The sequence below is a fragment of the Lytechinus pictus genome, chromosome 3, assembly GCF_037042905.1.
Source record: "Lytechinus pictus isolate F3 Inbred chromosome 3, Lp3.0, whole genome shotgun sequence".
NCBI lineage: Eukaryota > Metazoa > Echinodermata > Echinoidea > Temnopleuroida > Toxopneustidae > Lytechinus > Lytechinus pictus.
The window spans coordinates 57,141,724-57,285,902 of NC_087247.1; the positions used below are offsets into that span (position 1 = coordinate 57,141,724).

The following is a 144,179-nucleotide window of genomic DNA, read 5'->3' on the forward strand; positions in this document are numbered from 1 at the left end:
ATTAAACAAACAGTACACTCCTTCACATATTTTAACCTACCATCCCTTTAAACTTTCTCTTTTCATTTAACTATTTTTAAAACTTGAACACCAATATCTTGTTCACCGTTAATTTTATTGTCCTAATATTTAATAATTTTTTTTCCAATTACCAGTTTGTATGATATGGCTCATAAGCCTTTAGATATATTAAGAAAATGAAAGACAAGTGATCGTAAGGAAAAGTAGGGGATTGATTAAAGGCTTATTTAGCCTAGTTTGGGCATATAATACATGGTTAAAATGTTAAGAGCTAGTGTACATCGATATCGGAAGAAGCTGTTACATATGAAAAGGTTAAGGTGAAATATTCATGTAACTTAAGCTTAAAACATGACATGATTATAATGAGTAAATTCCTTAGTTACCTGTAAACATTCAGTTTTCTCATAGAAACCAAACGTAGTCTGTCATCTCAGACTCCATTCGTGAATAAACAGACACATTGAAAAAATAAACTTATGATCCAAAAGGGTTTATGATTTGTGTTATGTTTGGAATTCTTGTTTGGTGTAGATATTGAATAATTATGATATAAACCAAGGTGTAAGTGTTGTTTCTCTATCAACAAGGCATGATTTTTTGTTTGAAAATGAAAGGAGACAACTTCCTGAAAGAATGGAAATTAGGTTGTGATAAGGAGCTGCTTAGCAGGTGCACCATAATAGACAAAATCTCCTGGAGTTGGAGTTTGTAAGCCAAATATGAAAGTAAAAGATTTCAAACGAATATTGAAGAAAAACCCTGTCCAAATGGAGTGACCTTTTCATTTCAATAATAATTATGATAATGATATGCAAAATTTATACAATGCTTTCTAAGCACTACATACTATTACCCCAGCTGTAGTATGGCTACCTGATCGGACCCTAAGGAATTTCTTCCAACCAGGTACCCATTTACCATACCTGGGTGGAGAGTGGCAAATGTAGATAAATACCTTGGCAAAGGATGTGAGTGCTATGGTGGGATCCAAGCCTTATGCTTCAAAATCAAGAGACTTATCTACTGAGCCATAACACCTCTTCTGCTAATGCTAAATCCATATGTAGAAAAAAGTTCAATAATGTGAATGATGAACTTTTGACAGTCTTGTTTTTCAACTTACAATCATTTTTCCATAACCAAATTAAGTATCAATAAATGTAAGGGATTTAATATCCAAGATGATTTATCATTGTCATCGGGTCAGAATCCCAATCCTAATTTACACCTTCATGTCTTTTACCAGGTCTTGTGATTTGGGATATTTGTGTTGATGGATGAGATCCATGGCTTGGGAATGATTAGATATTACTAAGCTTTTGAAAATTGTATCACATGTGACCTAATTGATAGGCTCTTACGTAGGGAGTTTCTTGATATTCTAGAATAAATCGTAACCTGTTTAAAGCTTTGGTAAAAGTTCGATAGTGTGAATTATAAGCTATTTATTCAAAACTGACTTTCATTAAGTTGTGCGCTCATCTGTTACTTCATTAAAACGGGAAAGATTTCAGATGGCATCCCAAAATTTCAGCCTATTCCATACAGGGTGCTACATAACTTTTTTGAAGCACTTGCCCAGTCAGGCAAGTAAATTTTCAAAGAGTTGGAAAATACTTGCCTGAATATAGATTTCACTTGCCCGAAAAAATCCTTCAAAACAAAGTTTTATTGCTTCAAAACAAGTTATAGCCTTATAGTTTTACATACCATACCATTGATGGCTTTAAAAATACATTTTTCAACATGACTACTGATGTACCCTGTAGTTGTATTTCTTTTTTTAATGATTTTTATCTTGAACATGACAAAATATATGGTAAATATGCTCTTCAATTAATTTCCTAATCTCATATATTTTCCATATATTTTGGAGGGGACTAGGACACACAATAAAAAAGGGGAAATCACTGAAAATAACCAGAGAAAAAAAATAAGAGAGGGGGAGAGAATGAAAGAAAAAAAAGTAAGAAGAAAGACAGAAAGGACGAAGAAATAAAGGAAGGAAGAAAGAATAGTAAGAAATAAAGAAAGAAAGAGAGAGAGAATGGTTGTGGGGAAGAGAAAGATGAAAAGAAAGAAAGGAAGAAAGAAGGGAAAGGAGGATGGAAAGAAAAAAGAAAGAAAAAAATAGGGAAAAAATGAGAGGAAGAGAAAGGAAGGAAAGAAAGGAATGAATAAAAGGAAAAAAAGAAAGAAAAAAGGTAAACAGAAAGGAAGGAAACGAGAGAAAGTAAAGAAGGAAAACAGGAAGAAAGAAAAGGTATAAGGATAGATGGAAGGAAGGAAAAAAGAAAAAAAGAAAAGATAGATACAACGAAAGACAGAAAGAAATGAAGGAAAGAGATGGAGGAAGGCAGAAAGAAAAAATAAGGAAGAAAAGAAAGGATGGATGGAAAAAAAAAGAAAGATCAAAAGAACAAAAGACAAAAAAAAAAGAAAATCAGAAAGAAAGAAGGAAAGATAGAAAGAAGGAAAGAAAAAAAATAGAAAAAAAACTGAGGGGAAGAGAAAGGAAAGAAAGAAAGGAACAAATAAAAAAAGAAAAAGAAAGAAAAAAGTAAAAAGGAAGAAAGAAAAGAGAAAAAGAAAAGGTAAAGGATTGATGGAAGGAAGGAAAAGAGAAAGAAAGAAAACGAGAGAAAGGAAAGAAGGAAGATAAGAAAAAAGGAAAGGTATAAGGATAGATGGAAGGAAGAAAAAAAAGATAGAACGAAAGACAGAAAGAAGTGAAGGAAGGAATGAAGGAAAGAAAGAGATCAAAGGAAGAAAGAAAAAATAAGGAAGAAAAGAAAGGATGGATGGAAAAAAAGAAAGATCAAAAGAACGAAAGACAGAAATAAAGAAAAACAGAAAGAAAGAAAGGAGAAAGAAAGAATGAAAGACAAAAAGAAAGGAAGGAATGAAGGAAAGAAATAAAGAAAGAAAAGAAAGAATGAAAGGGATGAAGAAAGTAAGGAAGGAGAAAAGACAGGAAGAAAAGGTAAAGAATTGATGGACGGAAGGATGACAGTAAGAAAGAAGGAAAGGAAGGATTAAAGAAATAGGTAAACAAAGGTCGGATGGAAGGAAGAAAGAAAAAAAAAGAAAGAAAGAAATGAATGACAAAAAGAAAGACAGCTATGTAACCGAAAAAATGAACAAAAGGAAGGAAATTTAAAGAAATATATATAAAGAGAGATTCAAAAAAAGGAAAGATAGGCAGAAAGAAAGAAAATAGAGAGGAAGAAAGTTCAAACTATCCAGTCATAAATAAAGAAGAAAATTTATCAATTTCCTTGGCTAAAAAAAATAGTTACGAAAGAAACCACGTTTATCAACATACACACAAATGCATATGTGGGACTGTCAAACAATGTATTTTAGTGTGTGCGATACAGACGATCATTCGAAACCTGATCTTTTTGAAGCATATCAGAATTGAAAATTTCTCCTTTTACTGCTTACAAATGACAGAGCTACCCCCAATTTTTAGGAAATATGGACACTACAAGAATTTTCATTGGTAAGAAATGTGAATTTTGACAGATCTGTGGGAGATTTCTTCCAGAGCAAACTTTGGTTCGTGCAGCACCGTACTCAGTAGAAATTTAACTACATATATCGGCTGCGTGGACTATAGGCGCTAGTTAGCTAGGTATGTTAGACTGCCATTGATTCTCTGTGTGTGTGTACGTCTCTGAGCTGTGTGTTTATTGCAGAAAATGGCGCAAATTTTGCAATTCGAAAGAAGAAATTAATGACATTGCTTTTTTTTGTCTCTTATTCTTTTCTATATTTTGATGGTGAAATATGGGGAATCTTTCTAAAATATAATTTCCATAGGAGAATTTTGCTTGCCCGATTCGGGCAAGCAGTTTTTGTCTTTGCTTCAAAACACTTGCCCGACTCTAACATTTACTTGCCCCGGGCAATCGGGCAAGCGCTTATGTCGCACCCTGCCATACATAAGGAGTGGTTTTATCACACACACAAATTATTTTGATTTTGTTGGGGTCTCACCTTGTAAAATGGTATTGTAAATCCTACCCATATATATTTTTCAGATTTTATCCTTCACACAATGTGTTTTTATATAAACCCTTTTGTACTCTCTGACAATAGATGGTTTCAAACCACCTCTATCACAAGAATACCTGTTAAATTAGATCTTTATCAGGTTTAAAAACACCCATTACATATCCTTCGGGATAAGTTCCTGAAGTTATGAGCATGGGCAGTATGGTCTGATAAGTAAGCAAGGCGCGAGATTCAAAATCACTAGCTCAGCAGCCACCCATGGCACCCAACTACACGCTGGGCTAAAAGTTCCTGTGAATTTGCTTTCACACTGCCAAAATACCTGCGACCTTGGAAAATCCCTGTGAAAGTTCTTGTAATTTTGACAAGTACCTACTATTTAGTGGGTATTTTCTTTCAGGGAAATTACAAATAATTTGCTTTCACACTGCTAATATTACCTGGTATTTTCTGATCGGGGTTAATTTCCCGATCAGAAAATACCTGGATCTGACGAACTTCGAGGTGGTCTGAAACCACCTAATATATTCAAACTTTTGAGTGAAATAAAAATGGACAGATAGAGAGACTGGTGAAAAGGGAGTATGAGAAAGTGCTCTTAAATAGAGTAGTCTGTACATGTTCCTTGTTCTTTTCTCAAAACATTCAGCCATAGCTGAGCAAATATTTTGAAGATGCAAATTATCAAGAGCCATTATCCAATTCAATTCCCTGGCCATGTGTGTACCAAGGGAGTGCTTGACAAAATTCAACTGCTGGAACGAAGTTGAGGAGGGAAATCAAATGGAGATTGAGGGGGATGGTAAGAGGTAATGATAGAGCTAGAGAGGGAGAAAGAGCAAGAAGGAGAAAAGAGTGGGAGGATATGAAAACAAGGAATGAAGCATGTGATCACATCTGTAAGAAATGTTGTTAGAGATGTTAGGAGAACAAATATCTGTTTTAGCAATTTCACAAGCGCTACGAAAATTTAAAAACGTGATCTTACTTTAAATAGGTTTAAAAATTGAATGATTTGGGGTTTATAAAGAAGGATTCTTAATGATGGTAGTAGGCGGTAGGGTCCATGATAATGCTAAGCGATGATGTACTGTTGCTTGAGATGTAATACAATATTCATGCCTGTTTCTGGGTTAAATGAAGGGAAAGTGCTCTCCTGTTTGATCTATTAAATATGTAAAAATTCCATCTGAGGAAAGTCGGCCATAGAGGTTCTGCATGAGAAACATATGCAAAATATGGATTGGGAAAAATTAATGGGTGCGAAAAAGGAATGCAAGGAAAAGTGAGGGAGTAGAAAGTAGAATAAGTGGAGGCTCCGAAAAATGAAGCATCTGAGAGCATGCTAATTTTGTCTTCTCATTTCCTTTGAAATTTAAGATCATCTTTATTCTCTGTTTACAAGGTCAAGTATACAAAGAAGTGGTTTGGTCTGAAAAGTGCTAGAGCATATGTGCATAAATTGCCTCTCAGCTATGAGTATGTTCACATTGCTTGTTAAGATTTAAGTTTATGCTATTATAAACAAGGACTTGTATGTATTGAACATTTATTCTATTGACTTACAATAATGATATAATGATAATAATGATAAAAATAATAATAATACTAAATAGGTTCATTATTGCCGATTGAAATAATCGCTAGAGGGTATTCATTTGTCTCGCAATCTACTATGGTCAACAAGGAAATTCGTGATCACTCTCGCAAAAAGTGTTCACTGGCTTTCTACTAAATTCGTGATCACTCTCGCAAAAAGTGTTCACTAGCTTACAAGTTCACGAGCTTTCGAGTGCCGCTGCAACTCTTTATCAAGTGACGAAAATTATCTGAAAACGTACTCTATTTATACTAATCTCCAGGACCGTATGCACGAACGCGAGAACAATAGGTGGGCATTGATCCGTTGCGTCGGTATGCGGTGCAGCCGGTAATCCGCATATGCAAATAAGCCGGGGGTATATGCAAATACGCCGTGGGTCGGCAATATGCAAATTAGACAAAATTGGCGGGCTCGCTAGTTTCCCGTGGGCGGGGGCTGACTAGCTGAGCGGTCCCTCGTTCGGGGCCGGGAACGATCGGGTCGGCGTGCACTGCCAGGTAAGGGGGTATTGTGCTGTCGGATGGTTCGCATCCAGAAGTGGGGGATGTCGATCCCGCTGTCTCTGTTGAAGTTGTTAGGACAAAGACGTATACTAATAGCCTCCTACAGCACAATACCCCCTTACCTGGCAGTGCACGCCGACCCGATCGTTCCCGGCCCCGAACGAGGGACCGCTCAGCTAGTCAGCCCCCGCCCACGGGAAACTAGCGAGCCCGCCAATTTTGTCTAATTTGCATATTGCCGACCCACGGCGTATTTGCATATACCCCCGGCTTATTTGCATATGCGGATTACCGGCTGCACCGCATACCGACGCAACGGATCAATGCCCACCTATTGTTCTCGCGTTCGTGCGTACGGTCCTGGAGATTAGTATAAATAGAGTACGTTTTCAGATAATTTTCGTCACTTGATAAAGAGTTGCAGCGGCACTCGAAAGCTCGTGAACTTGTAAGCTAGTGAACACTTTTTGCGAGAGTGATCACGAATTTCCTAGAAAGCCAGTGAACACTTTTTGCGAGAGTGATCACAAATTTCCTTGTTGACCATAGTAGATTGCGAGACAAATGAATACCCTCTAGCGAATAATAATAATGATAATAATAATAATAATGATAATAATTATAATAATAATAATGATAATTATAATAATAAAAATGATAATAGAAAATAAGGCGGGTTAAAAATGTTTACAATGTATAAATAAAATGAATGCCTGTCAAAAAAAATCATTCTTAATACACTTGCATTTGAATTTAAAAAAAATGAATCTTGAATATGTAAACTTTTGAAAATATGAGTTAATGTGAATGGTCAGGTTGTTGGTTGGTTAATTTGAGAGGAAATTGTCCTCTGTCTTCTGAAGAGCCATTTAAATCATACAAATACATGTACCCACATCAATTCTAGATATATTAGTGTTATATTAATACTTAGTTATGTCAGACAGCAAAATTGATGACAATGTGTACCATTTACCAAAAATATTAATTCCTATTAATTTGTTAGCTACATTCATGTCCACAACAATAGCTTGTTGAAGAATCAATCCTTTATTAATTATTTTCTAAAATTAAGTAGGGCATCCCACAACAAACAATTGGTAACAATGTTCTTATTTTGTTATTGGAAATGAAGATGCATTAGATTTGCCTACGATGATTAATCCCTTTATTTAGTTTAGATTATGATCTTTAATTTATGAATTTTATTAAGGGACAAAATGGGAGCTTTCCCTTTGAGAGTAAAGCCTATGAATGAAGGCCTATCTCTAAAAAATAGCAATGTGATTGTCATCCCATGTATAGCATATTGTGTTAGTATGAATCTGACCTATCTGGGATGGATGAGTGCAGCACCTATTTGCACTTAGTGTTAATTTGATGCAGTCCTGTCATCAATCAATGCTATGTGCTTCAAGATGAAGTATGAACAACCCATATGTCTTGGGATATAATGCACCTTTCACTCTACTTACATGGCTGCTGCTAAGTCATGCATGACCTCAAAGAAATGAGGTACCAAATGCCTGAGAGAATAAGACTTGGTTATAAAATAATGATATTAAAATAGGTATAATTCTACATTTGACCTGGATTGTACATTAGGCCTGTATTTGTAAATAAAGAAGTTGCCTTGTCCTGCCATATGATACGTTCATGTATACAGACAGAATTTTGTCACAGTTAAGTTTTCATGGATACCAGTGGGTTAGGGACAAAATTATCAGCCAAAGACTGCCATGCATAGAAGTACTATCAGAAGAAAATAATAATAATGAATGAACAAAGGAAGAAAGACAAGAAAAGGAGTTGCTGAACCCTTGCAGTTACTCAGCAAATGCATCTAATCTGCAATGTTGTGATGGTAAAAGACCTGATCTTAGAATGGTTTTGCTTGTCTAAGAGAGTACTTGATGAGTTCAATGATGCTGTTAATTAATAGGACGGATGTAAGCAGGAGAACAAAGGGATATCTGTCTCAAGTATTTGAAATATTGACAACAGAAGGCCTGAGGCAGGTGGCGGTAATGATAATGACCTTAACAGAGACAAACATCAAATAACCTACTTGAGTCTGTCTGTGTAAGAGACAAATGTTAAATAAACTTTATGGGACTGAGACTTTGTGAGAGACAAACACAAAGCATGGAGCTAGTGCATGGGACTGAGGTTGTTGTTATTCAGAGTGCATTTTTCATAGTTAAGTATAACAATGACAACAACAACAACAACAAAATACATGTGTACTAGTGATAAAAAAGGGGAACCCAGCTAAGTAAAGAATGATTATTGATGTCATAAAGTTACATCAACATGAATAAAGGTAATTGGTGGCCATTCAATAAAATACATTTTTGGGTGATGTGAATAGGCCTTCATATTTAAATTGCAGTAAAGCCAGCTATAATTTGTTTACCACATTCAGTCCAATGTGTCTGTGGATTTCATGAATTGATGTTTCAAAAGTTGACAGCTGCAGTCCAGAATCCAGAAATGTTTCCATTTGAAATAAATCATCTATCCAGACATTCCCCCTTCACATCCGTCTTAAGGTTGGATGATAGGCTTTGTGCCAATTATTCGAGGAAATCAAATCATCTGGAAAAACCTTAAAAACAGGAACAGAATCTGTAATAGAACATTAATTAATGAAAAAAAATGATTAATGACACTAAAATCTTGGATTAATTTTACCTTTATAAAGTCCTAATAGGGTAATTTTTCAGGGAGTAGAAATTACATTTATGAAGCTCCATGATGCTTGCCTATCATCAAATTAATATTGACAGAAGAGTTTTGCAGAGAAGAGATTGTGCACAGCATATTGGTGTAGCATGTGGTATTTCTTCAGTGAGCCATACGTGAAAGTAATTGAGTGGGGCTGCAGATTGCTGGCATTTAAAGCAGCTTCTTACTATATTGGCTGTATCATTGATGAGCAGTGGGAATATAATTGGATATCATTTCCCCTTCTCATTGGAATACTTTGCCAGATAAATACTGTGCTGGAATTACATGCACTCCAGAGGCAAGAAGAAGATTCATGACCGAGTTTGAAGGACATAAGAACTTTCTTTAATTTAGATAAGTTCATATTTTATCATAGTATCAAGTTCAAATTATTGAATTTTTGCCATTTTGAACTACTAGTAATTGCCTTCCCGTAAGAAGATAACATTTGTATTTATAAATTCAGATTGAATTAATGGGGGTCATATCCCTCATTACCTTAGGACTAACATTACCTCAAAAGGGTTACCAGAGTTATTTCAGTGTTTGATAAATTTAGTGCAGTATGGATTTTGCTTTCAGATTATGAAAAATGAAATAAATGTTTCATTATATTTCCTTAGCAGAGACCTGTTGTTAAATTATTTGTTATACTTTCAGTTGTAGCACCGACCATGACAGAAATGAATCCTTCATCTTTCTCACTTTAGTATCATCACTCATTAGCATTACTGTGCCACTCCATACCTCATCACTAATTCATACTCATTCTGAGTCTGAAAGCTTCTTGTGTATTGTTTATGAGCAATGATTTAGTAGCACTCAGTCTTAGTCATCAGTAGAAATTACTCTTCAGGTGACTTTTTAGAGAAATTGAAGGTGAGGTAAATTACCTGTTGAATTCTAGGAGGAAACACACATACATTGCAAATGTAAGTATTTGATCTAGCATGAAGGAAGCTGTTCCGCCATTGGTTTAGTTTGAATTCAATCCAGGATGAATTCAACTTTGATGGCAAAAGTCATGATAAAACATCATTTTTTGTTAATATTATACAGAGTGCATATTATAGCCAGAAAAACCCTTTCTCAAACTGTATCTTTTAATGTACTGCAATAGCACAATTACAACTAACATACCATGTATACCTCATAGGGCTTGTTCTTTGTCGTTCTTTATTATGATGTATTATTTTGAACAGATACTATGCTATGGAAACATGATTTGACTTGCATTGACTCAGGCTGATGTCACTATACACCTGAGTTGTGATAAGCAGACCATTACTGTCATTGCTAGCCATTTATCATTGCATCAACTACGATCTCAAGCTTGAGGTGATGGCTAGATACATATACACCCTGGCTTTATCTAGCCACTTTCATTAAACTAACCAATCGCTGAGTAGAATACAATACTGCCGCTGATATAGTATACAATATATATTCCTCATTTAAATGAAACATTTTACTCTGGCATGAAACAACAAAAACATATCATGCACAGAGCAACAATATTCAAATCTTGTATCCTGTCCTTATTGTCCCCTTAACATAGTTACTTTTGACCTGGCAGAGTGTGGTCAATTTGATTCTACTCACTGACCATTTAAAGGCTAGAAAGATGAGAGGAGCTAGCAAATGGACATCACGGTATACCTCAGGGCACAAACTCATCACCTACACGCACCACCACGACCAAGCCACCATATTTAGTGGCTAACCGTTGTCATTACCATCAATAGGTACCTCAAGGGAAAGGGTAGACTATTGCTTTAATTTCTTACAATTAAAAATAGAATTACAGGGTTAAAAAAACAAACAGGTTTGTCAAGTTTGTGGTGTATGCATCATGAGAGATGTGATTTAGTATCGTGTGACTCAAGTTCAGTATGTGTCGTAAACTTGTGAAGTGTAATGATGATCAACAACTGAATATCGGTTGATAGATTGTTAGTACTGAACATGAAATGATTGTCTTCCATTATTAATCACGCTCATGGCAATCAGTTCATTCTCAAGTTATAGAGATTGTTCATCATCCATGCTCTTTGCATATTTTTCCTTTTTGGGACCTCCTTATTTATTTGATCTGATCTTCATTACGTCTGCACTTCTGGTGTTATCCTTCTACTAAACAGGTTTCTTCCAAATCCCATTCTGCGTCCAGCTTTATCTATAACATAATATGAAGAGGTGTTTAGCAGGAGAGTTGGAAGTGTTATGATGATGGCATTGACCCTGTTAGTCCTACTCATGTTGCTTATATCTATCCTGACAAACATCCTCCAATTTTGATGAAGTTGAAAGGCTATGCACCCTGTCGCCACGGTGATGAGGTGCATCCATGACCGCAGTCCCTCTCCGTGTCCCATCTGACATTACCTCTGTCGCCATCCCTGGAAACAAATTATTCATTGAAGCTATCAAGTATCTCCTTCATGAGACATAATGACATGCAAACTGTCATCAAATTAGTTGTAAGTATAGTCCCAAAGAGAGCTAAGATAGCCCCTCTGGGAATTTATATGCAAAATTAAGCACACATCTAACACCATTGCTTCCATACATACTGTAGAAATGTGTTAACTATAGTGAAATTCATGGCCGCACACTCTGCTGATTTTGTTGCTTTCTTTGTATATTTAATCTTCTTGGTTTGTATACTCCTCCCTAAACTGTTTACATGTTCCCCCTTTCTTTTGTCACTTGTATTGTACTTCTGAACAAACCATGTCTATAATAGCAAGGTGCGATACTTTTGGACACTTGTTGAAAGTACATTTATCATTAAAATGAAGCTATTTAATGATTTAGAGTTGACAATGGTGAGGATCAGTGTTATCTTGTATTACGTCCTGCTGCAAGTCTGGTAAGTCTACATCAGCAGTAGATGGCATGGATAAAATGTCTTCATACAGATTTTTTTTTTAATTTAACTTCGAATTCGATGCTGCTTTTCTTTTTTTGTTAATAATAAGCTAATAATACATTGGATTTATATAGCGTCATTTTGATTAAATGCTCAAGGTGCTTAGAAACTGCAAAAACAAAAAGTAAAGATAAGTACAAGAAAAAAATGCATTACAATAGAGGAAAATGTCGGTCTACAAACCTAGAACCTGCTGGTTAACAAATGCAATTTACTTTTAAAGAGTGGACAATTTGATGAAATAAAATACTGTTTACCAACATAATATCAGTATGAGATCAAACATGAAATGGGCAAAGTAATGTTGCATCCTTCTTTTGAAAAAATATGTTATATTTTCATACATGTGAATGTGATTAAAATTTTCTCCTTGTAACAATATGAGCTACAATGATGATCTATCACATTCAATAAGCATTCATTCCATTGTTACACTCTTGGAGCAGAAAATATAAATAATTCTAATATGTGAAGGATTTCATATGGTGGAATTCAAGAATAAAAGTTGAGAGATAACATCTTATCACTCATTTTGTAGTTATGGTGATACAAATAGGAGTGTTTCACCAAAATAAAGTGCAACTTCAAAAGATCTTATCATTTCATTAACTTTTGATTGAATTTTCAGTAACTTGTTTATTTCATTTGAATCTAATCTTTGAAATCATGTTATGTTCAATTGTCTCTTGATATGTGGTGGCAATGGTTTTCTTGTACCCATGCTGTTGTTTATCTCATATATAGTATGTTTGGCTTGGGAATGATCTCAACATGTGGTTCATTAACCAATTCATTTGTTATCAGGGCCTTCCATTTACCAATTTTCTAACACAAGTCATTACCCATTAAATTGTAAGATCTTATGAAACCCCACCAGCCATTAATCATATTAACAATATTAATATTTTGATCATAATGCTAACGAGTGAAGTATGTGTATAACAGTGATAATAATACTGGTAGTCTATGATGAAGATTAATAAAAATTTAGAGCAGTAACACAGATCATTGCAACAAGAAGGGAAAAAAAAGTTTTTTACAACCACAAAAATAGTACATTCATTGTTATTTCCTGAAAAGAGTGACACAAAATATAACACTTGATGAAAAATATCTGAAAGAAGAATTGAATAAGAAGTATTTTTCTCACTATATCAAATTGTTTTTTTTCCAAAACCGTCAATTTTTTTCAAAGTCTGATGTGCAGAGACTATCCCATTCCAACTGATGAATGAATAGATGGTATATTCATTACATTATATTTACTCATTCAATGCTACCATAAATTGAACTGCTAGTCTTATTTCAGTGTTGTAAACTTAAAGGCAGGCAATTAGTCATGAGTAGATGTTGTATCATTCCATTCTTTCATCCCCCCTTTCTTATATTTACACACCTCTCATTCTACCTCACCTACCCTTTCCTCCATTTCCTCCCCTTTGTTGTTTATAATATTATAGGCATAATTATCATTCTCAAAGACTCATCATTATGATCATAGTCAATACCAATCTATGGTCATCGCCACTATAATAGTCAGGTGTAATCACATCAAAAGATTTGGCCTTTACTAGTAAAGTGGTAGAATAACAACTTTTAGAGGTCAAAGCCTTACTAGATCTAGCATTAAGCCATCTTGATTTATTCTATGTGTCAACTTTGATACTGTCTACTTTGCAAGAAATGCATCTAAACGGGGGTCTTTAAATGAGAGTTAAGTAGCAGACTTAATTGATGCTTTCACATCTTGGCAGCTTGTTTTGCTCCCAATCCAATAAACGTTGAGTGAGATTTAGGTCATGTATGAAAGATGATGACCAGTAAGACCTATTCTTATTAAGAGGTAATTACTATGCCAACTATTTTTAAACAGTGTGAAATTATTGGAAGACTGATCTTTCTGATTCATTTCAATGCTTCTCCTTTGTGTTCTGAATACAAAACATATTTCATTTGAAAATATATGAGAATATCTTATGGGATCCTGCAAAATCTATTATTTGAAGAAGGTACATGTGAGATTTTCAAGATCATCCCTTGCAATGTAATAAGATAGAAAGCAAACAGGAGATATTATGATATCTGAGCAATTCGTGCTCGCAGCTAGAAAATCTTTACCCTATAATTTGGCCATTTGCTTGAAGATCACAAACATGGCTGCTCTTAGTCTTAAATAAATCATGCTCTAGAATTAAATAGGCTCTCTCCCGTGATATTTGAATCTCCTATAATCCTTTTTATATACACAGCTTTTTTCTTGACATTTAAATTTGAAACTGAGCATGTTAGCAGTGAAAACCCTCCAGTCCAATCCACCATGTGACCAATTCACCTCCACTCGTGTCTGCAATAAAGCATATCTTTTTGAGAGAGAGAGAAACAGAGACAGAGTGTGGCGGAAAAGTTGGATCCGATTGCAAATGAAAAGCATTGAACGTTGGTTTGGTTGAGGAGAATAGAAGGGATATGACAGGGGAAATGATGGTGGAAACTCTCTTTATTGGCTTTGGCTTGGATGTCATTGAAGCTTCTTTCAGATAGGGTCCAACTTATTTCTATGGGAGGGGACCTTTGTCACTCAATCAAAGAAAAGTCAAGTGAAAAAGATATGACAGTCAAAATACACTTGTGTTTAATACTGTTACAATCATTTGTAATATATTTCTACGAAGAGAATATCATTTCAGAATAAATAGAATATAAAAAGCTATCCAATACACTTCCAACAGAAAGAGTAATGGGTAACTGTATAAACTTTGTCCTTGGTGTTTTATTATATTTCTTTAATAGAAGTTTGCCAATTCAAGAGAGAGTTGTAACAAATTTAATAACTCATAGGCAGAGAAATTAGCCCCATGTGTCCCATATCTAGTTTTTTGTGGACATGGCATGAAAGAAGAAAATGACAAAGTCATTGTCCTGATGAGTTTAGAGGAAGAGAATTCAGCTGTTTTGAGTTCCTGTCGTTAACTCTTCTTCCCGTTAAGAGATGAGTAGTGCCTGTCATTCATACCTTCTCCTCCCTATTCTCTCTTTATAAACAGTTCTGCTTCAGTTCATTGTATAATTGTATTGATCGATTGTTTCTTGCAATGTTCATCACCCTCGATCTCTTGAATTTATGAAAAAGGACATGTTTGAAGTAAAGAAATATTATGGTTTGTAGTCCCAATAGTGAGCGCATTCTTGTCAAAATTGCTTTTTTTATTCATGTATTTAAAAAAATGATGTTATATTGGTACCATATTTAATATATGAGGGTTTGTAGGTTTTAAAAAACTGTCAGCTCAGAACATGGTTTTAGTCAAATTCTAGCAGTCGTTTTCCCTGTATTGTGTTTGGAATACCTTTAATTTCCTGGGATTCTGTATTGATGTTAGTTAATATTTACCAAAATATGATAATAGGATTATGGCTATGAATCTTATTTTAGACATGTGAATCTATGTTTACACTATTCCATGATTGAACCTTCAATTAATCTATCACATATTGATAATGCTATGTATTCAGTTTGGTATTCAGTATGTTATGATTCCATGAAGTATGAGTCATTTTGGAATAAACAGATGAGCCATCCAATTATCATTGTTTCATCACAAATGAATTGTATTACCTATTCCTTGAACAAAGATTTTGTAGTCTTGCATGTTCTTTTCTTTATCTTTATTTTTTATTTTTTCCTTGAATATCTGATTTCTCTCCTTTAACATTTGATATTTCTGCTCATAGAGCTCTTGAATCTCTCCCAAGTATGGAGACCTTCCATTTAGGTTTTTGCTGTCTGCTAGCAGACCTCTCTATACCTATTATTTCATGAATTCAATCAGACTTGTCGTTTTCCACTCCACTCCTTTCAATCAGCCGAAAGCATTCTTGATGCTCCACTGTCCCTCAGATCATTTCTTTGATTGAGCATCAGAAGCTACTTCGGTCAATATTTTGATATGAAGAGTAGCGTGATCTCCATTTCCAGATTGATACTCCGTATGTAGTCTTTGTCTGTTCACATGGCTACACCCTACTAATCAAGAATGACAATAGAAATACTTACTATTCTATACTATTATTGGATGCATGCTGTCTTCTGAAGATATAGAACCCTCAATCATCAAAGGCATTTTCATCTAAAATGAACGATTATTTTTTTCCCCATCATGCACTTCTTTGTCAATTTTTTTAAGAAGCAGATCTATATAGAAAAATAAAATGCGCTACGTCTGCAGTGTATTGCTATATTAGGAAATAATGAAGCATTTAATAGATGTCTATGTGTAAATATTAAAAGTTGTTTGGATTTGTGAGTTGTGTGAAGATTTAAGTTTTTTTTCATAACAGTTGTGCAGACAGCATAGACAGCTTGTATGTTTCCTTATCCATTTAAAGAACATCTACCACTTAAAAAATTCAGTGATTGTGGGGTTTTTCTTGAAGGCTATAATTGGAAACAATGATGTTTACTTTAGTTTGGATAGAGATGGAGCCAACATATGCCTGGGATTTTACTTTAAAAGCTTTCGATCTGCCAATGAATAAAGAAAGGACATTAGTAGAAGCATCTCCTACTTCTTACTGGTGCATGCATTCCAAGCAAGATTTTAACTCTCACTCTTACTTTCCTCTGAAGAGCTAGAATTGTCCAGGGATCATATTGCATGCACACTGCTGTAAAGACAAAAAGACAAACATGTTAGTGACTTTCATTCTACATGCAGACAGCTTGGGAAGGTTCCATCAGAGACTTCAAGTGAAAGAAAAGAAAAGAATGCCACTCCTTAAAATAGTGCTCCAAGTGTTATGCAAATAATACATTCCATTAGGGAGCATTTCAATATCCCTTGTAACTTGATCATCAAAATTTACTTAAGTTGAGTTGGTGTTCCCTCATTCTGTGGGCCAAACAAGCTTTAGTCTTTGAACCATCTCTAATTCTAATTTCTATATGATATTGTCTGAGGTAGTGTCCCTATTGTTTGCTTAGATTGCCAGTCAGATCACATGTACTTTGTAATATTAGGGTAAGATGATCCTCTGTAAGCCTGCTGTTGTGTGTGTGTGTGTGTGTGTGGGAGGGGGGGGGTCAGGACATGAATCATATCAAATAATTTTATGAATATCCTCTTTTTTTATGAATAAAAAGGATCATTCCAGGTCAGTCATTTTGAGTGAGTATGAAGTACATTTGTCATGCCAATCACCAACATTAAATTATTCCTTTTCTGTTTTGTTTCTTCTCTTCCTTTTCCAAATATCCAAAAAAAAAAATTGTTAATCTCTCAGTTTGAAACTCCCACTCTGTCTCTTTCAATCATCAAAGTATTAAATCTTCACAAATCCCTTTTCATCAGTCTAATAATGTAATACTGAAATTATCTGTTGCTCTTCCAAATATTTCCTCAGTATTTTTTTTCCTCCTCGTTGTTTAATAGTTGTCACTTTCCCTTCCCCACTTTGTATCCAATTTCTTCTTGTTTTTTCTTCCTTTCCTCTCTCTCCTTGTTTTTGTTTCTTCTTTATTTCTTAACTGAAATGGCCCTGCTTGTCACTCCTGACATTTCCACCCAAGAATTGGATTGGATCTTAATGCCAGTCTAGGGAAATAGTGATGGATCCCCATGGGCATAGTACGCTTCAATTTGTTCCTATTCTACCTCCATGTCAACACCTATAGCCAGAAGGCCTTACTAAAAACCCTTCAGATTGCTCCAAGAAAAAGAGCCATATTGGAGATAAAAAGTGAGAAGTATCACGCTTTTAACGCCCTGTGGGATTCAATGTTCTACATAACCAGTTACCAGTGGGGACTTGACCATTTTTTGATGAAATGCTCTTGAACAACAGTGCGAAAGAACTGAGAATGAGCAGAAAATGTAGATGATGAGATATGAAATTGTTGAGATCTCACAATTAAAAGTTCTCACCAATTCCTGCCTTATCAATCACTTATTTTTCACCCTTCTAGCCTCCCATTTCAACATCCATGTGTCATATCTCCATAGTAACAGAAGTAAATGTTTGAATGGAATGAGGATGGGGGGTTTTGTGTGTGTTTTTGTCTTGTTACTGTCCTACTTACCTTTTCCCACATAATTGGAATGAGGTAAATTTTGGAGTGATTATTAGTGTTTTTATTTGATGTTGGTGCCCAAATAAAAAATGAACATTAATGGGAGAGAAAAGATAAAATAGAGGGGATGGTAGATGAGGCCAATAAAATGAAATTCAAAAGGAAAGTTAAAGCTGGCAAAAAGCAGAGCTTGATGGAGAAGAAAGCAATAGGAATGTGGATTTCTAGAAAAGGAAAAGAGTGAGAGTGAAAGGGAGTGAGATGTAGGATGGGGGGAGAAGCAAGTATAGCTGTTACAGTTTGAGCATGTTTAGATTTCTGCCTACAGATTTTATACCAAAACCCATGTTTACACTTCAAACCAAGCCAAAGTAAAAATATTGATCCGGTCGTACTTGCAGCTGCCCCTCTGCAATATCACACAGTTTACATTTCTAATGCGATCGAGCCTTTATTCTCAGCATCATTAAGTCAGCTTCACACCATCAGATGATACTCACTGTCCCCCTATCTCCTCCCTCTAATTCTCTCCCTCCCCCCTCCTCCTCTCTCTTCCTCATTGTGTCTCCCTCCATTTCCCTCCCCTCCCCTTCCCTCTCTTTTCCCCTATCTTTCTACTTGCCCCTTATCTCCTTTGATCATGTCTTTTATTTTACTTAGTGTATGTTGCTCTCCTAATTGCTTGCTTTTCTCCTCCCTATTTTCTTCTGTCTCTCCCCTTTTTCTTTACTTCCTTGACTCCTTTTCCCTCTTCTATTTGTTTTTCTGTCTGTATATTATGCCTGTCTGTATGTCTTTTTATTCCCTCTTTGCCCCACAATGTGACAACAATCCCACCCCCTTCATTCTCTTGTGATATGATGATGATGCATAGATTTTGGATTCACCTTACTCTCTGCTTGTGCTAAGATTTCTTTTTTTTTCCCTCTCTCGTATTTCGTCCATTAGGCTTTTTACTTTTCATATTTCTTTACTGTAATCTTGTTATGTTTATCTTAATTTCTTGTTGCATCTCTTTCCCCTCTCCATCTCATTTTTAAACGCAAGTATGAGAGTCTGGGTATTATTATTGTCAAATGCTTCACATTGTTCCCACTTCTCCGCCCCTTGAATTACCTCATGCTCCAAAGAGCATATTTTCTATTTCATTTGGTTTCGGCGGCGGTTGTAGAAGGTTTCACCTTGCCCTGGCATACGTACCGCAGGTGCATGTTTTGACGGACGCCAATAAATCACTTACGAGCGATTAACTCCGCCTCCACAGATATTGCTGTTTTTTTTCTCTCCATTGTTTTTCTCAATACAGCCAGTTAACCCGGCAAGCAGGCATAGATCTTAATTGTGTGTAATCATAACATTTGAAAATCAATTAGTTCAATAATAATGCTTATTTGGACACAGCTGGCTGGTAAATGTGTGTAACTTAACCATAGGAATCAACAAACAGAAAGATGCATGTCAAATCCACATTTTTAGCAGTTGATAGATATATGATTTCTGTCGTTTAACTATTTCTGATTTAATACAAGAACTTCCATGGCAAGGCCCTACTTTTTATTTGGCTTTCATCCATTACAGATAATTAAATAGAGTAACTATCAACCGAAATCTGTGGAGTCATTACAATCCATATATGAATTTCCTCTTGTGTAAAGTCTCTTTTTCCTTAAGACCTGATTCTGATTCATTTTGTTTTCTTATTATTTCTCCTTATTGTCTCGCCCACCAGAGGTGAAGGCGAGACTTAGGGATCCAAATGTCGTCCGTCTGTCGTCCGTCCGTCACAAACCTAATGACACCTAACTCCGCAACCGTAAGTCGCTTTTCAACCGAACTTGGATGGTAGATGGACTTGGGGGACCTGCATGTTATGCTGCAGTCAGAGGTCACATGATAAGGTCAAAGGTCATTTTTAGGTCAACGTTAAAGTTTACATGCAAAACTCTCTTATGACACCTAACTCCGCAACCGTAAGTCACTTTTCAACCAAACTTAGATGGTAGATGGACTTGGGGGACCTGCATGTTATGCTGCAGTCGGAGGTCACATGGTAAGGTCAAAGGTCATTTCCAGGTCAACATTAAAGTTTATATGCAAGGCTCTTATGAAAAGTGTTATTCCATCCCAGTCATTTCACAATGAAGTTTCGATACAATTCTGTTGCGTGCCCTCGCAAATCACAATATTTCTGGTTATTTTCATAAGTGGGCGAGACACAAAATCGCTTTTGCCTTGTATTTTCTCAAGGTTGGTGATTAGATATAGAATGGTCTTTGTCAAGTTTTTTTGATTTACAGTAGCTATTTATATGATAAGTGTTCAAATTACATTTTAATGGGGGGAAAAACACCACTGAGAGGGGTCTTCTTTTTCTGTTTCAAATATCCACAGGTATTTATGAAATTCTAATTCTTACACAGCATTAGCAGATGAAAGAAGGTTAATGGTCCCTACAGGTGCATAAGATTGGAATGTTTGATAATAAATCCCATTATTGAAACATTGCCTAAGCTATACACAGGTTTTTTATCTGTGGTAGATATGAAGCTACTTTCCCAAAATTTGATAAAATTGGATTGTTAACAACATTTTTGCAGAGAACATTTATGTCAATATAATCTATAATAATTCATCAAGAATCTTTACTCTGCTTGAGTGATTAAAGATTGCCAAAACAACCTGTCCTCAACTCAGTAGGCCAACAAGATCAATAGGCTACAATAATCAAGGATATGTAATATATCCATACAAGGTTAATTCATAAATGCACCATTTTATCAATCAAATGTTTTTAGTGACTTTGGATAGGATTTAAAATGAAATCAATGATTTAGCTGGTAATTCAACCATAGTTGAAATCCTTAAGCCAGTTTGCCAGGGGATTATAATCCAACTATTTTTCATCATGATATCTACACATTGTTGCAAATATGGCTACAGCCATACAGTTCTTCTAGCAGTCGTGGTCTCTGTGCCCTTGCTTGCCGCTGCATTGCATTCTCTCAGGAGTGACGTACAACAACTCAAACTTTCTACTCATGACAAAGTTAATTTATCCCTTTTACAGTTGGAAGTTTTACAATAAATCATAAATCTTCCTTCAGTCTCTCTTTCCCTCTTCTCTCTCTCTCTCTCTTCTGCTCTCTCCTCTTTCTCATTTTCATTTTTCCTTATAGATGGATCATTTTACCAAGAGGTTAAGCATGTATAGATTTGACTTTAGAAAAAAGGAAAATCTCTGCATCCGTCCTCATACTAAGTGGTCAATTTGGGGATCTCAAGTTACTATAGTGACCAGAAAGAAATCTTGGCCACTGAAACCTAAGCTGTTTTACAGCATCTGTTTTCATCTCTACCTAAAGAGATGCTTTTGAGAGGTTCATATTCAATGATGGTTGTTGCTTAGCAACAGGATACAAGAATGGACCCTCCTGTATAACGTTACAAATTAACCATTTTTTCTTACCCTGGACTTACCTTCAGCTTTGATGAAATTACTTTTTGCAATAAGAATAACAAAGTATAAGTTTCTACTTGGTAGTCTTGTAATAAATACCTCTTTTTCCGTGTGAAAAGGGATAAGGTGGATTTTAAAAAAAATGAGGAAAACTTCAGGCTACATTAGGGAACCATATTTTTTTTTTACGTGGGATTAAATTCTTTTCAACCATTATTTTTCAATATGGGGTTTTATGTCATGGCTGTCCAGAGCTATACCCTGAAAGAGGATGAATAGACACATTGAGGTCTGAAATTTCAGACTTGTAGGAAATAAGTCGCTCAGAGTCCCGAGTCCATGGAGATTTATGTTTTCTGAATTAGAAGTGTGATCACGATTGCAATAAGCTAATTGTGGTCCCTCAACGATTCCTGAATTTTTATTCTCTCCTGAAAAGTGATGAATGTTTGTATCTGTAAAGAAAGGACTAAGCACAATTGCTTGAGGAGGGGGATCAGCATGTGGAAATTAGAAGATACTACCTTATGGATGCAATCCAGAGGGGAACAAAAGAAAAATTGATAAGAGAAATATATAACATTAAGTACAAAAGGAGTGATACCTTTTATCTAATGCATGTAATAGAGATATTACAAGTGAATTTTAATAGATTTAAATGGATACGGTCAGTTATGACTAGCCGTGGGGCAAAGTATAATCAAACACAAAGAAACGTCTTATGCAAGGAGAGATTTCCAATAATAATGAGAAAGGGGGAAGAAGATTCCTAAAAATAATGAGAAAGGGGGAAGATGAAGAGATGGTGTTAGCAGATAACCCGTGGGAAGCATCTTATGATTAAGTTGTGCAGGTGACAAAAGTTGATAATCTATTTGCACATCTTGTTATGGTTGCACCTTGGTCTCTTAGGGATCAGTAGCAGAATAAATTCGCTCCTTACGATCCTTCTATCCTTCAGAGACACTCCGCCTGTCAAGATCCAGTTGATCTAAAGTACAACCCTCTTCTACTTCTCTCTATGGAAATATTTAGATTGAAAAAGTGCATATTCAAAAAGTGTATTTAGCTGCATTGTGCCCCTCTGTATTTTCAACAGTTTTGGTGGCCCTCTCAAACATTATTTGTCACATTCCCGTCGCAATTAAAACAAGCGATCTTTCTTGGTAAAAACAACTAGGCTATGTTTGTTAGATGTGGATTCATTTTCTCAGTCTGTGAGACCAATATATTCATATTGACTTTAATATTCAAAGTACTTTGATTGCCATGATTGTCAGGTATTATAGCAGAATATAACCATTATTGTGCTCATTCAAGTATTTACTCTTTTGAATGGCATAACATATGACCTTACTTGGGTATTTTTATGGAAAGTAGAAAATATGGAACAATAGTCAACTATATTATTCCAATTATACCAAATCTAAACATCAGCCTTACATAAATTTCTTGGATACTGTTGGCAGTATAAAAATGGCAGTGAAATCTGAATTATTTGACAATCAGAAAATAAGAAAGCGTTCAATGTAAAAGCAATGTTGCTGTATTATGCTAGACTCAGAGTCATTACTTGATTGGGAGCTGTGATGTTAATGTTTACCTGTATTTTTGTTCTGCAGTTTTATAAGAGTGGAACTAAATCTATACATATACTTTCCTAAATCAACATCTGCTCTTGCCATGTAAACTTAGGTATTCATGTCACGGTAGCTCAACTTGTGTTCATACAGATTTATTACGAATCGCCCGCATCAAGCCAGGCATAACGCAACAATCGTGCGTCACGCTGGATTCAAATCGTAATGCAATCGTGCGCCCACAAGGCGGGTTACAGGGATATCCGGAAAAGTCGGAAACCCAATGCAGAATAACGATTAAGCCCTAGAGTGATGCTGTGAGATAGATAACACTGGATTTCATCCTCATCCATCTCTCTCTATCTTACTCTCTATCAGTTTAGTTAACCTCTAAAATTGATAACAACCATTGAATAATGAAAAGGGCAGGGATAAAGGGGAGGCCGGGGCAGTTGAGAAATATTCATATTATTTAGATATAAGGATGACACCATGTAGCTGGAATCTTTTGAATTATTTAGAATTGTTTTTGAATGGTCCCTCCCATTGCTGATTCCACAAAAAAAATAATGCAATTATTTATAAGTTATATGGGTTTTTAGTTTAATCATTGTAGAAAATACTATCCGAATAGCGTAATTGGTATTTAGGACACTGGTTGACAAAGTCTGCTGAATTTCAATGAATCGTCATCTGGATTCATATAATGAATAGATGTATGAAGATAATTACATGTTGACTTTGTCACATGTTTTGAGCTTTTAGTAGGGTTTGAATACCCCTTTAGGCTGCATGAGAGAATGGGAGAGAACAAGAGGTGCAAATCCAGTTTTCCTGTCCATCATCCATCCCTAAATCCTTGTCTGTTCATCAATATAAGACATCTCATTTCCCAAGTGAGTTGTTATAAGGGATTCCCTCTAGTGAGAAAGATAACCCAGAATAATGATTGACCCTTGTGTCCAGGGCTCTTATTTAACCCTGATAATTCTAATCAAGTCAATAGATGCATGTCTGCAAGCCCAGACCATTGATGAGAACCATCTAAAATAAAACAAAAATTAAGAACACTATTCTAATTGATGTTTATTTTTAGAGAGCCATATAACATTGATGAATTATAAAAAAAAAAAACAGGGAAGGGGAATTCTCTTACTTTAATAAAGTAATTTGATGATTACTGTATAAGCTGTTATTTTCGCGTACAGAATTTTTTGTGAATCACGGGGGTCCAGACATTTTCGAGGGTTCACAGCATTTCAAAAGCAAAAATAGTGCAAAACATGTGATAAAATATGCTCCTCAAAATCCCTATGCTGACATGTCTTTTGTACATAAATATGTCCCTGCAAAAAACAGAACAAAAGTGTGAAAAAGTGGCTTGAATTTCACTTTTTTGTACCTTTAGATCTGAAAATTTATCATGTCACAGTTTGATCTGTAAGAGTAATCTTTGGAAGTTGTGTTTTGTTAGTTCATTTTTTTAAAAGTTGGTTTTAGTAAAAAATGTTAAATTTTATGAACAAAATCTTACACCTTCAAAACCTTTGGTCATGTGACTTATGAATATTAATGAGTATGCAAATAACTACCAAAACGTGTCTATAGAGTCAATCAGATGACAATAAAATCAAATTATTTTATGGAACATACATTGTAATATTGCAGTGAGTGAATAAATGTTGATAAACATATGTCAGGAAATACTTCAGGCTTTGATTTTGTTTGAGAAATAAAAAAGTGAAATTCTAGCTGACTTTTTGAATTACTAACCATACTTTTTCAACCTTTTTTTTTGTACATAATATAGGTGCTTATCTCCATACTTTCACTACACAGGATGTTTGCAATAGCAAAGCTTTGCTGTTGGGCACATTGGCACCAATGATCAAATGTGTCAATATTTTTGCTTGCGATTCGCGAAATCCGCGATAAGAACAGCTTATACAGTATGTTTGTGTGATTTATTTTTCTCCATCTGACACTTAAAAAACATGATTGTAATAAGTCTTTTAAAAGTAACCGAAAAAGAGTGTCTTCAGTGCTTTTCTTTTTTTTTTAATTAATCAATTAACTAAAGAGATTTGCATTTGAGGTGTTGAGAAAGAAATTCTTAGAAAATTAGGATAGGATTCAGTGATGTTATTTAATTCTGAGCTGAGTACACTTGATATATTCTTTAAATCATTTTTTTTTTTTTTTTTTGGTAAAATTTCAGTTATTGAGTTTCATTTTAATTCGCTCCATCTATCACATTAATATATTTCACAAACCTGTAGATCATACAGATGGGCTGAATATGCAAAGCTTATATGATTTGGTGGGGGATGAATGTGCATAACACTAAAATTATTATTACTGGTAAAGTAAATTATAAGTGTTAGCATCAGAGCATATTACTCATTAAAAAAGAAATCATCTTCTTGCACTCAACTTTTATATGATTTAGATTTTGATGCATTTGAAATTTACAAGGACTTTTTTTTCTTTGTGTTTTAGGGGCTATCACTCAGTGCCCCAATGCTTTCTTTTTTTCTAGTTCAGATGCTTATGACTGATTCATTAATATTTGTTTGACATTGATTGTTAGTAGTAATAAGGAGATGCATTTCATATGTGATGATTGCTGAGGATCTTCATGTTAGTGTATACCAAACTTTGTTTAGATTATCCTTAGCCCTCGTTAGTATAAACGAAATACATGTTGCCATTTCAATGGAGTGAGAAAGTTAGAGATGACTAGATAGAGTGTTAAGCTTGACAATTATTAGAAATAAATTATGTTTGGAAGGGAGAAATTTATTTTTACCCGTTTAATAGATTTGATTTCAGAAAATGTCTGGGGTAATAATACAGTATATCTTTGAAGCGCTTAGGGACCTTGTAGAGATGTATTAGGCTCTATATAAAAATGAAATAGTATCATTATTTGTTACATCCAGAGTTATTTCAGACTTGGAGCATATTGGTTTGATATTATATTCTCTTTCATAGTAACTTTATATCATCTTGATATATTTTCTTCTTTGCCACCAAGATCTTCACCTCTTCTTTTGATTTCTTGGTTGACTATTCATAAATTCTAGAAGTTTGTTGATTTTCTTCGTTGTAGGTAGCATGAAACTTTCTTTATAAAAGTATCATAATCTTCTGATTTCATGAAGATGATAGGAATGGAGCTCATTACTAAGATTGATCATTGTATTGTTCTATTTGTCATGTTTGTGGGATATCAAGTTCAGAGAATTTCCCTAATATTTTGATTAGCTAGAGATTACTTACAACTCTTTCTCTTAAGATATTGCCATTTGAAGTATTGATTAGCTACATCAACTTTCAAGGATTTGGACTTTGCAGGTAATCTAATACTTTTTTCTTGTTTTCCCCTTTGAATATTTTTTATGAAAAGAAGAAAAACACCCACCCATTTCATCTTGGAGATTTACTGTAGTCTTGTCGAGTAGAAATGCCAGATTTCCCCCCCTTAGCAATGTTTTCTTAGCTAGTTTTGAAAGCTGGCCTGTGATAATTCTAGTTAGTATCCATTTAATCAGGTGTGATGCTAAGTCCATTATGGATGATACATCTTGATAACATTATTGTAGATAAAATGAACTTATGTAAATAGTTGAAGACTCTGTGTGTTTGTATGGGTGCTCTGTCTTGTTTTGTTAGCTGTAGCTCATGCAGAAAGTGATGTTTGTCAAGATTTCTTCATCTTGTTTGTAAGAACATTTGCTATTAACATCTAGAGGATAGTGTTGCAGCCCTAAGGTTAAATCAAGTTATGCTTTCAAGTATAGCTTAACATGCCACTCACAGTCCTTCGACAATGAATATTTGTTTTCTGGTTCATCAGAGTTCATCTCACTTTTGGCGCAATAATTTTGTTTTTTCTTCGAATTGTTAAAAGAACAATTTTTTGCCAAGTGAGGTAGAGATGTTTACCAATTTTGAACTTTTTGTAATTATGGAACAGTTTGCTATCTTCATAAGATAGCTGTTTTGTTTTAATCTTAGTTATCTTGTATCCTTGATATGATAGTAAAATGATGCTGTTTAATGATGCAAAATGTAATTGTATCATCATTAGTGTATTTGGGGGCGTCGTGGTCTAGTGGTTAAGATTATCGTCTTTCAATCTGAAGGAAGTGGGTTCGATTCCAAGCCATGGCGTGTTTTCCTTCAGCAAGAAATTTATCCACATTGTGCTGCAGTCAACCCAGGTGAGGTAAATGGGTACTGGCAGGAAGTAATTCCTCAAAAAGCTGTGCGCACCAGAATCGGTAGACTAGCTTAGCCGGGGTAATATAGGAGCGCCTTGAGCACCTAGCAAGGTGGATATGCGCGCTATACAAATCCTATGTTATTATTTTATTTATAGTGTATGCAAGTTGGTGTATAATACAGTACATGTAATAATTATAATATAAACTAATAGTTTCATTAAAAACCGGCCTAATATATTTTGTTGGTGTTGATTCTGTGTTTGATAGGAAAGGTTAAATGGGAATTAGTTCAAAGAAATTGTCAAATATCTTGATTAATCCTTTTGTTTTCAAAACTATTTTTTACTTCAAAATAGTTTTTTTTAAACAAAAAGTTTAGTCAATTATATACATGTGCCATACAAACAAATTTTCATGTGATCTGAAACTGTTGCAAATGATGGTAAAGAGGGTTTATCAGGAGCCTCGCACACACTTACACTTATGCATATACATCGTACACACCCACACTCTTCAGAAATATATTGGGTGATGCTGATATATGAATTTTTGAACATAAACCATTCTATCTGTGTATGTCTTTCACTTTTTTATTTTCTTTCAAATCTCACCCATCTCCATGCTGTATTTCTATGTTTTTCCATCCTCATTTACCCTCTTCTCATTCTCTCCCTCTCATTTTTATTCTCTCTCTCTCTCCTTTTTTTTCATATGCTATAAACTATTCATTCTCACCCATTGATAATCATGGAGCTTAGTGGTCTATTCAATACTTACCTCTCTGCTCAGTGAGTCACCTATATCCCACAATATATTAATGGTTTTCCTCATGCAAACCCTCTTCTCCTTAGGTTGATATATTTATTATTTAAACATTGTAGGCCAACTTCTATTCAAAATTATGTCAATTCTGTGATACTGAATTCCTATCTTTATCTCACACACTACATGCAGTAAGTTTCCCCACAAATCAATGGAGTGAATTATTGTTCAGACAGCGATATTAGATATTTCAAACCAGTTTGGCAACAATCATATTCTAATTTTCCATCAGCTGATTACATATTATTTCTTATTTATTAATACTTTGTTCTATAACTTCCTACCATTTCTTTTACTTTTCGGTTTAAAGTTTTATAAAGCATTAATAATGATCAGGAATGCAATTTCAATTACCTATCCCAGTGCATTAAAAACGGATGTGTGCATAAAGGGCAGTGATATGGGTTTTGAATCTACAATATCTATGCATGGCAGTCATCAATTTGCAATTTTTCTGGTTGGAATGACAATATGAGAACCATATATGAATTAATATCTGTCTCTCCGTACATGATTGCAAGTGATTATTATTATGCGAGTAGATTGGGGTGCCGTATAATCTCATTGTGCATGTAATCTAATAGATTAAATTTTGCATCATTGCACATAATCACCATGTGGTTTATGAGGATATACCATTGATACAGCTCATGGGAATGTTCACACATTTCATAAATATATGGACGCAGCTTTATGCTTCAAATAGTCAAGTGTTTTGTTATCATAGTCTAATTTAAACATAAATGGGATATCATTCTGTAGGAATGAACCACAATTAAAAAAAAATTGAATCATAAATTTTGATAAGATATTGAATATGCGATTATCTTTTATACATGTTGACTGCTATAGAAATTCCTTTAATTTAATTTTTCAACTTGTGATTTTAATTGATAGCATTGATTTTTATACTACTAGTGTTTGTTTAAAGTCTATGGAAGGTCTTATGAATAAGCAATTGAATTTATTCACAGTGGGTCATCTATGCTGACCACTATTTTTTAGAATCAAGTTTGAAAGGTATTTTATGATAATTTTGATGATAAGGTCACGATGCAATGACGTGTCATTGGAGGGAGAGTGGATTGATGATATCACAGGCTTAGTGAATAATAGATCAAATGATTAGGATTTATTTCTAGGTCACATTCAATTTAACAAATCCTCTCTCATATGACTAATGGCCATCATCATCATCATCATCATCAGGATATGTGTTTTCATTCTTATTGATAACAGATATGTCAATGTATTGTTATAACTCATTACTTCAGGAAACTTGAAGTTTTGGGCTAATTTGTATATACTATGATGTAAAACTTGTAAGACAGAGATCAGGAAGATGAAAATCACAAGTTATATTCAAAGACTTGAATTGACAGTTGTGCAAACCTCAATGACATACAAACGTACTACTGCATATGCTCAGTATTTTGAAAGAATGGTAGTATGGGAAGATACAAAGTACTCACACTCTAAAATAAAAACCCTTGAAGTATGGGAAAGTAAATGGCTTGAAGCACTGACTCATGTCAATACATAGTATGAATTGATGAACATGTACTACTAACAAAATATCAGGAGAAAAGGAAGGGGAATGGTGGAGTGGAATGAAGAGAAAGAATAGTGAAGTTAGACGTTTGATCTAATCTACGAGCAGTCATTTAGAGTTATAAATTAGTGACCAATGTGTGGAGGGAGATCAAGACATGGGAGAGAAAGGAGGAAAAGGTGTAGAGAGAAAGAGAGAGAGATAGATGGTAGAAATGAAGACGTCCAATCATGCACATGTAAAAGACCTTTAAAAGCAGTTGTTAAACTTTGATTTCCATCCTTGTATTCTCATTAAAATACAATGAGAGCCATTACCTATGGGTGCAAAAGACTCCCGGACTTGACATTTCAAATGCGTTCAGAGTGGTTCTCATTTTACCTTTAAGTAGGCATGTCTGGTTATCCGACCGCAATGGATGCAAGTAGAACAGATACCTCTCATCAGATTAAAGTCAAAGGGCTAACGAGATACTCCATTTATAAGCAAAGAATTCTAGAATTTATAGAGTGTTGGTATTTAAACAAAAATGACTAATTTTTAATTGGAGGTAAGTAAATTAGAAGAAATGGACCCAGAATATAAATATTAAATCATGTTTATGATACATAAATGCTTCAGTATAGATAACAAAGAATAGTATCCAATCTAATTTGTTATGTTAAAATTGCTTGTTTCATGTACAATATCAGTTTTGTTAGACTCTTCCTTGATGTTTTAGATAAGCCTGAGTCACTTCGACAGCTTTAATTCGATCGAACATCGATTAATCGAATTTTGAAGGCGCGGCGGGGAAAATCGAGTCAATATTTTTTTTGCTCCGGCCGTCGCGTCGATGCGCTATGCACGCATTGCATGCACTGATGGTATGCGCTGGCTGGGTGAGCGTTGCACAAGCAGATGACAGAGCAAAGTTTGTTTGTATTTTCCATGATCACAAAACACAAAAAAGCCGGGGACCAATGCAGAATTCTTCCCAAAATATCATCAACAATGAGATTTGCAGATGACAATATATAAGTTTAAAATGTTACAATATCAAAGACATGAATCACGCAGAGTCGATCCGAACGATTTTCGGTCAACTAGCATTCGCGGTCCAGACTCGCACACACCAGCCCCGCCCGCAGCCCCGGCCAACGGCAGCAAAAAAGTGCAACCAGCAGGAGCACTGTAACTTGCCTGAGATTGTGTAGTTAGATCCAAAATGAGCTCCAAATAGATGGGAATAAATACGTAATTTTCTCTGGATGGTCATTTGAATTGGTATTCAATGCTGATATAACGATTGTGAGGAAAGATTGTGGAATATGAGTAGGCCTAATGACGATGTTCGAGAATTAATCCTGATATGATAATCCATATTTTTTAAATTTTAGACACAAGACAAGAGCATGCGATCGAAATAAATATGTCTCGGATCGAGCACTAAATTCATATAAATTATTATTGGATGTTAAATAATTACGATCTAATAAGATTTTATGGCCTTATTAAAGATATTGACAATGTCAGCAAAGCATGTCATGTTCATATGGAAGTATTTATAGTATCATACTGGCATTATTTTTTATTTTTATTCCATCTCTGGCCTGGACGTCTCCGGAGCTAGCTAGCTCCGAGAAAAAGAAGCACAAAGCGCATGCGCGTTCGTTGACGTAGGACATATTTTCCATTCATGAAAATCAGAGCCCGAAGTTGGGCACAAATTAGCTCCAAATTGATGGAAAAAAAACATCACGCAATTTACTCTGTTTTTTTCATGTAAAATGTTATTATATGGAGATATTACGATCTTGAAACAGTTTCTGCATGTTGACAATGTTTGAGAATCAATCCTGACGTGATAATTTTTTTTTTAGACAAGTGGACTCGCTCAAGTCGATCGTCGTGTGATGTCCGTCATTGAAAATTGAAACGAAATACAATTGTTTCACATCAAGCTCTAAATTCATATTTATGATTATCATATGCAAATTATTGTCAAATATTACGATTAAATAATGTTCTATGGTCATGATATTAATATTGTTCATGATAGCAAGGTTTATTTTACGTTGATTGCGTCAATTTTCCGGCCATTTTCTGTTTTGATTAAAGCACAGTACAGCGCATGCGCTGCATGATCGATGATTTCCATTCATGAATTCATCGTGCATAAAATTATCGCGGCACGAGCAGACGAGTAAGACTCGAACTATGATCGAAATAAACTTCAAATTAATGGTGAATAGGCATCATAATTACACAATCGGTTTCATTTTGGGGGGAATACAAATCAAGTAAGTAATACTAGTAGTCAAGTTGGACATTTCTGTTTGTTTTGATGATTGATTGTGTGAACCAAACGAATCGGCCGGCCGACGTATTTTTTTTTTCTTCGATGCACCGATTTTTCAAAATCTGCACCGGCGCTCGATGACATCGATCGAACACCGATTTTAAAATCGATTCGACTCAGGCTTAGTTTTAGATATATGTTACATTTGAAAAGATACATGCAATAATGCTTATAATTTTTTAAAATACTTCTTGAATAAAAAGTTGAGATGTAACTTAATCAAATGCTCTCAATTTCATTTTGTAAAGAATACTCTTCACTTAGACACTGTTCTCACTACCTTCCTCAACTAGTTTAGTGGAAACTAGTTTAACACATGTAGTGAGAATGGTCAAAGCGATCTTCCAAACCGGTTCAGAGAACCACGTTTTCAGGATCGCTTTGCCTTGTTAAACTGGTCTTAGCGTAAGTGAGGACACAACCGTTCTTTGGGAAGCGATCTTCACACATTTGAGCGCTCTGCTCCACACAACAGGTGTAGCATGCATACGCTGCGATTTAGAATTTCGCGCGAAACGTGTCTCCTCACTGAGCGTTACCTGAAGTGATTTTGAAAACCACTTTCGTGTGATCAAGTGGGAACGCTAGCAAAGCGACCTTCCAAACTGGTTTCCTGAATCGGTTTCCAGTAAACTAGTTTTAGAAAGCGTAATGAGAACGGCTCTCACACTGGGGTAGCACCAGAGTATTTTGATAAAGAGTGCAAGAAAACATGAATGTGATGTCATGTTTTCTCATAGGGATATTATAGAGTTAAACAACCCCAATCTCTCATTTTATTTTATTTTTTTCTTTGTTTTCTTTCTTTCACACTTATTCTCTTTACCCCCTTTTTCATGATATGAAATATCAGCGAGGTGGGGGGGGGGGGGGGCAGTCACAACCATGCTCACTCTGTTGTCCATCTATACATACACTTGAACTGTGAATTGTATCAGATCAATTGACCAAAAGAGTACAGTATTGAGTTATAAACCCAAGTCAGATAAAGAAAAATATATGATAAAGTATGAGGAGAAACCAGTAAGGTATTAGTGTTGTATTGGGAGGCCAATTAACCCAGCTTGGAATCCCTTATGCCATGGTTGATCAGATGACAGTCTCAGATAGCCTGTCAAGGAAATGTTTGTCTTGTTAAAGATTCTTCCATTTCCCATGTCAAGAAGTGTTTTGAAAGTAGGCAAATGGAGTAGGGATAGTGGAAAGTCTCTAAGGTACCTATACAGGTCTCCAAGCAACAGCCAAAGATGGCACAAGATCACAGCAAAGATGAACAACTTTCTTTTGAACTTTTTTTATTAGAAGCAAAACTTCTGCTTGCTCAACCAAGTATAACCTTTCTTTTAGAAAGGTCATATCCATCTCTAGAGTATTGAAGATGATGACAATCCCACTTTCAAAACTAATCATTGGTAACCTTTATGAATACAAGAAACATCTGGCATTTAAAGTTGTGAAATAAATTCATAGGTTACTCTCAAACTTAAAGAATTATTTCCAGGATCTTGTCCTACTTTTTATTTATTTTTTTCAAGTATAAAGGGACAATCACATTACCCCAATTAGATGGCGGTTCATGGTAGTTCTCACACTGCTGTGAACCATTTCCAAAAAATGATGAAAAGCATTCAAACATTGAACACAGTGCTAACACACTGATTGGTGTTGTTGAAACACAGATCTCCCTGAAAGTTGGCAGAGTTTAGCTGCTTTCACCATGCTACCTTCTTGAAGTTAACCATCAGGAAGATCCTGAAGGAAAATCTGATTGGCAAATTATGGCAGTGTTAAAACAGTATTATCATGGATCTTGTGGAGCAAAAATGGAGGATGACGTTCTTTACTTACAAGGTGAACAGCATTTTGAACATGATCCATTTTCAAAATGGTTCTTAGGGTTCATGTCTTTGGCAGAGCACGTCGATCTGCTGAACTGTCAAAAACCGCCATCAAACAAAAGCAGGGAATTTTTTACTGCATCCATGACAAAAGTTTTAATTCAAACCAATGTTGAGTCATTCCCTGGTACTTCTTGTTCTGTAAAAAAGTATTTGTAACGTTTTTTTTTACATTAATTTCATTTTTGTTATCTAGGTAAATTGATTTTGCTGCTTATTTCAATTATTTAAGTGAGTGGCACCATGCATTGTAACAGTAGTTAAATTTTCGAAGTTATAAGCATTGATTGGGTATCCATACGATATCATTAGCATATGTTTTGTTTGGTCTGTTTGCCTGAAAAAAGACTAACGTAGCACCTGTAGAGAGATGGGAGTGTTCTGTTTAGACCTTCTTCTTCAGTCATTGTATGCCCTTATAATCTTGCCTCACAATCTTTTCACACATGCTTCTTGCCTTGCCTGTCTTCTATATATTGATTTGTTGATGGTGCGGCCCAACTTCCCAGCAAATATCGTCCAGCCGGCCGTCATAATTGATCTGACGCCTGTTTGGAGGGGGCCATCGATTTCTACCTCTCTTGTATCCCCTTTCTATTTCCCTCCCCCTCTTTCTTTCTTTCCTCTTCTTTTTCTTTTTCAGTTTCCATCACCTATTCTTGGTGTTCACATCTTTCCTCAACTGTTCACTTTCATGCATCTCCTTTCATCCAAGTCATCTCTTCTTTTCTGGGATTACATTACTACTTTATTTGTTCTTTTTGAAAGATCTTTCGTGATTGTTTGTAATATCCTTTTACTTTTCATTTTACCTTTTACTCCTTTTCATATGTCTTTTATTAACACTTTTGTTTTTAATCAATTTATATTTTTCGTTTGTATGTTCTTACCTTCGTCAGCACCTTCTCTCCGATGTCTGGGTGGTGTTGAGTTCCTTCCCTTTTTTTCACAGTATTGAGCCTCAAATCCGAGATTTAATTCCATGACCGGGCGCCCATTTGTCACATCAGTTTATTCCGCATGACAAACCATGTCCTGCCTGTTAATGTCATCTTTCATGGTCATCTCACGCAATTTATCTTCCTTCTACAAACTTTAACATTCAAATAAAACTTCTCTAACAAAGTTTCATATAATGCACGAGTTAAAAAAATATCTCATGTACTTTTTTAAAAGTTCTATCTTTTTTTTTGTAAAAGAAATCGTCCTGATGATTGAAACAATTAGGTGAACATTGATTTAAAGTGTGATGAAGATTTAAATTAATCAATTTCAGTGAACATGATTTAATGAGAATGGTGGCAGAGGAGAATTGGGAGATTGAGTTATCCACCTCATCTTCATTTCAAAGTGTATTTCTTCGAACCATGACTGATCTCAAAGTTGTCTCAATTTATTGACTGTATTGTTTGGCACATACTTGTTCTTTTTCCGTTTCAAAACAGCAGTATAATTCATTATGGGATGATTCTACATCATGATACTTCTCATTTCAATAATAAACATGTCACATTACAAGAGAAATCCTTTAAGATTCTACAGACAGCCCTGATGAAATGTAATATTCTCTCCAAGCTGTGTATGAAGAGTCCTAGTCAGATTCTTAAAAGCACTTCAAATTCAGAATTGGTGATTTGCTGCTGCTATCAGTGACAAGATTGAATGTACAATTTCATTCCTGTTTTATTCAAGTGGATGTGCATAAAATAAATTACCATTAAATTACAATCCCCTTGATTATGTATGCAATTTAGGTTCTAAGGTTTCTGTCCTATCCATTATTTGCAAGGAAAAAATGTCACTTTTGTTTGGGGGAGATACAATAAAAGTTCAATTAGATTTTATTCCAGAAAAATAGACATCATATGCATATTGAATCAAAACAAGGCAGTCAATAAAGATAAAAACAAATTTATACTCTTATCGTCGGTGTTCATCTGAACAAATTTTGTCAAAAAATTGATTTTGAGATTTTTGCAGAACATTAAAGTACAAATTCTATTCTATTCATAATTAAATTAAATTAGCTTATTATAATTCTTTGAGATTCATTTACACACACAGCTTGAATATTTATCTGATTCCCCTGAGAATTTTCACACCCTTTCTTTTGACCAGATTTATTCTAATTTTCTCTAAAGAAATCCTGTTTTCCTGACAACTTTGGATCAGATATGGCATTTGAAGCAGGGTATCTCTTCATCTCTCTGACACAACAATATACCATAATTTCCAATTTGCTTGCATATACATGTTAATGGAATTGGTAGAGTGGGTGTGGGCTTGTTGCTTATAATTAGAGCAATGGATTTCAGTAAAAGACTGGTCTAGGATAGGATTGATATCAAAATTGTCTGGCTATTTGTTGCCTTTGAATTCTGTGCTTAGTTTCATCTTGAAGTCCAATAACTTGAAATCAAATTGCCAATTTTACCTGTACTTAAATAAGAAAGCAACAACTAAAATAAGACATAAATATAAAAGAAAACCTTTCTAAATTCTTTGAATGCTTGTATACTCTCTAGAAGCATTTAATTTTGTTTTTGATAATAAGTTCCTAACTAGTTTGTAAGAGAATTTTGTAAAGTGCAATATCACATTCAATTCGAGAATGCTTGAGACAGTTGTAATAGATAAGGATGTAAGAGTATATCTGTAGTGGCATCTTGTGTGATGATGGACAATGAAGTACCCTTCAATATTAAGATGTAAGTGAGATGGAGAATAACATCTTGTAAAATCACTTCACTACTCAGTCTTTGATTCTTCAAAGTGAAATAATAGCCAATTCCAAAACAATCCTTCATATTTTTTTCTTCTTCATAGAAGATGGTTTTGTTTTATATTTTCAATATTTTTCTTCTTTGTAAAGGAATAAGAGAAGTAAAAGAGAGCCAAGTGTTGGGAGGTTCAATACTAGGTTCAGGTTTTATTCATTTTTTCCTGTGAACAATGGGGGAAAATGTAATGGAAGGCTCTCAAGGAATTCGTACTTGAGTCAAAATGGTGCCATTTTTTCCCTAGCATCTATGTGAGGTGGCAAGTGCGATGTCCGGACGTGACTTTGTTAGATGGTTTTGTATGAATTCCAGTCGGTGTAGCTTGGTATCGATACTCTCTCTCTAGAGTGTGAAAGATTGAGGTTCATGTGACCATCTTTGGTAGGATGGATGAACCGTTGGAGGTGTGAGCGGAGAAGATCTAAACCTAGCATAAAAAAATCCAACCCTGGGTTCTTCTTGGATAGCCGGTGTCACAAAGCCCGCACGGCTCACGGCACAACGTGTCGCTAATCACATTACCCCAGCAGCAGACGCTTGTTCCACGGCAGGTGTGGTTGCCACGCGACACGCAGACGACTGCATTCGATTTCACCCTGGCCTCTCATATACCAACCTATCTTCAAAAGATGTGAACCAAACCAAATTTTGGGGCTAGAAATTGCATTATTCATGTGAGACTTGAGATACATAGAAGTCTAGACCAGAGGGAGTTCTGTATACAGCAGAGGTCCTCCTTTCACTCCATATATACATTCTTACTCATCATACTACTATGATAACTCCTAGTACAGGTGTCTTACATTACTTGAATACCGCTTTCTTTAACCAAGTTCACCACCTAACCTAGGATGAAGACCTTTTCACTCACCTTGCCCCTAATCAGCCATGTATTAAGATGATGGTGGCCCAAGGCTCAGTCCATATACCCTATTACACAAAGCTGTAAACACTGGTTTGTTGTACCAATATTCCATTGGATCATCAATCATTTAAGGTCTATATAAAGCAGTTTGGTAAAGCTTAAATGTGAATTATATAGAAATGTTACTCTAATAATCAGATCTTAGAGACATGAGTGACAGATTCTTTGTAAAAAAAATCAAGTATTAACATTGAACAAATTCCGCCATTCTAATATCATTTCTCAATTTTATATGAATACATGAAAAGCTATGTGTTATGCGCTATAAAAGAACTGAATGTTATTAAAAGTACTATATGATTATTAGTTGAACCAGGCTTTAATTATTATCCCACTCCATGAAAGCTAAGTGATGGTATGCCAAATTGATTTTTTGTGCGTATTTTAGGGGATCAGACTTTGATAATTCAGACATTTTATAGAAGCATTTAACAGTAGATTAAAGTAACAGTCTCTTTACATGTATATCATATTTTAGAACTTATTCACACATGTGTTTTTATTATGTTATTTTTCATTTTAAGTGGCACTAAACATGCTAAATTCTTACTTGGAAAATGAATGATTTTTCTGTGAAACTAAATTCTTTCTAGCAAAATGAATGATATTTAGATGAAGAATACACTATGAAACTACTGTTTGTTAACCATTGCTAACCAAAATTCTTGCGTTTATTTGAAATACCTAGTAGTAGATGTTATTATTCCCTAACATATTAAATGAATTCAAATTTTTTGTTAGACATTCACGGTCGGGGGGGGGGGGGGGTCAGGTTGCAATCAGCATTCACTCTCTTTCCTAATTCTTTTCTACCATCCCTCCCCATTTTCTCTTGATTTGCAACTTACTATTTCTCTCTCAATTTTGATACTTTTTTACCTTGCTGAGAACACTCCTTTTCTATTCTTTGTGCTCCAATTGGCTTGAAGCTTAATTGGATTTCGGCATGTGTGAGATTGACAGTTGGTGTGTTTTTCTTCTCAGTGAAATCCTTTCATTCTCAGAACCAGCTCTTCACAAGAGTTTTTCATAGATAATATGCCTCTTGGATCTTGGAAGTGTACGGTGGATAATAATGCCTCTTTCATTTTATGTCTCCTTTGAAGTATGATACCTGCCTTGTATTGGAATAGATGAATAACAGGGAAGACCTTGGATGAAAAAAAATCATGTTCAACGTGAAGAGGATGAAAAATATTAGCCTGTGGGTTGGTTGAGGTTATTAAAAGCATTGAGAATGTACCAAGTTTAGTTAGAGCTTAGTCAAGACTTACTCTCTGCTAATGGTGAATGCGCATTTTAAGATGAGAAGGGAGAGGGCCTACTTTCTATAATCTCCAAAGCATTTTGATTTTCCACACGAGACTTTAAAAAATGCCTAAGTGGTTTTAATCAGCCGAGCGTGATTCCAATATATTGGAGGGCTCTTTTGCAAAACTATCAAATTGGAGAGTTTTCATGAAAAAAATTCCCCTGAGTTTTAATCATAAGCCTCAAACTGACAAACAAGGCAAGGCTATTCTTATATCAAGTCAAGCGTAGCGTCTTCAATCATTTATTTGCAAATAACAAGTTTCTATCTCTTGCGGTAGCCTTTCATTCCTCTATTGATTTTTCCCTTTTATCATGATCAATAACTTCTGTATCTAAATCCCAATACATTTGATTTTAAAGGAATACATGTGGAGCCGTACCTTGGTTTTTTACCTTTAATGATCTATTTTCATTTATTCAGTACCTGATGCAATCTCATTCTTATGACCTTAGCTCAAGCTATTAAACATTTCATTTGAAGATTGTAATCAGGGGGCAAACTCTTTCAGAGTATCAACAAGATGGATATCTCTCCAAGGTAATGTTTTATTCAAGCAGCGTGTTTGGTTGTTGCAGTTCCTGTGTCGGTATTCTAACATTTAAGAATTCTGACATTTGCAGAGGGAAAAATTGACAATAATAAAGAAACATGGCTTGAATGTGAATGTTTTTGTTTCCAGTCTTCATGCTGTTCTCATACATGTACCTTGGGACCTACTTAGCTTCTTGCTCTTATCTGATTCATGGAGTCAATACCTTCAAGGTTGTGCCTCTCCTTCAATCTCTGATCTTAAACAAATGTCTCTTTTGAATACCAGACCTTGTACCTACTTTTCAGCCATTCACTCATTGAAGCATGAAACCAGGAGGAACTCCTTGTATAGAATCATGTCCTCTGTGTCAAAAGGCTGCTTGCAAGAAAGCCATGTTTTGTCAGCTCTTAATGCCTTCTTGCAGACTTTCTAGTAAAAATGATGCTACATTCATATCTTCTATAGATTGTTCACTGTTGGCATTTCAGATTCGTCAATCAAACTCATCCTTAAATTACAAATTAGGGATGTTTTTTTTTCTTCAAACATCAACAATGTGGTACTGAAATATTTTCATGAAACAAATCATTCATATCAGATGTCTTCTTTTGATTGAGTCCAAGCCATTTTGGGGGCCATTACTAATATCATGTGACATAATGGTCAGGACAAGAAAAGTGTTATATTTCATATCAGAATCTGCTACTGTCATAATTCATTGATTGTAGGAAGGAGACTAAACTGAAATGAGAAACATTCATGCTCACATATCAAAACACCACCTGAGGGAGCTACCTATAGAAATACAATATTATTGGTATTTATGGAATATTAACTGTAACTCTTAAGGGAGGCTGGTGTCTGTTATATAGAGTCCCAAGCAGGAGTGAAACAGGGTGCATGACCAAGAAACTGTGTTTGCATTTGTAATGTGGAGTGCCCAATAGGGGAGCCTAGGTGACTACTCTGGTGCAAGTCATCTAATGCTCGTGAAATAATTCATGCGTAATGTTTCTGCATGCACCACAGATAAGCAGCCTAGGGGGCGTCTACACGCTGTTCTCTCATACTTTCAACAGATTTTGTACTGAGAGAGATGAAAAGAGAGAGAGTGAGAATGAAAGAGGTGAGAATGAAAGAGGAGAGAAGAACAGAGAAAATGAAATAGAGAAAATGAAAGAGAAAGAATGAGGGGTTGAAATGGGAACTGCAAAAATAAAAAGAGTAAAAATTTGGACGTAGATAGGCCTAAGTATCTATTATTTTTTGGTAAATTAAATCTTAATTTTAACCGTGTCAGGAAAGCGACTATGGGTTTCTTTATGGTACCCTTTTACTTTAGCTAAAATCAAGCTTTTGATATGTGTGAAGTTCAAAACACTGTACATCCTTTCTCATTTTGATTTAGACAATAATCATAATAACATAAAAATACAGTGCTTCCCATAAAATAGAATGAATGACATCATTATAAATGATTTTTAGTGAGTTCAAGATTGCAACAAAACAGCACAGCATCTTTTTTAAAATGGTTAACAGAGCTCTCTGATTGTGCGAATATATCATATGAAGCATGTAACGCTCTGCATACACCCCTTTACTCCACTTCGTAATTGGTATTGTCACACTTTTTTCACACACAAAATATATATATATATATATATATATATATATATAGGCCAAAAGTTTACATACACCCATGGAATTCAGTGAAATTTGTTCACTTGCCAAACATTGTAAAATTTATTATATCTTCAAAAATATAAATACTACCATGACTAATTTGGTAACAAATGAAAGAGCGTATTCATCTCTTTTACATAATTGGGATGTTGTTAGAATGGAAGTATATTTCAGGTGGAATTTTCTTTGAAGAAAAAAGTAATATTAGTGCTAAATGTATTCTATTGTTATATTTTCAAACATCATTTCATAGAAATACATAAATGTCAAATCTATGATTTATATTACATTTTCTATCATGATATGTCACCACTGAACAAAAAAGTGCGATATGAAATGTTTGTGTTGAGAAGTAACTAGCACAAATATGAAATGTTTTTGTCAAGTTTTTATTTTTAATTTGTCTAAAATATGAAGATTTTGGGGGAGAAAATGACACCTAAATATCTTTCAGCTCCTGACGACAAAGCAATGTGATGAAGGGGCATGACATACTCATTTGTTTCAAATCAAATTCGTCATGATAACACAAATATGTTATAAGAAATAGTAAATTTTATGATGTTTGGCAAGTGTCAACTTTTCTTTGAATTTCCTGGGTGTATGTAAACTTCTGGCCTCAACTGTATATATACATATATATATATATATATATATATATATATATATATATATATAAAGGGGATGATAACAGGGTCAATATACTATCTCATATCTACCCAGCTCCATTGTCAAGCTTGCGTTTTATCAGAAGAAGATGTGAACTTTGTGAAGTACAAGTCAGTGATTTTGTTTTTAAGGGGGAATGGCCGGTAGAGGGGCTTGGAGCAGATGAATGCCTCCATCTTAAAGACAAGACAAACTTGTGCAGGAGTCATAGGTTTATGGGCACACGTCTGTGGCTTACATCAAGCTGATAACAATAGTTAGAAAATGGTATATGAAGACTGACTAGGAATGAAAAGAGAAACCATGGTTAAATGCGATGGAAAAAGAGAAGGAAAAACTTGAGTAGAGCATTAAAATATGCAAACACCTGTTGTGGCTTGCAGTGCAGTGCATCATAAAAGGCCAAGAGACAGTGAAGAAATAAAAATCAATTCTTGTGTTCAAATCCTGGCAGGAGAATAGTGAGACAGTAAGCTTCACCCGAATGAGCCGCATTAGCCCCAGTCAGTGAACCTCAAGCAAGCACTTACCTTTACCCAAACGTGTCCCTCATCAAAATACGCTCACTGAACGAGCGGGTTAAGGAAAACACCCCTATGTAGAATTCATGAGATGTTAAAACCACTTCACCTTTCCAGTTTTGGGGAAGAGGAATTTCAGTTTTTTCCATATGATTCTCATAGCAGCTCTATGACTTGTAAGTTGTTATTTATGGCGTGATATAAACAAGACTTGTTCATATTTTACTGCTTATCAAATATTGCTCTTTTGTAGGACCACAATTTTGATGTTGCTTTAGTATTCATAGAATGGGAGGGTGTGTTGAAGTTAATGGTAGGGTTTGTCCTTACATTCACCTTCATGAGACAATCAACTTGGGAGGCCATTAAGAATTCATCACATGTCAGCATAGTGGCGTGAAGCTCGTTTACTGCACAAAATACAGCCCTAGATAATCGTAAATATAATTTCAATATTCACACCTCGAGCAGCGACTCTATCCCTCTGACGTTGAAGAGTTGCTATTTTGAGACTATAGCAAAGAACTCTTTTTAAAAAATGGCACATCTATCGAAGAATCTGATGGGATACTACGATCTAGATACTGCCAATACCACTAAAAAATATTGCACCTGGCTTAGTCATTTGTATTCTTGATGTGTTTTTTTATGTGGCAATACTCAAGAATAAACAAAGTCCAAAGAGAGAATTAATAGGTCACAAAAATCCAGAATATTAGTTAACCTCTCATTTTTTTAGACTTTCTATACATGTATTATGAGATTATGTGACAGAAACATAGCATTTCAGGCATTCACTAAAATGTTGATCCTTAAGTTTTTATAATATTCGTACACATAAAAGGAATTTAGCATTTTATTTACGTGTTTCAGTGAAAGTAGGAAAATATTTCAACATATGAAATTATCTTTGTGAATGTCTTTACTCCAGCGAAAAAGTACTAGCAATTTGCATCCATCTGTTGTTTTATACCTAGCATTTTATCTCTGATGGTTTTATTTACATTTCACTTTTGATTATTTTCCTGACCTGTGATTTGTGATTTTAGTTGTCTTCACTATTCTGTATTCAGACTGTTGAATTATTCTTGACTTATTTTATATTTAACTGAAATTATTGTTGAGCTTAATTATTCTAAATTTCTCCGTTGTGCCTCAAGAGTCAGGGGATTTTAAGTACACTGTCAGAATTCACACTTTAAACAGTCCCATGTACCCACTTGTTTGTTGGCCTCTTGAGTGACTACGCTTTCTTTCACTAGAAAACAGAAAGAGGAGAGAGAAAGGAGAGCATTTGAAGTACAGAATATGAAAACACTCACAGGGGGATGCTCAAATAACTTTCAATATTTATCTCCTACTTCATTCTGTTATTGTAGAGATGTTGGTTTAAGGCCAGGGTATTTCTCTCTTGCATATATTCCAGTGAGAATAATTGTGAATAGTAAAATGATCTGGAATTTTAAGGCCAGCAATGTCTTTTTTTATAACGGGTTTCACTGTTCTTTTTGTTTTTAAATAACCAATAGATAGTAGATGAATGTCCAGATAATGGATCCCGCCTAATACTTCATATTACAATGATGATGGTGATGGTGATGGTGATGGTGATGGTGATGATGATGAAGTTGATGAAGATAGTGAAGATGGTGAAGATGATGACGATGATGATGATCGTGATGGTGCAGGTGGTGGCATATGGACAATATAAATGTTCTGTTGGTCATTATCATCCTCAGTTCTTCACTGTGTTCACTGTAAAAATGTAACCTTTGATTAAATATAAAATATCTTTAATATCTTTCAGATGTACAAGATTAGACAATGCTGAATGCACAGATTCCAGAAACCTTATAACCCGTCGTTGGCTAGGTTGGAAAGACCAGTGTATTGATATCAAAGAGGTTGATCCCCCTAGTACTCCTACTGATACAAGAAAAGAGGTAAGCCACTTCCTAATGTTGCAACCGATTTTTATTGCAATTCCTGATCCAATCCGATTTTCCCCTTTTTTCTACATTTTCCGAACTCTGATTTTTGATGAGTGGGGAAAAATTCGGATCAGAAAAACCAAAACATAAGACAAAAAACATGTGGCGACATGCATTGTTGCATAGTGCTATTCCTGTGAATGAACAAGCTCCGAGCGAAGTCCTCATGTAGGTCGTCAACATACGCTCATGATTTGTTTTGATCTCGGACAAAAGCATTGGAAGAAAAAGAAGATAAAGGAGATAAAATGATGATTTGGTTTGATCTCCAATATAAGCAGAAGAGGAGGAGGAGGAAGAAGATGATGATGATTTGTTTTGATTTTCGACATAAGCAGAGGAAGATGATGATAATTTGTTTTGATCTTCGACAAAAGCGGAGGAAAAAGAAGATGGTGATGATTTGTTTTGACCTTAAGCAGATGCAAATAAAATGTAGTTGAACTCGCAGACATGTCCGATAATGTTTTAGTAGTTTTTAACTAGGAGCTAGCGATTTAGAATTATTATTAGCAATGATCTCTTGCTCTCCTAGAAGTAGAAGAAATATAAAAGACGTATCTTCCTGACTCTGTCGCAAAGGCAAATGAAATTGAACAGTAGTCTCTAACAGATTAATGACTGATCAGTGGAACAGGACTTAAAATGAATATTAATATATAAAATAAATTTTAATAAAGATCTATTCTTTAGGAATGATCTCTAGCAATAGTCTAGCTAATGCGACATCTTAAGTTAGCGTTTACGACTGCCTCCGAAATCACCATGATGTTGTAGAGAAGAGGACTTTCATCATTTAACTTCAGATAGTAGTGCATCTATTTCCAGAAGTAATGCGACCTCTAAGAGTTCACGACTGCCTCTGCAATCACCACGATGTTATAGAGAAGGAGAATATCATCGTAAACAACTTCGGATAGCAGTGCGTCTATTTCGGCAAGTCATGCCGCCTCTGAGAGTTTACGATTACCTCCACAATCACCATGATGTTGTAGATGAATATCATCCGTTCACGACTGCCTCTGCAATCACCACGATGTAGTGGAAAAGATGAATATCAAAGTAAACAACTTCAGATCGTAGTGCGTCTATTCCGGAAGTAATGCGACCTCTTAGAGTTTACGATTGCCTTCACAATCATCACGATATTGTAGAGAAGAGGACTAGAACTATTGTTGACTGGCGGTAGTGTCGTGTGCTGCATCATCATTATCTTCTTCTCCTTCCTCCGCTTTTGTCGGAGATCAAAACTAATTCTGTCATCAGTGTAGCTTGCAGCATTTCTCCGCGTGCCGGTCACCCACAAATTTTAATGTATTTCTTTTTTTTAAATATCCGCCGATCTAATATTCGAACCGATTTTGATTTTCGGAGCAGAACTTCCGATCCTGTTTTTGCTCTAACTTACATTACCACTTCCCCCTCCTTTCTAGTACTTATCATAAAGCTGAAGGTATTCACCCACACCCTCTCCTTCCACATTTTCATATACATGTACTAGTAGATTCCAGGGGAGAGACATTACGTCTGCTTCAGTACCTGGCTATTCTCGAGTGAGTTAGGAGGATTGCCCCATTCCCACCCATCCTCCCTCCCAGAGAATAATGAGGAAAAGCATCTCATTGCTCACTTCCCACCTCTTCCACTGTTCATTCTTCATCTTTCCTTCCATCTCATTCAACAATACAACAAATAAAAAGGAGATGTATTATAATATCTTATCTACATGCCCTTCCCTATCACTCAGAAATGCCAAGTAATTGACTACTTAGAAAAGATACCTAGGTAATCATCCAGGCATTTTTTTATATCACATCATCAGCTGGCATATAAATGTCGCCTTAACCATAACTTCTCGGGATAATCAGTCACTCATTTAATATTTATTTGAAATTTTAATTTGTACTTAACAGTATAAAAGGATGAAATGAGATTATTTTATTTAGTTTAGATTAGTTTATTTTTCCTCACTTAAAAAGACCAGTGTATACCCATACTTTCTTGAATATGCTTTTAGAACCGAGTCCCTCATAAATTTTTTGTCTTTTTTTTTTTAATCATGGTACTTCTTGCCTTCAGAACTAGTCAGGAGTTTTTAAGACCATTCCTATATAAGCAATTAGTTTTAAGACTTTGTTTTTTACGTATGATCTTCATTGATACTGTGGTATTGTTCAAACTTAGTACCCCTTTTACTGGTATGCTATTTTATGGTGTATCAGGACTCCTGAAATGAAAAAAAGCTCACAGTTTGTATAAAACTATTAACTTATTACTACTTTGTTCATGCTGAGTTTTAAAGAGAGAAATTGAAAATTATTTGTTTAAAATAAATTAGTTTGTGTATTATATTATATGTTTGAAACAATGTGAAATACCACTTAACACATAATTATATTTATTTTTAAATGAGGAATTATTGCTTGTGTGACTTTGTTTTGATTATGGTATACACAACATGATTTACAAAAAATAACATGTAAGATTGTTTTTAGCTGTTTTTAACACTTTTTTCACCTGTAATGATTGATGAGATCGTTTTGTCATCAAGCATTAAGGGCGATATGTTTAATTATTGATCTTATATCCATGAAATTTGCAGTTACCATACCCAACACACAGATTTGCTCTAACAATTTTTATTTGTAAACTTATATGAGGGATTATTTACAAAATATGCCTTGAAGTCATTGATAAAATAGTTCTGGAAATACAATTTTATTGTTACTCTATGCCCACTAATATTATTCAATCGGATTAATTAAAAAAAAAAATTATTTGTCATCCTTTCATCAGATGAAGGAAAAAAGCCAAAGATTTCAATTTTTAAGCACCTTATGAAAAACTGGAATCATGACAGATTAATCATACCAATATTGGAAATGACTGTGATTTCTCAAATAATTTTTTTTTCACTTTATATTTGTGTATTTTTGTTTGTTTGAATTCATAGCTTGCTTTGACCGTGACAAGCCTACCAAAGTTAAAACCAGGAGAATATTACCATTGCCTATTTGATAACTTTAGTAGTGAGAATGCTATTGTGGATACAGAGGTTATCAACAACACATCTATTATACGATGTAACACACCACCAGTTTCTGCTATACCAGACAGGCCACATGGTAAGAAGTCAATATTTCTATTCCCATTTGACCCTACATTATTGTCATTTGGTTAACTAATATAATTTGTTTAACTAATAGAAGTTTATCAATTCTGATGACAGTAAAAATGTCAAATGCATTGGTTGTATAAATCTGAAATGATTCATTATCATTGGCATAGAATTGATGTGTTTAGTCCATAATGAGAAATTGATCAAGTGATAAAATGGCTCTATTTACATATACATTTATGTAAAACAATTATGGACTTAATATACTAAAATGTATACTGGGTAATTAGTTTAGGTTAAATTAGTTTTTATGAAATTAGTATGATCTCCTTCATGAAAGCTCTTGAATCACTTATTTGGATGCATTACTTTTTTTTCTAATATTCTTATGATTTTGTTTTTTATTATTACAAAGTGAATTATAATGATAGCTGTGTGAAACAAGTGTCTCTCCTTTTTTTTCCTGCTAGGATCTCAAGGAGTAAAGTTAGCTATCAAGTCATCAGAAACGAGAGTCAGGATTGCAGAGACAGAATTTGTCTTCTACAAATGTTCAGCTTTTTCTGGCTGTATGGAATGTGTTGACAATCATTTTGAATGTGAATGGTGTGTCTTTGACAACGTTTGCCACAGCAAAACAGAGGAATGTGCATCATCTCAACTTGGTAGAGTGGTAAGAATTCTATCCTATCTCCATATCTTCTCGTGTGATACATCAGCTAAAGCAATGTGATAGAAAATAGAACTTGAAGCATGTTTGGTTCCTTAGTGGACCTCTTACATTATTCACCATAAATGCATGCTAGAAAGCTAGTTGTATTTCATTTCGTAGACAAACAGAGGTTTGAGTTACACAAGATTTATCACCCGAAATGGTCATTCATTTGAATTTGCCTCACACGTTGTATCACATGAATAGTAGATGTAATGGTTTCCCTCCGTTTTGTCAGAATCAAATTTGTATGTATGCTGACATACATTACATTCCCATGATAATTTCTCCAACTAGACTTTATTAAAGTGTGGTTTTATTGAATATTTTTTAAAATCATTTCAAAAGTAATAACATTTGTATTAATGGTGGTATTTGATGGATCAATTTGATTTGACAGAGGAAGAGATTGTACTTTTCTTCATAGATTATGTGTATATTGTGATTATCATTTTGTAAATTGCTAAATTGGGAAATGAAATGTTTGTTAAACATCAGCAAATGTGACATTATAATTTTGCATTAGATCCAAGATGTCAATTGACACATCTTTTTTCAATCTTGTCAGTTGATAGTGAGTTAAATATAGGAATATAAGACAAGGGAGGAGAAGGATTGAGAAAGCTTTATGATGTAGACAAAGTAAAATAACAAAATTTGACATGCATATTTGCTTGGGATCAACTGGATTATAGTCTCAAAATGATTTTAACTTTAAATTGTAACTTATTTTGTTCCTTCAGAATGATAGATCCTTGCAATATGAAGTTTTCTGATTTGTTTGCCTGTAAATCCAAATAATGGTGTAGATGGGATAAAAGTGAGCAAATATCTACGGCTTAACAAAGAAATGAGTGGCAGGAACTGTGGCTAAGTCCTCTGGGAGAATTAAATCAGTCACTGTATATCTGCAAATAGTAGTTGATTCAAAAGCCGTGCCAAGGCTTTCAAACGTACAAGTAATTTCAGAAATGTCATCTTCCCACGTTCCTAGCCAGTAGCGAACTAAAAGAGCTCAATTGCGTCATTACGGATTAAACGATAACGTTTGCCTACCGAGATATGGGATATCTGTAACCGATAAAAAGAAGCAACTTTGCTTAGGTACCTTAGTCCTACCAGGGTGGTAGGATTATAGGCAATTTCCATTTACACAAGATCTGACTTGAAAATCAGATGTAGGAAGGGATTTACTCTATGCTTAAGGTACCTTCATGCCCTTTTCTGTAAATTGCATTTTACTTCACTGATACAAGTTAACCTATTCTAAAAGTGAAATATATTTTTGTGTATACATATACATTTAGGATGTGCTTTTTGTATGATCCATGGAAGATACAGAGTCTTGTTTGAGGTTTTTCAAAATACACGATATTAATGTTAATTATATATAATTTGTGTGGTAAACTTCCAGAATTACCATGATGTGCAAGTTATTTTCCACCTGGGTCTTTGTAGTATACAATCAAATAAATGGAAATTACTAAATTGTTTCATCTGTGAATTTGTATACATATGATGAGATCTAGTTTGTTTGCTATACTGTTTAGGCCAATTACAATTATAGCTGCTTTATGCATTATGTGATTTTACACCAAATCCAATAACCTTTTAATGATAAGCTGAGTAGATTTCAAGTGTAATTTATTACATAGTTTCTATGTGGGTTACTGAATACCAAGCATCGACAAGTACAAATCTAAGAAAAAAATGTTGAGGAATTCAGCTGAGGTATTTATTTCTTTTGATTGCCTGTACACTCTGAAAAGTAAATTCTAGGTTTGTTCATATTTTATTTTTATTAAATACAAATGATTTTTAAGACAAGATGTTATTTATCCATTATCATTCCAGATTCATGTATTTTACCATTTTATGAAACAGTATTCACATAAAGCCAGTAGTTACATTTATTTGTTTTGCGTCTAGATGAATAATAAGGAACCTGCAGACATATATATTGAACATTTTACAGTGTTTACCTCACTAATAGACACGAGGTTCAATAGGTTATTGAAAACGTTGGTTGATTCAAGGAGATGATATGAAGTTAAGGATCGTTCTCTTGTTATGGTTTGCCAAGTAATAGCTGACTTCCTCTTTGTAGACCACAGGCCTGGCTTATAAAATAAAAGGCTTCCATACTGCATAACTTTTTTATGATACTTGGCAAGGTTTTGAATGTTTGTTGGAAAGCCATCAAATATATTGAAAGAAGATGTTTCTCTTTCCAGTAGCAGACAATATTGTGGAGAAAAAAAAGCATGGCTTGTTAAACTTATCAGGTATAATTGCCATTGGGATTTACAAGAATAATGTCATTATGAACTGTCATGTAAGAAAATGAATTCTGACCATAACATGCTTGCATAGATTGTCATGGGATGTACAGGGCATTATTAGCCAATGATTATTCTTTGATGACTACCATAACATCAGGTTTGACGCTCTATAACACTTCCCTGATTAACCATCATCACACCTATAGTAAAATGAGAGAGATTTTCTCTATAGTATGATGCACAGTAGCCTCCATCTGTCACACCCAATCAGAATTATGTTTTTAATCAAAACAGCAGAAGAAACTGTGGACTATAGCCTGGGGCTTCAAATTTGATATTTCACTCCTCCTATCTCTCTCACTCTTTCTTTTCCCTCTTGCTTTCTGACTTGAAATTAGGGCCTAAGTGAGTGATAACATGACATTCTGATCCAGACTCATGTATGAATCATGTAAATCTAAGTATCATCAGGGAAATGATTCTTAAAGGACCCTTTTCGCATCAAGTATTTTTCTTGATAAAAATTGGATGTGAAAATGTCTAGGGTGTAAGTTATATTAATTCATTTGATGGTTATAGGTTACACAAGGGTTGTATCAAAGTTGAATTAAGATGAGCAAATAGTGCATGCACATACAGATCAGAGTATTGGTAGAACAGCCAGGGGGGAGACAAAATTTTGCAAAGAAAATGAATGGCTTCTGCATTTTAGATGACAGGGCTATAGGTAAATATAAGTTGAATGTATTAAGAGAGAAAAGTATATATGAAGAAACAAATAGACAGATGGACGGGTATAGTATTTTTTACGCGATTGCTGAAAACAGATGGAATTCACAGAAACATCATTTTTGAAACGGAAAGTGGCATTTCAAAAGGAAAATCACGGAAAACATGTTTTTCCTCAAAATACACAGAACAGCAACAGATATTACTCCAAAATCTCCACAAAATATGAATATTAAATGGCCACAATACCCCACGAACCACGATCTCACTTTGCTACAATCTCACTTTGCTACAATCATGACAATCCACACATTGTGACTGCACCCGACTCCATCACACACGGTCGTACCCCTTGCCCCGGCACGGCTCTCGGCCGGCAGGGACAGCCGTATCGAAAACATTCACATATGCACATGTTGTTTTATTTTATCAACACGGTCATATGTTGCTGCCCTCTACGTTCGAAGATGTAACAGAATGATATCGTGGTACTCTTGAAATCCAAAATAGTGGATAGGCAGAAATCGTTGACTGCTCGAAACGATGTAAAAAAAATCCCGAAAATTATTGATAAAATTTCATTCAACTATAAAATTTTGCTAATAATGTGAAAGGTGAGGATGTATTTATGTTAAATGTGTTTGTCAAAATATTCTGTGTACCCGTATAGACCCCATAAGCACAGATTCTAATGCGTTGTTGGTACAGTGGCAGATACAAATTTTGACCAGCGTGAGTGTTGTGACATCGCTACTCAATGCGTTTTGTTTTTCTTTGTAAACGGAATTGTCACTTTTGCATGTACACAAAGTATATGGGGAAACAAAATTTCCGTTTTCTGACATGCTGAAATGGAATTTAAGATTTTCTGAAACGGAAAAGGCAATTTTTGTCTCGCCCACCAGAGGTGAAGGCGAGACTTAGGGATCCAAATGTTGTCCGTCGTCCGTCTGTCACAAACCTTATGACACATAACTCCACAACCGTAAGTCACTTTTCAACCAAACTTGGATGGTAGATGGACTTGGGAGACCTGCATGTTATGCTGCAGTCAGAGGTCACATGGTAAGGTCAAAGGTCATTTTCAGGTCAATGTTAAAGTTTACATGCAAGACTCTCTTATGACACCGAACTCTGCAACCATAAGTCACTTTTCAACCAAACTTGGATGGTAGATAGACTTGAGGGACCTGCATGTTATGCTGCAGTCGGAGGTCACATGGTAAGGTTAAAGGTCATTTTCAGGTCAACATTAAAGTTTACATGCAAGAATCTCTTATGACACCTAACACCACAACCGTCAGTCACTTTTCAACCAAACTTGGATGGTAGATGTACTTGGGGGACCTGCATGTTAGGCTGCAGTCGGAGGTCACATGGTAAGGTCAAAAATCATTTTCAGGTCAACGTTAAAGTTTACATGCAAGACTCTCTTATGACACCTAACTCCGCAACCGTAAGTCACTTTTCAACCAAACTTGGATGGTAGATGTACTTAAGGGACTTGCATGTTAGGCTGCAGTCGGAGGTTACATGGTAATGTTAAAGGTTATTTCGGGTCAACATTAATGTTTACTTGCAAGACTTTTATGAAAAGGTTTTATTCCATCCCAGTCAATTCACAATGAAGTTTCGATACAATTCTGTTGCGTGCCCTGGCAAATCATGATATTTCTGGTTATTTTCATAAGTGGGCGAGACACAAAATCGCTTTTGCCTTGTTTTAAACAGAAAATCACTGTCCCTATAGTATACATAGCTCTTGATAAAATCATACAGGGTAAAGAAATGCGAGTCTTTGAGAATAGTGAAAATGAAACAATATCAGACTCGGCTTATTTAGATTTCTTATTCCTGCAAAGGAAAACCATCAATCATGTTGTATGTCATTGCAAAATGTTTTATTTTGTATTATACTTACAATGGGTATTATAGGAAAATTTGACCTTTATAAGTTGGACATTCATCCAGGTCGAAATTTTTTAAACCAGACTATGTAAAACATGTGTTACATACTCCATTTAAAAGCCCCCTCACACCTGACCAAATGTAGGCGGACGAAGGGTGACGAATGGGAAAAATGCACGATATGCACGCAAATTCAACAAATTCAAATAAAATTTTCGTCAAATTATGCGATCAGTAACTATTGTAAAATTCTATCAATGAACAGTAAGCGAAGGATATTGATTTTTCAGTTCACCGGTTTGATATGGAGTGCGATTAGAAACGGAGACAAGGGAATAGATCGGGCGTTCTTGTACGGTTGTGTGCACTCCTCGGGGTGTAAAAAAGCGACCAGGTCCGTCGGGATTTCAGTACGGCCAGAGAAGTCATCAATGCAACATGCCAAATTATTCGTCTGGTCATTCGCTCGCATTCACAATCCATACTTTGTCTTAGTATCGCATAGCCTTGTCTTCGTGTATATATCGCTATTAAAATTTAGTAAAAGTTAGTATTGGTTTCCTTTCGCATAGAAGATGGCAAGTGAAAATCCATTTGTCATAGTATCTTCGTTTCCATGCGCAACTCATATTTTGTCATCATGTTGCTTCATTAAGGGCTCTTTCGCGATCGGTCCACTTTGGCAAAATCGCGATGAGGGACTATGCGCGACAATAACACACGAACGATTACCGTAGACTAAATAAGAGATGCGAATTCAAACAGATGACCAACGATTTTTCAATTCGTTGGGAATTTTCAAACATTTTCAAGCAAAATTTTTGCGCAAATTTGAATAATGGCAGCCGTTACTTCAGAAGGTGTAAGAACCCGAACCCGAAAGGTAAATATGATTTACTCTCAGTTACAATTGAAAACCATTTTTAAGAAAATGCCTTTCGCCAGCCATCGCAAGGCATATTTCAGGCAATTTGGTTAGGTGTGAGGAACAGACCCTTGTGCACATGGTATCAAGAGATTTGACTTAAATCAGCAAAGTTACCTGTACTTTATGTATGCAAATGTTTGAAAATGGTATTTTTATATCAAGCAAAATGCGACAATCACTTGATGGCTCATTATTATTTTCATTACTGTTTCTTAATGATCACCATTATTTGTGTATAAATTTTAGATTTTTATTAAATTATGTTTGCAGATAGTACCAATTGATTTTTTTTCAGGCAAATTACATAAATCATTTATATTTTTAGATTTTCATATAAATTCAGTTATAACATACGGTACATACCTGGAAGGATCATGTAAATGATGTATCTTCAAACAATCCAAGAGGTGTCATTAAATGATTTAACCACAACATTCCTGTAAAATGTTGTTGGAAATATCGTTATTTTTTCACAAAACTAAGGATCTGAGAAAATATCACAAAAGAGCTACATGCTTGTAATTTCGGTTTGAGCAGTTTAGATTTCCCTGTACAAAAACGCCATAGGGAATACAACAACCCTGACCGCGATTTCAATGCGCGCGGTCAGTCAAAACGTTGTATCGCTTTTCACGTGCAAAGTCAATGCAGTTCCCAGTGCCGATACGACGGTTTGGCTGACTGCTCGCATTAAAATCGCGGTCAGTCAAAATGTAGAATCGCTCTGTTACAGTACACGTTTCTATTGGGATTTGCGCATTTTATTACAAAAATTTGTATGGCATCGCCGTGAAAATCCTCTCAGAAAATAAATTGCTGCCTAGAAATTTAGTTATAAATAGAGTACGACTTGTACTTTCATTTTTTGAAGAAAAAAAATCAATTTTGGGGGGACCAAAATTGACTGATATGACAGTTCGGATGACCGCCGACGGTACGTATGTAAATACTTTTTAAATAACTGGGTAAATGTGCAATGCTTTTATCTAAGCCACACTTATCCTCTTTTCATCAATACTGAAATTTCATCATTTTTCAATCTCTCTCAATCACTTATATCAATGTATCATGTGAACTTTGTTTCCTTGTGATTTTATCATATGAATCTGAATATGGAAGTAAATTCAATAAGATAGAATGAGATGAAATATAAGGAAAAGTAAGTGACGTTGGGTTGAAAATTAAATGAATATAGTGACAAGTTTTAATTTCCAATGAAATTCATGTATTCCTACTTGAATAGTAATGAGTACAAGTGTGTTCTAACTTCTCAAATCACATTTACATCTACTTCACCTAGGAGTACTCACTAGTATTTGATATGTTGGACAGAATTCAGAAACAAAATTATGATTTGATGCAAGCTTTCAGACATACAGTACTTAATTATAAACTTCCAAAGCTAGAGTGCATTTTAAGTGTGATGGAATTTTAATTGTAATGTTTTAACATGACAATAATGTTATAGATATTGTTCAGTAGAGGAGGAGGAGACGGTCAGCAATAATTACTGTTTGTTTATCAGTTACAAATCAAGTAGCATTTGTTTGAGCAAAGTAAGTTCATTAATGGGCTGCATAGACTGTGACCATTGATAAATGAAACTTTAATTGTTATACTAAATAGTCACAAGATCATGAGTGAAGAATCAAATGATTTCTCAAATCAAAATTTTCCTTGAATTCAGAATGTATAAGACAACTTTTAATCAGTTTTATGGCAATTATTCTTTAGATACAGTCCTTTCATAATCTCATACTTAGCTCTTTGTGAAATGAGCCCTTGTTGTTGGGAATCAGTTATCCCAGTAAATAGTCTATGGATATATTCTTTGTCAACTCATCATGTAAAAAATAATTAAGAAATAGATAAATGAAACAGATACTGTTACTGAACTGGTCATGTAAACTGACCTATGATTATTTGTACACCTAATTTCTCTTACATTTCTCTCGAAAGAGTGTGGTTGTGCAATGGATCCAAACCTTTGAACTTTTCACTCTTAGTGACACCTCTCTATTTTTTATGGGAATGGTAAATTGATAACACAATTTAATAGCATAACTCTCTCACTTTAATTACTTATGCTTTAATATGCTTTAGAAACCAACTAAGTCAAAAGATGTGGTGATGAATGTGTACATCACACATACATGTATAAGTAATTCATGCAACATCATTAATCAAGAACTGATGAGCTTAACCTTCATTTATAATTACATAGGATAGATAAGAACATTCATTCCATCTTCATGACTTGGGTTTCTTGTTAACCCTGATGAGATAATTGGTATGATCCGACTGCATCCCAGAGGAGGATCATGGGTATTCTTTGTGTCGCCATCCATCCTGTGTTAGACATCTACCCTATCTTCATCAATCACTTGTTCTTTTCTTTGTTACCTCTCTCCGAGGAGTTTGCCTAATTGTGTACCCCTGGAGGGTAGACCAGCAAAAACATTGTCGGCGGCTGAAATGCAAAGTGAGAAACAAAATTAAGACATGAAGCAATTTTACATTGCAGCTTCTTCTTTTAATCTTGTCGGCATGGCAATTTAGCAGAAGGGATGAAGCAACAAGGGAGGATATAGACGTGACCTGATATTCAAAAGTTCAAAACTTCTTGGAGTTGATGTTTCTTAAATTAATGTAATACCTTCATGGCTTATATATGAACAAAGTTAATTCACACCATGAGCATGACAAATCTTGGCTTTTCTAATTAGTAGAGCCAAGTTGAGTAGAGCTACAAATATTTTAATTAAACTTTATGACTAACTGGCATACATGTTTAATATGGACTTATTCAAATATAAATCTAATTGACAATACTAGTAATACGTTTGTATGCACTTATTTTAATATTGATTGAAGAGTTGCTTGTTTGGTGTAAACGTTGAAACTACCAACAAAAAGACTGATACATATAATTTGCTATAAAAATGATAAAAACGGTTGCTATGTGTTACACACTCTAATGTAGATTATAATTGGAACACAACTAGTGAGTCATGGAGTTCTATTTTCTGCACAATGACCCTAGATATAAAGATAGTCAATTTCCCCTCACCAAATTGATGACTTTTTTCCCCCGATGGGAAGGGGTCCCAACCAAATACAGTATCAAGCACCTTCATGCTTTGACTACAATTAAAGAGGAAATGTGGACAAATTGCATCCATATGTAGAACTTGATTCTAGTTTGGGGTATGTTTATAGGTTCCCTCTGCCTCTTGTTTCTTCTAATTACTTGTTAGTATGATGAGAGACATGTGGGTGGAATCTCTTTTTGAAACCAAACATCTCTACCATGCTCCAATAATTATCAAGTATCAAAACACAACTGATAGGAGGGCCAGGAGGGAAGAAATTGAGAAAGAATTATTGATCAATCTATAGAATGATAGATTTAGTTCTTTCTTTTTATCTAGAACTTTTGTCTATCTATAGATTTAATAGAATTAGTTACTAAATGATAAAAACATACACTTTGCAAGATCATTCATAGCTACTCTCTTCCATGTTTACATTTGTTGAAATCATTACTAAATTTAAACAGAATAGAAGAAATTGATATCCAAAGTGTTTGCAAATATGAGTGAAAATAATGTCCCAAATGATACTTGAAGAAAAGTAATTGTTCAGTTATTAGCAAAATAAGTACGGCTTATTGTCAGTTGACAAGTCTTATCTCAAGTCCTGATATTATATTACCTGTGCACCTATGTGCTTATCTTGGTTGGCACGTTTATGCATACTCAGATTTTGGCTTTTATTTTGTTTTTAAAAAGTTTGATTTATTCAAACAAGAATTTGATGATAACTTTGTGATAACAGTTTGACTTTGATAGCATTACATTTTCTTTTTTCAGACTGGACCTGAGACATGTCCTCATATCTTGAATAATACAGCAGTTCTGATACCTGTTGGTGTTGAGCAAAGCTTTAAAGTACAAGCAGCTAATTTACCTGGTGATGAGGTGAATATATACTCCATTATTTCTCATTAAAAATAGTTACCATGGAGGCTTATGAATGTTTCATCAAGTACGTGAATGTAAAAAAAAATTCCCAACCATGGCATTTCATTTGCAAAACATGTTCATACATTTGAAAGCTTTGCCTTTCGTCCATGTTTTTATTTTTATTAGGGGCAAATAAAAAAAAAGCAAAGAAAAAGAATTAACTCACAAACATATTGGAGTAAGTGAATCTGCTCTATATGGTATGTTCGGCTGTTGTTTACTTTTATTTGCATTTAAAAATCTTATACTAACTAGTAAATAATTTTTTTTGTGGATGTAATAAACTTTATGATGTGATGATATTTGCAGAATTTACCTGGTGGGAGGCCCATTTCCTACAAGTGTGTGTTAGACTATGAAGGAAGGGAAGTGTCCGTACCAGCTACAAGACTTAGTAACAGTCTTTTAGAATGTCACTCTGAATCTGTAAGTACAACCCTTTCTCTATTTACAGCAGTTAAACCTGCACAAGAATCTCATTGATGTTCCATACCATGCTATGTAGAGAAGTGTTCTAGATAAATGGGTTGGAAGGTATATCAAATAGTAAAACAGAAAAGGGTAAGATTTTTTTATTTATTTGAAAGAATATATCATATACATGGTTATGTATTGAAAATTGTTTGGTATCTCTTACTAGTTTAACCAAATTCAATAGAATCTTTATTATTAAAAATCAGTTAAATATTCATACCTAAACTAGATGGAGAACCTTAAATTGTATAAGGGGTATATTTTCTATGTTGTAATTTATTTAAACAGTAATTATCAGGATGTGATGAGTTAATTCTACAGCAAGTGTTTCTTGAGATAGACCTCTTTGAATATCTGATGTTAAGCCCATCTATGGAGAAAAAACACATCATATATTGAAGTATTGAAATGATGATGCTGTGGACATGTTGTCTGGGTGGTAAGAAAGCCAAGACAGTAAAGGTTAATACATGGTCAGATTGTTTGTTTATTCATGACCAATCACTTTTGGAGAGCTCGTTGCTATAAATATTAGATGTATATATGTGGAGGGCCAAGGATACTTAATATTAAATTCCTACTGTCTTGGTTCCTTGTTAATTTTTGATTGTCTGTGCTTGAGAAATTGACCTGTAAATATTGCTTTACCCCTTTCCTAGTCCCTCTTTTAATGGTCATAGCAGACTTGTGATGAATCACTCAAGATTAAACACTTTCCAAAGTGGACACATATCAATACATCTTTTTTGTTTGCTATGTAATTTTATTTCTGTTTTCCAATTTTAGCCCGCACACAAATTAAATATATAGTTGATATTCATAGTGTGACACTTCAATCAAAATGATCATGGTCATTTGGTCAGAGGACTATGTCATCTCCTTGCTGAAAGTGCTTGTTATTTTAATGAAATGGGCTCTCTACAGTGCGTATCAAAAAAAAGTTTACACTTCGAAAAAATCCTGTGAAGTTATATATTTGTAATATCCTGAAGATTTTTCCACATTTATCATGGGTACAGATCCATTTAAGCAAATGACGATATAACTGTCGAAAAATATTCCCGCTTGAGTGAGCACCACTTACTTTTGAAAAGTTAGTGAAAAATGATTTGCGCAGAACTTGGAAATAGTTATGCGAATAAAAGTAGACCTTAATCATGAAGAACACGTGGAATTTAGCTAGTAAAATTGATTTGATGATATCTTTTACCTTTTTAACTTGTTTCCTTGCCCAAAACACTTCTAAGAGTGCATTGCGCCCCACCCCACTCCCCCTCACACCGAGTCCATCGTGACGATATTTGCTTTACACTGAGCTGTGATTTACATGAAATGGCTTAGGCTTCATCTTCATTTTATTAATCATTGTCAAGCTTGGGAAAAGTGTGGAGAAACAAGTATCAAATGAAAAATGAAATGTAAACCCACTTTAAATGATACAAACCTAGTTAAAAATGCTGGAGATGTCTGATATAAACTTTTGTTCAGATTCAGTTACGTCCTCAGATCCAGCTGGCACAAAAAAGGGTAAAGGTTGTGCTTACTAAGTGTTGAAATTTCATTTTGGGTGGCAAAATTGTTACAAAATGCTTGAATGTATCCGTTTAATTTCAATCGACTAAAAGTGCAAGGGAAATGTATGAGAAATGTTTCGCAGGGTAAGTTTGATTTCGCCCATTCCCTTTCCACAGCGTGAAAACGAGCATTTCTGCGCAAACAGATTTCTGCGAGCTCTACAAAAATGGACAGTGCTCACTCAAGTGTAACATTCTGTCAAAACTTTTACATTCATTAGATAGATGAGACCCAAACCCAAGATTATATGTGAAAAAATTACCCACATGTTGTATATTTTTTAATTCCCAGGGCTTTTTCAAAGTGTAAACTTTTCACAGTGCATGTTTTTGTTTTAACCTGCAGAATTCTGGATTTATTCTTATTCCAATAAACATATTGCATATATATTAAAATACTTGGTTCCTTTTGCTTATTAAAGTATGGGAATGAAGTTTGTTAGAAATTTATCAAAGGTGTAATGTCCCTTTAAAGAAAGAACTGCGGTAGCTAACTGATGCAGTAGTTTCCTGGAGTAGACAGAGACCATTAGGCCTGACTTGAGCTAATTTAGACATTAAGATGTCCTGTCTTATTTGTAGATTAAAGGATTTCATCATAGGTCATATCAGACACCCTTTCCTAAAGGGACATATTAGTTCTCCACCATTGAACTTCAGGTCAATCTTGAGAGAACACTCAATCAATTTCTTTACTTTTATGCTACTTAGTTTGCTTCCATCACTTTCTTCTTTAAAAAAAAAAAATTGTAGTTTTATATACTCTTTCTCTCTCTCTTTCTCTCTCCCTATCCCTTTCACCTGTTTTATTTATATGTTTATTTATATTAGTGTATCTCTCTCCCTCTCGCCTTTTCTCCCCCGCTCTCTCTCTTTCTCTCCCTCTCTCTCTCTTTCTCTCCCTCTCTGTGTCTTTCTTTTATTTTTTTTACTCTCTGACTTTCCTTTTTTATTTGATTTTCTGAGGTGTCCTTCATGTAATATCTTTCTGAATCTGCTACTGATCTATTTCTTAATGATTTTATCCCCTGCTCAATTATTTGTGTATATTTTCACTCACATCCATGCCCTTAGGTACTCCCTTTCTTATCCCTATGTACCTTATCTCATTTCAGACCTTCTCTCAATCATTTATTAATTTTTTTATGCCATGTATTTGATTTTGTCTTCCTCCTTCACAAAGGTTAGTAGTCCCAAGAAATGTTTTCCTGTTTTCTGCCTAACTTTTCATTTCAATAATAGATTTTCACTCTAGATTTTTTAAACATACTAGGATCAACACCCATATATGAATTGATTCAAAGCAGGAATATGGCTTCAGATGTACTCCTTATCTCAATTTCTGCATGCTATAAGCATTATAAGGTTACATTGAAGTTCTAGAATAATAGTCCATCATTTGAAAATCTTGTTGTTTTTTCAGTACACATTCCAGACAGAAGTAGACCAACTTTCTGTGGTTCTCAGTGTGCAGTGGAATGACATCATACGCATTGATAACCCTTCTCAATTCTCAGGTGAATATTCATTAATATTTCTCTCATTTTGATGGTGAACAAATCATTGAAGATCACAACATATTTGCAATGTCATTAAGAGGATTATAATTTTGAAAAAGCAGGAATAGAAGCATTACTAGAGTATTTGTATCTGAGTTTGATACTTTTCTACTACATGTTTTATTCATCTTTCATTATGTTAATCAGCAAATTACTGAATGGTGGGCACAAATATTTGTTTACTTTCCAATTTTCTTATTTATATTCATGCTATCTTTGAATTGCTTTCTTTCCAGTGATTCTCTACAAGTGTGATGTTGAGAGGCCTAACTGTGGTGTATGTATCAGTGCTGATGCTAAGTACCAATGTGGCTGGTGTGAAAGCACCCAACAATGTTCTATTGATAATCAATGTAGTAATTGGTATTCAGGAGGAGATCTCTGCCCGACCCCAAGAGTTACCAGTGTGAGTATAATCTCCATTATCACATCCTAGGCATGACATGTTTGCTGATTTAAGTGATTTATGATTTGCACATATATTTTCTTACAACTGAAAAACATGTAGTTATCTTGTGATAAAAGAATATGTTTGTAATACGATGTTTTGGTGATAACCATTGAGAATGTTATTTTTGAAGTTTTATCCTCGTGCATCGATTGGTCAAGGTACACAATACCCCAAAGATGTCATTCTTGCTTATTTGCTACTAAGTATGTGAATCTGGATACATTTGGTATGTTGATCTACTATAACACATACTATTCCATTTATTTCTCTGTAATGTTTTGTCCATAAACAGTTCAGCCCAAGAGCTGGACCTGTAGAAGGTCAGACCAACCTGACTATTAGAGGGATCAATCTTGGTCAAACTGTTTCTAATATTCATAACATCACAGTAGCTGGACATCCATGTGATCCATACCCAGAGACATATATCACAGCTACAGAGTGAGTATTGCTCCAAGTCATTGTCAACATGAACCTTAGGGGAATTACAGAAATTAGTCACCATTCAGTTCAGTTTGTTAACAAATTTCCCATGGCTTATTTCCTCCTATCTAATCATCAAAAGGATGTAAAGTTTTTTTCTCTCCAAAATTAATAGATATATTTGATACGATAAAATATGCACCTTTATATGATATTTAGTTATACATAAATATTTTCAAAATATGTAATCCTAGGGAAAAGATTTAGATATTGAGTATGAATTTTATAGTGGATATATTATGTCATATTCTTTAAATGTTGTTTTAGATAAATTTTTTAAACTGTGTTTTGGATAAATGACTTCTGTTTAATTTACTATTTCTGTCAACATTTGGAAGAAAGTATCGATTTTGATATCAACTTCATATCAAAATATAAGACTTTCTGTTTGATAAGGTATACTGTAAGATTGATATCTATTTATTAAAATGAATTTGATTACTAGGATTGTATGCATGACTCAAGGAGTGTCAAATCCATTGAGTGGTCCAATCATCGTTAGACTAGCAAGTGAGAACAAGACTGAAGAAGGACATTCAGAACAAGACTTCAGATTTGTGGTAAGTTCACACTGACTAGCAGATGTTTATTCATCTATCTAGTGATGAATTGCATGAAGAGGTTTGGAGCAAAAAGTGAAGAAGAAAATTTGAAATGAAACAGTTCTTGAACAAATGTGAACAATTTTGTTAATTTGGTTGTAAATTATATTGTTTTTTTTTATGTAAGTCTTCATCTTCCTTTGTAAAGAAACATAAATGTACTGTCATAACTAATGATAGAGAAAAATACTAAGCAACTAGATGGAATTACAATACTAATTCAGTTAGGCACAGCACTACACCCCAATTACAATACTCACATTCATTTACTAGCACATATGATTTGCATGAAATAAACAAGTGCAGCTGAATTGTGTGAAGTAAAGAAAACAAATTATGAAGCCAAAATCAATGTTATTACTGCAATTATTTGTATGGAAACTAACAAATTTAAAAAAAGATGAAAATAAATGTTCAAAGCATACATTAGATCTATTCTTAAATGTAAGGATAACAATGTGGTATTTTGGGGAGATTTCTTATGTCCAATGGAGACATGCTCAAAGTTCACAAACTTGCATAAAATTACCTATTTTTCTGAACTGGTTTGTTTTGAAAGTTTTGGCTTTGAGAATTAACTTAGAAACAATCCTGTATGTTTGATGAATATGACAGATCTGTCATAACAACTATTGCAATCATTTAATAATTATGATTTATTTGTTGTGGTAACAGGTACCTAAGATCATATCTCATAGACCAATCCTTGGACCAGCATCAGGTGGTACTAGAGTGACCATCACTGGACATGATCTAGATGCTGCTAGCTCTATCAAAGCTGTGGTAGCTGATCATGATTGTACTGTGGTTAGGTAAGAATAAGAATTTCACCATATCGCACATCCTATCATTTCATTGCGCACTTCAGAAACTTTAAATATATGTTAATATCAATCATATGATTGTTTATTTCCAGAATTGCCATTCTTGTTTCTATCACATTTTACTTTGGACAATTCTACAAGCTTTTGTCGTTCAAAAGTTTGAACTATCGATATGATCATGTAATACAAGCAATGCAATGTATTTAGGTTGCTCTCATACATAGCATACATAGCATTCACATAGTATAAATCAACATAACTTCAACTTGTTAAAAAAAAAAATTGCTACTATCTGTGACCTTGGTTGACTTTCTTGATTACATTCTTCAGTACTATTTTCATATTAGCATAGGAGCTATATTTAATCAACATAAAGCAAAAAAACATGTATATGAAATCAAGATTGAAGAAAGATTTTGATTTCATTATGATGTGATTTATAATGTGATTTATCATAATGATGGTTAACATGCAGTTTGAAACTTACACGCAAGAGAGACACGAGCAGTTGACTCTCTATCAAGGTTGTCACTTAAGTAGTTTTTAATGACTTTGTTAATTAATCTTGTTATTTTGATTGCAGTATATTTCAAGATTCTATAGTGTGTGTGACATCGCCTGCTCTGCCTGGTGATCATGGATACGTTGGAATGAGATTTGATGGTCGTTATGTTGAAGGTACCTTGCAGTTCACATACAACCCTGATCCTACTATTCTTAGCATCAAAAGATTCAGATCAATTAAAAGGTAAGTTGTTATTTCAATAATAATCTTAGATCTATTAATTCAAGTGTATTGTGTTACATATAACCCTATCTTGTATTTTTTCAATTTTTTTATTAAAAGGAAACATTTTTTGTTACAGTTGATATCCTTAAAAATCTAGACAATTGTCTCATTGAGCTCTATGACCAAGATTAAATCTGTCTTTGATCGTGTTCAACTGGGTAATTGAAATCTGTGAGAAAAATCTAAGAAAACAAAGTTGCAGACTATATACTACATGATGTGTTTTTTTTTAATGAAAATGTTGTTAATGTGTTTTTTGTTTGTTTTATATTGTAGTGGTGGTGTACCAGTACGAGTGGAAGGTACCAACCTCAATGTGATACAAAATCCACAGATGATGTTTAGACTACCGGATAAAAACTTCACAGCTGTGAGTATTCTATTATCAACTCTTCATTTTACACATTGATTAGGATTTGAAATGAAAATTGTGTAATATTTTAATGCAAAGTTCACCATGTCTGAACTAACTAATACTTTGATTTATATATTGAGCCACATCACTGGCGTTTAAAAGGTATTCTTAGATGTTGGAGGAATCTAGCTTCAATAATGATAAAAAAAACAGAGAATAATGGACTTATGAAAAAGAATTAATTGATGTAAAAAAAATGATACAGTCATAGTTTATTACACTATGAAATAGTTAGTACCTGTTTCTTTACCTTAGAACACTTGTATTGTCTTTTCATGTTAATACAGAACTGCACTGTGAGCAGTCCAGAGACAATGTTCTGCCCAACCCCTAACATGTCAGCCAGTAGTGTACCTCTACCATATGAAACTCGTCAAGGTCAATATGGTTTGATCTTGGATGGTGTCAAGAACTTCACCAGCCTTGAAGGTCTACCAGGTGTCCAACCATTTGAGTTTGTCTCTGATCCTTACTATCAGAAGTTTCATGAAGCAGATCATATCAAGAAACTTTCCTATGGACAACCTAAGCTCCTTACTATCTTGGTAAATATCTTTTTGTTGTTTAGATGCTTGACTGTGATATATATATATATATATATGATATATAATGTTCAAAATCCACACTGCGGAGTGCTCAAGGTGTGAGATAGATAATGAAGGGTTACATTGCCCCCTGACATCTTATCTTGTCCACTATAAATATGTCACTGTTTTCATAACCATGTAACATGCTTATAGTAATTGTCAAAAATAACATTTTAAAATCCTTTTGATAATTTTACAACATCAGTAGGCCTATATGAATGTGTACCAAATAGAAACATGAAGGGTGAATGAGTCATGCAATCCTTTTTCTGTAGGGAGAGAATCTAACTTTAGCATATGAGGAGAAGGATGTAGAAGTGTTGATTGGTGATTTCCGATGTCAGAAGATTCTCTTGGCTGCATCTAAGCTATCGTGTGACCTACCGGATGAACAACCACAAAGCACTAATGGAGATCTGTACCCAACTGTCTTGGTAAGTATCTTGATGTATTATTGAGGTCATGATTCTGATAAAAGGATAATGAATGGGGGAAAATACTCAAATAAAGGTGCATTATGTTGATGCATTGCTGTGTCATTCTTTTCACATTGCTCTCAGTAGTGACATTTTTTAAATGAATGCTGTAGACCTCTTTGCCCAAAATGTGAGTTATGTCTGTTAATAATGTGAGAAAAGGGAACAGAGAAGAAACTGATTTTTTTTTTTTTTTTAATGAAATAACACAATTATACTGAAATATTTGTAATATCTTATTCACAGGTTCGTCATGGTAACCTTGAATTCTATGTTGGTAAGCTTCACTATGAACCAAAGGAGATACCGTGGATACTGATCATTGGTGTAGCGGCAGGTTCTCTTCTCGCAATCATCATCTTTATGATGACCCTGGTGGTATACTGTCGTAAAGCTAATGCCAATGAACGTCTGGTGAAACAGCTTGAACAACAGAGAGATACGCTAGAAATGAAAGTAGCCAAGGAGTGCAAAGAAGGTACCAAAACTACATTATCTTTGTTTTGTGCTTATTTCAATAGATTTATTACAAGCTACATTTTTGTTAAGTGTTATCAATTCGTATTGACAGTATTGTTTCTCAGGGAGTATGACATACTTTTAGCAATGATTTAATGCTCATTTCTAAACATAGATAATAGCAAGCACTGTTCAATACATGAAGAAACTGGGATTTATATCCTGGCCCTTACAAGATAAGATGGTGTGGATTACTGCATAAATACTCACATGATGTTATTAATAAGTTTTGACTTATCCTCAGCCCTTGAAACCGAGTATAAAGTTGGCTGTCCATTGAGATGTTGGGATGATTGGATTTCTGTCGGGCTGCAGTGCAGAAGAACAAAAGTGTAATCTATCGAGTGGAGTGTCTAATGAATTGTGTATTGTTTGTGTTTTCCAGCATTTGCTGAGTTACAGACCAGTGTGAATACAGTTACCAGCGATCTTGGTTGTGGAATACCCTTTCATAGTTATCATATCTATGCTATGAAGACAATGTTTCCTGATCAACCAAACCACCCAGTCCTCAGAGAACTACCAGTAAGTTTTTACAACTGTTATTATGTTAGTACTATATGAAATGTTGGACTTTTGATTCTACAAAAATAAATTGAGAACAAAGATAATACCAAAATAATTTTGTCAAAAGTGAAATTGGAAAAGTAAATAGATACAAATTTTAGTTTGGGTATTGAATGGCTTTTGACAAACTGGATTTACCCATCTGTGTGTTCAATATGCAGTTTATGATATAGATAAGAATTCTTGTTTCTTTGGTAATAAGTGGTTTCAAGAGGATGAGTAGTAGTAATATCCTAACTTTTATACAGGTCATTCTGCCTAAGTCAAATCTCTTAGGAACACAGAAAATAGCACATGCTTTGCACAATCTGGTCTGAAAAAAAAAATGCTTTGACTTTAATAGCCCATTATTTGGACTTGGAGAAGGTCCACTTAACTCTATTCATGACAACAGCTTTTAATATAGAATATTTCATATGGCTTTAGGGGTTAAAGGCTAATACATTCTGATCTAGTCAAAATTGCAAAAAGGCAGGTCTTTTTAACAAAAACTTTTTTATTTTCTCAGCTTCCGAGGGATCGTAAGACAAATTCTGAGCGTGGTTTACAGATGTTTGGTCAATTGATTGATAACAAGACATTCCTACTGTGCCTGATACAAACCCTTGAAGAGCAAAGAACATTCAATTTGAGGGATGTGAGTGCAGTAGCATCTCTTCTCATGGTGGTTCTTCAATCTAAGATGGACTATGCTACAGATATTATGAAGGTCTTACTAGAAAGACTCATTGAAAAACATCTAGAGAAAGACAGAGCAAGGCTACTCATGAGAAGGTAGGTAGAGATTTTTATTTAAGAGGGCAAAATCAAAAGAATTGATCAAAGTGCAAATCTATGGACTGAAGTATTGACATGGAAAGTTTGAAAGGCATTGAAAATATTCATTCATATAATCAAATGTATCAAAATATTCATATTATTCAGTAAATGTGAAGTTGCGAAGCTAGAATATTTGTAACCAAATATCATTCTTTTTTATGATTTAACAAATACAATATATCCATTCATTGTAATATTATTTTCTTGACGAAGATTCATTCTTTTCTTTTTTTTGGTTTTCTACATGGGAAAGACAATTTTATTATTCAGGTTCACTGAATGATCAATATGAGAAAACTTTGTGAAAATATTTTGTCACTGAGTACTGTGTGTTATGATTAACATACAACTACCATCATTTGCAACAGAACACCTGAAAATTTCTGTACATAGCACATGTACATAAGTGTAATATACTGTAATAGTTTCATTAAAAACAGGACTATGTATTATTTATTGAAGTTGATTTCATGCTTGATTTGAATGATTAAAGGGAAAAGGGTTTTAAGAATTGGCTAATAGCTTGACTAATCCTTTTAGTTTAAAAAAATATTTTGAAGTAAATGTAATTCTAAAGCAAAAGGATTACTGAAGCTATTGGGCAATTAGTTAAAGCTGAGAATCAACACCAACATATAATATATAAACCAGTTTTAATGAAACTAGATATTGCAATTATATACAAGTGCTATATACACAAATTTTCAAGTGGTCTTACATTCCTTGCAAATAATGGTATAGGTATATCCTTCTTTTATAATGTCTGTTTCTTGACTGAAGTTAATTCAATGATTGTATTCTTTACAGGAATGAGTCTGTAGCAGAGAAGATGGTTAGCAACTGGCTATCTTTCCTCCTCTATAACTTCCTAGTAGACAGTGCTGGGGAGCCACTATTTACACTCTTCTATGGTATCAAACAGCAAGTTGAGATGGGACCAATAGATTCTATCACTGGAGAGGCTAGATATGGACTCAGTGAAGTCAAAATTATCAGACAAACTATTGAAAATAAAACATTGGTAAGTGTACTTTCTTTGTTACAACAACGCAAAAAATAAATGTGATATACAAAATTGGTGATTAAATATTTCTTGAGGAAAAGAAAACTTGCCATGGACTGTATTTCTATGAATATTCTTTGAATGCAATGTCTTTTTTTGTAGATGCATTGTTGTATCTAAGTAGATGATGAGTGATGATGGTCTATACATTGCGTATTAAAACAACAGGACAGTTTTGAAAAGTCTATAAAAAATCTGTTTCAAATTATTATATCTATATCTTAACGTTAATAGATGCTCTGAGATCTTATCTTTGAAATGCCATTTAAAAAAATAAATGTTGTTCATGATTGAGCGAACACGGGACGTTTTGGTCGGGGGTTCAAAAAGAGGGTTGCGCCAAAATGGCAGAAATGAGAAATTTGATGATCAGACTTTTGGCTAATCAGCAGACTTCCTCATAATCTTTTCATTATCTTTGCCATAATTTTCGAATTATGCTGTCAAATTTAATTTATTTATTTACCTGAATTATTTTGTTTTTCATTTAAACTTATTTTACCTTTGAATTTTCCTTCATTAGTAAGAAAAGAAGACTTTTTGTCAACCCAAGTAAGAAGATTTGCATTATTAATTGGGAGAATTTGTAATTATTCAAACCCTTTATGATGTTATGTTATGGTACCTATAAAAGACATGAATTCTATTTTCAAAGGGTTATTGAATCCTTCACCAAGTTTAATTATGTACTTGACAGGACAAACAGGAAAGGATTCATGTCTTTCAATGGCAATGGTGTATTGAGTCAATTTTGAAGGAGCAAGATATGGCAGATCGGGTAAAATGTATTAAAAAGTTGTGAAGCGAGCAAGCAAAAATTTCCTCTTTTTTATCAAAATATCAAATTTTGTGATTTTGACATAATATTCAAAAAATGATATCATATTTCACTTTTCTGTTATTTTCCTTTCCACTTTTTTTTTCTTGGTCATGATTTATTTATTTGGAGGGGGGAGCATCCCGAGCCCCCACCCATCAGTATGCCACTGTTCAAAGGCACCATAACCTTTGTAGCACACAATGAAAGGATTTGAAAAAAAAAACACGCTCTCCCATACTCTGGTTTAAAAAAAAGTTCTTGCCTAAAAAAGGAATATTCAAAGCTAAAAGAGAACATATCAAAAAGGAACAACAGCAGAACTATTCAAGCAAATAAGTATATTATGGAAATTATATTTTGACCACATAATTCGAAAATTATGGCAAAGATAATAAAAAGTTTAAGAGGAAGTCTGCTGATTAGCAAGAAGTCCGACCATCATATTTATCATTTTATGCCATTTTGGCGCAAGCCTCCTTTTTAACCCCAGACAAAACATTCCGTGTTCGCTCAAGCATGAACGAAATTAAATTATTTTAATGGCATTTTAAAGGATAAAACTTCAGAGCACCTATTGACACCAAAATATAGAGATCATAATTTGAAACAAAAATTTTATAGACTTTTCAAATCTGTCCCGTTTTTTTGTAATGCCTGAAGGTTGTGCTTGCCCTTATCTTATTACATAATTAATGTTATGAATTCTCCAGTCTTTAGTAAACCAAGTATTCTTTAACTAATGTTTTGTCTCTTCCCTTTTTTTTTATTTGCAGACCATATATGCCATGGGGCTTGACAAAGATGCAGACCCACAACAGGTCAAAGTTCATACATGTGACTCAATATCCCAGGTCAAAGAGAAGATTTTAGACTCCATCTACAGGACCACACCTTACAGTCACAGACCTCCTAAAGAGGAACTAGATCTTGGTAAGTTAGTCTTTGTTTACTATATTGGAATGTGCATGAAGCTAGATTTAGATCAATTGACTGAATCATAATGGTCATATTTCTAATTTTGGAAGGATCCATAATTCTTAGATCTCGGGACAGAGGTTTGATAGCAAGGTAGGTGTTTTTCTCATCATTTGCTACTGAATTGCCATGACGCAAAGAATGGACAGTGGTTTTTCCCTTTTTGAGTTTGGATTGTATTATTCAAGGCCCATATTCAATTGACTCTTTTATCAGGAACATATCAAGATGTTCAATAAACTTCACACAGGTGATTTCACTTTTGATTTTTTTGAGGTATGCGTAGGCATTGTCAAAAAACACACCTGTACAACAGATGAAGTTACATTGTGTAGAATTCATTCTGAAACTCTTACAAGAAGGTTATTGAATAGAGGCCTTGATGATCTTAAAGTTTGAAATGAGCATTTTGAGGCTGAGCATGTTTTATAGTGTACTAACCCTTACCCTTACCTACATGTGTTTCATACTTTAAATCATGGTTTGACCATGGAACGGACTGTCAACTAAATTTATTGACTGACAGACTGACTGTGAAGAGAAGCTAGACCAGTCCTTGGGTAAGTTACATACTAACCCTAACCCTAACCCTGTTTCTCCCCCTTGTCTAGCTTTGGTGAAAGGTCTTGACTGGGACACTGTGTCACATACCAAACACAGGAATATTTACGCCATCGGCAAGACACCTCCTTACAGTCACAGACCATGTAAAAATTTACACAATCTAGGTAAGGTGCATGTCTGGGTCTATAGATGCATGCTCCATCGATATTTGCTCCTGCCTTTCTCTCTTTTTATCATTTTTTTTATTATAGATATTGTGTATAGAATGTAGCAATATAAAAAAAATTAAAAAAAACTGAGAGTGGTGGGATTAGATAAGCTCTAGAGCTACTGGTGCAATGATACTAAAGTGTTGGAAATTTAGTTTGGAACAAATGTCTTTAGACCATGTGTTGTACAACTGCATGTCTGCTTATGCACGTTGACTAACCTTACAGCATGCCCATTAATTGAAGAATGAATTTGTTTCATATCTGTACAAAAGATTGAGGTTATCTCCCAAGATTACTTCATCTGGTATTGTATAAATTGATGGATTTGTTCTACATTTAGTTTTCATTGAGTTTTTATTTTATTTAAATTGTTAGTTGCTATGACAGGCTTTGCAAGGCAATTATCTTATACCTTTGTATAAGTAGTGTTTGCAATTTCTACAATAAATATTTATTATCTCCCACTCCCCCAATTTTTTTCTTTCGTCTCTCTCCCACTTTATATTTCTTTCTGTTCTCCACATATGCTAGTTTGTGTGTGGGTGTTTTTATATTTTCACTCATTATTCCATGCTCTGTCTCATGTTAATACAGAATGGAGATGTGGTTTATCAGGGAGGAAGATTCTACCAGAAGATAATGGTATCATTGATGGAGATTGGAAGAGGTTAACCATGCTATCAGATGAGCAGGTAAGATACTCATCACATATTAATTCACATTCCTTGCTTACCATATATTGCAGAGATGCAATATATAATAAAACATAGTTCTCATATTTCATGGGGATTATAGATTGGAGATGATTTCAATTGATATCATGTTATTTTTTTTCAGGTACGAGATGGAGATACGATAGCTTTAGTACCAAAGCAAGGCTTCACCATGTCTGCCTTCACATCACCTACTACAGGAAGATATAGTAAGTTCAAATCATTCTAAAATTCATTTCCAATATTCCACATAATTTTCTGTCTATCATCATCTCTATATCACTGTGAATGTTACAGCTAAGTAAATGATTTCTACCCAACAAGCCATATATTTTCTACGAGTCAGAAATTGTCTCACAAAATGAATGAAAATCAAAAGAAAGTTTTCAATATATAGGGGAAGGCGGGGTAAGTTGTGACACTTTTTGCATTTTGTATGTTAGAATTGATATGACTAATAATATTGTAGAAATAAGTACCTAGCCTTTAGATTTCATTCGTGGGAAATGTTTTTCACCTATATATAACTTTCTACCCCCACACTGAAAGTCATTGTGACCTTTGAAAAAAACGATGTCAAATGGCTCAACTTGCCCCATCTATGGGGTAAATTGTGCCACCGTCTGGGGTAAGTTGAGCCACAAAAACTATGTACAAAATATATGCGGGAAGAGCCGTCATGTCAATTTTTTTATTTTAAGTCTTTTCACTTGCTAATTCTCTATACATACATCCTCTAAAAGTAAAAGAATTGTCATGTGAATTTGCTCCTTTCTGCCTGCATATCAATGGCTTTTTAAGGTTTTTTTATTATTATTATTATACATTACCATAAGAATTACTATGGCTCAACTTGCCCCATGTTGGCTTGCTCAAATTACCCAGTCCTAACTTAATGCAATATTTTCACATCCACACATTTCTTATGCATCCATCATCTAAAAGACTATGACAAGAATGATAATCCATACCTGGACTAACAATATTGTTCTTATTTCTTTATTATATTCAAAGACGTGTGCGGGTAAAAGGCACTTATCTATTTCACACCCTTTTTTACTTTTTTTGCTGAAATTTGTATTTTTCCCTCTAAAAAATGTTTGTTTCAAAGTAGAAAACAATGTGGTTGGGTAATGGGTTATGTAATGGGTCATCAATACATGACACCACCATAATGTCTGACTCATTCATTATTGGCCTTGGGGTGGTGGCTCAACTTGCCCCTATGCTCAACTTACTCCGCCTTCCTCTACTGCTTCATTTATTGACATAATACTTTAAATTATTATATCTTGTGTGAATATAATAATATCTGCATTTGTCAAAAAATGAATAAGTGAGTGGAGAATTCATAATTTCAAGTTTACTTTGCTTTGTAATTTAGCTGCAAGTCCTTGCCGATCAACCACTCCAATGCTAGGGTCATCGGATGTAGAGAATGGTGTGAAGCTATGGCATCTAGTCAAACAGAGTGATCATGATAATATGAAAGGAAATGAGAAGGATCATAAGATGATGGCTGAAATATATCTACCAAGATTACTTACGACCAAGGTAACACCTTTCACAAATTGATTGTCTTAGAATTATAAAGTAAAGGATTACTGCAGATCATGTGTATAGTGTTGGTAATTGAAAATCATTTGTCTGCCTTATGAAAATAGAGCTTTGAATGTTACAAACATTATTATCAGCCATTCATTTTATGTTAATATTAGACAGAAATATTTTACCAATAATGCAGACACTTTTCAGACCTTTCTATAAAGATATATGCTTGTGTACACAATAGATGAAAGTTGCCTTGAGATTTTACCAGACTGCATTATAAAAATCTTTCACAATACCAATAGGAACTATGCATTGATTGTGAATTTACATTTCCATGCCCTTCCTTTGTTCTTTTAGGTCACATTACAGAAGTTTGTAGATGATCTCTTTGAGACGATATTTAGTGTTAACTACCGTAGTAACACCCTCCCTCGTGCCATTAAATACCTGTTTGATTTCTTTGATGACCAAGCTAAACAACATGGTATCACCAATCCAGAGGTTGTACATTCATGGAAGAGTAACAGGTATGTCAATTGTCATTAAGGCAGATTTGTTGAAATTGTTGTCAAAGTGGTAGTGGTTGAAATGGTGATGATGATGGTGGTGGTGGTGGTGGTGGTGGTGGAGTTGGTGGTGGGAGAGGTGGTAGTGGTGGTGATGACGATGACGATAGTGGTGGTGAATGTGGTGATAATGATGATGGTGGTGTGAAGTGATAAAGGTTGTATTCATTGTGAATTACGTACTTGTAGAAAGTAATGTCCTGATGTGTTAGTATCATGTGCATAAAGTAATCTTCACATTTATATCATATAATATTCACATTTAACCAAATTCTTTATTGCTTCCTTTCCTCCTTCCCCCTACCTTTCATATCAAACAGCCTTCCTTTAAGGTTCTGGGTGAACCTGATTAAGAACCCACATCATATCTTTGACATCTACAAATCAGACACAGTAGATGCCTGTTTGTCCATTGTTGGTCAGTGTCTAATGGATGCTTGCTCTGTATCTGAACACCAACTCACCAAAGACTCACCATCTAGTAAATTACTCTATGCCAAGGATATCCCCAAGTACAAGGAGTGGGTTGCAAGGTATGTATCTTTGTTGTGTGTCATTTCATTAAACTAAGTGATTGATCATGGGGTTAAATTCTATGATTGATAGCAATGGTTAATGTGTATGATCAGTTGTAAACATCAGTCTCATGATCAGTCGCTAAGCCCTATGTTACAGGGCCCAGATCAAATTACACTATATCTATCTAGTGTACAAAACTGTATGAAGATACTGATACCTTACAGAGAAATATGAATCATGTTTAAATTTGCATGCATTTATATTGAATTGATGAGCCACTTTCCTTGCATGTCATGTCAATTACTGAAGCTGTTGACATTGAGTAGAATTTGAGATGGAATCTTTCTTTCTACTTAGGGGCCAATAGGATTGTATGGGGACATAGATTAGCAAGGTTTAATTTACTAGTCATAGAAAGCAATATTTTCTTTATCCTGTGTGCTATACTGTGATGTCTGTTGAAATGTGTGTTTATGTATCAGGTACTATGATGACATCAAGAACATGCCACCAATCAGTGATCAAGATATGAACGCTGTGTTAGCAGAGCATTCCAACAGTCATCAGTATGACTTTCACAAGCTATCAGCTCTCAATGAACTCTATCACACGTATGCCAAGAAGTATGGTGAACAAGTAAGTCAGATTTCTCACATGTTTACATGATACCTGTTCCTGTCGGTTCTAGGACAATTACCCCCCAGACAATTACCCCCCCCCCCCCCGGACAACTACCCCCCGGACGATTACCACCCGAGGACAATAACCCCCCGGACAATTACCTCCAGAAAATCCCCCCTTCTCTCCAGCATCAATGTTAGAATTAAGCGGGACCCATTGTAAGTTTTGGTCGGTGGCACAGGTTTTCGAAATATTTTCTACTTTATCTTGCGTTAATAACTTTTTCTTTCTCTTTTATATAGCTCTTTCTCCTGTTCTCTCACTTTCTTCTTTTTTCCTTTTTTTTTTGTTTAGCGGCGCCTTCTGCATCATGAAAAATGGGGGGGGGGGGGGCTTGCACCTGAAACCTCCTGTTTGGCTATGCATATATACATCAGAAAATGTGTAAATTGGTAAATTGTTCTTAGAACAGTTGAACATGATTAGTCATAATAATCACAAATGCTGAATATCTCTGATTCCAACTGATCTGATTTTTTAAATATTTATTTTGGGTTTAATTTCAGGAAAGAAATCAGGCATATAGATAAAACGTAAAAAAGACACCTTCATAGGTAGAAATATTGAAAGTCGATAACGCAACTATCAACACTAACACTGTGAAGTAGGACCTACAAACGGTTATTTTAAAACAATTCAACTAACAAGAAGCTAAGAATTATGAAACAATTGGTGCACATTCCAGATTAAGATGTGGCTTTATAACTTAATACAGTAAGCTAAAAAACTTTATGCAAAGATAATACACACAAGAACACCTTGTAATTTTACCATTTAGGCCCTAAATGGTAAAATTACAAGGTGTTTTTGTGTGTATTATTCTTGGGTGTAAGCAATTAAACATTAAAGAAGGAAATTAAAGGGGAATCCAGCCTTGGCCATAAAATGTTGTGTTGGGAAGGAGAAAAATAAATTAAACAGAATGGTGAAAGTTTGAAAGAAATCGGACTAGCAATAAAAAAGTTATAGCTGCTTTAAAATTGAGATCACTAATACTATGTAGATTTCAAATTGGCAACTGGGTAAGTAAATTATGACAAGGGGCAAGAACAACTTTCCCATAGGCCATGTACTTTATTATCAGGGATTTGTGGTTTTCTCTTAAGTACCCATTCCCCCGGGGAAGTAATCTAAATATAACCCAGGTAGAATATTGTTTTTATGTCCTCATGAAAGAAAAATATAGTTTGAAATAAAACTTTTGGGAAAAATTACATTTTAGCCAAAATATGTATTGGAGTATATGGAAGAGTAGTCCTTGCCTTACATCACTATGACACCCCATATGCGGCCAATTTGAAGTCTCCGTGGTTATAGTGATTACCAATATTTACAACTTTAAAAAAATCATAACTTTCTTGTTGTTTGTCCAATATTGTTCAAACTTTCACCTAAAAAGGGCGCCATCGTGCTGACCACACCAAATTCAAATGAACTCTGCAAATATAAGTAATTTTGCTTTATTTTGCCCAATATCAAGAGATTTTATGGATTGGAAACGTTGCTAAACATTGCTTAACTGTGATTTGTCAACAATCTATGTGTTTCTAGCTGTGTATATTTGGTATATTGACTACAATGAGTGCCGTTATGATATGCTTTCTTGTGACATTGGTTGTGTGTATGGAGAGTGGACCGTCATTCGACAACATGCCGACAACCTCGGCAGCTAACCAGCCACATCGATATCGCACAATACAACTAAATCCAGTGAACTCCAATATAAGTAAGCACATTTCTATTATGAAGTATACTCGTGAAGAATTATTAGGAATCAAGGAATATGGTGTGAAAGGTGCTATTTCTACAAATGTACAGGAAACTATTAAATCACTTAGAATTTTGAAGCGACGTCGAGGACGACGTGCTGGACGAAATTTACGACGCCATATTGAAGTCGTTTTGGGTCATCGTCCATTGAAAACAGAAACCAAACGAGTTGTGAACAAGGCGAACCTAACAAAAATACCTACAAGAACAAGTAAATACCCAGTCAGATTGCCTTCATTTCTTCTGGCTAATGTGAGATCATTAAACAATAAATTTGATGAATTTGAAGCTGTTGTAAACCACAATAATTATGACATTGTGGCTGTGACTGAGACTTGGTACAAAGATGATATGCCCCTAGAATATGTATCAATCCCAGGTTATAATGTGATATCAAAGGCAAGGGTTAATCGAACCGGAGGAGGAGTAGCTATTTATGTGAAAGATTATATGAATATGAGTCATGTACCAGACACCAACGTCCCAAACGAACTTGAGGTAATCTGGGTAAAAGTGCGACCAGCTCGCCTCCCTCGCTGTGTGACAGAGATTTACATTGCCGTAATCTACTACCCAAAACAAGATCTAGTAATCGCACAAAAGATGATCGACCACATCGAGAGTACAATAGACGAAGTCTTTACAGATCACCCTAATGCTGCTTTTGTAGTCCTGGGGGATTTCAACCAACTTAATGTTGATCAATTACTTCTGAACAAGAAATTCTCCCAGGTTGTTAATAAGCCAACAAGGGGAATTAATATCTTGGACAAAATAGTGACCAACATAGCCTCGCTTTATGAAGACGTCGAGATCTATGCTCCTATTGGCAGCAGCGATCACTCAACCGTGGTATGGAGGCCCCGTGATTCGCATCCCCCACTAAACAAAACATTTGTTAAAACGAAAAGACCAATGAAGGACAGCAGTATCCGGGCTTTTGGTAGATGGTTGTGTGAACACGACTGGACCGAACTGAATCAATCAGATGACGCCAGTGAGCAGTGTAACATATTTTACACTGCGCTTAATACTGCAATTGACACATATTTTCCTGTTCGTTCTGTCAAGTGTCATATAGCCGACAAACCGTGGATGAATCCGGAAATCAAAGCGATAATATGTAAACGTCAAGTGGCATTCAGTGATGGAAATGATACTCTCTCTCGCTATTGGAGCAACAAGATAAAATGGGAGATAAAAGATGCCAAACGTTTATATTACTCGGAAAGAATCCAACATCTGAAGAAAAGTGATCCTGCTGGCTGGTATAGGGGGATACGCAATATGACGACTGGTAAACAACAAGGCATCAGGATCAACATACCAGATATGGACAATGATGATCACGTTGCCATCGCGAATAGAATTAACGAACACTTCATTGGTGTTGCCAGCGACATCCTCCCCTTAGACAGAACCAAGTTACCTTCATACTTACCTGCACGTCCATGCCCGTTGCTAGAGCCATGGGAAGTTTTCAGAGAACTCAAAGCTATTAACCCTTCTAAAGCTTGTGGCCCAGATGGAATATCTGGACGCCTGATAAAAGAGTTTGCTCTGGAACTGTGTGTGCCGTTGACTATCATCTATCTATCTATCAACTTGTCTGATTTTTCTTTTCCTTATGAAAACAAGTTTTTATTTGGGTTGGATTCCCCTTTAAGTACCAAAATTACTAAATTGTAAACAATATGACATAATCAAATACAGTGTTTTTTCTATACAAATTGGCAATCATGATAGTATACAATAATATACAATTCGTTTAAGGTGCATTTTAAGGACGGTTTGTAAGAATTTATAAAGAAGTAGGCCTATGCAAATCAAATAATGCGACCGAGCAGCGTGAGCTGAAAATATTAATATTTGGACCATAAAACTGACATTTTACAGAGCACTTGAACAAATCAATTTGTAAATTTAAAAATTATGAAAGCTCGATGTCCGAGATGAATTATGTTTTGTATATTGACTTCAAAACTTGATATTTTAAGCTCCATATCAGCCTATATTGAGCAAGATATGAATCTCATAGAAAAGGCAATGCGAGCGGGAAACGTGCGCAAAAATTTTATATAGTGACATAAAAAGAAAGTCTTCCCTTCACCTTATATTATTCACTCCTCTTCCTCCTCTCATTTTCCCCTTCTTTTTTTCTTTCTTTCTTTCTCCCCCTTTTTTTTTGCTCTGTCAATTTTTTCAGGGGGGGCAAACCAAATCTCAGGGAGGGGCACGTGCCCCCCAGGTCCCCCGTATACTACGCCACTGCGAAGAATGCCAAAACAAATGATCTTATGCTACAGTGACATACAAATTATGATCGAATTCTGGGTTTCGTAAAGATTTGCAGATGGCAGGGGCCGATCCAGCTCTTGCCAATAGGGGGCCCGAAATTTTTTTTCACCCATATTTACCCAGATCGGCTGCTAAAAGTTGATTTCAATTTGTTTCTTTGAAGGGGCTGTCCCAGTGGAGTAATGAGCCAAAAAAAATTGAGGGGGCTCAATACAGCATATCACGTAAAAATTAATAAGTTGCAAGCGAGCAAAGCGAGTGAGCAAAAATTTCAACATTTTTATTACAAAAATCAAAGTTTTTGATAGATTTTGACATACCATTTTTCAAAAATAATAGGCCTATATTTCGCCCTTATCCCTTTTCTTTTCTCTTTTTTTATCTTGGTCGTGAAAAATAAGGGGGGGGGGGGCAAAACGACGATGTCCTAACAGTCATTTCTACACTTTATTCTTATAAAACAACATAAAAAGTGTAATTATCTTATAAGCCCTATTTAAATAGTGCGAAAATTTTTGGAATTGCATGTATATATTTTAACCTGAAAATGGACTATTCTGGGCAATGTTTGTGAACCTGAACAAGATGCGTATGTAACTAGATAATTGCTAGCTTGATCGAAAAGCGACCTGTTAAGGAGGTTTTGCAGTTAGCCATTAAAACAATATGTATTTCAACTATTAAATAATGCAAGCGCGAAGCACGGGCTGAGTTTCTTTTGACATTCTGACCTAAAAAAATTACATTCTTAGCACTTTTTGTAATCATTAACGGTATAGGTATAAAACCAAACAATTGATGCGAGCGCAAGCGGAAAAAAATTGAGATTTCAGACCTAAAAATGCGACACTAATCATGTTTTGTAAATCCTGAAAAAGGATGGGTAATTTGGTTTCTGCCTATATTAATTATGCGAGCGCAAAGCGCGATCTGATCTGAAACTAGACAATTTTAGCACGTTTTGTATAAAGATGAAGCTGCGTATTTCAATGTTGTGCGCGTGTTTTAGAGTTAGACAGAATCTGGGCATTCTGATATTTTTATCACGAAAATCAATAATGCGAAGCGCGAGCGGAAAATACTTGATATTCTGGTATGAAAATGGTGAATTTGAGCACTATGTAAAGCAATGTGTAGGGAAATTGTGAAGTGGATGTGGAAAGCACTTAAATGATGCGAGTGTGAAGCGCGAGCTGATATCTTCATTATTATTTTGACCTAGGACCTGGACATTCTAGGTCTAAGGACATTTTGTCATCATATGAAAATGATGACAACTTTCTTATTCCTTATGAAACATGAAACTGTGATATTGTCGATATTCTTTTCATAAAAGAGACAATTTAGTCATTAAGAATTCATGAAAATTTTATTATTGTATTTATTAATGTAATAAGCCTAATAAGTGAGTGAAATGTGTTGACACTGAGGCTTGAAAACTGGATATTTTAAGCACTTTTGTAATCATGAATAGGATTTGTGAGTCGATATATTTTTAACAAAAATGCGAGCGCAAATCGTGAGACGAATTTTTGGTAAACTGTCATAAAAGGGGGGTTTTAAGTAGTTTGTTATATAATTTGGCAAATCAAATAATGCGAGCGCATAACACAAGCTGCAAGTTATATTCACACCATAAAACAGACATTAAACAGAGCACTTAAAAAATCAGTTTGTTTTGTAAATCAAACAAAATAATGAATAATGTCAGAGCTGAAATATGCTTTGTATATCGACTACAAAACTTGATATTTTAAGCTACATATCAGCCTATTTAGCAAGATATGTATCTCATCGAACAGGCTATGCGATCGCGAAGCGCGAGCGAAAAATCTAATATAGTGACATGAAATATATTTTTCATTTTCATTGTTTCATTTTCATCATTTGTGATTATTATGACTAATCGTGTTCAATTGTTCTATGAAAACTTAGTATGAGGGCCAGTTTACACATTTTCTGATGTATATATGCATATCCAAACGGGAGGTTTCGGGTGCAAGCCCCCCCCCCCCCCCCCCCCATTTTTCATGATGCGGAAGGCGCCGCTAAACAAAAAAAAGGAAAGAAGAAGAAAGTGAGAGAACAGGAGAAAGAGCAATATAAAAGAGAAAGAAAAAGTTATTAACGCAAGATAAAGTAGAAAATATTTTGAAAACCTGTGCCACCGACCAAAACTTACAATGGGTCCCGCTTAATTCTAACATTGATGCTGGAGAGAAGGGGGGATTTTCTGGGGGTAATTGTCCTCGGGGGTAATTGTCCGGGGGGTAGTTGTCCGGGGGGTAGTTGTCCGGGGGGTAGTTGTCCGGGGGGCAATTGTCCGGGGGGCAATTGTCCTCGGGGTAGTTGTCCGGGGGGTAATTGTCCTCTGGGGGGGGGGGGGTAATTGTCCGGGGGTAGTTGTCCGGGGGTAATTGTCCGGGGGGTAGTTGTCCTGATCCCGTTCCTGTCACATTTCCTGAAGGTACCATATTCTTTAGTGAATCTTCCCTATCCTGGTAAACTCTTGACTGGCTATCAGTTATTTGTTTTTCTTTCTTTCTTGTTACCAATTGCATTTCATGTGAAATATTTTGAAAAGAAAGGGTATCTATCTCTAGTTCCAAAACTTTATATTGTCAGATCTCCTCTTGTGGATTGTCTTAGATACATGCTGTATGTCCAGTATGTATGTGCTAGTAATTGCATCTCTATTTATTTCCTCTAATTCATTTTCAGATTTCTGAATCATTACAGAGGGATGAGTTCGGTCAAAAGTACAAGTTAGCAGAGAAGTTTGAGCATGTTGAACAGCTAATGATTGACAGTGAATCAAATCATACCATATGATGATGATATTCAGGACAATCTTAACATGGTCTTGTTGCAATATATATATATTTTTAAGATATGATGGAGTTTGATGTTAGCCTTGGAGGATAATGGATGATGTCATCGGATGGTTGATGAGCATCTTTTAGCAATGGAATATTTTCAAGGACATTATTGTGGATCATCAACCATGGATTTCTTGTTTCATTTGTCTTATGTTGATAAGAAGCTTGCCTTTTAATTGTAATCATGGAGATGTAATATGGATGACTTGGATTAGATGCAACTGACTTGAATATCAGGTCAGTTTGGTCTGACGGAAGACAGTGATTCAAGTTAGATGAAAAATTTTATGATTGTACTTGAAGAAATATTGATTAAAGTTGTGATGTGTGCATGGGACATTACCTTCGAGCTGTCTTGTTAAGAATTTCATGTGCCATGCATTTCATGGGACTTGTTGCCTGTTATGACACAATACGTTCATTGTGCAGTTATTTTAACATTTGTGCAGAAGTACCTGTATCTCATTGTGGTTATAAAACTTTGTGACATTATTTATTGTGCCTGAGTCGAGAAAGATATTTACAGCATAAAAAGAATATAATTTGTGTATTATAAATGCTGTTTTTAAGTGTGTTACGAGATTTTACTGCAAAGAAAATAAATGCATTATTAATGTACTCCAAATTACTCTGTGAGAAGTCTACTTTTAAGAAAGCAGAAGATTAACTTAATATTGATTACTTCAAATTGTTCATTTTGATTACATTATTTCATTATAATTATTTCTATTAGCAATTTCATAACTTCAGAAAACTGGTTATTTAATTGATATGGTTAGATTTCTGACTTTGGCCCCTATTTTCACTCTTTCTTTCAATGTTCCGCAGTATAATTACAAATTTTCTCATAATTATGTTTACTTCTCAGCTGATTCATTTAGCTCTAGCAAGATAAGGTTCAGAACAGTGTGATAAAATCATTTAGAATAATACTTATTTTTACAATGTTAAATTTCTCAACGGTGCTCTTTGTTTATGGATCTGAAATATCTATTGACTCTATCAAACTTTCAGTGCTCTTCTAATAGTATGGATTTACATATGCAATTTTATGTTTTCTCATTTTGTTTTATTCTTTTAATTCATGTCTTTTTTAAAGCTAGATCAAAATAGAACAAAAGAAATTGTGTTGTGTTATTTAAGTTTGTTTTTTTCATCAGTCATTTATGATTGTTACTCTACCCATTATAAAATACCAAATTGGATAATTCAGCTGCCTCATTTATCCTCAATATATTCTTTCTTTTCTTTTTTTATGTGCTTACAAATGTACAAACTCAAATATAATTATCTTCTTTAGTGTATACGTTTTCAATTTTGCTCATCTCAAAAAAGATGGATCTCTCCAAATTATATATTAGCAAAATGAAATCATGTTGCTACCTTTACTGGGGTGTGAAAGAATGTTAGCTGCCTTCACAGTGATAAACTTGGGAAAGTTTATACTGAACCAAAGTATTGAAATAAAAGCAAATAATCTGTTAAGATAGCATGAATAATGTGAACAAGACCAGGACAATTAAATTGAGTGTAATGAAAAGAATGTCGAAGTAAGGATTTTATTGAAAATTATTGAAAAACTAGTGATATCTTCACATGTCTTTATAAATATATACCAGACTTTGATCAGCAAATATTAGATTATGTATGCTGTTGAATAAATGTCAAATTATAGAATATTTGAGATAATCATTCGACAAGAATTGTATTGATTTCTTTATTTGTATAAAGGAAGACCTTGGCTGCAGAAAAGCAACAAAACTATATTACATATACAAAATAAGTATTCATCCCATCCTGTAGTCATATGTCAAATTTTCATCAAGAATTGGACATTTGCTGATTTCTTAAATTCATAGATGCCAGGAAATGTGAGAAATATTTGTATGACTAAAATATCATTTTCATTGATATAAATTGAAGAGGTTTCATTGTTTACCAAATGTTTTTAAATGATGGCACATAATAAGTCAGTTTCCTTGTTTTTTAACATCATATTAAAAAATTAATTAGAACGTTGTTTAGTTCTTGTATTTTTCCATTTATATTACAATGAGAAAAGGGAATTAACATTCATAGCTAGACCATAATATGTTACCATTTTTATTCTTTTATGATTCACCATTTTTTTTTTTACTTTGGAATATAACCAGTTTTGACACTGATTTTCATCACACAACACATTTCATCATGTTTCTTAATTATTCCCTTTTATGTAGATGTATCTTAAATGCAGCTTTCTTAATTTACATAAAGTGCATTATTGATATCATGTATAGCAAACTTATGGTGCAAACCTTGATTTGTATTCTGTATAACCAATACAGGCTAGTTTTCAATGTGCCCTTTTACCAAAGCTTTTGAATTACTTAAAAGAAGTAAAAAGTATGATCAATTAAGATATGATTAGTATCAATTCAGTGATTGTAAGATAATGTAATATGGTCAGTCATATTCCATTAACAGTGAATTGGAGCATGACATCTCTTTACTTGTTGCAATGGTGTTTTAAATTCTTTTCAAGCTTCATTTGATTCTCGCTATTGAGAACACTACCAAATTTTTGGAGCAAGATTATACCATTATTTATAGAGAGAAACTCTATATTCTGCTGCATATGATATTTTATTACATTGTACATTCAAATAAGGTGACCCCAAACATTGTTGTAATTTTAAATTTTTATTTAATTTTGAATCAAACTCATTTCTCAAACTCATCAGTAAGTTTTTAAACTTTTAATATTCCTAGTAAAAGTATAAATGGATGTTATATCTGTATAAATGTATGTTTTTTAATTGTATTTTTGTGGAACCTCAGAATATTGAAACCGAGGAGCCCTACAGAAAATCTGTAAATGATTCAATGAATAAAAGAAATGTTTTCATATCAAAATTAATTCAATTGTCTTTTGCTATATCTTTATCCCATATCAAGTATGGCATGAACATGATTGCATTTTGTTCTCACAAAAATTATTCACTACATGTATTTAAATAACCTCGACCTCCATCTATCAAATTTGTGAATGAATCATGATGGTGATTATGAGGGTAGTTATGATGATGATGATGATGATGAAGATGATGATGATGAATGTGGTGATGATGATGAGGATGATGATGATGGTGGTGATGATGATGATGATGATGAAGATGTGGAGGGGGAGGGTGATGATGATCAAATGAATAACAAATGTTTAAATTACAGAAAAAATAAAAATAATTTACATATGAAAATATTAATATAAGATAGTGAAACTTTACAAGTTGATCAATAAGTAAGTAAACAAACGATTTACCTTACATGGATAAAGTAACCCAAATTTATAGGGATAATAATCAGTGTATCAAAAAAGGCCATCCATAACTTCATGAACAGAATGTGAAATTGAAAGTCAAGTTTCCAGAGATATCTTAGGCCTATATGTACACCCTGCCTCTTATCATGAGGTAATTCTACATCATGAGTTGGTCATCTACCCCCAACAAATGTCATTATAATTGCAAAGATAATTAAGAACAAAAACATCAAAAGTCGGTTGAAAATATGAAAAAACCTAGTCCTGCTACCCTTGATTAAATTTTTGCCAAAAAGTCCAAATTTTGCAGCTTACAGCCTTTTTTGGGTCGTTTGGTCTAGTGGTTAGAGCTTGGGACTCATGATTGAAAGGTTGTGGGCTCGAATCCCTGCTCGGCCATTATCTCCACTTTAACCAAATAGACCCGAGAGTAATTGCTGTCGTCAATAACGGTAAGTCACTATGACTGATTAACTTACACTTTCTTATATGTAATTGGATACATGTATTCCTGCTTGGCGTTGACATTGATGCGGCGGAAAGCAGCTGCTTTGCTGAGATCCGAGTTACTTTAACTAGGGGCGTGTTAGGAAAGGTAGGAAACTCGAGCACAATACGTTTTGTTTACTTCGGAGCCGACTGGCTTCTGCAGAATCAGTATTTACTATTTTGTCGCGAGAAGCATTGTTTTGAATACATTTCTTTTGCAAATTTGAAATAAGTTATGGACGACAAAAGGGAAGCCCTTGATGATATTTGCATGCTAACATATTAAAAAAGTATCGCGAAAAAAAGACCTAAACAATTTTGTAATTACTTACAAAATTGTTTAATTTCGACATTTTCCTTCAATTTGCGCTATATTAGAGCTCAATCAGTGTGAAAGATATATAATTATAAACATTTTTTGTATTTGTATATTAATTAAGCGTGTTGTTCCGTCAATCTGAGATAACTTTAATATTATTCGAATTATGTATATTTCTGTTTGCCGATACCCGATGCTCACAAAACGTACCAACGCATCTGAAGAACTTGCAAATCAGAATCTGACTTTATCTTGTTTCTCCAAGAAATTGTCGCCAAATAAAAAAGTTGCTAAGCGGGTACATGTACATTCCTATCCTTCCTAATTGTAACACATCCCTGCAGAAACAGAAGCAAACATTTCCCCAAAGGGAAGGAAGACAACCCTTCCGATTTGACCTCCAGGACGTCGATCTAGTAGGCCAATGTGCGTAATGTGCCCAACCCCCCCCCCCCCCCCTTCCATCAACCTCAGGTTATAGCCTCGCTGTATCTGGAAGATGTACAATATACTTTTCAAAGTGATCGTTTCAATGATGATGTGATGAAAACTTTTTGGCATTGGTGAGCGTAATCTTTTCTGCATTCGTTGCCCCCAACACCCCCCCCCCCAAAAAAAAAAATGTAAAGAAACTATCATTCTGCAAATAATTACATCTTCCAGAAGACCTGGGGTGCTGCCTATGGAGAATAATACACGCAGCAACCCCAAGGAAATTTTTTTTTTTTTGGGGGGGGGGTGCTGAAGCGTCCCCGCTTCCCAGGGCCATGGTCTTGACCCTCTTGTTGTTGTATTTAAGGTCAAGTCCACCCCATATAAATGTTGATATTAATCAGCAAACAAGCATAACTCTGAAAATTTAATCAAAATCGGATGTAAATAAGAAAGTTACGGCAGTTTAAATTTAGCTTACTTTTCACAAAACAGTTTATGCAAAACTCAAAAAAGTGACTTTCAAATGAGTGTCGATGATGTCCTTTAACTATTTCTTTTGCAATATTTCTATTTTTACAGATTTGACAATAAGGCCCAACTTGACTGAACCATAAAATGATATAGCAACGGCAATACCACATGTTCAGGGAATAATAAAATGTTGTTTCACAGGACAATTATTGAGAGAAAATTTGAATAGTTCATATTTCATATAAAGAATACATAAGAAATAGTGAATGAGTGATGTCATCAGCCCCTCATTTGCATACCGACTAGGACGTGAATATAATTGCTATGTGATATTAAGCGAAACTTTAAAATGTCATATAACTTTGTTATTTTCCATCCGATTTTAATGAAATTTTCAGTGTTATGCTTGTTGGATTTTTCTCTTGTTATTCAAATCAACTTTTTGTTGGGGTGGACTTGTCCTTTAAAGAAACCTAGTTTGCTTGCACGCTCGGTGAGCAATGTAAACATACTGTGCACACAGACAGTCCCTTAAATCCTATATACGGAAGAATTCAATGTACCTCAGTGGGGTTTTATGTACGTATTTTATTCTATGTTCGTCAATGAATCATTCCGAAAACTCGAATGAAAATGAGGTTTCTTTCCATCATTTTATTAGCATTAATCGTCGCGATAAAAGGAGAAAGTCCTCGTGTGACAGTCAATGAAGGAACATTGGTCGGGAAGACAGTGGAATTTAGTGAGAATCAGTTCATCAATGTCACCAAGAATATAGATATGTTTCTGGTAAGTAGGTCTACATCAAAGTTCAGAATCATACATTATAAGGTATTTCGACATTGACTACCATGCACTGATTTAACTCCCAAAACATATTTCCGGTTATTATCATCAATGACTCAAATTAATGACAAAATACTAGACTATATATTTTCACACGTATATATGGACATTTCTAAAAGTATATTACAATAATACACAACATAGTTGGGGGTTTTTTACTATTCGAACACATATCCCTTCGTGTAGAATTCCAGTCTTTGATATTGTGAAATGTCTATTTAGTATGACTATTTTCGCCACAAAAATCATGGGTTATAGTATCAAAATAAATCATCTCTTAAATGAATGATGTCACAATAATTGATTACATATATGCCGCCTGTGGATGATACGTGGACCACTTGTGATACTGTAATTAAAATTCTCGAATAGAAGGCTTTGCTATATAGTGTCATGTTTACTCCAGATCATACAGGGATGCCTTTGTGTTCCGCAGCATTGATACCATATATACCAATAAAAATATAACAAAAACATCAAATTTTCCTTCAATCTTACATTTTCTAGTGCTACATGCACTGTTTTTATAAAGTAGTTTGATCAAAATTAAAAATTTCAAAACAATTTTTTTTTCTCTTAGGCCAATGTTTCATCGGAGACACAAAATGGGTGATTGAGTATATTCGTTAGATGTACCTTATCTTTATCTACAGATTTAAATAAAATGTTAAAAAGTGTAATAATTATTGTTTATATTTAGGGTGTACCTTTTGCAAGTCCTCCGCGAAGGTTCTCTCCTCCAGAACCTATGACGTCATGGTCAGGAGAACGAAATGCAACTGAATTCTCACCAGCGTGTCAACAAGATCCCTCAAACTCCCTCTATTACCCAATAACATCAGAAGATTGTCTCTATCTAAATGTATATACACCGAGTCCAAAGGTATGTTTCTTCTTTCATGTATCCTAAGTGGCTTATTATAATCACTCGGGTCGCGTTCGCGTTCGAAATCACTCGGGTCGCGTTCGAAATCACTCGGGTTTTGGATTTTTGGCGATTTTGCATCATCTTAAAGGCGCAAGTGCAATTAAAATGTAATAGAAGTCGCAAGCACGCGCGATGATTCGGAACATGTTATTAAAATGCTTTGGGGAGCTAACGTTTTCAAATCAATTTATTACTATCTTCAGAAATTAACTTTTGATAACCAAGAACAAATATAAAAGAAGCGGGGTCCGCTATCACCACGAGGTTGAAGAGAAGTGTCTATCATCATAAAGGAGGTAAGAGAGTAGTGCAGTGATGTCCGTCAGTAATACGACCTTTAAAAGTTCACGGCGGCGTCCGCTATCACCACGAGGTTGAAGAGAAGATATCTATCCTCGTAAACATCGTCAGAGATAATACTGCGTCTTTCTCCCTGATTAATGCGACCTCTAAATAGCTAGCACCTCAAAAAAATCTTGAAATATGTTCTGAACGATCACACACTGTAACTAGATCTACGCCGATATTTTATATCCGATTTTTCCTTCAAGGGGCATAATCGAAGATTGGCAGGTGATCGCGCCGATTGTGGTAAAATCGGGTAAAATCGGGAGCCGATTTTAAAATCGGTTAATCAGAACAGGTACAATTACGATTTTAAAATTAATTTAAAATCGATTTCCAAAATCAATTTTAAAATCGATCTAAGATCAATTTTAGATCAGTTTTAGTATTAGTTTTTAAAAGCCCATTCACATTTTTACTGATGCTGACGAAAAGTTAGTTGGTTGTCAGAGCATTATTTGTCCTGCGTCTAAATAACTATGTCCGATCGAAGGACCGTTTTAATTTCGGAAAGGTAGGAGAGACAGAGAGGGAGACTGATCCCCGTTCAGCTCAACGTATACGTTTGGCACGCGAGCACAAAGAAGATCAATTAAGCACATCACCTAATGCAATGTTTCGAGAATTTAGGTAGGGAATTTTTTAGGTCTCCAGTTACTTAAAACATGATATGGCCATTTTATCTATAAAATAAGACAAATTTTATGAGAAATGGACAATAGTTAAGAGCAGAATTTTAAAACGCCTATCGGAAAGATTGTCCTCAAAGCTCATTACGTATTAGACAGCTGGCAGCCGTCTGTTTCGAGTTTTTTAACATTTTTATTTCTCCTCGTACACAGACGGCTCGCTATGGTGCAACCATCATTACGGGGTTAACAATGCAAAATCCCCCAGACGGCGCTCATCGATTTTTGTCTTTATTTCATAAAAATATATAGAAAGAACTGTATCAAATAAATATTATTATTCCGTTTTGTCCTAAAATGCACCAAAAAAAGAGAAAATAAACTTAAAAGGGGAAAAACATTAACTAATTGCTTCGGCTGTCGCACAACTTCACTTCCCCGTTTTATTGGAACTTAATGCATAAACATATGGCCATTGAGTCCCTGTACAGATCGAGCTAGAACTTCGGTCTCTGTATTGATGAGTGGAGCTAATGGAGTTCAGCGGAACAACGAACATTACAGACTGGAGGCCGGAGCTTTTGGTCTAATTACGTATATATGCATTAAACCACGGATGGCTGGCTATGCATACCGCTGAATAAAATACTTTCGGACGAGCTGCAGACTGACTGGCACTGTAACGTGGGATCTAACTCGGCTGGACTCACGTTACCTTGCTCCATGCTACCGATGCACGCCGTGTCCGACCGTGGCCGGGTCCCGCCTTGGGGCCATTGCATGCAGGCATACATGTCCGTACATGGGAATGACGATGTAATATCGATGTGGCAGATATGGCAAGTTCCGACTCGGAGTCCTCGTATAAAAACAGTAGAAGTCTGGATGTATTCTAGGATAGTTGAGCCACATGGCTTATTTGCTTGTTTGTTATGTTAAGCAGTAGGCGAGTGCCTTTTATTTAAGGCACTTGCCGGCTTAAAACGAAACTAGAATTTGAATTTCATTTTATTTTCCCAGCGTGTTTGTCCCATTAAAGACACCGTTAGAAAAAAAAAATCGCATCGAAATAAAAAAAATCGCCAAAAATCCAAAACCCGAGTGATTTCGAACGCGACCCGAGTGATTTCGAACGCGAACGCGACCCGAGTGATTATAACAAGCCTCCTAAGTAGTATATTGTGAATAAAACTGAATATTCTAAATGCCAATTGTCAAAATACAGCTAAATATTTGAGACTTTTTAAAATTATATATATGCAATGCATCTTTTGAAATACACCATGGAATGAATTGAATTGTCATTCAAAATACGTTTTGGTGAGTCCGATACGAATCACCATTATTATTTTGCAGTTTATTTCACTTATTCCCCTCTTGAACAAACATCATTAAAAACAAATCCAAGTACTACAAATTAATGATATAAAGACAGCTATAAAAATGCGTATATCATGGTACTTAGATTCCCTACAATTTGTTTTGCATCGAACTTATGTAATGCCTGTTCTAAATAATATAATGAAATAGTTTCAATTAATATTGCATTTACTAAAAAAAGCTGTGTGTTAATTCAGTGTATAGTACAGGCGATATAAAACTTCCTCAATTAATGTTATGTTACATGTACTGACAACATTCAAGCTGTTTTTAACAACATACTGTATATATTTGGGGTAATCCAGTTGTGATTTAGTTGCTTTGAGATAAAAAAAGATATAATTGCATTGAATGGAAGCGTCGTGGTGTAGCGGTTCTGACTCTCGCCTTGTAATCAGAGGGTCGTGTGTTCGAATCCCACCATGGCCTAGCGTCCTTTGGCAAGGCGTTAATCCACACTTTGCCACTCTCCACCCAGGTGTTAAATGGGTACCCGGTAGGATGTGAAAGCCTATATGTATTATGCCTAGCAATTGAGTCTTGGAACTCTTCTTGGAATGCTCCCCAGGGAGTGGAGAAGGTGCATACATTGTATTCGGGCATGCAAGGATCCGATGACCGGGGTAATAATATGTCTGTAAAGCGCTTAGAGACGTCGTTCCGATGTATTAAGGACGTTCCACAGTTATGTTTGTGCGCATTATGATCTGCGCATAGTTTACACTCTGCGCGCTGACGTCACAATGGATGAACAGGTGATTAATTAGCTGCGGGTATGAGCTGATATTTCTCATCTTCTGCACTTTAACTGCAGATCCGATGCGTTATTTCAGGAAGCTAAAAAATGGAATTATTCCATGAACCATTCACAAAAATATTCTCTACAATTTCAAAATACTTTACTCTGCAGTGCTGCCAAGAATCACGAATATTACCCCGAGTTTGAATAAATGGTAGAGTGGTTTTGAATTTTTCTTTACATAGATACTAAGCATTCGGCGCATTTTTGGTGTTTTAAAAAGCACATTTGCTCTAATAAAAATGCTGATAGTTTAAAAACAAGCACATGAACCCCTATTTTTTAATGTTTGTACCTCTTAGGTATACCTTCCTCTACAACTCTGCAAATTTTGGTGAAAATGACATGGATTTTGAATAAAGTGCAGCATTTATTGTACGTTTGTAGTTTGTTATTGAAATTTTACATTTTTCAGATTGGGATTTTGTTATATTTTACGCCATTCTTAAGAACTGACAGTGCTCTTAAACTTAAAATTGCAAACAAATAGCACTATAAATAAATTCTCCATTCTAACGATACAATTATTAACTCATTTGCGAAATTTGATGACTTTTTCATGTATTTTGACTGAGTAATAGAGGTTTAAACTCACTGTAGTAATCTTGGGCGGTCTAAAAATGCCAAATTCTTTTGAATGCGCAATTCTTAAGAACATCAATTTGGGTGAACTTTGAAGCTCTATAGCATAAAATCAAGTACATGGACCTATGTTAATTTTTGCATATTTCGAATATTAAGGTTCTAAAGTATCTATGTGCAAAGTTTGGTGAAAATGACATGGATTTCACTTTAACTGTGGAACGTCCTTAAGCGTTATATAAATGCGGAATGTTATTATTATTATTTATATAAAAATTGAAATCTTAATGTTTAATATCATTGGCAATAAATTGCATAAAATTGTAACTTTATCTACAGCCCTCTGGTATACCTGTGATGGTATGGATTCATGGAGGAGGGTTTGTTACTGGTTCAGCAATGACATACAGTTACTATGGAGTTCCATTGGTTGCTGTTGGTGATGTTATCATGGTTTCTATCAACTACAGACTGGCAATCTTTGCACATTTGACAACTGGTAGGTTTGTGGATCTCAGTAAGGTCACCTATTAGTAGTTTTTCTTTTAACCTTGATAGAAATGTTTCAAGCTAAAGTTCTTCTATAATGCTTATTCGATGAAATGATCACATTATCATCCTTAAAAAACAGCACTTGGCCATCTTGAATTAACATGTACAAACTTCATTGTCGCTCCATGTTGATGGATACTCGATTCCTTGAATAAAAAAAAATGTATGGACAATTCAATCTCAATCCAGAAATTGAATAAGTTTCCTTATCTAAACAGCCTGCACAGTTGCCATTCAAGGGGCCATTCCACAGAGAGCAAGACCGCTGAAAGACCTTTCAAAGACCATGAATTTTGGTCGATCTTACAGAGGTCTCTCAATGAACCTACAATGGTCTTTGAGGTCTTACACAAGTCCTGACCAATCTTTTAGCGGTCTTCGTGGTCTCCATGGGCTCCAAAACTTTTTGAAACGGTTCAAAACAGTCTTACAACGGTCTTATTTATTTATTTATTTTGTTTTATTTATTTTATACTGCAGGGTAGGCCTGTTCAGTTCTTAAAACTGCTTTACAAAGGCGCCCTGCAGTTTAAAATACATGTCAAGATAACTATGAACAACAACAACAAACAACATCAAAAATACAAAATACAAAATATCTAACATCAGAAACAATTAACACCAAAATATAGAGTGGGAAGTGACAATTTAAACATACATAGCATTGTAAATCAAAGGAATATAATTTCGCTCTTTATCAATTCGTATGAAAGGCTTTGCATAATTTTTTAAAAACTAACAAGGAGGTACAAACTTGTAAATTTGAAGGAAGTGCATTAAATAATTTGGGTCCGACATATGCGAAAGATTTTCTTTTATGTTCAATTCTAGCTTTGGGAAGCTGAAGGGGGCATCGTAAAGAATACCGTGTCCTGTATTTCACGGGCCGTTTACATACTAAAGGTTTTAAATAATTTTGAACTAAATCATTCATTATTTTATATACAAGAACACAATACTGATATTTTATACGCTGATCTACTGATTGCCACTTCAGTGACTGCAACAAAGACATTTGTGATGTATTATAATCTTTTTTCAAAAGCATTCTGGCATATTTATTTTGAAGTTTTTGTATCTTATCTAAATGTATTTTTGCACTGCTTCCCCAAGATGTAATACAGTAATCAATGTAAGGTAAAACCATAGAAAAGTACAGCTTCTTCATAATATCAAAGGACAGTAAGTGCTTAATCCGCCTTACACAACCTATTGCCCGAGATATTTTACAAACGATATTAGTAATATGTTCGCACCAAGTCAAGCCCGGATCGAGCATGACACCTAAGTATTTAATCTTTTTCTTACAAGAAAATGGTCTTTCAGTGGTCTTTCAGCGGTCTTTCAGCAGTCTTTCGATGAACTTTCAAAGGTCTTCATAGTCTTTTAATGATCTTTCGGCAGTCTCTCAAGATTTTTGCGGAGATCACTGTAAGACTCATGAGAGATCATTGAAAGATCATTGAAAGACCGTTGAAAGACCAGGCAAAGTCCATGGAAAGAATTCTGAAAGATCACTTGTTGCATAAAAGATCTCTGAAAGACCATTGAAAGATCTCTATAGGACTAGTCTAAGACCAGTAAGACAAGGGATATCCATGAGTCTTTCAGAGTTCTTTGAGGGGTCTAATTCTGAGCCATTCCACAGAGATGACAAATTTCAGTGATCTTGAAGACCGCTGTAAGACCTCACCAATTTTAAGTCTTTCAGTGGTCTTTCAACGGTCTCCGTTCTGTGGAATGGGGGCCTTACGGGTGACGACCAAGGAAAGTGGTGATTTGCGACCCCCTCGTGATGTGCAAGTAATGTATTAAAACTATTTTAAAAACAACGACAAGAAAAGAATATGGGGAGATGAAAGACAAAGAAGATAAAAGACTATTGAAAGAGAAGGCTGGGTGGTAGAACCCTATTCAAATCTTGGCACAACCCTGTGATTTCATCGAGGAAAAATTACGTCAAGTTGAGATTATTTTGCTCCCCCTTCAAAATACATTGGCGCCGCCCCTCGTTGCACTCTTGTTCATCATAATCATGTTCAAGTACCCGAACCTTAAAAATTTATTATAGTTAGCTGTCCGTAACATGTATTTAGATTATTGCACACACTCTTAAATGTTGGGCAACATACTGTCCACATATAACAATTGGTTAAAAAAATTATCCAACATTGGGTAGTCCTCAACCAATACTGTGTAGTTTTCACCCAAAGCACTCATTTTTGGTTTAATTTGATTTTTAACCAATTGTTGTGTGGAAAGTATGTTGCCCAATATTTTAAGAGTGTATAAATTCTTGTAATAATTAGTAGCCTGATATTTTTTCTCTCCAAAGGGGATTCTGAAGCTCCTGGTAACATAGGGATGTTGGACCAAGTTGCTGCTCTGGAATGGATTTATAATAACATCGAATGTAAGAGCACACTACTTAAATAAATATTATGTGTTTATGCTTATTCATGACTTATGTATTTAACTCGTGAGGTCTTTATCTGATGTATACACTCTAAAAAATATTAGGTAAAAATGCTTCATGAGGCTAATTACAGTATGTGTCCAACCAACTTTGGGCATTTCTTTGGGGCATTTTTATTTATCCAGTGTGATAAAAAATTTGCCCATTCTAAAGTAATTACTGCTTATATTTTAACCTTATATACAGGACAATATGCTTCCCGCATTGGGTAAAATACTTCCCCAAATTGGTTGGACACATAATTACCCTCGTGCTGGTTGAAATTTTACCCAATTTTTTTTACAGTGTAGTGGTACACAAGGCACGTGGGTGTAATTTTAGGAACATTTCATGGAATGAAATTTAATTCTTGTGAGAACTGTTATTCAATTCGTGGTTATATTCCTGAATCCACAACCAACCGTCATAATAATGTGTTAATTCAATTCAATTTCGATTCAAAATTTATTTCAATCAATCAATCATAAAATACAGGAATATACAAATTTGATAAAAACATGGGATTTAGAGCCCCTGGAAGTTTTTATTTAAAAAAATTGTGGGTGGGGCACCACCATGATACAATTAAATACACATCAATATACAGAAGGAAGAGCAAGGGACCGAGGACGGACCCTTGCGGAACGCCGTGTGATACATGACGGAAAGTCATATATTCCATCCAACTAATGCTACTCCAAAGAAACCAACTCCAAATCGACCGATAGTTTTCATCGGAAGTAAAGTGATAGCTTTGGTTTGTCGAGATTTATTTTTGTCGATGTGACTGGGATATAACATTGCATTGATATAATGATGTAACATTAATATTCTTCAATGTGTTTTCAGCGTTTGGAGGTGACAAAGACCGAATCACAATATTCGGAGAGAGTGCTGGAGCAGCTAGCGTCGGATTTCATGTACTTTCCAAACTCAGTCGACCATACTTCAGTCAAGCCATTTATCAGGTTTGTAGTAAAGACTTATTCAACCACATCTCTTAAATCAATTAAGAGAATACAAAATGCTTCACTCACGGTTCTAGATTATTCCATAAATATACTTTTGAGGGTGCCACATGGGTTCGGTGTAAAAATGGCGGAGGTAATAATGGCAGAGGTAAAAATGGCAGGGGTTATAATGGGAGAGGTAAATATGGCAGAAGTAAAAATGACAGGTATTTTTGACCAGTCTTAAACCCACATGCAATAAATTGCACACAAAAAAAGCCCCCGCATATATAGATTAAATAAAAAGTGCATGTCATGGTAAGACATTTCATCATATCATTGTGTCTTCCTAACAATGCTATTTACGAATTCGGTGGAGGTGTACCGTGAGGGCTTTTAAAAAGAAATCAAAGGACAAATTTTTTTTCATTCAATTTACCAGAAGCAAAATGAAACTGCACTGTTCTCATTCATCTTTTTATAACGTTCCTTTTTTCATCTGGCTGGTTCTTTTGATCTATAAAGCTTTGCCAGGTTTACCGATAAAAAAGGAGGAAGAGTAGACATGAGAGAGGTGGAGAGACAGAGAGGGTTTTGGAGCGGGGAAAACATAAAGAATATAGAGGGGAAAACTTAGACGTTGAGACTGTCACGAACGATTGTGGTTAAATATTTTGTATGTCGTCTGTAATCCGGGTCTGTAATACACTGTAAAAAATATTGGGTAAAATTTTTACCACCACGAGGGTAATTATATGTCCAACCAATTTTGGGCAGTATTTTACCCAATGCGGGAAGCATAATGTCCAGTAAGGTTAAAAATATAAGCAGCAATTACTTTAGAATGGGCAAAATTGTCATCACACTGGATAAATAAAAATGCCCCAAAGAAATGCCCAATGGTGGTTGAACACATGATTACCCTCATGGAGCACTTTTACCTAATATTTTTTAGAGTGTATTCTTTTTAAACATTTGAATGACAATAAGCATGCATTCCCGGGTTTGGCACTGAATTTGTAACTTATGAAAATCAATAATAATCTTGTTTTGCCGGGTAAACCAATTTGGGGTCGATCGAGGGTCTCGTTCAGATTCTTTGAATAAAAGGAGACCCTAGACCTTTACCACTGCATCCAATATGATATTGAATATAAACGCCTTGATGAGCATAACCATTGGGAGCGGGAATGCTGTTGGGTAATTTGTACACCATATAAGCAGCACCCCTGGAAATTAGATTGGTATGCTAAAATGTAGAAATTTGACACAAATCTGCGATATTTTTGGATAAAAGAAATAACTTTGTTTATTTTCTAATTGTTATTATTTTTTGTTGTATTTTTTTCCTGACCTAAATGAACTTCATTTATTTGGTCATTTTTCCCCCTTCCGAACAAAATCCGCTTTCATTTTGGAGTGAAAGCTTTTTTTTCTTGGCTTTCTAACAAACCAGCACCCGACATCTCTTTCATTTTTGCCTCTGCCTTCTTTAACCTTTGTCATTTTTAACTCCGCCATTTTTACACGGTTGAGAAAATTTCTTCTTAAAAAAAACAAAAACAACAATTCCTGCAGCAAAGTCTCGAGAATACCTATAATCTTACAGCACTGTATTATTTTACATGCATTTGTTTTAAATTACAGAAAATTGGTATTTGATGTGTGTAACTTTACGGATTTATTCTAATAAAACTGTTTTCCCCTTTTTTTAGAACAGACCTGTTCTGCAAAATTCTATAAAAATTGTAAAACATTTTTCCTGTTATAACAATTTATAATTGGGTTATTTCTTTCTGTGAAATCTGTTTTTAATTTTTCTTCTATAAAATCTTCTGTTTTTCTAACACCTTGTGCCATTATTACCTCTGCCATTTTTACTTTTGCCATTTTTTCCTTTACCATTTTACCTCTGCCATTATTACCTCTGCCATTTTTACCTTTGCCATTTTTACCTCTGCCATTTTTACCTTTGCCATTTTTACCTCTGCCATTATTACCTCTGCCATTTTTACCTTTTCGCCATTATTACCTCTGCCATTATTGCCTCTGCCATTTTTACCTTTGCCATTATTACCTGTGCCATTGTTACCTCTGCCATTATTAACTCTGCCATTATTACCTCTGCCATTTTTACCTCTGCCATTTTTACCTCTGCCATTATTACCTCTGCCATTTTTACCTGGCACCGCCACATGTGGCAATATTTCAATATTCATTCAAATTTCCCGAATTAGTAGGCCCTATAACTTCGATGAATAACATAAGACAAATAATGGAAACGAAATATTGTAAAAAATAAATAGTTGTATTTGGATTAGAATTACTATGAAAGATTACATGGAAAATGGAGACGCAAAAAATAACAAATTGAGGGGATTTGCTATAATTTTTTAATGTCAAATTTGTTTTGATCACTTAATAACTAATATACATGTACAATACGACTCTCCAAATATTCCAGAATAAATGATATATGAAATATGGGTAAAGGTCTATACTTTCTGTTCATCAATAATGCAGTCAATTTGTTTCCAAAGTACACAGTAAAAGCAAAATTAAACAAAAATTATTTTATGCGAATCTGGTTTGAATTTGTTTTTGGTCTTTGAGATTTCAATTAAAGTTCGAACAAAATAATGTTTTATAAATTTAAGCAAGTGTTATACTTTCCAGCAATTATAGATTGAATATCGCTGTTTAGATTTTCAACATTTTATAGCTGATCAGTTTATAATAGTATGATGTTGTATAAGCGAATTTACTTTCTAAGACAGACGTTTATTCATATTTCTGTGATATATTATTTACAGAGTGGAACAGTATTTAATCCCTGGTCATTCAAAAACGATCCTTCAGAAGAGATTGAGAATTCTCAAGATCTTGGAAGATCAATGGGTTGTGATGATGTAACATCTTCTGCTTCTTTGGTCTCTTGTTTAAGGGATGTGGATCCTATAGCCCTAGGCCAAGCCGCTGACCAGGTATGTTCCAAACCAATCATTATTGACTGATAGAATATAGGTTTTAAGCTTGTATAACCCTGAAAAAGACACTTTATTTATAGAAGTGCTTTACCATGCATATCATTTTTCTTTTACTGCCCTCTTTCAACCCAATGCTGATCGCCTTTAGATTTGATGTTATCATCAAGTTAATGTATAAAACAAGAAATTCCGTTTCAAATGGAGATGTTAACTTCTTTGAATAAAAGTGGTCCGATGGTTGTATAAGGATGAATCTTACGTTGACATAAGTACGTTGATATGAACAATTCTAAATACCAACATGTATCAGAGTCAACAAGAATGGTGAATGCACAGCTGTCATACCATGTCATAACTTTATTATACATGTATAGCAAATTTCAAACAGATAAGGCGAGCTTTTATGAATGCCTCATTAATAACTTTATTTGCAAGCAAAAACGTAGATATATATTATATCAAGACATCATTTATTGTGAAGAATACGTGTGAGATTTCGGCTCTTCACTCTGTCGGAAATTCGAGAGTTGGAAATTACTTTCCCTTTATCAACGCAGTTTAATGGTTATTGAAACACTGAACATGCTGCATGCAAAATTATTGGTTCATGTTCACGATAACATTCATTTAGTCAAAATTCAATTATCATATTGTATTTCTTGAATGACAATAATATACAAATTTATATAGCTTTGTAGAATTTTAGTAAGTAAAATATCCCTTCTTTCGATGGCTCCTCTATCGCATTAGCTTTATCATCTAAATAAAAGCGTTATACTTCAAAATACATGTCATGATATAAGGATATCATCAGCTAACGATGGGGTAAAATTTCATTAATCAAATTTAACTTACAGGTAAATTATTCAATTATTGGTGTCTATTTTTCCCAATTATATTTTTATTATTTTCTTTTATAGATTTCGTCCGAAACATAAAAAGTCTTTCAACGATGACTCTATATATTTCCAGCACTTCAAGTTTGACAATCTATCTTGTACATAATAATATTCCTTCAATTAAAATTCAGTAATCATTATTTCATTGCTTGAATGAAAAAAAAAAGAAAGGAAGAGTAGGAATTAATGAAGGTGGCAGTGGAAAGTGAATAAAGGATAGAGCAGAACAAAAATAGTCAATTCTTATAATTATTCAAAATTTAGAGATAGATTCTGTATAAAAAAAACGTTTGAATTAAAAATGAAATAATCCTACAAAATTCTTTGTTTTTCCATCGATATTTTTTTTCAGGTTTACGGGCAAACATATCCAGTGACTTTAGATGGAGTCTTCCTAGATGATACCCCAACTAATCTGTATGAGAAAGGAGACTTTGCTAACGTACCAATCATGATAGGATTTAATAAAGATGAAGGAACATTGTATGTTTTACAAGTCATTCCCGAGTCCTTCGGTAGTCCGATAGCACCTCATATTAACCGTACATACTTCGAAATTTACGTTCGATCTCTCATGATTATTTATGAACGCAACGATGAGATCGTCAATGATGCCGTGTTCCAAGAGTACATAGACTGGACAATGGCTGATGACCCTACTGCTGATTACTTTCGATCAATGGTTGATTTTAGTGGTGATTTTGATTTCGCTTGTTCATCTGATATGGTGATGAGGAAGCATGCACAAGCTGGTGGCACTGTCTATAAGTATTACATGACACACGATCCTACTGAGTAAGTATTTTAGGCACACTGAGTTGACGATCGTTCATGAAAGTTGTCGGCACTGAAAATTTCTTCCTCTGACAGTTTTCCCCCGCAGATTCCATAGTAACATTCAGATGCCAGTGCTTCTTAGCCAATCAAAACCAAGGATTTCACTGGAATTATCAGCACTATCAATTAAGTCAGTGCCGACAACTTCCCTTCGGGAGCTTGCGTATACGTAAGATCGTATATATCTCTATATGCCAACAACTTTTTGAAACACCCCCAAGAGTTCTGGGCCTCGTTACATCAAAGTTATGATTTTACAATCCAACGGTAATTGCCATAGAAAATCAAGGATAAACTGGCTCTTGTGTATTTTTGAAGACACATTCGAATTTTCAAGAACAAAAATAAAAAAAGTTACTCCCCTATTCAAAAAAGGGATATTTTGAAACAAAATACAGAAAAAGAGTGAAGAGAACTCGGTTTATTATCTTTATTGATCACAGTTTACTTTTTGAGATGAAGTCTTTACATGTATCATTTTTTAAAAGTTTTTGAATCACTATCTTGGCCTTTTCATGGATTTTTCAAGATTAACATATGAGTTGGATATTTGACAAGAATAAGCCGAACGTTCCCACGTAAAATTTACTAGTGAAATATATCGGACAACTTTTACTAGAATTATGACAATTATTCTATTATTTGTGTCTATTTTCCCAATTAATCTAATGACATGGGGATACTGGGATGCTGGGTACACCATAGGCAGCACACATGGAAGTCAAGTTGTGTAGAAATCCCAAAATATCCTTCATTTTGGGAGCGAAATCCCTCCCCCCTTGTTTATCATACTTTTTTCAGACCGAATCCCTCTTCATTTTGGAGTGATAATCTTTTTTTTATGGGGGCTATTTGCTTGCGAAAAAACCAGCACCCTCTTTGAAAATTTGATTAGTGTTTACAATAAGATATCGAGATTAAAATTTAACATGTATTTATACTATCGATCATTGCATTTAAAAAAAAATTTATTATACGTATTTCGACTGATCATTGAGTTATTCTGTTTTGATTAGGTGTTCATGTTATCTTCTATCCATTTATGAGTGGACAATAGACATAGTTTTGGATTTTCCCTATATTCAAGTTTAAATACAATCTTGTCTATCGTTTGCTCCAGTTTTCCTTTTTTGTATACTTTTGAAAATTGTAAATATTATTAATGCCATTTTATGGGGATGAGATTTCTATATTTGTTATTTTCAGTTCCATATACAAGTACGGTGATATCATTCCTGATATACCTTGGATTGGAGCTGGTCACGGGGAAGATCTGACCTTTGTCTTTGGTTATCCATTCATTGAAGAACTTAAAGACATCATGGGTCATACCTTAACAGACGAAGAAAAGGCACTCTCTGTAAAGATGATGAAATTCTGGACAAACTTTGCCAAATCAGGGTAAGACACCTATACAAAACTCTGTGTCGGTATATAGATTCTGTCTATATAGATTGAATCTATCAGTGAATCGATAAACAGATTATAGCAACATCGATCACTCTTATTCAAAATTAAACAATTCACAACCACCAGTGACCCAAAGAAATATGTAATTTTTATCAGTGTATAATCATCTAATGTTTTAGAACAAAATATAAGTTTATTTTAGCTTTGTATATATCAGACATGGCACTATATACCATTGGGGGGGGGGGGGTATGTAGAGGTGACTATCCCCAGAGTTTTCAAGTAGTGAAAAGGGGAGAGGTATAAAAAGAAACAGATGAAGAAAGGGAAGAAGGGAGAAAGTGGTCTGCGTTGTGTTAAGTCTAAATAATATCATTCTTATTTATGTATTTTGAAATAGGCCTAGATATTAAATTCATTTTAAGGATATCTTAAATTTTGACTTGTGTGACACATATAGACCCATGAATAATGTCGATTATTTATGCTTACTATTCAACCTTTATTTCATAAAGAAAATGTTAACTAACAAAATTGAATGAAAGTAAAGGGACACTTTATGCGTATCATAGGGCTTGTAGAATATTAAATGGTTGGGAAAGGGCATTTATTATTAGACATACTTGCAGTTATGGGGAGCGTTTATAGTCGAGGCTTTATTCATTTGCTCAATATTACATTGACTGCATGAAGTCAAGTTTATCCATTGATGATTATGGTAAAATCTCATATATAGTTCAGTATAGGCATTCTGGTGGTACCATTTTATCTTTTATTTAATAAAATTTAAATTCACAACAATATGTAGAAATCCCAGCAAGTCAAGTTTGGATGGTGAAGAAGGAGAAGGAGAGGATTTCTGGCCTTTGTATACAATCCCCGAACTGAACCACAAGGAGATATCCCTCCAGTTAGGCCAAGGAAGAGCTATTAGGGCTCGGCAGTGTCATTTCTGGAATGAATATGTTCCAAAACTTCAAGTTTTTTCAAGTAAGACTTTATCTGTAAATGCCAAGGAGCTAATCTGGTCCCTAATCACTCTCATCCCAGAGTGAGATGGGGGACCAGTCGTGATGAAGCGATATTTTAGTCTTTCAAGAGTGAGTTTTCACCTTTTTAGGAGTGAAAGTGTGAATCTGTTTTTAGCTTTCACTCCTAAAGACGTGAAAATTCACTCTTGAAAGACGGAAACCTCACTCCATAAAGACTGGTACCTCATATCACTCTGAGAGGAGCGTAATGAGGGACCAGATTAGCTCCTTTGCATTTACAGAGTTTGATATTCATATCGACGACGTTTATCTTGCTATTTATCACGAATTTTAACTTCCTATGGTTATGTATGTCATAAATTTGGCCACAAAATATTTGGTTTACACAAATTAATTCATGCTATAAGAAATGAGAATGTATCATTCTTATGGTTTAATAAAATTAATCATTAAAATTATTTTATATATATCCTTACAATATAAAGTTATATATTCAATAATTTATCATAATTGTAAACAGAATTAGACTCATGAAGCTAGTCAACACCATGTTGTTTAATCAAGAACTTGAAATTAATCTTTGTTTTCTTCTTGAAGTCAAATCTTCTTTCTAAATTTTATTACGTTTCAGTCACGGTCGCAAATCCGGGGGATGGGGGAATACATCCCCTCACTTTTCGGAGAGAGGGATGGCATGTGCAATCACCCCTCACTTTTCAAGATAGAGAAAAATATTGTTTAATCATCAAATGGTTAATTCTACCGCTAATGTGTGGGTTCATCTTTTAATGCAGTCAAAGTGCTTAAATTGGCCTAATCTTGCATTCTTAAAATGCAAAATTCATCGCGCGGTCGCTCCAGTCCCGCGCTCAATATATTGTTACAAGAATTTGGCCGTGACAAATCCCTACGTTTAGCTTATCGCAAAGTTTATATCCGCTGCATCATGGGGATTAGTTATAATAAGTCCATTTATGAATATGTGATTCCGATGACTTATAAGTTTGATAATAAACGAATAAAACATCTTTTAAATACACTTTCGTAAATAATGGGGGGGGGGGGGGTCATCTGGTATCTTTGGGGAAGTGGGGAATTTTGTAAAAAAAATATGTATATATAAGTATATATATATATATATATATAAATATATATATATATACATATATATATATATGTTATATATATTATATATGGCCTACCGTATTCTACAAGTTTTAACTTGTAGAATAAAAGTGTATGATGAGTTACTGATGACATTGATCAAATCAACGCCGTTAATGAAACACTCAGCTTTACGGTTTTATCTATTTATAAGGGACTTTAAATCTCATTAATTAACACAACAATGTAATAAATATTTCAAAAAGGAATACTGTTAAAAAAATTGGAATGTTGCATCATCTCTCAATATAATCTTAAAGCTTAATTGTTCGAAATCTTTCCTCTTTATATGCGTCATTGTTATATTTCCACGTTTTTGGAAGTTGTGGCCCGGGGTTGTGGCCTGTGATGGCCTATGATCATTTCGTATGGCAACATTATTCCCAATAATCATGATCCCATTTTTGTTTTTATTCTCATCCCACCTTTAACCAGTGGAAAAATGAGTTTTATCCTATTTTCCTGTTTATATAATTCCTGTTCATATTCTTCTAAAGTTTGCGTTATTGATAATATACTCATATCATCCTCTGTAATTAATGCATATCATTTTAAACGACTGAAGTAATTTTTCAAGGCTCGCTAACTACGCTCACCGCCGCAATTTCTCCCATAATTACACTCCCTTGAAAGACGATTTGGTCATTATTCTGTCTTCCAACTATAGAAAAATTCCTCTCTCACTTCGCTCGCTTCAAATGGATACTAACTGTAATTTAGTAGTTTACGTCACAGTAAAGCCATTACAGTATTTCCATCGAAAAAAACAAACATCGTGATAGTCCTTCAAGTGAAAAATGATAGTCTTATGCACGCACTTATATACCCCTGTATAGCGTCCATCAGTCATGTTATTGCACTGTTTGCACATATACATCGAAAGACAAGATTGGCAGAGTTTTAAAGAAAAGAAGACTCGATGATGCTGAAACAATTTCACCTCGAAAAACGCGAAACACAAATCAATATCTCAACGGTCCTGACTCAAGTAAATCATTTAATTTCAAAACATCTTGTATATTCTGTGGACAGGAGTGTGTACCACTTGACAAAAAAAATCCAAAGCGATGGGACCGTGTTGTCAAATGCATGATAAACGAACGTCAAAGTGAGCCATCTTTTCAACAAGTGATACTGGAGATTGCTGATCAAAGAAGTGATGATGTAGCGCGCAGGTTGAAATATCACATCAGAAATGTGATTGACTTGCCAGCAGCAGAGGCACAGTACCACAAGCGCTGTTATGATCGTTTCATGTATGTACCAACTTATTCCAAGTTATCTACTGTATCTGAAGGTGTTTATAACGATGCCTTGAATGCAGTAATGGTTCATATGCATAATGACAGATCAAGACTTTGGAATTCTATTGAGCTTCATGATTTGTACATCCAATGTGGTGGTGATCTAGGTCGCAAGGCAGTGTTGTCAAACCTAATAAACTGTCTAGGAAATGATGGGGTCATAATACGAATTGATAGTTGTGCTTCAGTTGTTGGATTTAGAGAGACTGTCGGAAACACATTGAAGATGGTGAAAGCAGATGACAGCGATCAAATTGATGATATGGTGAGACAAGTACGAGCAGAGGCCAGGGATGTTGAATACAGCAGTGCCAACTATGGTCTGTCTACATTTACCAAAGCCAGGACTATTGAGAGTACAAGCGCAACGTTACTCAAGTTTGTGTCAAAATTAATTTCAAATGGAGAAATCACAAAGAAGGCAGTAAGTCTGAGTCAAGCAATCCAGAGCCATGTAACCTCAACCAGAATTCAGACGACATTAGGACTTGCTGTCAAGTTGCACCACCGTCATGGTAGTTCTGACCTTATACGTCTTCTACATGAACATGGATTTGTAGCGTCCTATGATGAGGTGCTACGCTTCCGGAAGTCAGCAGCAAAACTGACGGGAGATGATGTCAACGTACTTCATCAATTCATGGGTCTTGATCGGAGTGTTGGTTTGATCTTTGGATGGTTTGATAACCTAGATCTTCAGGTCTGTACTCCAAATGGCCAACGCAATACACATGTCATGGTACACGAATTTCAACAGTCCCATCCTGCAGGTATATTACACTTAGGACGTGCTAGCCCGGGAGAAAGCAAACTGATAATCCCACGCCTAAAGATATCTGCCAGCAAATAAGAGAATTCCTCAGGAAGCTTACCACTTCAGCACTACAATGGACCAACTAAGGTTCTACCTCCAGCTTCACCAAAGAACATTGGAATCCCGTATGCGGAGATCAAAGCTCGCAAGAAAAGCTTGGACATTGCTAATGAGATGGATATGATGTGGCTCAATCAAATCTATAGTAGTGAGGTACCAGGTATGGAGTGGAGTGGTTTCAACACTAAAATTGCTCGCATGTCCGATGCTGAGGAGAAACCAGCAAGTACCTACCTTTTCGGCCCTGTCGTTGATGCTCCACCATCACACCCAGATACTGCGCTGACAAGCATGAGTTACATGTAGAGGTCGATGAAGAACCTTGGGATGAAATACACGCATTTGTCTCCCGGTATGCAGCTTTTCATCGTTGCTTCACAGATCAGATGGGATAACATGAAACAATTTGAAGATGTTATTCTTCGACCAGGTGTCATGCACATCATCATGTCAGCGTTAGGTGCCATTGGAAAGCTGAACAAGGGTTCGGGTGTTGAAGTGCTCATATCTGCTTCTTTTGGAGGACTTGCTGGGATCATGAGTGGAAAGAGTTGGGTACGTGCAATAAGGGCTTTCCGAATGACGTGCGAGGCTAATCTTTCTGATTACTTTTCCACTGGTGAAAAACTATGGAGGAGCTCCAAGACTACCTGGAGAAATCAGCATCACACCCGACTGGCAGGCATTGGGTAGAAAATTTCATCAGACCAACACTCCTTGTTCACCACCTTCTACGGGCAGAGCGAGAGGGGGGTTTATTTTTGCAGTTAGCGGCCATTGAGAACCTCTTGCCATACTTATTTGCTGTTGGCCACTTCCACTATGCTCGATATCTCACACAACACATCACAGAAATGAATCATCTGATACCGGCTGAAGCCAAAGTAGAATTGGTTTCTGGTGCATTTGTATGTAGACACCAAGCAGGAGTATGGAACTTTGTTTCCTCAGATCAGTTTGGAGAGCAAACTGCTGTACGCATAGGCAAGGGTGGACTAAAAGGCGTAACCCTCTCACAAGAACAAGTGAAAGAGTGGATCGACTCCTTCCCATCACAGCATATATGTCAGACACATTACATCTTCCCTGAGAACCCTATGAAGAAGGATGAAGGTAAAACTGAAAGGGGATTGAAGCATAAAGAAAAGAGCAACTCCAGGAGAAAGACCGATGCTGCAGATCGGGAAGCAGTAAGACAGGAGCTTGCCAAGCATTCTCATCCTCTCGACGACCACAATGACTGCTTGTACAACATCGTAACAGGACAAATTGCCTCACCCGAAATCAATGTTGAAGAAGCATTCAGTATTGGAAGACAAATGAAGGCCTCATTCGTCTCAAATCTGCCTGTAAAGTTTCACACCAGCATAACAAGCCCTGTTAAGACCATGGAGATGATGAAGAAGGGGACCAAGGTTGGCTCTTCTACCGTGTACGACATGGAGACAATCTTTCTGAGGTTGATCACACTTGGCCAAACAAGGCATATGGAACTTGCGCCAATATTTGAGTATGAACTCTGTGCTGTTCCGGCCCCCATCTATAATTGATGAGTTTGGATGCCTCCGAAAAGGAACCAAATCAACACTTGTTCACAAGCTAAGCGTATCACAGACTGAACCATCTCCGCCTGAAGTGGTGATCATCGACGCACAACAGCTGTTATTTCATGTTGTGTGGCCCGTAGGTGGCAATGTTTCTGTTCTGGCAGGATCCATGGGGAGGAGACTTGACAAGTACAATGACTCCCGAAAAGTTCTTGTATTTGACAAATACAAAGAGCTTTCCCCAAAGGACTAGGAAAGAATTCGCCGTGGTGGAGCAGGATCCACTGATTACAATCTTACTCATCAGACAGATCTGCCTTGCCGAGAAGCGGTCATGAGGAATAAGAACAATAAGAGACAACTTTCTGCTCTCTTCTCAACGTTTGACTATGGAGATCAAACAGCCATTGACCGTCAGAATGATTGCCTTTTTGAACACGAAGAAGCTGATGTCACTGTTGTATCTTATGTACTTCAAGCTGCAAGTGAAGGCCACAAAGTGATAAGGGTGCTAAGTGATGACACTGACATATTTGTTTCACTGGTGTATTGGGTATACAAGGCAGGCATTACCTCAGCAGTGCAGATGGAGAACTGGCAAGGAGTTGTTTTGTCAATAAATGCTACCTGTGAGAGGCTAGGTCAAAAGAGTCTCCAACTTCTCGGCATGCACTTCCTTACAGGCTCAGATACTACCTCCTACTTCTTTGGGAAAGGTAAACCTTCGGCAGTAAAAACTCTACTGAATGGCGAATTCGAAGGTCTTACCACTGCCTTGGGAGAAATTGAAGCCAGTCACTCTGATTTGATTGCGGCCGGGGAAAGTTTCGTCTGCGCATTGTATGGCCTTCCTGCTGGGACAACTTGTATACCAGGAAACGTGGAAAGCCCCTGAAAGTCATGGCTTTGCCGCCAACACAGGCAAATCTCTCTCTGCATGTTCTAAGGGCACATCATGCCGTAATACTCTGCAAGGCAGCAAATGTAAAGGAGGCCCCTAGACTCGATCTCAAAAATTTCGGATGGGACGTCAAAGATGGCATCCCAGTCCCCGCCATCGCAAAAAGACCCGCAGGACCAAAGGAGCTAATTGATGTCATATCCTGCAATTGATGTAAAGCTGCAGGAAAGGCGTGTAGCACGTACAACTGCAGCTGTCATCGCGAGAGATGGTCTTGCTCGGTATATTGCAAGTGTGAGTCTGGAGTGAACTGTCACAATCCAAACAAGTCAGAATATGATGCAGAGGATGAAATCATCAACAATGACTCAGAAGATGACGATACCTTGGATTGAATTCCACGTTGCCCTCATGGTTTGCCGAGGTAAAATTACTGTGGTAACGATTATAAATTATCTTGAGTAGGAGCATTATACCTTGATCTTTCATTAATTAGCATATCTATAAACAAAACTTTTTAATACTTCTGCCCAAACCCAAAAACTGAAAGAAAATAACATTATACAAATACACCATGATGTGTACACCACACCCGGAAAATCATCACGCAGACAACCGATTCCACTTCTTAATGTCTTTGATAAATTACCGGTAACTGCCTACTTACGGTACATTATTCTGTTCTGCCAGACAAAAATTGAAAAGACCATTAGGAAATTGCCTTCTTAATATGTTAATTGTGCTCGCGAGATTATTTACTTAAGTGCCAACATCATAATAATCTTCCTATAAAGGGATTTGTTATCTGTAACCAGGATTTATTCACACGTTGCATTGCTATATTTTCCAGATTTCTAGATAATGACAAAATGAAAATCAACATACATGTAATGCTAATCAGCTAATCATATAATTACATGTATGCTAATTATGCTGGGTCTTTTTATTGCAAAACTTGAAAATGAAAACTAGTGTCAAAAATTAATTCTTCGTCATAGAAAAATTGAAAAGTTTATGATTTGAGGCTTTTTCTCTAAAAACATATACAAACAATCCAGTTGTTCCACATAATTATGCTAATTATCTCTTCATGCTAATTAGCATAATTAGTACCTATTATACTTTTGCTGATTATATCACTGAAAAATAAAATCCAGTGTCATAACTATATTCCTCATCATAGAAATCTCTAACAATGATGTATCTTTTTATTTATGTTTTCGTGCTTTCTGGATTCATGACAATAAGTCTGTACACTGCACATATACATGTATGCTGATTATGCTAATTATGCTAATTATGCTGTTTGCAATAATTGCGTTATTTACAATACACGATGGTGTTATAAATGAATTCTTCGTCATTAAAAACCCTAGAAAACTTGTATCATTCATATTTTCAGGCTTTGTGGATAAACAATGAAAAAGAAGCCCATACATTGTATATTGCAAATATGCTAATTAGCTAATTATGCAAATTACGCTGACATTAACGATGATTGCATTTCTCGAAAGTAAAATATGATGTCACGAATAGATTCCTTGTCATAGAAAACCCCAAAAAAACTTGTGTATAATTAATATTTTATCACTTACTGTGTTATGATTAATAATATACTATATATTGCACATACGCTAATTAGGTGGATAATCAATATGCTAATTAGCTCATTGTGCTTTTTGCTAATTAAATCAAACACATTACAACTAATAACAACATCTATTGTCATAAGTGGATTCCTCATCATAGAAAACCCCGAGAAGTTGATTTTTTCTAAATGTATTAGGCATTTTTCGTAAACTGTGACATATTGTGCATAAGCTAATGAGGCTATTATGCTAATTAAGCTATTTACATTAATTTCAATTGCTCAAAATTAAAAGTTGGTGTCATAGATTAATTCCTCGTCATAGAAAACCCTAGATAAGCTGTATTATACAAGTTTTTTTGCTTTCTGGAATGGGATAGGCAACATACTACATATTGAACATATGCTAATTATTTGATTAGGCTAATTAGGCTAATTACAAAAATGTTCAAGGTTGCCAAGGTGTCAACCAAGCTAGATTTACTTCAAAACCTATCTAGAACACAATTCGATAAAAAAACCTTGTACTTAAAAACTTTTCCCGGTTCAGAAAATTTCTACTGGACTAATAGCCCGTGATGTGATAAATCTTGAAAGAGGTTTTTTGAGCACCATTCTTGATTCTTCCTACTGAAAAATTGCTAGATCCCTATGCTCACTCGCCGCAGCATTATCCAATAATCACACCTCATGAAAGACAATTTTGATCATCATGTCTTGAACTACTGAAAATTTGCTCACTCGCTCGCATTTGGATATTAACTGTTCGGTAGTTTATATCACAACAAATTCATTACAATCATAGCCATTGAATAAAAAAATCGTGAGAGGCCTTTAACTGAAAGATAAATGGATTATGTTCACGTTTATACCCCCGTATACATATAGACCTAGGTGTGGGGGTTTCCCCAATATGTTTCATTTTCAGGTCAATATATTGCTTTCACCCCCCCCCCCTCACTGCTCGGACCGGATTTACGCCTATGATTTCAGTCAAACCCAAATTTTGCCTGTAAGTTACTTTAGAGAAATGTTATGTTTACAAGAATTTGATAATATAATTTTAGTTCAGATATCTTAAAGAATTTATGAAATAATTTACTATTAAAAGTGTCCGACTCTCATTATATTCCCCCCTTTTTTAGAAGAAACTTTAGTGGTTCTTATTACTTTACGAGGATATGCTGACAACGTTACTGTATATAAAACAAAAGTTAAAGTTCTACCATTTAGAAAAGTACTATGTTAATAATGATCGCAGCATCATATCGACCCTTGTATTTCAGATTCAATTGACGATGAAGAGAAGGCATGGCGAGAGAGTTATAATGGATGGAAGGATGAAATGACAGAATGGCAACAACTCTTTGATGAATATAAAAAACAACCTACATGCAATTAGAAACACTCATTTTGGACCGTATGTGCCTCTCTGGACAAGTGAAATGCATGTGTGATCATATTCATCAACCTTTTTATATCTTGCTGAGGGATGTTTCAATGATTAGTTTAATCATTTGAACTTGACGGAATCTGTCGGTAATAATTATATATAATATTATGTGGATCTTTGTTGTATTTGAAACACTTACTAGACTTCTGAGCTTTAATTGTCTTCACAGCCTTCATTCACTATCTATATTGATTTCACTATAGGCAAAACTGATGTCTATATCTTTACTGTAATATTTTAGAACAAGTGGTGAGTGATTTATGAGTTTTACCTTTTCACCAGACTTCAACATTTCGAGAAAGACCACAGTGTCAACATGTGCGACGTCATACTTTGTCCAGATAATTTACTGACTTCTTACAGCTTTATATTCTGGTAATTCAATATGTTGCAAGATGCAGTACTACAATCCACGATATTAAAGTACATCCTAACAAAGCAGCAAATTAAACAGAAATAATTTCTCCCGTAATTTCTTCCGTGAGTGGTTGAACCTATTCTTTTCCATTTCTCTCTCTTATTCTGATTACTATGTTGTTATTATTTTGTTTATTCATGTGAACCATGTGCTTAAGTTAACAGGGTTCCCAGCCCATCAGGGAAATCAGGGTAGATTATTTAACTTTTTTCCAGTTATAATAGGGAAATATCAGGGAATTTGATTTTGTTTTAATACTTCAAATCAGGGAATTTTGATTGGCTCAAAAGTTGAAAGCACGGTAGTCAGTCCGACTATTTAGTTGCATTTCAAAACAATATCAGTTTCTCAACAGAGGTTGATTAAATCCCAGGAAGCATAGCAGCCATCATTTTCAAATTTGAAATGGACTTTTGATATCATAATGTAGGCCTACAATGAAACTATATGTCTGTATTCAGAATTTTGCCGATGTCCTCATTTTATTCCCTTCAAAATTCATACATGGTTCTAAATTCCACCAGTCTACAGTACGTATTTGCTATCATATATATATATATATATATATATATATATTAGACAGTAGAAATACATTTATGAAACAATAAGAGAAGTTTTGTTTGTTTGCTTGTTTTAATTATGTGGGCTTGTCAATCAGGGTAGACTAAGAGTTGAAGAGGATGGGTGAAGTTACAGAAGTTTTATTTTATGTAAAAATAATAAATTTAAATGACAATGTCAGAGACAGTTTGCTTTGCTCACTTCCTGTAAATGTTATGAATTGTACGTCCCTATTTAGCCTTACACTTTAATTAAAAAATGGAAATGAAGCAGTGCTATCAATGTCTTTACTTTCTACATCTCTTGTCAACTCATTTTGTTTAAAACAGTACTGTATTTTTATGTTGTAAAGAGTGTCCGATTATAAAGCACCATAAAAATGAGCAGGCCAACACTGCATGAAATATGAATGAAACCAAATCAATATAATAAAAAGAGTACACGATAAGAGGGAAAAATCTTTCCCTTTTTTCAAAGGTATATAAAAACATCAAACACATTTTTTATTTTGCGTAGCTCTGTAGAGGTATTGTTAACAATAAAAGAGTGAATTTGTTATAGAATAACTTTTTTAAAACAGTAATTTAACAATATTATATTACTTAAAAAATAGCAGAAGCCATAGAAATCTTCATCACATTTGATTCATGGGGGTACTGAGTAGTAAATCAAATTAATTGAGACGTCTACGTTTTGAATTCTTTGTACACAATAAGAAAAATATGTTCCACTTTGCAAAGGTGCAAATCAGATGTCACACTGGCAGAGGCGGATCCAGGATTTTTCGAAAGGGGGGCATATTTTCCCGAGGAAAAATTTGACAAGGAAAAAAAAAGGTTTCAACCAAAAATTAAGGGGATTTCGACCACGAAAAAATTTGACAAGCAAAAAAAAAAGGAGGTCTTCACTTTGAAAGGGGGTGAGCACACTTCTGTTTAAAGGCATTTTTACATTACAAATTTTAATTGTGCCTCTCAAGGGGGGGGGGGGACACGGGCCCGGGTGTGCTTCATTATAAGGGAGACATTATCACTCACAGATGTATCAAAAATTACACAATTATGATTTCATGCAATAACATAAGAAAAAGGAAAATGGGTGTGTGACATCATCAGCACATCTAATGAATATTCATGAGGACGTACATATAACCGTTTCCCCAAATTATTGCTAAAATTTAAAGATAACTTCAATAACTTCGTTATTTGTTATTAGATTTTATGACATTTTCAGCATTTTGCTTTGTAAAATTTACTCTATTTCCGCCCGGGGCACCCCTTTAAACGCTTTTATAGCATTTGTGAAACTTTCTTTTGAAACGTATTCTGTAAAGCAATCATAATCATGTAATCATACGATATCATGCGAGTTTGAAACATGAATCTGATTCAAATATATAAGGAATGATTCACTCACTGAAAATGCTTGTGGGACTGGGTGAGGGAATCGCTGCTCCTAAAAACAAAACAAAATAAATAATTCAAAAATATGAAACAAAACCCGAATACTAAATCATTACGCCAGTGCACTTTCAAAACTGTTCTGCAGTCGGTTTAGACCGGTTCTTTACTTGAACTTACATAAACTTTTTCAAACTATAGATATGTCAGAGGGTCGATCTTTGAGGCTTATATAGCTATAGGCTAAATTTTGGTTTCACGCATGATTCAAAGAGGTTCACTATTTGATTTGAAATTCAAAAGTTTATTCACCTTTCACGCCCTATTCCCACTTACATATTAAGAAGACAGAAATAGTGAGCGAGAAAATGAGAGAGGGGGAGAGAAAGGGCGTGGATGTGAACACTCCTTGATAATAAAGAAAGCGATAGTTTGCCATGATAAAAATAAAGATAGTTTGAATTCAAAGATATTTCATATCACATTAATTCAAGTTTTTTTATTGTGTTGTTTTCTGTTTGAAAATGGAGAAATAAACCTTCCAGTTGAGCCATATTGTAGAGTCTGTTCGAATTTTCGACATTTATTTGAAAACATGGATCGACTCTCAGGTTTATTTCTGTTATTTTGATGATTAAAAAGGTTGAGATCGGAGAAACTCACGCATTTTAACCTGAAATTATATTGTACAGAAATGACATTTTCCATGATGGTTTACAGAGGAACATGAATATAACATTTTTTTAATATAAATGTATTATACAAAATAATTTTCACTGTCAAATAACTACACCCTTTCTCGGAGGCATCCCCGGTGACGGATCAGGATTATGCTTTGAACTGATACACGAACTTTTTAAACGAAAAGAGCTGAGTGAAGCAATATGATATTTGTTTGTTCACATGTTCCATTTCGAAAATGTTCACATATACTGTAGTGTTTTGTATAAGAGATTATCATGATATGAGAGTGAACTTTCTGCGTCACATAAAAGTTTTTTCAACTTTATATGCCTTTAATGTCGATTTTAATTCAATCCGTAAAAAGGATTGAGCTATTTTGGAAGCATTTAGGGATAAGGGTAGCATGAAAGCCCCCTTCTTATCTCAATATATATGAATTATTTTTCTTTTTAGAATTTCTTATGTAGGGTAATATTTATGAGGAATCATACTTATTTGAAAGTATGATCAGGATGATAACGAGGGAGTATATCATGATGATGGCAGTATCGATTGCCGTATATGTATATACGCCTAATGACCATCTTTTTTTTCTCTCTCTCTCTTATAATTTCTTATGTTTATTGTTATTGAATAAAACCATTACTTTCAGAAATTGTTAGAAAGATAGATGGAGAACGGAGAACTTCCAGGATGAAATATGATAAAATATTCATGTTAATGATTTTATTAACGGCATTATCTTTTTGACATAATTCCCTTCCCTGCGCCTAAGAGAAGGAGTATTCCCCGTTTTACCACCTTTTGAATATCACTTAATTTTTTAAGTATTCTTCATCCAGGTTTATGATGTAAAATAAGTGAAAAACATACGAAAGAAACAGTGTGAACTAGATGAAAAAACAATGAAAACCAACAAAATTCCTTTTATCAAAAACATTTAGCCTGCGCTACCCAGAATGGAGTATTATACAAGCCAATTTCACGACCAGGAAATAATAATAACAATAAAAAAGAAAGGCAAGAAAAAGAAAAGAAAAGAAAAAGAGTGGAATATGATATATATATTTTTAAGATCATGTCAAAATCTATTTCAAAATCATATTTTGATATAAAAAATATCAAAGTTTTTACTTGCTCGCTTCGCTCACTCGCAACTTTTGATAGATGTTGCCCTTTATGCAATGTCTGACCCCTGAAATTTTTAGGGTCACTATGCTACTGACCCGACCCCCTGAACTATACATCTTTTATCATTTAAAAACATCCATATTTGTGTCAGTCACCACCCCCCCCCACCACCACCACCACCATGAGCACTGATCGACGACACCCATGAAGATTTATGCATCACTAATTACATTGGATCAGGTCAAACCTTTGAGTAAAATTGATTTTTCGTCCAATTTGCAAAAGTAAATGATTATATCGATATCTACTTGAACGTTCTCAAACGAAAATTAGACCTCATTTCAGGCTTTAAATTTTAATGTTTTAATCGAAGTCTACTTTACAATGTTGCAGTATAGCAAAGAAGAAAAAAATTGCGCGTATCCTGACTTGATGCAGCCCCTGTGTGTGCATGAGGGTATTAATCATGTAGGAATATAGGCCTATAATATCCCAATCCCCAGGTGTGAGGACCTATCTACGCCTATTGTAGAACCCCGGGGGGGGGGGGCACTCAGTATATAATGCATAGTGGGTATGTGCCGCGGAGGGGACCCCCATTTTTACACTCAAATTTCCGTTCCAGGGCATAGCATTTTCATCTTATTAAGAAAAAGAACTAAGAAAGCCGCTCCGAAGCATAGCATTTTCTTCTTATCGAGAGAAAAGAAGAAAGAAATCCGCTCCAAAGCTTCGCATAATTTTCGTTACGCCGTTCCGGTCGCATTGATCCGCCACGAGCTGCAATTTTGGTGAAAAGCGGCCGCTGAGCACTGTCCGACCATCGCCTCTGCGCGAGCGCACCCGGCGCCCGTGCCGCTGGGCTATCGCTAGCTGCATATACACGTATTCCCGTTCCATAGGGATGCACACGCAAGCGACCCGTTCCAAGGACCCCCGTTTTCACAAACATTTGTCGTTCCGAAGCCCGTTCCGAAGCCCGTTCCGAGGACCCTCCTTTTTACAATAAGCCCGCTCCAAGGCCCCCGTTTTTTGTCTCGCCTGCGGCACATACCCACTACTTTTTTGGTCGAGTGCCCCCCCCCCCCCCCGGGTGTAGAACCGCTTAGAAAAGAAAAAAAAATGTTGGCGTTATGGAATACAATCAAAATTATGAAAACCAATAGAGATAACAAATATGTTGATTCATCAAGTACTGATGAAGAGATAATAAACACCTGCCATGCCTGCCATTCGATGTAGAGAAAATACATCACAAACGGAATAAATGAGACGTATCTCAGCTCATCTAACACAGATGAGCAAGACTGCGATCGGGTAGCGACTCTTCTAACTGAATCGAGGCTCTACAAGCTGGTGAACGTTCTGTTTGCAACGAATCTGGTGAACAATATTAAACCTTTTGTTTCTTCTCTTTTTTTCCTTTTTAAGTACAACTCTCTAAAATTCATCATTTGAAATATTTTCATAATTAAAGAAAACCCCGATCATTAGAAAATGAATGTTAAGTTTCATTTCTCGAAAGGTCTACGAAAAGTAGTGTAGAACATAAGTGAATAATTAATTGTCCAATATGATTGGTTTATTAGTTTTTAACCAATAGTTTTAATAAAAAACTTTTATTTTGGTATTTGTATCTGTCTAGACAAGATGTGCGATATCATCATACGAGTTCTTCTTTTGGCCGTTCTTTGCAATGCAGAGATTGCTCCTCTTCTTAAAAATGCAGAACCCATTCCCGGAAAGTATATCGTTAGACTGAAGGTATGTGTTTTGATAATAATAAACCATAAAGAATTAATGTATATCGCCATCTCATTTCAGAGCAACTATGAAAATCGTCTTTTTAAAATTATTTTATATCCTAGCTGAATTCAGCTATTTGAAATGAAAACATTGTCAGTTCACACCCTGGCTGACAAAGTTTTCCCATTTACATGATTTAGTGTTTCTGTAGAGTTTCAAAAGCTTATCCATATTTTATTGACAATATAATACAGGTAGTACATCTTTGCCAAAATTTGGGTATATATCCCCACCCCTATATAGGTGCTCATATATACACAAATTAATTGGTTACAGGCCCTTAGTTATGTTCCAATAGGTAACAAAGCCCTCCATCTTTATTACGGACCCTTATGCTTTTAGATATAATTTATTTTCATGCTAGAAATCGGTGGAGGAGTTCGTGGTCATTACCCGACAAAGATTTTCTTTGTCTGAATCAATGGCATACCGCGTACAGACCGGGGTGAGGCTTGGGGACTATGGAATTGACCCCCTAAAAAATACAATCAAGAAAATAAAATGAGAAAAGGACAGAAAGGAAGGAAAAGGAATGAAATATAATATTTTAAAAAAATATTATATCAAAATCTGTCACAAATTAGATTCATGTTTAAAAGGGGTAAAATTTTTGCTCGCTCGCTCGCAGATGTTTAGAATTTTTTTTTAGACCATTACGCTTCTGGTCTGCATGCTGCTTTCAATATTACAGTAGGTATATTTTGGGGGGCATAATAATTATTGCAAATAAAGATTCTTAAAGTTTGAGTGTAAAATGGCTCATGATAGATAGACAAAAAGTAGGAAAATTAATGTTTAAGGTATAAAATACTGAATTTCTATTCCAGGATGGTTTCGATGTCGATGACATCACTTCTCGAGTTCGTCTATCTGGTGGGCGTGTTCGTCATACCTACAGAGCGGTCTTTAATGGATTTGCAGCTGAACTGAACGACAATCTACTTGAAACTGTAAGCACATCAAATTCTGTATTTCTAAAGCACAAAAGCCTCTTCAGCATGTTAAGTTGATTTTTGATGAGTGAGTTTTAAGCCTGTCCCTCCTTCCCAATTTTATTCATTATTTTATGATTTTCAAAATGATCATAATTAAAGTAAAGAGTAAAGGAAGATTTGTTAATCATGTAGCTGATGAAGATAAATGCGGCAATAAGTGAATAGAACAAATTAGTAAATTAATAGTTGAGTTATTACAGCAAATATAACATTATCTACATTTCATAATTTGCAGCTGCGCAATCTTGCAGGGGTGGAATACGTGGAAGAAGATGGTGTATACCGTGCCCAAGGATTAACTTGGGGTCTGGATCGAATTGATCAACGCAAGCTTCCACTTGACTTAAAGTTCGATCCTTTGGGTAAGGAGTATAGTAATAAAATAATAGCCCAAACAATTACAAAAATTAATGTTTATCATGCCTGTTTTGTCGTGAGATATATTCAGCGTAAGAGGGTGTGGTGTCGCCCCCCCCAAAAAAAAAGATTAACGACCAAGACAAAAAGAAGAGAAAAGGAAAAGGGGTGGAATGTGTTGAGTATCTTGGAGCCGGTATTCGGCTGGTTTTCAACATTTCAAAACGAACCGAATCCCTCACGATTTTTTTCGCATTCGTGGAGGGAGAACGGCATACACCCGAATCCACCCGAATTTGGATTCGCAGCTGATTCGGTTCCGTCGTAAAGCCTGGGTTACACCGAAACCCAATCAGCTGCGAATCCAAATTCGGGTGGATTCGAATATATTCGGATGGATTTGGGTGTATTCTCTTCCCGAATGCGAGAAAATTCGGGAGAGATTTGGGAACATTCGTAGAGGAAATCGGCTCGTTTTGAAATGTTCAAAACCAGCTGAATACCCTCTAAACTTCTCCCTTCTTAGGCCAAGACGAATTTCATTAGGGTCCCATTCGGGGTGTACTCTGATGGAATTCGATTGGATTCTTAGATACATTCGGGATATTCTAGGCAGTCAATTTATTATTGGCGATTCTGCTCTAATTCGGGATCTATTCTGGACCCATTTGCCTCTGATTCAGGGAGCTCCCCGAATCAGATACGAATTATAGGCTAGCTCCGAATCCACCAAATCCATCCGAATCAGGCCATATTTGGGCAGAATCGGTCCGAATTTATTCGGGAGAATTTGATTTTGGTGTAAAGGCCGGGTTACACCGGAACCGAATCAGCTGCATATCCATCCGAATACACGTATTCGGGTAGTTCTGGGAGTATTCTGTTCTCCCTCCGCGAATGCGAGAAAATTCTGGTATAGGATTCGGGAACATTCGAATCCACCGAAACCATCCGAATATGGATTCAGCTAAAATCGGTCCGAATTTATTCGGGAGAATTCAGTTTGGTGGTACGTGTAACCTTGGCTTTAAGTATGTAGTGGAAATTCTCTTTATAAGAATTGTCGGATTTTTTTTTTCATTTTGGTCAATAGGTGACGGTGGTGAATATTATACAGTATACGTGCTGGATACGGGAATACGTGATACCCATGGTGAATTCGAAGGCCGTGCTGAGCATATTAAGGACCTTAATTTTGCTGGTGATGATAAAAACGTAAGTAAATTAAATAATGACTGAAAAAAGTTGGTGATGATGATGATGGTGGATGATGATGATGATGATAACGATGATGGTGGCAATACCGCGCATTGTTGTTTTGTATTCTTTACCTTTTCGTTTAATCAACCTGCCTTTTGTTCACAACACGCGCGGCAATCTCGTGGGATTTTTTTTTTATATGCCTCTAAAGGGCCGTCTGCACCAGCCCGAGTTTTCAAATTAGCGCGGTCAGCTTCTGATCCGGCAAATTATCCCGATATGGAAACGCAATTATCGCGCTAGTTGGCAGGATTAATCCCAAGATTGCAAGATTGCGATGCTGCACCAGCCCGAGTTTGCTCAATCTCGAGATTTTGGCCCTATTCGCGATTAATCTCTATTCGCGATTAATCTCGAGATTCAAGAAACCCCGTCTCCACCATCGCAAGAAGAGCGATTCCTGCTCGAGCGAGGCATCGATGCATTATAATCTGACACCGTGAATAAATATTCCTGAGTGCGTCTGCACTAGTGAATTAGCGGGGTAATTCGTAAAATATGGATTATTTTGCAAATAATCCCAAGTTGCATGACTTGGGATTGCAATCTCGAGATTAATCCAGCGAACCAGCGCGATAATTGCGTCTTCATTACAAATAATAACGAGATTATGTTAAGATCGGGATAATTTGCCGGATCAGAAATAGCACGCTAATTTGAAAATTCGGGCTGGTAGGCTTATACTAATCAGTCGGGTCGCGTGCGAAATCCACTCGGGTTTTGGACTTGTTGCGATTTTTTGGATTTAGATGCTTCTTAATTCTTCTGCGATTTTTTTAAAACGGTTTTTTCAACGGGACAAACACGCTGGGAAAATGATACTGCATAATCACATTCCACATATTTGACCTGATTTCTGTTGAATTTTGTGTACATCCCACATCGTTATCTCCCATTTACTCTGTGCATCGGTAGCATGGAGCAAGCTAACGTTGGTCGAGGTAGATCCAACGTTACAGGGCTGACTGCTTCACCCATGAATCAATTCGAGGGCGAGAGCATAAACAATGCAATGTAAAACATGAATAACAAATAATATTGAGGATTTGTTTATTACCCATCACTCTCTGAAGCCATGTCTTCTGTTTGCCGTATGTTTCCAATCCGAGTTTAAACTAGACTAGTTTTCGATATGATAATTTGCATTTTCGTCGCGCGAATGGCGTGCGAGCGATTTTTATTTCTCTGGAGGAAGAGTGAGGACGATAATAATATCTGTATTAAGACTGGAAATAACGATGGGATTCATATCATGTATACGACTTATGATATACTGGAATATTGGTCTGATAATTCTGTCTGATTTGCATTTTTGTCCCGCGCAAATCGTTCCCCAAATAATTTGTTTTTCCTCTGGAAGAAGAGAAAACCGTAGACCTTATAAGTTCGTGCGTTTGTGACCAATATCTTCAGTTCAGTACCTCAATATAATTATGTTAAAACAGTAGTCCAGTTCATTTTATTTAAGGCAAATGCCGGCTTAAAACGAAACTCGAATTTCAATTTCATTTTATTTTCCCAGCGTGTTTGTCCCATTGAAGACATCGTTAGAAAAAAATTGGAAAGACGATCCTACTGGGCGTTGTGGCGTGCGCCTGTAATCCAAGCTGTGGAAAGTTACAAATTAATGCAGAGGTTCTAGCCCTGGTCACGTCTTTCGGATGGTGACGTTAAAGGTCGGTCCCAGACGTAAATAATCATATCTGATTTATACACGTCTGCAGTGGCTGACCGTGAGCCGAAGGAGACAATTGATTGGAGCGGCACGCAGTGGTGTAGCTATGGGGGGGGGGGGGGGGGGCTGGGGGGCACGTGCCCCCGATTTGGTGTGCCCCCCCCCCCCCAGGTGCCCCCCCCCCCTGAAAAAAAATGGCAGAGCAAAAAAAAAAAGGGAGAAAGAAGAAAAGAAAAAGAAGGGGGAAAGACAGATGAGAGAAGAATAGGGAAATAAGAGGAGGAAGACGAGTGAATAAAATAATGTGAGGGGAAGACTTCCAAAAAAAACCAAATCTTTCATATTACTATATAAAATATTCGCTCGCGCTTCGCGCTTGGATGGCCTTTTCGATGAGATTCATATCTTGCTCAATAGCGTGATATGGAGTCGCCATGTATGTTCTTTATTTAACATGTGTTTAAATTATCCAGTATCAGATCAGATAATCAATAATTTTCTGATCGCGCTTCACGCTCGCATTATAAATGATACCCAATTAACCATATCCTATTCATGATTTACAAAATGTGAATAAAGTGTCCCGTTTTTAGGTCTAAAATCTCAATTTTCTTCCGCTCGCGCTTCGCCCTCGCATCAAATGTTTAGTTACATACCTATCCCATTTCACATTGCAAAAAGTGCTTAGAATTACCATTTTTTAGGTCGGAATGTCAAAAATGTTTAGCTTGCGCTTCGCCCATAATTGTAATATGTACCTTCATCGTGTGTAACTATAATTAAACAGTCCTTAACAGGTCCCTTTTCGATCATGCCAGAACACTTATTAAAAATTTCTGCTCGCGCTTGGCGTTCGCAGTAATTATTTAGTTACATACGCATCTTGTTCATGATCACAAACATCGCCTGGCCCCAGAATATTAAATTTTCAGGACAAAATACATGAAAGCTTAAGAAAAATTAGCTCACACGTCGCGCTCGCACTTTTTACATAGGGCTTATGAGATCATTTCATATTTTTGTTGTTTTATAGGTATATAGTTAAGAAGTGACCGATCGGGGAAATATATAGGTGAAGATTTCGGGCCCACCCCATATTGGCGAAAGTCGGATTGGCCTTTGTGACACGCACAAAAATGGTGCCCCCCTGAAAAAGCAAGGACCCCCCCAGTGCCCCCCAGGAAAAATCCTAGCTACGCCACTGGGGGCACGCACTGTATTCTTTGTGAACAATGCTGTGCCTATTCAATGCTTTGTCTCCTCTGGGTCACGGTCCGCCACTGCACGTCTGACAAAACTCAAATATACATACATACACTATTATCATAGAAATTATGACTATTACTACCAGACTCAAATATAAAGGTTTAGATATATACCTAGAGTGGATCCCTGGTCACTGTGGAATAAAAGGAAATGAAATAGCAGACTCCTGCGCAAAAAAGCTTTATCAAACCAAATAGAAATTCATAATCAAATAACATTATCAGAAATTATGCAACTTATTTAAAAAAGTTGTAAGATAGTGGCAAGATCTGGAATAAAACTAACTCAGCACTGAAAGAACTGCAACCATCCGTGCTATCCACATTTAATCTAGGAAGAAAGGAAACTGTACTCCATCGTCACCATTTTGTAATCACTTGTCTTAACCAAGATCTACTAAGATTAGGGATTCATCAAACAGGGTTTTGTGATAGATGTCCTGATGTAGAAACTCATACATTATCTTTTACATTGTCCAAAATATATTATTGAACAATCAATGCTCCTTGCAGAATTGAATGAATCACAGCCAGGACAAATAATGGAGTATTTAAAAAAAGATGACCCAGGGATACAGAAAGCATTTTTACGTTTCGTTTCAAGAACAAAACGTTTTAGTAAGGAGTGATGTACTATTATTATATTGTATTGTGTATAAGAAATATGAAAGGATATGCTTGTATAAATCTAATATGAAAAAAATATATACATAATCTGTATGATATACAATATAATGTGTTCTGCACATGTAACTAACCAAGCCCACAAGTGTTTTCGTCTTGTTGTTGTTGTTTAACATAATTTTTTTTTTAAATGTTTAACCAATCTGTAAGCACAGTTACACTCGCGCCCCCTCGTCTATGCATGGGTGACCTGGGCATTTATGTCCGAAAAATCGGCACAATGTACCGTTCTGACCGGTATGATTGCATCTTTGAAAGTGCAGGGCAAGCGCAACTAGTTGGAACTGGGCTGTAGATAGCGGCTTGTTTTTGGTGAAGATTTGTTTATATGCCATTTTGACAAGAGTTACGACAAAGTTTTTTACATACTATAATTATCTTTTTCATATTTGAAGGATGCACAAGAAAAATATTTCATATATGTATACATCATATTGGTAATAATATCATTATGTGAGAAGTGAGATTTTATGGATAGAGTCAATGGCGACAATAGTCAAATATGACTAATCGCCACTCAAAGCAACATAAGAAAAAGAAGAAGCATCGCAATAAAAAAAATCAAAAACTCGAGTGATTTCACACGCGCACGCGACCCGACTGATTAGTATAAGCCGGCTGGTAGGGGGGTGAGACCACCATCTCCTATCATGCTTTTTACAAATTGAAATCCAAGGGGTAATCTATAAACTGCACATCCTTTTTTATAGTACCAATCATTTATGGGGGCATCGCTTGTTAGTTGATACTGTTAAGCATGTTCATGCCGAATTTCCTTACTTTCCAAGCTGATTTGTACCTACCTTCAGGGGCGGCGGAACCGAGGGGCAGGGGGATACTGTCCCCCCCCCCCCCCCAAAAAAAAAAGAAACCTCCTGTAGGAAAAATGCTCTTAAAAAAAGAAGAAGTAATTTTAAGTAAAACATGATAGATTTTGATTTCTGTGGCTCGCGCTACGCATGCATTAATAATTGTTTTAATAGTAAGGTACACATCCTGTTCATCATACAAAAATGCTTAGAATGTCCAGTTTTCAGGTTGGAATATGATAATTTTTTGGCCCGCATTTCACGCTCGCATCAACTATTGTTTAGTTAGGTACTCATTTTTTTTCTTGTTATTGCTCTTAGAATGTCACCAGTTTTCAGGTTGTCGAAATATATCAAATTTTCAGCTCGCGCACACATAATTCAATTCAGTGCAGGGCAAGCGCAACTAGTTGGAACTGGGCTGTAGATAGCGGCTTGTTTTTGGTGAAGATTTGTTTATATGCCATTTTGACAAGAGTTACGACAAAGTTTTTTACATACTATAATTATCTTTTTCATATTTGAAGGATGCACAAGAAAAATATTTCATATATGTATACATCATATTGGTAATAATATCATTATGTGAGAAGTGAGATTTTATGGATAGAGTCAATGGCGACAATAGTCAAATATGACTAATCGCCACTCAAAGCAACATAAGAAAAAGAAGAAGCATCGCAATAAAAAAAATAAAAAACTCGAGTGATTTCACACGCGCACGCGACCCGACTGATTAGTATAAGCCGGCTGGTAGGGGGATGAGACCACCATCTCCTATCATGCTTTTTACAAATTGAAATCCAAGGGGTAATCTATAAACTGCACATCCTTTTTTATAGTACCAATCATTTATGGGGGCATCGCTTGTTAGTTGATACTGTTAAGCATGTTCATGCCGAATTTCCTTACTTTCCAAGCTGATTTGTACCTACCTTCAGGGGCGGCGGAACCGAGGGGCAGGGGGATACTGTCCCCCCCCCCCCCAAAAAAAAAATCTCCTGTAGGAAAAATGCTCTTAAAAAAAGAAGAAGTAATTTTAAGTAAAACATGATAGATTTTGATTTCTGTGGCTCGCGCTACGCATGCATTAATAATTGTTTTAATAGTAAGGTACACATCCTGTTCATCATACAAAAATGCTTAGAATGTCCAGTTTTCAGGTTGGAATATGATAATTTTTTGGCCCGCATTTCACGCTCGCATCAACTATTGTTTAGTTAGGTACTCATTTTTTTTTTGTTATTGCTCTTAGAATGTCACCAGTTTTCAGGTTGTCGAAATATATCAAATTTTCAGCTCGCGCACACATAATTCAATTGGTGAAATATACATCCATTTCATGAGTCACTAAATGCAGTCCTTAACGAGTTTTTTTCTGGTCAGCATATTAAAAGTTTTGCGCTCGCGTTAATTCTTAAGTTAGATTCACAACCTGTTCGTATGTTTACAAAAACTGCTCGGAATGTTTGATTTTCATGTCTTATTGAAATTTCCAAAAGTCTGAGCTCGCGATTAATCATATGATAAATGGCATGATCTATCAAAATCATCCTTGCATGCGCCTTTTGTTCAGAATTCTCGGAATTGCTCACATCCCAACTTTACTTAGTATGTTATTAGGCAACATGAACATAATTGTTCCATTCTTTTTCATAATATATGTATATTATAATTATGTTTCCCTTATAATGAAATAAGTATCAATAAATATTTAATGAACTGAATTCAGTTGTCAATTATCATTTTTCTTTTAGTTCTTGGAGTAAAATTTGAATAACCCTAATTTGATACAATAAAATAAAAAACAAAAAACAAAAGGGGATATGACACCACTGAATATTCATGAAGGCATGCCTAAAACTTCAACAGAATAATGCAAATCTTTAAAATATCATTACTTTGCTACTCCTTGTGCGATTTTTATCAAATTGTCAGGATTTTCGTTGTCTGATATTTGTTCAAATCATATTATTTTCAGCCTGGAGCATCCCTTTAAGTTTTGAAGATTTTTTTTATGGACTGGGTCTGGATTAAAGACAACGCTATTAACTGAGCTCCAAACTGAGCGTTGTGGCGTGTGCCTGTACATATAATCCAAGCATAGCTATGTGGGGGAAGTTACAAATTGATTCAGAGGTTCGAGTCCCAGTCACATCTTTCGATGGTGACGTTAAAGGTCGGTTCCAGATGTAAATGATCCTATCTGATTGATACACGTCACTGACGTCAGACAAAACTCTAATAAAATATAAAAAAACGCGCGCGTGCTTTTATGGTCTATGAAAGAATTGTTGGGTCTTAGATTTGAATCTTTTATTTGTTTTTTATTGTTTTTTTTACTCGTGAAATAACCGGATCTGGAGGAAAGTATACAGTCGAATTCTCATGTTATTCCACAGGAATAAGATTATTGGGTATACGTTTGGATGTTTTTTTTAATAAATCTTATTTTCTAAGTAACTGAGTCTGCGTGCCTTATACCCATGCATCATTACAATGTTTTGTTTTTCTTCTTCCTTTTTTCCACTTTTTTTCTTAGTTTTAAGGTTAATGTTTGGTTTATTTTGTATTTTGTTTTGTGTATTTTCTGAGTAACTGGGTCTGGAGAAGAATGCGTGCTTTACACATGCATTATTACATTTTTGAAATTCCGACATAGAAATGGACATTCTAAGCACTTGTTGTAATCATGAACAAGATATTTATATAATAAACAATGCGAGCGGAAAAATTGAGATTTAGGCCTAAAAACGGGACACTTATTATGCAACGCGCGCGAGCTGAAAATATTCGATAATCCGATCTGAAAAAGGGTCAATGCACAAATTCAAGCTCTGTGTAGGAAAATCGTAAAATGGATGTAGATCGCAATTAATAAATGATGCGAGCGCAAAGCACGAGCTGATATATTTATTATCATTATTTTGACCTAGGATCGGGACATTCTAAGGACATTTTTTCATCATTTGAAAATGATGGCTATCTTCCTATTCCTCTTCCTAAGTGCAAAATAAAACTTCTCGACGTTCCTTTCTGAATAAGTTCAATTCAATTCAATTTTTTATTCATTCAAATTCAAATAGGTTTTAAAAAATGTACAGTGCAAACAATTAGAAATGCATAAAATGATACAGAGTAAAACATATCATAAATAAATAAAACATTGCCTTGATCAAATAATATCATTAAATGAAAGAGAACTTGAGAAAAAGCACGAAGGCCTTGTGAGAATAAGTTCTCAAAATAAATTATGATATATATTTCACGGGCATATCAAGATCATTATTGAAGAGTGGACAATTTAATTATTAGGAATTCATAAAAACGTTATTATCTTATTTATTAATCTAATAAACCTAATGAGAGCACGAAATTTGTTGATATTAAGGCATGAAAACTGGATATTATAAGCACTTTTGTATTTATGAATAGGATGCATGCATGGGTTAATATATTTTTAACAATTAATGCGAGCGCAAATAGACATTTTTGATAAACTTGTCATGAAAAGCGCATTTTAAAGGGATACTCCAGGCTGAAGGTATTTATAACTAAATGAATAGAGTAAACTTCACAGAGCAAAATGCTGAAAATTTCATCAAAATCGGATAACAAATAACGAAGTTATTGAATTTTAAAAGATATGCATTATTCCGGTGAAACAGTTCTGGGCAAATCCTAAATTATGTTATTATTTAAATGATGTGTCTCCATTATGATATAAGTTGCAGCAAGAAATAACTAATGCATAGTTTCAATCTAATTGTTTTAGTTCTTGGTATAATTTTTTTTAATAAACCTAATTTCATATAATAAAATACAAAAGAACAAGTGGGGATTTGACATCATCAGCTCACCTAATGAATATTCTTGAAGACATGCCTAGAACTGTTTTACCTGAATAATGCAAATGTTTAAAATTCAATAACTTCGTTATTTGTTATCCGATTTCGATCAAATTTTCAGCATTTTGCTTCGTTAATTTTACTTTATTTACTGAGATAAAAATATCTTCAGCCCAGAGCATCCCTTCAAGTAGTTTATTAAAGAATAAAGAGATATACACTACTCACCAATCAAAATGCGCAGCGTTAGCTGAAAAGGGATATTTAAAACACTTAAGGGAATACACGAAGATAGTAGGTACTTGACAAATCAAATAATGCGAACGCGCAGCGCAAGCTGAAAATGTCGATACTCCGACAATAAAACATACAATTTGCAGTGCACTTTTGGAAATCAATTTGTAAATCAAACAAAACAATGTCCGTGCTGAAATATGTTTTGTATATTGACTGCAAATCTTGATATTTTCTATGCCAGCCTATTGAGCAAGATACGTATCTCATCGAACATACAATGCGAGCGCGATGCCCGAGCGAATTTTTTTTTATAGTGACATGATTTTTTTTATTATTATTTTCCAAGTGATCCCCTCACCTTATATTATTCACTCTTCTTTCTTCCCTTTCCCCCTCTTCTTTTTTCTCCTCTCCTTTCACTTTTTATTTCGTTCTTCCCCTTTTTTTGCTCCGCCAATGGGGGTGGGGGTCCCCTCACCCCCTTGGATCCGCCTATGCATCAATACAATATATTAATTTTATGATGCATATTTTCATTAGGAGGGACACTTTTGGCAGGTCTAATAAGTTCTTTAAAAAAAATTAGAATAAGTGCCTTTTTTAAAAAGGTATCTTTTTAAATTTACGTATTGTTTTTTTATGACAAAGTACCTAATTAGGGGATATTTCAAATTATTTCAATATCTTTAAATTAAAGGTTTTCGCTTCTAATTATTGTAGGCTATCTCTGAGTTTGTTTTCAATCAAGTTTACGCGCTGTTGGTTTAACCGGTATAGTTCAGTCCATGGCAGGGCCCTGTGAACAATTTTTTACCGGGTGCTGACGTAACTTTGGAAAGTAAAAAAAGAAAAAAGGCTTTTACTAAAAAATAGAGGTCAAATCAAATTGGGCCCGATAAATTCGAAAGCAAAAAATAAAAATGAAAGTAAAGTTTCACTACGAAACGAAGGGCATTTCGATTACATTTTTCAATTTTTAAACTTCGTCCAGAATACCTGGTCGTGCTGCCTACCGGGACACAGCACCTCCACGGAAATTTTGTTGGGTGCTTCAGTTGGTGCTGAATCAACACCCAGGGCCATGGTCCACGGTTATACTATTATAGCTTTTTGTGGTGCTAGTTTTACTGAAAAATGAGAATGAAATTATATTGAAATATGAATGTGTCATTGATTCTTTGACAGTTTGAATGTAACGGACATGGTACACACTGTGCTGGAATTGTAGGATCAATCAACTATGGTGTAGCAAAGAAAGTTCAAATCAAAGGCATCAAAGTCCTCAGCTGTGAAGGATACGGTAGCGTCGCTGGAATTATCGCAGGTCAAATCAAATCATTCATATATTAAATCCAGATTTTTGGTTTGAATTTGTATTTTATTTCTTAGAATAGTGTATACATAGGTGATTGATTAAGGATAACTTTTAAAATGAAAGGCCAATTTGTTGCATTTTAATGGGTATGCCATGATTAACTATTTGATCAATCGATTTATATTACAATTTCGTACTGTCTTTTGTTCTGTTATGATTAAGCATATCGTTGTATATTTCCTGATATTTTCCAATTCCCTTTAATTACCTCAAACCTCAGTATCACATTAGTAATAACACATCATAAATCATAGATTTCAATCATTTGTATTTATTATATTGACTAAGAAATGAATAAAAGCTGCATGTAAAAACAGATCGGTCTAAACTTGTTTGGTGTGTTTGTATACCTTATTCATCTTTGAGTATTCACGACTGTATTTGTTTCTCTCTGAACTCCTGTAGGATGTGACTATGTTATGACGGTAGCTACGAGAAGATATTCTGTGGTTTCGATGTCTATTGGAGGTGGATACTCGTCTTCATTTAATGATGCTATCAATGAATTGTACAATGTCGAGATTCCGGCTGTTGTATCGGCTGGAAATGATAACAAAGATGCGTGTCTCCAGTCCCCAGCTTCCGCTGAATATGTAAGAATTATATTTTGAAAATACGTATGGGACAACTTGGAGGTGTCCCATCTATCTATTTCAGTATGATGCCTAAGTACATGGATGTCCATTATGATAAATCGAACTTCGTAAAACTTCAGATAATAACTTTGCAAGGCAGGGGCCGCGGAACAGTTTTGAAAGTGGGGGGGGGGGAGGCAGATTATGAAAGAAAAAACACAATTTGATCGTGATTTTTACGTTTTCGTACACGGGTTTGGAAAAAAAAGTGGGGACTGAAGCCCCGGCCCCCCATTCACGGTAGGCCTACTGCTATTGAATGTCGTTGCAAAAAAAAGAAGTTATTTTAATCATGTTGATAAAGCTACAAAACACTATTCAATACGATATATAATCAGAATGAAAATACTTGTATTCGTACCATTTAATAAAATACACACACACACACCCGGACATACACACACCACAGGTCAAGCCGATCTGTAAAATCATAACTGCGTGGTTCGTATTCTGTTGAGGGCGGTAGACGTAACGAGCTCATTTTTCTTTTCATTTCTTTTTCATACAAGAGTACATCCCAGAAAGCATTTAAGTATTGATTCCTCCAAGCTTCCATTCCTTCAACATTCGAACATCAAAGGTTCACATCCCTGATTTTGTCAGCATTGTTTTTTTTTTCTTTATATAAAAAAAATAATATGATTGTATACATCTTAAACTATCCAGGCAATCACTGTTGGAGCAACTGATGACAAAGATACACGTTCATCATTCTCTAATTATGGAAAATGTGTGGACATCTTTGCTCCTGGTACTTGGATTGAATCGACTTGGTACACCAGTGATACATCTACTTACTTCATGAGTGGAACATCTATGGCTTGTCCGCATGTTGCTGGTTAGCTTCCTTTAACCAAATCGTTTGGCAAAACTCAAAATGAATGTTGAAAATAAAATCCACTGGACTTATTAATTTGTGCTATGCATCAATCTATATGAATAATCATTACAACGAGTAAACATAATAAGTACCATATCCAAGGACGTTCCATAGTTATGTTTGTGCGCATCATGATCTGCGCATATTTTACACTATGCGCGCTGACTTCACAATGGATGAACTGGTGATCAGCTGTAGGTATAATAATGTGAGTTGATTTTTCTCCTTATCTGCACTAAGTGCAGATCTGATGTGTTATTTTTTTAAGCTAATAAACTAGAATTATTCCATGGACCATTTTTTTTAATTCCTCTACAATTTCAAAATAGTTTCTCTGTAGTGCTGCAAAGGATGATGAATATGACCCCGAGTTTGAATAAATGGAAAAGTGGTTCGGAATTTTTCTTCTCATAGATACTGCTTTTGGCGCGTTTTCGGGTGTTTTAAGAAGCAAATTTGCTCTAATAAGAGTGCTGATAGTTTGAAAACAAGCACATGAACCCATATTTTTAATATTTGCACCTCTTAGGTATACATTCCTCTACAACTTTGCAAAGTTTGGTAAAAAATGACATGGGTTTTGAATAAAGTGCAGCATTTATTTTACTTCTCAAGTTTGTTGTTGAAATTTGAAATTTTTGAGGTAGAGTATCTTTCCCGCAATTTCTAAGAACTGAGAGTGTTGTTAGACTTAAATGAGCAAACAATTGACAGCAATATAGATAGATTATCCATCTTACGGATACATACAATTATTGCAAATCATATTGCAAAATTTGATGAAATTTTCATGGATTTTGACTGAGTAATAGGGCTTTAAACTCACTGTTGTGATCTCGTGAGGTATAATAATGCCAAATTCTTTTGGATGCGCAATTCTTAAGAACATCATCGATTTTGGGTTAATTTTGAAGCTCTATAGCAAAAAATCAAGTACATGGACCATGCTAATTTTGGCATATTTGGAATATTAAGGTGCTAAAGTATCTATGTGCAAAGTATGATGAAAATGACATGGATTTTCAATGTTTGAGAGCAAGACTACGGAACCATCCGCATTTTAGACGGTATTAACAGACTTTTGCTTGTTTTCGGCGCATTTTGGGCTGTTTCAAGCCAACTCGCAATACTTTGGACACTGATAATTTGAAAACGAGCACATGGAACCCATAGTTTAAATGTCTTAACTTCTTTAGAATATATTCCTCTAAAAATCTAGAGAGTATGATGAATATGACATGGATTTTGAATGTTTGGGAGCAGGACTAGGGAACCATTCTTATTTTAGACATTTTGGACGGTATTATCAAACTTTTACTTGTTTTCGGCGCATTTAGGGCTGTTTCAAGCCAACTCGCAACAGTTTAGACACTGATAGTTTAATAACGAGCACATGGACCCCATGTTTTCAATACTTTAACGTCACTATCAGAATATATTCCTCTGCAATTCTAGAGAGTATGATGAAAATGACATGGATTTTGAATGTTTGGGAGCAGAACTACGGAACCATTCGTATTTTAGACATTTTGGACGGTTTTATCAGACTTTTACTTGTTTTCGACGCATTTTTGGGTTGTTTCAAGCCAACTCGCAACAGTAACTTTAAACACTGATAGTTCAAAAACGAGCACATGGACCCCATATATTTTATATTTTAACGTCATCAGAATATATTTCTCTGCAAATCTAGAGAGTATGATGAAAATGACATGGGTTTTGAATGTTTGGGAGCGAAACTACGAAACCTTTCGCATTTTAGACGGCATTAATAGACGGTTTTATCAGACTTTTGCTTGTTTTCGGCGCATTTTTGGGTTGTTTCAAGCCAACTCGGAACAGTAACTTTAAACAATGATAGTTCAAAAACAAGCACATGGACCCCACATTTTTAATATTTTAATGTCTTCAGGATATATTCTTCTACATATCTGGAGAGTATGATGAAAATGGCATGGATTGTGAATGTTTGGGGGCAAAACTACGGAACCATTCGCATTTATACGGCATTAATAGACTTTTGCACGTTTTGGGCGCATTTTGGGCGATTTTCATGCCTACTCGCATTACTTTGGACACTCATAGTTATAAAACGAGCACATGGACCCACATTTTTAACTTCCTTACACCTTCAATATGCATTCCTCTTCAATTTAGCCGAATTTGATGAAAATGACATGGATTTTGAAAAAAGTGCAGCTTACAAAATACTTTTTTAATTTTTGAGTAGATTCACGTCTTTGAAGATTTGTTTTTTTCCGAGTTTTTGCATCATTCTTGCCAAATGAGGGCGCTGCTGAGTCCAAATAGATATAGTTTTACCAATTAGAAGACTTTCTCTTACTTTGGTATACACTTTGTTATATATCTTGAAAATTTGATGACGTTTGGTGCGGTCTCCACTGAGTAAAGAGGATTTAAACTCATTTGGTGAATGCGTGAGGTCTAAGAGAGACATAATTCTCTTGATTGCGCAAGATTGCATATCATTCAAATACGGCGACTTTGAAGACCCGTAGAAAAAAAAATAAGCACATGAACCTATATCTCTGCAAAATTTGGTGAAAATGACATGAACTTCATTTTAACTGTGGAACGTCTTTTAATTGTGCCTTATCCACCCCACTTCTCTAACTACCTGCATGCATGTGCTTACGATTAAGTGTTGTGGTTCGTCCAATCTTTAAATCGCAGGTGCTGTGACTCTGTTTGGCAACCTTTACAACATGTTTAACAGAGCTTCAATCAACAAGATTACCAACATAGGAGACGATTCACCTAATCTACTCCTCTATGTTGGAAAAGAACCAGCAGAACCTAAAGATTGATGCCGAATAGGTAAAGTATTGTAATTTTATAGACATTTACAGTAAACTGTTTTAAAGCATGCATTGTTCGCTGTGTTATACTGTTTATTATTTATTTGTTAAGTATTTAATGATACTGATAGCTTGGTTGTTACTTCATTACAAATTCCTACAGTATACCTCTTTTTCATCATGCATCATAGGCGGATCCCGGTTTTGGCAGGGGGGTATTTATTACGTCGGAAATTCGAGGAAGGGGTGCTCTGTCTCTGTGTCTTTTACTCAAACAATGCAATCATCTTTGGTTTAAGCGAGACAGAAAGGACAATTATATATATTTTGAAAATAACACAGAAAGATAATGCAAGCACGGAGCGCATATATTTGTTCATTATATATTAACTAATATATCAATAAGGGAAAACTAGTTGTTGGATGTATTTCTTCTATCATGTATTATAATATACGTATTTTCTTAAATTGTATTCAACTACAGATACATTGACAATACTCCGGGGCGACCTGAAGGACCACTTCAACGGATTTCATCTAATTTTACTTTTTAAAAGTCTCACACGTCTCTTATTTGATGAATAAGGAATATTGATTAACGGGTGTGCAAAGGATGCCAAACTAAAATATACGGAAAGAAAACAAATAGTCAATTTCTGTTCGTAGAGATATTATATCTCCATGTTTCTGTTGACATCGATAATACGATTCATAGTAGGATCATCTGCTTATCTTTATCAGGGAATTGTCTCACTAACAATTCCCTATCCGTATTGATCTACGATATAATCTATTGATATAAAGTCTACTGGTTATTGCATTAACGTATCTGCTGGGTTTTACTGTGATTAAATTATCACCAAATTATTATGATAGATAAAATTATAGAAAGGAGATACTGTTACATGGGGAAGTTAGCGATAGTATGAATCTATTGGATTCATTTCAAGGATGGGTTTAACGACGATTATTTGTATTATTTGCATTATTGTTAAGATAAATGCAAGAATTAGATAACACAAAATGATCATTTTGAAACGAATTAACAACAAAGTGAATAAACTGTAATCCCGGACTGTATATAGCATTGCTGATCATTAAAACTTAAAACCAAGACAAAATATTGATTTATCGCTGACATGGTTTTTCCTTACAGCAAGTCGCATAGGCGGATCCAGGGGGGGGGGCCGAGAGGCCCGGCCCCCCCCCCTATTGGCGGAGCAAAAAAAAGAAAAAAGAGGGAAAGAAAGAAAAAAAAAGAAAAGGAAGGGAAAAGAGAGGAGAAAAACGAAGGGAAAACGCAGAAAGAGGAAGATGAGTGAATAAAATAAAATGAGGGGAAAACTAGGAAAATAATTTTTAAAATCTTTCAAAAATTTTCGCTCGCGCTCGCATTGCCTGTTAGGTGATTTACATATCAATATGGAGCTTGAAATATCAAAATTTGAAGTCAACATAGAAAACATATTTCAGCTCGGAAATCGAATTTTCATTATTTTGTTTGATTTACAAATTGATTTTTAAAGTGTTCTGTAAAACTTTCTGTTTTATGGTCTGAATATTAAAATTTCGGCTCGCGATTTGCGCTCGCATTGATTGTTGAAAATATATCAACCCATGCATCTTATTCATAAATACAAAAGTGCTTTAAATGTCCCGTTTTCAGGTCATAATATCAACAGATTTCGCGCTCTCACATTAGGCTTATTAGATTAATAAATAAGATATTAATTTAAGAATCAAATTGTCCCTTTTTTCAGAATGGGATATCGACAAGTTTCATCTCGCGCTTAGGAAGAGAAAAAAGAAGATATAGTCATCATTTTCATATGATGACATAATGTTCTTGGAATGTCCCAGTCCTATGTCAAAACTCAAAGTAATAATAATAAAACATATAAGCTCTTTTTTTTAATGTGATCCATATCCACCTCACAATTTTCCTACAAAGTGCTTGAAATACAGAGCTTAAATTGACCCTTTTCTGATCGGAATATCAAATATTTTAAGCTCGGGCTTCGCGCTCACTTTATCGATTTTCATGATAAAAAAAAGTATTTAGAATGCCCACTCAGATTCTAGGTCTAAATCTGAAACACGCGCGCGCATGTTTATTCAGATATGCAGCTTGTCCTCTGTTTAAATCATTATCCAGTTTCATTTCACAATATCAAAATTGTTCTGCTCGCGCTGTGCGCTCGCAATATTAATGTAGGAAGATTTCAAATTGCTCATCCTTTTCATGATTTACAAAGCATGAATAGAGTGTCCCATTTTTAGGTGTAAGTCTCTAATTTTTTCCGCTCGCGCTTCGCGCTTGCATCAATCGTTAAGTTACATACTTATCCTTTTCACGATTACAAAAAGTGCTTAAAATTTCAATTCTTCAGGTAGAAATTAAAAAAATTTCAGCTCGCGCTTCGCGCTTGCATTATTTGATTTATTGAAATATGTAACGTCTTCAGGGCTAACTGCAAGCAGCCGTTAACAGATCATTTTTTATTAGATCAAAACGTATATTAAAAATTTCTGCTCGCGCTTTGCGCTCGCAATCTTAATGTAGGAAGATTTCCAATTACTCATCCTTTTCATGATTTACAAAACATGAATATAGTGTCCCGTTTTTTGGTCTAAATCACGATTTTTTCCTTTCCTAAGGTAAAAATGTCAAAAAATTTCAGCTCGCGCTTCGCGCTCGAATTATTTGATTGTTAAAATATGTAAGGTCTTCATGGCTAACTGCAAGCAGTCTTTAACATGTACCTTTTCCATCAGTTCATTTCTGCTCGCGCTTCACGTTCGTAGTAGATATTCATTTGCATACACATCTTTTTCAGGATAACAAACATTGCCCAGATTTCCAAAAAAAATTAGCTCGCGCTCGCATTATATAAATAAGGATATTATGTTATATTATGAAGTCGCACCAAACTGCAAACAGTAACACATACATTTTTATGTATGTAAGGGGCATGTCAACTCCTGAATATATTTTGTTAAAGCAAAGTGTATGGTTATCACTTCAAGGCAAGGAATATCTGATTTATCAGCTAGCCGAAGTCAAGGACTGCACACGAATATTCTTCCCTTTTTCGATGTGCATGGAAATATATTTGACATATTGGGAAAAGGCATTGAAAAGAAGAAACATTATAGGAAACGGGAAAGAGAGAGAGAGAGGGGGGGGGGGGGCTGCAGGCACAGATTTTTTTTTCACACAAAACTTTTTGTTTCATTTTCCTGAACGAGAGGGACCTTCTGTCAATGGCAGGGACTTTATATGCTGCGTATTCAGACCACATACGCATATCGTTTCTTTATTATAATTATATAGAAAGAAACAAAAAAAATGTCCCGTTTTCAGGTAGGAATATGATAAAAAAATGTTCGGTCCCCGATTCGTGTTCGCATTCATGAGTCCCTAAAACAGCCTTTAATATTTCAGGTTGGAATTTTAAGAAATTTTAGCTCGCGACTCGCGTTTGCATAACGTTTAATGTAATTTGTTGTAAAAAAAAAACCCGCTGTATATAAAACATACAAAGCGGGACCGAAGCATTGAGAAATAGCAATGATCATCCAGGTTCTCTTTCAAAGAGGATTAGAGTTTTTGAACATCGTCGATACAAGAGCCCCATAGGACACGATGTCTATAAATTTTATCGAGACATTTATCAAATCAAAATTTTTATTTTTATCATAGTGTCCTGAAAGTTTTGAAAATTCTCCCTTCGCTTATTTTTTTAACCATTTCTTTTTTCATTTTATTTTTTTTTGTTTTCAAAAATTGATGTCCGACATAGGGGTGCAGAATAGATGTTCGACATAGGGGGGAGCCGAATTGATGATCGACATAGGGACGTGCCGAATTAATGTCGGACCTTGAGGGGTGCAGAATAGATGTTCGACATAGGGGGGAGCCGAATTGATGATCGACATAGGGACGTGCCGAATTAATGTCGGACCTTGAGGGGTGCAGAATAGATGTTCGACATAGGGGGGAGCCGAATTGATGATCGACATAGGGGGGAGCCGAATTGATGATCGACATAGGGGGGAGCCGAATTGATGTTCGACATAGGGGGGAGCCGAATTGATGATCGACATAGGGACGTGCCGAATTAATGTCGGACCTTGAGGGGTGCAGAATTGATTTTCGACAGGGGCGCCGAGTTAATGTTCGACAGTATACATCGAATTGATGTTCGACAGTAGGCGCCGAATTAATGTTTAACAGTAGGCTCCGAATTGATGTTCGACAGTAGGCGTCGAATTTATGTTCGATAGTAGGGGCCGAATTGATGTCCGACCTAGAGGGGCGCCGAATTTATGTCCGACAGTAGGCGCCGAATCGTTGTCCAAACCTATAGGGGCGCCCAATTGATGATCGACAGGGGCGCCGAATTGATGTTCGACAGTAGGCGCCGAATTGAATTTCTACCTAGGAGCACCGAATTTAAGTTTGATATAGGAGCCGCCTTATTTATATTCGACCTAGGGGGCGACAAATTAATGTTCGGCCTATATGGGGGGAGGCGCCAAATTGATATTCTACCTAGGGGCGCCGAATTGATGTTCAACCGAGGGAGTGCCGAAATGATGTTCGACATACGGACGCCGAATTGATGTTCAATCGAGGGGCGGGGGCGCAGATGATGATCGTCCTGGTGGTGCCGAATTGATGTTCGACATAGGGATGCCGAATTAAAAAAAAAAAATCTTTTTTCCCTCCACAGGGATTTTATTGGCAATCAAAAATCAATAGATACAGAGTACAATGAATAATACAATCACTGATATAAACAATGCACTGACAAGTGTAACAAAATAATTTTACATGTGGAAGTCAAACAAAACAGAGATTTTTCAATCGAAACCATCTTTTGGCAAATCTGCGTTGTTTGAAATTAAGTTGGGCAATGTATTTCTCATTTTGGTAATAATTGATTATTGAGGATTTAATAATACTGAAAAGAGGAATTGTATTGTTTATTTTACAATCATACACAGTTTTTCTTACTATAATGAAAATACAATTAAGTGCACAGTTGTTTTTTCCAATAAATCCGAATATTATATTTTCATCTGAAAAATGTAGAGTCTCACTGGTTTTGGTCCTAATCCAGTCCTCTAACTCTTTCCAAATGTGATTAACATGCCTGCACTCCGAGTATAGATGCAAAACCGTTTCGATTTCTTTTCGACAGAAGGTGCATTTGTTTACTGAAACTAATTTCAATTTAAATAATATACGTTGCACAACCTTATATTGAAACCAACGCAATGTTACATCAATGGTACACTGAAAACCTAATGTGCAACAAGATTCCCACCTTTTATCGTTCAGATCAAATATGCACTTCCATTTAAGAAAGCTTTTGTTTTCTGTTTTTCGTCGTTTCAATAAAATTGATGTTCAACCGAGGGGCGGGGCGGGGCGCCGAAATGATGTTCGACCTAGGGGCGTCGAATTGATGTTCGACATAGGGGGGGGGGGCGAATTAATGTTTGACCTAGGGGCGCCGAAATGATGTTCGACATAGGGGGGGGGGGCAATTAATGTTCGATCATGGGGAGCCGAATTGATGTTCGACATAAGGGGACGCCGAATTGATGTTTGACATATTGATTGAATTTATTTGGCAAGTCGCCATAACATATATACAGTAGCATTAAAAACAACTGGCTCGCACAAAATGAACCACCGAAGCTCGAAAGTTTATTTCCAGAGGGGTCCTCGGCATGTATAGAATTACGGTAATAAAAACTATTTACACAAAGAAAACGAAGAAAAAAATCAGGATTTACCATTAGCAATACAAATATAGAGATGATGTAAGAAGAATATAAGGAAGAAAATAAGAAGAAAAGGGAGAAGAAGAAGAATGAGGAGAAAAAGAATGAAGAAGAAGAAGAAAAGAAGGAGGCGGAATGGAAGAAGAACGAGGAGAAGAACAAGAATAAGAAAAATTACGGAAGAAAAAGGATGAGTAAGAAAAAAATGAGGAGAAGAAAAATAGCAACAACATTAATAACAACACGAAGAGGAGAATAGAAGGAAGAAAAAAGAAAAAGAAAGAATAGAAGAAAAGACATATAGTTAAAAAAAACTTCGATCAAACTATGTAAAATAAATAGCAATATCTGGCAGATAATAGAAAAGAACCTAGGGGACGCTGAAATGATGCCGACTTAGGGGCGCCAAATTCATATTCAAGCTATATAGGGAGGGGGCGCCAAATTCATATTCCCCTTTTGTTGTGCCAATTTGATGCTTTTTCCTAGGGTGCCAAATTCATGTTCACACTAGGGAGGGGCACCAAATTCGTATTCGACCTTGGGGCTCCAATTTCATGTTTGACCAGGGGCGCCAAATTCATATTTCACATGCGGGCGGGGGCGCAAAATTGATGTTCGACTTGGGGCGCCAAATTCATTTGGTGCGCCAATTTGATATCTGGCCGGGGGCGCCAAATTTGTGCTTTACATGGGGGGCGCCAAAATCATGTTAAACATGAATTTGGCACCCCCCCCCATGTATCCAAATCCTTAGTCAGATGCCCATCCTATTCATAATTACCAAAAGAGCTTAGAAATTCCAGATTTGTTGCCATAATATTGCCAATTTTCATCTCGCTCTTCGCGCTCGCATCAGCTGTTGTTTAGTATAAGGTGACCATCCTGTTCATGGTTAGAAAAGTGCTTAGAATGTCCGACTTTTAGGTCGAAATACCAACATTTTCAGTAAAATACTCATCCTGTTCATGATCACCCAAAATGTGTGCTCGAATGATGGCCAAATTTTAGGTTGAGAATATGAACATTTTTGAGCTCGCGCTTCGCGCGCTCGCATCAATTGTTTAGATAGATTCTCTGTTCATGGTCACAAAAACTGCTTAAAATGTGCAGTTTTGGGCTGGAATATCAACAATTTTCAGTTCGCGCTCGCATCAATTATTTAGATAGACACCCATCCTATTCAAGGTTACAAAAAGTGCTTAGAATGTCCAGCTTTGGGTCGAAAATTCTTATAAACAATTCAGCTCGGGTTTCATGCTTGCATAAAATGTTGAGGTAGATACCCATCTTGTTCTTGGTTACCAAAAGGGATAATACTGCAGTAGACTTTCCAAATCGTAAAGTTCACAGGGGCGCCAAAATTAGATAGGGCCCCCGGGGTGCAAAATTCTGGATACCCGCCTGGTGTCACACCAGCCTATTGTCCTACCTTGTCCAATACATTTGCAAATGGCATTGAACACACCCTCACATGAAATTCACTGTACTTTAAAAATGCATACAATATTTTATTTTCCGGCTTGAATTTGTGGACAAATCACCATCACCTGGCTCAAGATCGACAGTTCTCTAACTATTTGATGGCTGTCTTATTCTTTGTGTCTCAGTTTCTATATTTATATAGATCTGCTCTCTTCTTTTGAAAATGTGTTTTGAAACTGAAAACAATGCAATCTGCCATCATTTTATATTAGGCAGGCCAGATTTATGTATTATATATATATTTATTATAATTATTAGGCCCTATTTTATTATTATTTATTTATCTATTTATTTATTTATTGTGCCCCCAGACGTCAGAGTCTAGTTTATGGTACTAAAATAGAGCGTATGTGCCAATTACACACTTTTACCAGTTGTCATGTCTTTGAATTTTAAATTTTGAAAGGCTTGTTTTATAATGGCAAGATTGATTTAAGATTTTTTAATGATCGATTGATGCAATCTTTGTCCACTTACCACAGAGAAGAATTCTAATGGGGCATATATGCCTATTTTTCAATAAGTGCACACATTGTTACCAAGAATGATTTCGAGCATTTCCATTTATTTAAATGTAGGTATAATGAATAGAGATATATCTCTGTGATATAATGTTATTATGAGGTGGACAATCCACTTTTTAATGCCCTATACAGAGCGTATTAAAAAAAACGGGACAGTTTTGAAAAGTCTATCAAAATTTTGTTTCAAATCATGATGTCTATATTTTGTTGTTTATAGATGATCTGAAGTCTTATCTTTCAAATGCCATTGAAAAATATCAGTTTCGTTCATGCTTGAGCGAACACGGAATACTTTTGTGAGGGGTTCAAAAAAAGGCTTGTGCCAAACAGTAGAAAATGAGAAAATACTAATCATCAGACTTCTTGCTAATCGGCAAACTTTCTTTTAATCTTTTCAAATTTCAAATTTCAAATTTCAATTTCAAATTTATTTATTTCACTTCCATCAATTGTACATACATGAATTGTATA

The 144,179-nt window shown here is 35.2% G+C and overlaps 3 protein-coding genes across 4 annotated transcripts; all 3 read left to right on the plus strand.

The window, feature by feature from the left end:
• Positions 1–43,990: 43,990 nt before the first annotated feature.
• Positions 43,991–85,526, plus strand: LOC129255468 (plexin-A4-like). 2 transcript variants are annotated; one of them, XM_064097432.1, is made up of 27 exons: positions 43,995–44,126; positions 47,128–47,299; positions 47,763–47,965; positions 57,724–57,831; positions 58,186–58,302; positions 61,348–61,441; positions 61,720–61,889; positions 62,227–62,375; positions 62,863–62,977; positions 63,695–63,831; positions 64,427–64,591; positions 64,910–65,003; positions 65,336–65,593; positions 65,911–66,069; positions 66,358–66,589; positions 67,016–67,155; positions 67,706–67,971; positions 68,824–69,037; positions 70,673–70,829; positions 71,486–71,602; positions 72,245–72,342; positions 72,488–72,572; positions 73,748–73,917; positions 74,272–74,441; positions 74,801–75,013; positions 75,482–75,635; positions 82,470–85,526. In XM_064097432.1, the coding sequence occupies exons 3-27, from the start codon at positions 47,864–47,866 to the stop codon at positions 82,578–82,580; spliced, it is 3,795 nt and encodes a 1,264-aa protein (XP_063953502.1). In that variant the 5' UTR covers positions 43,995–44,126; positions 47,128–47,299; positions 47,763–47,863; the 3' UTR covers positions 82,581–85,526. The 2 variants fall into 2 exon arrangements, with proteins under 2 accessions (XP_063953503.1, XP_063953502.1); XM_064097433.1 differs by lacking the exon at positions 71,486–71,602 and having other exon boundaries at positions 43,991–44,126.
• Positions 85,527–88,157: 2,631 nt separating this feature from the next.
• Positions 88,158–114,040, plus strand: LOC129256932 (cholinesterase 1-like). Its single transcript, XM_054895158.2, has 10 exons — positions 88,158–88,431; positions 89,189–89,371; positions 93,491–93,650; positions 96,039–96,116; positions 97,008–97,126; positions 99,922–100,092; positions 101,347–101,789; positions 103,038–103,232; positions 104,050–104,231; positions 112,898–114,040. Exons 1-10 carry the CDS (start codon positions 88,270–88,272, stop codon positions 113,011–113,013), a joined length of 1,809 nt encoding a protein of 602 aa, XP_054751133.1. The 5' UTR covers positions 88,158–88,269; the 3' UTR covers positions 113,014–114,040.
• A 4,868-nt stretch (positions 114,041–118,908) lies between these two features.
• Positions 118,909–137,020, plus strand: LOC129256198 (aqualysin-1-like). The gene is made up of 9 exons (XM_054894455.2): positions 118,909–119,022; positions 119,892–120,014; positions 120,295–120,421; positions 121,510–121,631; positions 131,380–131,518; positions 131,975–132,162; positions 132,871–133,042; positions 135,779–135,922; positions 136,388–137,020. The coding sequence occupies exons 1-8, from the start codon at positions 118,909–118,911 to the stop codon at positions 135,910–135,912; spliced, it is 1,119 nt and encodes a 372-aa protein (XP_054750430.2). The 3' UTR covers positions 135,913–135,922; positions 136,388–137,020.
• Positions 137,021–144,179: the final 7,159 nt, after the last annotated feature.

What these genes read in the sequence shown, in the direction of transcription:
- LOC129255468 (XM_064097432.1), top strand. Translation starts at nt 47,864, where the DNA reads ATGGAATGTGTTGACAATCATTTTGAATGTGAATGGTGTGTCTTTGAC. An exon ending in AACAAGACTTCAGATTTGTG is followed by an intron (nt 62,978 to 63,694) that starts GTAAGTTCACAC and finishes TTGTGGTAACAG; the next exon opens with GTACCTAAGATCATATCTCA. An exon ending in GCAAGGCTACTCATGAGAAG is followed by an intron (nt 67,972 to 68,823) that starts GTAGGTAGAGAT and finishes TATTCTTTACAG; the next exon opens with GAATGAGTCTGTAGCAGAGA.
- LOC129256932 (XM_054895158.2), top strand. Translation starts at nt 88,270, where the DNA reads ATGAAAATGAGGTTTCTTTCCATCATTTTATTAGCATTAATCGTCGCG. An exon ending in ACAAACTTTGCCAAATCAGG is followed by an intron (nt 103,233 to 104,049) that starts GTAAGACACCTA and finishes AACAATATGTAG; the next exon opens with AAATCCCAGCAAGTCAAGTT. An exon ending in AAAACTTCAAGTTTTTTCAA is followed by an intron (nt 104,232 to 112,897) that starts GTAAGACTTTAT and finishes CTTGTATTTCAG; the next exon opens with ATTCAATTGACGATGAAGAG.
- LOC129256198 (XM_054894455.2), top strand. Translation starts at nt 118,909, where the DNA reads ATGTGCGATATCATCATACGAGTTCTTCTTTTGGCCGTTCTTTGCAAT. An exon ending in CTTAAAGTTCGATCCTTTGG is followed by an intron (nt 120,422 to 121,509) that starts GTAAGGAGTATA and finishes TTTGGTCAATAG; the next exon opens with GTGACGGTGGTGAATATTAT. An exon ending in CGTCGCTGGAATTATCGCAG is followed by an intron (nt 131,519 to 131,974) that starts GTCAAATCAAAT and finishes GAACTCCTGTAG; the next exon opens with GATGTGACTATGTTATGACG.